Source organism: Manacus vitellinus, unplaced genomic scaffold (genome assembly GCF_001715985.3).
Source record: "Manacus vitellinus isolate BGI_N305 unplaced genomic scaffold, ASM171598v3 scaffold_5_pilon, whole genome shotgun sequence".
NCBI lineage: Eukaryota > Metazoa > Chordata > Aves > Passeriformes > Pipridae > Manacus > Manacus vitellinus.
The window spans coordinates 34,727,680-34,871,858 of NW_021940682.1; the positions used below are offsets into that span (position 1 = coordinate 34,727,680).

At 37.7% G+C, this 144,179-nt stretch overlaps 2 protein-coding genes across 7 annotated transcripts in view; one reads left to right on the plus strand and one right to left on the minus strand.

Moving 5' to 3' along the window:
* Positions 1-5,124: 5,124 nt before the first annotated feature.
* Positions 5,125-66,278, minus strand: USP15 (ubiquitin specific peptidase 15). Its single transcript, XM_018080386.3, is given in 23 exon segments — positions 5,125-6,896; positions 7,165-7,253; positions 7,830-7,933; positions 8,322-8,471; positions 10,313-10,428; positions 10,794-10,864; positions 11,172-11,447; positions 11,575-11,690; positions 12,554-12,742; positions 12,949-13,043; positions 13,134-13,217; positions 14,756-14,980; positions 15,623-15,781; positions 16,115-16,288; positions 24,842-24,986; positions 30,359-30,442; positions 39,473-39,534; positions 42,045-42,190; positions 48,107-48,233; positions 50,891-51,021; positions 56,468-56,595; positions 66,195-66,212; positions 66,214-66,278. Coding segments are annotated over 23 exon segments (2,940 nt in total). The 3' UTR covers positions 5,125-6,710.
* Positions 66,279-90,742: 24,464 nt separating this feature from the next.
* Positions 90,743-144,179, plus strand: part of TAFA2 (TAFA chemokine like family member 2) — a 165,313-nt gene continuing 111,876 nt past the window's right edge. For 5 of the 6 annotated variants that reach the window (XM_018080724.1, XM_018080721.1, XM_018080722.1 and 2 more), the window contains exon 1: positions 90,743-90,831. In XM_018080724.1, coding sequence (XP_017936213.1) covers positions 90,824-90,831 — 8 coding nt within the window. In that variant the 5' untranslated portion in view covers positions 90,743-90,823. The remainder of the gene's footprint in view (positions 90,832-144,179) is intronic. The other variant, XM_008926537.3, reaches the window with a different exon arrangement.

Genomic DNA, 144,179 nt, shown 5'->3' on the forward strand with positions numbered 1-144,179 from the left:
AGTCAACCCTGAAATGGTGTGGGATCTGCTGCTCCAGCTGGATCCATACAAATCTGTGAGGCCTGATGAGATTCATCTCAGAATACTTGAAGAGCTGGCTGATCTCCCAAAACCTCTCTTGATGATTTTTGAGCCGTCTTGGGAATCTAGAGAGGTCCCAGCTGATTGGAAGCTGGCAAACCTTGTCCCAATTTTCAAGAAGGGCATGGGGTACCCTGGAAAATACAGGCCTGTCAGTCTCACTTCAGTGCCTGGTAAAGTTATGGAGAAGATTATTCTGGGAGGTGTTGAAAAACACCTGAAAGACAATTTTGTCATTGGTCACAGCCAGCATGGCTTCATGAGAGGAAAGTCCTATTTACCAAACCTGATTTCCTTCTATGACACAGTAACCCACCTAGTTGATCAGAGGAAGCCAGCTGATGTAATCTTTTTGGATTTCAGTAAAGCTTTCAATACTGTCTCTCACAGGAATCCTTCTGGACAGCACACAGCTGGATAAACAAATCATATGGTGGGTGAGCAATTGCTCACAGGCCAAGCACAGAGGGTAACAGAATGGAGTAACATCAGACTGGTGACCTGTCACTAGTGGAGGCTTCCACAGGACTCTATCTTCAGCCCTGTGCTCTTGTTCATAAATGACTTGGACACGGGACTGGAAGGGATACTAAGCAAGTTTGCAAATGACACAAAACTGGGAGGAGCTGTTGACTCCTTCAAAGGCAGGGAGGCCCTGCAGAGAGACCCTAACAAGTCAGAGGACTGGGCAATCACCAACCATTTGAAGTTCAACAAGGGAAAGTGCCGGATTCTGCACCTGGGATGGGACACCCCTGGATGTTTGTACAGGCTGGGGAATGAGATGCTGGAAAGCAGTGCCATAGAAAGGGACCTGGGGGTCCTGGTGGATGGCAAGTTGATGATGAGTCAGCAGTGCCCTGGCAGCCAGGAGGGCCAACTGTGTGCTGGGGGCATCAGGCAAATCATCTCCAGCTGGTCGAGGGAGGGGATTGTTCTGCTCTGCTCTGCACTGGTGTGGCCTCACCTTGAATATTGTGTGTAGTTTTGGGCACCACAATATAAGAAAGATACTAAGCTGTTAGAGAGTGTCCAAAGGAGGGCAATGAAGATGGTGAAGGCCCTTGAGGGGAAGCCGTTTGAGGAGCGGCTGAGGTCACTTGGTCTGTTCAGCCTGGAGAAGACGAGACTGAGAGGAGACCTCCTTGCAGTCTACAACTTCCTCATGAGGGGAAGAGGAGGGGCAGGGACTGATTTCTTCTCTGTGGTGACCAGTGACAGGACCCAAGGGAGTGGCCTGAAGTTGTGTCAGGGAGGTTTAGGCTGGATGTTAGGAAGAGGTTCTTCAACCCAGAGGGTGGTTGGGCACTGGAACAGGCTTCCCAGGGGACAGACAACACCAAACCTGACAGAGTTCAAGAAGCATTTGGGTGATACTCTCAGGCACATGGTGTGACTTTTGGGAGGGGTCCTCTGCAGGAGTTGGACTCAATAATCCTTGTGAGTCCCTTCCAACTCACCATATTCTGTGATTCTTTGATTCTGTGATATTATAGGAACAATTTATATCCTAAAAATGAGACCAACCATGACATTACCCAAACAGAAATTCAAAGATTAGAGAGAGAGAATAACCAAATGCTTCCCATATTAAGTAGTACTACAACCCTCTTTGATTTATCTCTTAATCTGCACTACCTTATCTGAAAAATATTACACAAAAAGCTAAATTTAAAGTTCCTGAAAACATCTTGTAAGGCATTATTTCCCATACCAAAAATCAATATGTTTTTGTATTTGCTTTTAACAGGTATATATGATACATAGTCAGTAATTACTGTCCCTTGTTTGCAGACTTTCTCCTCAGCCAAAAGACGCACTCACATTTACACAACACCCACAGTGTAGTATGTATTTTAGAACATTGACAGATGTTGAAAACAAACTAAGCTCATCTGAATTCTGTAGCTACGATCCAAATATTTTGCACACTGAAATTTAATTTGCACATTAATTTAAGACCAAGTGTCATTAACTTCTCCAATAACATTCCTATTCCACAATGACTTCCTAATGGAAACTATTTTGAGCTTTTTGGTTGGTTCCTAAACTTTGTATTGGTGATACTGCATAATGTTCATGTTTTGATGAGAGCAATGTGATACTTAAGGTGACAATTAAGAGCCAAGCACTGAAATAATTCTAGGCACATCTAAATTATCACATTTATCAACTGTCTTTTCCAATTACTGCCCCCCCATATAACAAAATTTACTTTTCATAAAACCATATGGACAGATGTGAATTCTTTATCATTAAAGTCCTGTATCAGCTTCTGTATTATTTGGCCCAGGATGACTGTTAATGCTACCTGGCTGTGGTAGGTTGACCTTGGCTGGATGCCAGGTGTCCACTCAGCCGCTCTATCACTCCCCTTCCCAGCCAGATAGAGTAAGGTGGAAAACAACTCATGGGTTGGGATAAGGCACTTTATTAGAGCAGAAGCAAAGCACCGTTTATTCTCTACTTCCCATCAGCAGCGATGGTTGGCCTGTGTGAAGCAGGGCTTCAGCACACGTGACGGTTCCTCAGCAGGCAGCCATTGGAGACAATGAATGCCTGCCTCCCTGCTCCTTGCCTGAGCTTTGATATCTGAGCTGACATCATATGGTCTGGAATATCCCTTTGGTCAGTTTGGGTCAGCTTTGGCCTGCTTGTGTCCCCTCCCACGATCTTGCCCTCGATTGAGGGAGGAATGTTACAGTGCTGATGCTGTGCTGAGCAGTAGCCAAAACACTGGTGTGTTATCAACACCCTTCTAGCTACCAATGCAAAGCACAGCACTGTGAGGGCTGCTATGGGGAAATGAACTCCAGCTCAGTCAGACCCAATACACTGGCATATAGTAACCCAGTTGATTCCCTAAATAAATTTGTCACATTTGGACTATTCCAAGGTTTTCATGTTACTCCAAGATGTAATTTCTTTTTAGTAAGATAGGTCTCTCTGCCTGCCTCAGGAGCACATGATGCCAGTAAAGCATGCAATCTTGGAACTATGGAAGTGGAACCATTTCCACAATGTTTACCTGCTAAGGAAAAGGAATTAAAAAAAATCTGAAGAGAGCAATTTGCCTGCAGACTAAGAACATGCTTATTCTATCAGATACAGGTTTCTTATTGTTTCACTACATTTATGGTGATTTTCTTTGTCAAAGTAACGAGTGCACAGAAACAATGAAAACCCATAACCTGCAATTACAAAGTCTGACCTCAAAGAAGGCGACATAATTTTTGAAGAAAAGTAGTGGGTTTGCCAATTAATTACTTTTCCAGCCATTCTGACTTCCTTCTTAAGATTTTAAATTACTTAAAAAAATACACTGCACTCCATAACACAGGGCTAACTTCCTGGGAAACCTAGAAGGGGTTGTGGCTCTCCCATCAGCAACTAGTGGTAGTTGCAGTATCTGACAGGGGAACATCTTAAGAGCTTTTCTCATCTTGTCAGCTCAACTGTAAGCTGCAAACTTCACCTCAGTGTGCCAGGAAGGCAGGTGGGACTTGAATTTAGGTGGGTGATGGAAGAGATCAGGGAACTGATCTATACTGAAGCATTCAGAACATTGTCTGAAGCCAACTAGAACAACAGGTTCTGTGCACTCTCCCCTCACCTCTCCTTCCCTCCCAGTGTGGCTTTAAATGACATATTGCTGTCACAAAGTCCATGGAGTAACTGGCAATTGCAAGCTGTCTTCTGCCTCCTACTCTGTTTTGTTTCAGTGACTGTCATATTAACAAGGTTAAGTGAATCTTATAATTCTAGAGTTTGTTGATACTTATTTATAGCAAGGTTTTTGATGAAAAAAGAAAGCTGACTGTAGATTTTTATCTGACATGATTCATAGGGAGATGTTAGGATCCTCTTCTCTATATAAATGTCTAGTTGAGTGACAATAACTTTTGATAAACACTGTAAATAATAATATATTTTCTGTATTGTTAAGCATGTCCACACTGGATGAGTTATCATATCTTATATATGAATATGTAAGTTTTATGAAACTCACAATTTGACTGAATTCCCAGAAACCTTTGACACACCCACAGAAATGTTGCTGTTTTCTTTCTCTCTTTAGGAAGCTGATTACAGAAACTTTGTATGTGTAATCTTGGAAGCCAAATTAACAGTAACAAAGAATTATGTAATTTTTTTCTAACTAAATCCTACTTTGATCAATACCCTTTTAAATTCTATTAGAAGGTAAGTACATTCCTTCAAATGTAAGATTCTGTGTATGTATATGTATTTGCATTTTCAAAGGGAGAATGAAGTGTGTTAGGAGATCTGAGTTATCAGATATTAAAGCTCCAATCTACCAACTCCAAAGTACTTTGGTAAATCAAACTAGATCCTTTGCTCCTCTGTGATTTTTCCTATCAAGTTCTAGGCTAACATGATATGGAAAACCAAATAGGAGTATGAATGAAGGGAGCCTCTTTGTATGTGTTATTCAAAGAGTAGATCACTTCTCTAGAATTCCTTCCTCTACTCCACATATAATCCTCATTTAATTAATAAATATTTAGGTAATAGCTTTGTACTAGGTTACTGTATTCCATACCTAGCTACAAGGTTTTAAGCCAAAAGCTTGTATCATCCCCCCCATACTGGTTTATCTAACCTTAAATATATTTCATGAACCATCTCACAATTAGTATCTTTCTATTTGATTATTGTTACAGTATTACTTTTAAAAATAAAATATTTATGACAATACACTGTTTTTGCAGCCTTTTAAATACTTTTAGAGCCAATGATAGGACAAGCCCCCTTTTTTATATACTATTGTCTGGAAATATTATTCATCTTATTCTGTGTTAGTCGTTACATAGCCATTTTGTAATTGAAAATGTAAGTCTTAGACAAAGATTATCCAGACACAGTGTGGGAAAAGAGCGTGTAACAAAATGGAACACTAAATAAGGCCTTGAATAGCTTTATTGAAATCTGTATAAATAAACATGCGCATTTCAAATGTAAACCCAAGTGAACTCAAGTGCAGACAAAATTTTAACCTCTGTCATGCAGGAGGTTAGTTTACATTTAAAAAAAAAAACAAACCTCAAAGCAGCTTTAAAATACCAGGATGAAACACCAGTTTTAATATCAAGGTATAAAGCAAAGCCATGTCCAACATATCTCATTTATATCCTGGTCAAATGCAATTTTTTAAACTTTTTAATGCTAACATAAATAAATAATTTACCAAAATGTGCACTCACAGAGTGAACTTTTATTTACAATACACAATTTATAACCTATTGTATTTGATTAGTTCAAGTGAAGAACATCATACTTTTTGCTTTTTTCTTTTTTTAAATTGTTTAAACAGTGGGACACAAAGCAATTCTCCAGGTAGTAGATATGTGACGTGTGCCCCCACACTTTAGAGCCCCTCTCAAAGGCAGTATTGTATACAAATCAACAATACATTCTTCCAACTAGATCAATGGGAAAGCAGCAAATCAAAAAATGTTTCAAACTGTCACACTTATTTTGGCATCCTGGACCCCTGAAGATAGTTAACTGAAATCCAATTCGGAGTTTGTATGCCTTATATACTGTACAGGTTCTGACTTGAACATGCAAATGCCAATTCTCTTATGAGTTACCTTTTCAGATATGCTGTAAGGCCATGGTGAATTCCATCAGGAACACACAAAGAAAATTAACAGGTCTACCTTTAAAGTGATTTTGTTAATTAACAATTTAAAGGCAGGTTATACTGAAAAAATTCTCATCTAAGCCTGATACACAGTCATTACTATGGATACAGAATACTATTAACTTTGACCTTAATACAGAGTAGTTTGCAAGCTGTCAAACTACAAAAACTGGGGAAAGAGAACTTACAGCACAATTTTAAATTTTGGACTGATACCAGATTAAAATTAAGCATATCTTATAAGCAAGATAACAGGAATTATGTCTGCAGAGTAGATTCCAACAAGCAACAATGAATACTTACATTTAATTGAAAACCTTTTTGTTAATGCAGCATGAAATCCAGAACCTGTTCCACAGCAGCAGTAAGATGAACATAATATTCTGGATGTTCCACTATAACACAAAAGGTTAAAACACCTTTTTCAAGCTACTTCTTCTATTGTGATTGAATTAAGAAAAAAATAGGGAGAAACAAAAATTTTTTGTTTCAAAAAAACTACTACTGTAGTTATTTATGACATTTTTACTTGTAGTCTGTGTGGCAGCTAAGGAACATTTATACAGTCATCCAGAAACTAGACTTGGCAGTAGTATTCTTGCAATACTTATAAAATAAATGTCAGAAGTCCACAGATTTAATATTTTAGTTATTAACTCACATCCAAAACAAAAGAAAACATAATTCATCAGAACAGCAGCGGAAACTTAAAAGGGGTTTATCTGTGATTTCCTATATATACCTTGTGAATACGAGACAGTAAATGCATTAGAGACAATTTCTGTTTAAGTTTTTATTGTTTCACTTCAAGTACTGCACATGTTAAAATGTAATAAGATTTACATTCTGTTATCTGAAACTCCCCATCTCAGATTTTTATTTTTAATTTGGTGGGCATTTTCACTCTTTCAATCTGTATCCCCAGTAAGAGAGTCTCTTTTATGGCTTCTAGTTCTTCCCATTAGTTAGTGTGCATACAATTTTCATTTTCTATATCATTATCATTTTCATTGCTGTCTTCATCACTTTCTAGTGGGATGCCTGTGGCAGCTGAAGCACCTTGTTTAGTTTCCCGGTCAAGTGGGAAAAAGCCAGTTCCACTGATTGTGTCCTGCCTCTGGTAGAAGAGCACATACGCTGCTTTGGACTGTAAAAGAGAAAAGTGTAATATGTTCACGAGGCTCCAAACAAAACATTTACAACCCGAGTTACAATTTTTTTTTCTTTGCTTCCAAGTATACAGCACAAAATTACAAAGAAATCTAGACCTTTCACTTAAGTTATTTTCTCTCCTTCGAGAGAAGCAAACTATTATCTACAAATTTAACGCAAGTTCCACTGTTTACTCTTCATTTTTCTTCCCTCAAGCAGAAGATATCAACAGTCTCAATTTTAGAAACACAAAAGGTACTTGCCACTATTTGGTCCTCACATGCAGTGGACACACTACTGTCATCAAAGTAGTACCATTTTCCATCATCCTTATTTTTTGCAAAAGCAGTATCTAGGACAAAAAAATAGAATGTCTTAGGGCTCTGCATCTTCATAGATGTAATACAATCAGTTGGTAGACTCTGTTACTGTGAAATACTTCACATTTAACTAACTTAAACCTATAATCACTATTAGACTCACCTTTCACACTTTTTTTTTTATAGAACGAGAGCTTAACCACTAACATTACCTTTCTAAAAACAATGTATACTGAGACAGGATAGCCAAATAAAATCCCTCAGTCATTTTTTCTCTTTACTTTCAAGGACTTGCACAATGAACAAGAATATAGACAAGCAAGGTAAAATCAGTTGTAAGAGTATGGTAGCTCTTGTAGAGCTCTTATGCTTTCTCTTTTCGCAGTGTGCACAGCTACAAGTATAAAAGAACCTACAATTTTTCTTGAAAGCTCATTACATATAGATTTTTGTGTCAGAGTACTTGTGAAAGCATTTCAAGGCAATGAAAAAAAATTGTCCCTAAATCATTAAAAAGCACCACTGATTCAAAGTGATCAGCACTTAAATCAAAATCAACACAGAAAGAAAGGTGACATGTAGAATGATGATACTTGAAATCAACTTACAATGTCCTCCTCCCATTCCTCCATAGTGGTTGGAGACAGCAATCAAGTTGTAGCGGCAAGGCCCTGCATTAGGATTAATAAGGAACTCTGACATGTCCAAGTCACTGTTAAAAAACAAAACAAAATAAAACAAACACAAAAAAACCAAACCAAAATTCAGTCATGTTACTACTTTTAACCATTTTACATTTTGGTGGTCTTCAAGCCCTTTACCTTATATTCCCTACAAAAAAACACATACACCAGACTATTCTGACAGTGCATCTCTTTCACTCTGTGAGAAGTGGAAGGGGAACCAGTAATCTTCCACATTTATCTACTATTATTATTTTTCCAAGTTCATATTTTTAACCTACAAGCAATTTGTTATCAGTGTGTACTGGATACACACATAGAAACTGAAAACACACCCATTTTACATAATTGCTGTATTAAACATGTGCCCTAGTCATGCTTTTACACCTCTAGCATCAAAATGTTTAGGTTTCTTACTTTATTGGAAAGTCAACCAATGTATCCAACTTGTCCCTCATATATCTGCTGTAGGAAAAGCGCTTTAGATGAACTACCAGTACAGGGGGCAGTGACCACAAGTCTAACTTCTTAGTAGCTTGCTGATGTTCTTTACAGTTTGGACAATACCTAAAAGAAAAAAAAATCAATTTTAAATAACTGTAATCCATATGTATTTAAAAATACATTACTACAGAGAAAGTCAGTAACACGGGGAGGAACTGAATGAGCAAAACTCAACCACACACATTTTTTCTTTTGTTACTAATGCTATTGATATTTCTTCCAGTTTAAAATGTGCAAGTGTGATCACAGTGAAGCTCAACAGCATTTTAAACTCAAAAGTAGCACTCTCCCAAAATTGAATTCTCATCTTCTATAGGATTCCCTATATGTGGCTTTCTTGTATTTTATTTAAAAAAAAAAAGATGAAGGGTTTTGAAACTGACTATAAGAAAAGTCAAAAATAACAGATAACTGACTTTTTCAAGTTTCAATTTCCAAATTCATCTGTCTCTGACCCCATCTCGCCTACACCTAAAACCAGATAACAGTGACTACTAAAAAAACTTCCCTTCTTAGTAGCCAAGTACTAAACAGGCTGTGACTTATAAACTTCTGTTCCCTACAATGTGTACTTGAATTTTTCAGGAACTAAGGCTCAGGGAGGAAGATAAGTAAGAAAAATGAATGGAAGCAACTCTTCCGTGAAGTGGTCTATGCATATTCTACACCTTGGTATGTACCAAATAAAAATCTAGGGAAGGGAAAGAAAAAGAGATGAGCCCTAAGTAAAAAGACTGCACAAATGTCTTTAAATAGCAACATCAGATAAAGACAAGAAATTAGGAGAACTGTAAGGGCAAGCTGTAATTGAAAATCTGTTTTCCCAGCTGGCCTAGAATATCTAGAATACAAATAGTGCTGGACTAGGGATGATGAGCTCTTGTAGATTAGACGTGTGAAGACCTAACAAATGAAGAAAAATGTGATTGATGACCTTTGGTGAAATGTATCTAGTAGCAGCTGTTTGACTTTGCAGTAGTTTTATTTTGTAGTTTAAATAATCTGCTTAAAATGTGCTGCAAAAACGGAAGTGCTTCACCATACCTGAGTTATATGGTATCTCAAATGGTCTATTCAGTGTTGTATAATCCAGCAAACCCAACAAAAAAAAATGAGATTTTCTAAGTTAGCTCCCTACACTGCACAAATATAGGAGGATCTCTGGTGACAATGTTTGAAGGTCTCCAAAACTTTTAGGTATCTACAAGAGAAAAATTGGCAGACACTCTTTTCAAACTTAATTCTGAGCTCAAAGTTGATGAAGAATTTATCTGCTAGAAAATTCCTGGAGAAAAAGGATCTTACAGGACCATACTATAATTGTGAATATTCAGATATGATTCAAAATTATAATTTGAAAGAACCATGAATCAAAATCAATTTTTGTCTGCCAAAAACGAATAGTTAGGACAATAATTTGAGTGGTTGTAATGACTACAGACATCCCCCATCCCACAAACCTACCATTTAAGCACATCCCTATTTCAGAGATCAATGCAAGGCAAGTTATGTATTTGCATAAAAAATGAATAGTATGCAACAACCTCTCTCATCTCAGAAAGGAATATTTGTTTAAACCACTGCACTGAATTTGTCATAATATTATTCATTCACTGTCCATCACAGTTCACAGACTAGAATATCTTTTGTATCACCCCTTCCTCCTAATTTCCAATGCATTAACTGTTTCTCTTACAAACATAATCTTCTGCACATGGTAAAAATTTAAGTTAAGTAATGGATCAAAGTAGAAAACATTTTGAGAATCTTCAATTATGATTGAAATAACAAGATTCAAAATAGCATTAAGGAATCAGTTAGGTATCTCAATGTTCATGTGTGGTTTTGATTATACTTTGAGAGATGTACCACAGAACTAACAATTTTTCATCTTTTGCGCTTACCATGGATCTTCAGCACCTAGTTTCTCCTTTGTTGTGAACAGCTCAATGCAATCTTTTAATTTCACAAAAGGCTTTTTGGGAGGTTTATATTCCACACTTTCATGTTTTTCAAAATCCTAAAGAGAAGTATTTCTTGAGTTAAGAGAACAAATGAAACAAAACTCATTTTAGTGATGTCGTCTTACTAAACAGTAACTACAAAGCTCCTATATATGGAAAAACTGATTAGAAACCATTCAAGCAAAACGTTTTCATAGCTTCAGATTTACTTCCAAGTTTGTAAGCCTCAGATGTGCTAATTACTTGGATGTGTATATGAAGTTTATTTATGACAACATATTTACTAAGAGTAACATGAAAAAAAGATATGTTAGCTTCTTCTTGTGAAGACTTACAATGTCTCATGTCACATTAATTAAACTGTATTTTTTACATTTAAGTTTTATTTGTGCTGGAAAGGGGAGCAACATAAACAGCTTACCTCTGCTGCACTATCATCAAAATATCTCTTCTTCAACTCAGGATCCCAATCCAAAGCAAGGAAAGATCTTTCTAAGATTAAAAAACATATTTTCTCTTAATATTATTTCTTGCTTTACATGAAACTGGATTAACTTTGGGCAAACATTCTTCAAAATGAATAAAACAATGCTATCATGAATTTAAGATGAAAAATTGAAGCACACAAAAATTCTGCATTTCTAAGAGTCAATCTCAATAACAAATCAATTATTCATACAGAATTCACAATTGAAAAAAAAGATATATCAAATATCACACAGAGAAAATGAAACACAGAAATGGAGTCAGAAAAGAGTATCAGAATCAAATGTTGCCCAACCCATTCCCCATGACTTACCATCAAGCCTAGGTTGCCTATCATCAAATCTAATATGCCTGGTATCATCTTTGATGTAGTTTATGTCAGTATTGCCTAAATTATTGAACTGGAATGTAAACAATCGCTTTTTGTGTCCCGTGAGTGGTTGACCTTTGCAAGTATCCTCAGTACATAATCCATTTTCAGAGTCATTGTCACCTCCAACGGAATCTTCTGACTGGCTGTTTTCATTCTCTGAAGGAAGTTCCTGATCCTGGCTGGATTCATCATCTTGCTCATCTGTTTCCATTTCACCTGAAGCAATCAGAAGAATAAAAAGCAAAAAATGAGGCAGAATGACAATAATTGAAAGACGTTAGAGTTAACTTCTGTTTCAAATTGAACCCAAAATACTAAGCAGGTTTAGATATTCCAGTCTTACTTGGAGATCCTTCTTCATGTATTCCATTTGGGCCATTACCATTGATACCATGGTCCTTACAACAATGCAGAGATCCTTCAGTATCTTCACTTTCAGTACATGTTTTTACATATCGGCTAAATATAACAAGTGAAAGAAACAGTTAGAAGCAATGGATTTTTAAATATTTACTTTGTTCAAACCAAGTCATTAAATTGTTAAAGCAAATTCTTTCTAATGTACTGCATTTCTGCACTTCTTTCTGATTTATTCAGAATTAACAGTTTTATTGCCAAACATGTCTACTGTTACAGGCACATCTGAAAACCCACTCCTATATGATCTTACATTTTTGGCAGCTACTTATTTTAAACAACTTGATTTTTGGGATCAGTCTCTCTTTGTCCAGAAGTAATTTCTTTAACTTTCATTAACCGTATTTTTTTACACAAAAAAATTTATAAGGATTCAATTACAGAGAAAGTTACATCAACAGAAAATTAATTTAAATTTAAACTGGAATTTACATGATTCCAATTTCTTCCACATAATGATACTAATTCCAGCCTAGTTTCAGAAAGTGTCTACCATGTACTTTTACAACATAAATTAGTATATAAACTTGTATAGTAGATACAGGAGGTATGACCATAACAGAATAATTGGAAAACATTTCCATTTTACCAATTCCTAACGAACAGCTAAGCATACAACAGAATTATTTATCTTAAACTGACAATACAGACGAACTCTCTACTGTCATCTCAAATACTTTTTGGATGAGGTCATGCTAACAAGAAATCAAATTGAAATTCATACCAGTTCATATCTCAAGGGGCTAAAATTTTAGATTTAATAAATTTAACAGAATGCAAATAAAAGACAAAGTACTCAGATCTAATCAGTTTGTTAAAAATGCATGTAAAAATAAGTGCCTACTGATTCCAATGATTAGCATAACTCTTAATAAATATATTTTTTTGTTAAACAATAACCTTACCACATTCTTAGCAGCAGCAGGTTATAGAGTTTATCTTCAGTATTGTTTCTAGGCACTGCTATGAGAAAAGGTTGACCAAACAGTAAAGAACCACTATGGCTATAGCTAGTGTGCCTGCACTTTTCCCTTAAACAAACAGGAATTATAACTTGTTCCGTATCTTCGGTTCTATTGATAGCAATTTCAAATCTAAAAGAAAAACAATCAGAAATACAAGAACAATGGTCACGTAAAAGGGTGCAAAGGGGGAAAAATAAAAAAATAATACCCCCTCCCAGTTTCATCTTTACCTGATGTCTAGGTTTTAATCTTTTGCAGATAACTAAACAAACTGCAAGGAGACATGAAGCATGAATGTCTTACACATAAATGTACTTACGTACTTATGTACTTACACATAAATGTCATCACGTTCCATAATACTACTTAGATTTTCATCCATGCCAAATATCCTGTGGAACCTGTGATTGTATATATCAGTAACAATCATCTAAAAAGAAAACGGAGTGTACATCATTAAATCAGGTTAATGTGCATTGAACTGTTCATTGTTGTGCTTCATATAAGAGATCACTCCTACCTTATCTGCAGCAACACCAGACAAAGCCGACAATGCTGTGCAAAGATCCAATATATTTCCAATTTTGGGAACAACTACTTTGTACTAAAAAGTAAAATATAATTTTAATTTTTTAAGAGAACAAATATACATGAGGAACAAACCTAAACCACTTATCACATGTGCAGCATATTTCACATACTTCTTTCATATTCTTGAACTTACGGTGTGAAGCATGTAAATGAACTAAATCAAATTCCAAAAGCTGCTGAAAACGTAGTAGCTACCTGCACAACTTTACTCTACAAACATACACACTCTGAATACTCCATTTGTTAGTTTATATGATGCTGATTTGAATGTTATTTTATTTTCTCCCTAAGAAGACTAACGGCACCAATTAGTCAGATTTGTATTTCAACAGCACCTACTTATTTCACCATTTAAGTAATATGCATGCCATTGACTACATTATTAAATTTGGAATAGAACACAAGTTGTTTATAAAGTATGACTGGGGAAAAAAAAAAAGCAATGGCAGGCAATGAATTCTAATTTCACATGGAGAAAGAGAACCTGATGATTAACAGTCTGAATTCCACGCAGGAGTCTTATCTGTTATTTGCATAGTAAAGAAAGGATTAATTAGAAATAACGTATTATAACTTTATAATTAATTGCCAACTATAGCATGTGTTTGTTATGTCCTTAAGTTTTACAGTTATTTAGACTCAAAAAAACTCTACTGAACTTGTACCCTTCCCAAACTCTATTACTCCTGCATAACCCTCTCAGGTCATATAAGTCATCTTCAACTACTGTGTGTGTCCCCTGTGCAAACATGTTTTCACAATTAATTAAATTTCTAGCAGGCTCATCTGCCATTAGTTAATACATGTCCCTTTATCTTTGACTTCCCTAATTCACACTGCCTTTGAGAACACTCCCTTTCCCCCCTACTTTCCTTCTTATGGTACTTTCATTTCAAGTGTTAAGCCTTTTTGGAATCTAACTGCCTGTGTCTTATTTATTTCACCCAACCTCACTTATCCCATAAGGTACAGCTAGAACCATTTAATCACGACTTGGTTATGATAACCTTATCTACATTTTTTCATGCCATTATAAGGTGTATAATACTATCATTCCTAAAAAAATGGCAGAAGAGGTACTATTCACAAAGAAATCTCATCTGAAGATTTTTCTTTTGATAATCAGGTGAGAGCACAGAAGAATTCAGGACTACCTAATTATGAATATACACTTATTATGAATATTTGGCATTGGTGATTAAGGAACCAAGAAATAAGGACTAAATTAAGTGTATAAATACTTTTTATAACCATACAAATTCACTAGAGCAACACTCAAATAAAAAATTATGTCAGCATACATTTTAAAGATTAAGAAGCCTTATTATCATAACCACAATGAAATTACCAATTCTTCCTTGATAGAAATATAAGAAGGTGTGTATAGTTTACCTCAGGTTTCCTAAGTGGAACTTCAGAATTCATACCAGAAATCAAAAACTTATTGGATTTGCTTGTTGTACTTATAAATTTACATGGTGTAAAGCAACTCGTGGTTCACTGCTAATGTCACATGAATCAGGGTGTTAATATATGAATTAAGCCACTTACCTGCATAGGCTTTGCCAGTGGATCCATTCTAACTAAATAAACTTCCAAAGTGCGTTCTTTTTTCATGGGTAATGGAAGTGTCAAGTAACAAAAGGGATCAAAGGTTACAGATATCTTAGCACATTCAGGACAAACTAGGGTGGATTTAAAAAGGCCATGGAATATATCTACAATGATGGAATCATTTCTCTTTAAATGGTTTTCCCAGGCTTCTTCAGCAACCACCTGTAAGTAAAGTGTGATCTGGGTTACGACAAAGTAGTAGTGAGAATTATTAGTAAAAGTACTTGATAGAAAACTTTCAGTAACCACCTAAACATAGAAATCTCACTCCCAAGGACCCTGTAAGGTATGTTACTACTATCAGGATCACAGGTTAAAAGAGGTATGCTTTTCCAATGACAGAGATTCTGTCAGTGGTATTACATAGCCTGAGAGAGACTTCCAAATGACTTGGGGAAAGACAAAGCAAATAAAACTAAAAATTCCACATGAATTAACTAATAACAAAAGAACAGTTTCCCTAAAGTAAGAGTACTGGAGAGAGACAGAATTCTGCATAGATATAAGAATAAAAGAACAACAGAATGGAAATTGTTTTTCTAACTGAACTTAGCACTGAACTGAAAAACAAGTCTGAATGAAGTCTTAAAAAAGCCACACCATCCTCCCATCTCCCCAGTTATCTTACAAATAAAAAGAAATTTACGCATGTTCTTGAACAAACTCCCTATTTTATGGTCTTATTTTCTGAAATCTCTCCCAGAAAAAAAACCCACATGATCAGTGTCCCAACCTTTCAGTGCACAATCATGTAGAACATACAGCCTTGACTAAAATTAAGATGATCAACACCAAAAACCCTACCTTGTCTGGTCTCCCATCTGCATCCTTTAACTGAATGTAAGGCTTTTTCCTAATTCTATTCAAATCCTCATGTAATCCATCCAAGAGAAAAGCCAGTAGCTCTTGACAATCTTGTTGCTGATAACCAGAAAACTGTGGTGCAAACCTTCCCACTTGTGTCTAAAAATTAAAATACAAATACTTCCAGTACCTTTATTGTTAGAAAAAATAGATACTTCTGAGATGCTACAGCAGCATGTTGAAAAGGTAAAACTTAAAACAGAGAAGCTTTTCAATGGAGACAGAAGTCAAAACCAATTCTGAAAGACCAAAGCACAAGGGCAGGTGACATTTATTTAAATATACATCCAAGTGTTTTAACAGTTAAATGAATGGACTGCAAACTGATAAACATTACTTCAAATTCTTCTTGCGTATTTCTATATGTTTTGTATACTTAAAAGTACAAATCCAAAATTGACAATGTACATTCAGTTTAAATTCCCTACTGACCTTAAATGCTCTTGGGGTAACGTAGCTGTATTTTCCTGACCACATTTGCTTGATAAGCTCGGCATAAGATTTTGCTATTTCACCTCGCATTCCTAAAGGATTGTCAAAATTCAGCTCTTCTTGGTATTTATCATTGAGGAAGTACTCTGTAAGAGGAGGTGTGTTGCTCAGACACTGCAAATAGAAATACAGACTCTTTAGAACAGTGATTTGAATTAATTCTAAAGAAAGAATGTTTGAATTTTGTTAAGGTAGCCATGATTAAACTGTAATGTCTAGTACCTGCAAAGAAAGGGAGAAAAAACCCTAATCAATCTTCTCCAGAAACAAATAACGATTTTAAACTAAGACTGGTTGCAACTTATGCACAGATAATATTTGTCAAAAGATTTACCTCAAAATTTATTAAACATAGGAGTCCAGTCAACCACACCATGACAGCACAGTTGGTATCAAGATTTAAAACAAAGGAAGGTAGTTCTTGAGACATGACTGGTAGCTTTATAAGACTCCTTGCTGAAAGTTGTTAAGAGGTGCACAAAGATGAAACTGCATAGGTGCTTGGAAGAGACAGCCAACAGGGCTTACTAATTCAAATTATACCACATTCCAACAAACATGTGAAAAGAGAATTTTTTTTGGCAGGGGTGGGAGGGGAGAGAAGGGAAGGTGAGGATGCTTGCCCTATTCCTTTTCTTCTATGGCTATGCCTATGGCTATGGGCTAGTCTTTGAATTAGAAATGGTGCAGACCTTCCTATGCTCTTTTAAATTTTGTGATGCTGTTTAGAGCTGAAATTAGTTCAAGGAAGTCAAGGACCTTGTTTTAGATTGAGCTAATCACTTATCCTCTGTACCAGTTTGTCTCTTCTGCCAGCACTTGGAGATAGCAGGATGTAACCACTGAAGTATGATTTACAATTTCAGGAAACCACTTTGAATTTTTGTGCACTACTCTTCACACTTCTTTCAACACAAACTTTTCCATCACTCAGAAATGATCCCCATGCCATGCCTTAGCATATATATTTAGCAAAGTCTCTTCATTAAATATTATAAGCTTTTCTGCATTCTTTCCTGTATCAAAGATTCCAAGAAAGGTAAAATATTTCATCAATCTCTTCTCCTCTCTGTAAACAAGGGGAAGAACAAAAATTTTAACTTCACATACTCTACAAAGCTACTGCATATGTACAACAATCAGACTGGAAGAATTACAACTTTTTTGAGTGGGGCAAAAAAAGTTATTCCTATGTCTGCCTATCATACCTGTGAAATGTTACACAGCAAAAACAGTCAAATGATGTAGAGAGCTGAGTTTCATGCCTATATTGAACTCCTTTCTTTCTCTTCCTCCTCACCTAAAGTTTTCATGAGCTGTCAACACTGCAAAAAATTCCTGGTATTACAGGTGCTTTTGGACACCGAGGGTTGAAGAAAGCTTTTTTTCCCACTTGCTACACAGCAAAGAGCTTTTATTGCTAGTAGTGGTGATGCCAAGCACCCCTACCTCACAGATCTGTGTTGTCAATTCTAAACTGACCCATGAAGCTATGAGGAGAAATGCTTGGTCTCTCACATCCATACATAAGTGGTTAGAATTTTCAAAACATTATCTTCAGCACCAACCTAAATGCATGGATGGACTACCAAGTATCATCAGATGACCAGAAACAAAAACTGTCTACAAATAAAACTACACTTCAGGTAAAACTGCACTTTCAATTTGAGCAATGCGATAAATCCTACTGCCCAAAGAAGTCCTGCCCCTTCTCTGCTGATTCTCATCTGACTGCACAAGAAACATTCATCTCACTATTTTTTTCTCCTCCTTTGTCTTCTGGATTATTTTTGGCCTGGTTTAGATGGTTTAGATGAAATCAGTTCTACTGATCAGCTTAGTGTGAGAAATGTCCAACATAAGGAAGTAAATAACGCAAAACCAGTATATTTTTCTATAGGTTCTTAGTCACTACACAATGTGCTGAGAGTGTATTTTCCACCAAAAAACTAATTTATCTTTTTCTAGTCCTCACCAGATAAACTGGTTTTGTCACTTTCTCAGAATATTAATTAATATTTGTATGTCTATGTCAGGAGGATTATTACAGAGAATTTCTGTTTTTCTTGTAACAATTTCCACATGACAACATAAGATAACACTGATGGTAGTTCTGGAGCGGCTACTTGAACACAGGAATTTCTGAGATACAAACCTGATGTATTTTCTAAACTATCAGATACCACAACTTTTAGAAGTGTAGCTGCTAAAGGAACTAATAGAGTTGGCCACACACCCACCCATCTTTTCAGCCTAACTGACAAAGCTAAATGATTACAAACAGGTTTACTTCTTGAAAAGTCTGACAACAGAGAATTACTTAAGAACATGAATAAAGTCATAGGAAAAAGAGCATCCAGAAACCAATCTGAAAGGAAGCCTCCATTCTTATTTTCTCACGATGTGATATATTGTAGTTTATCAAGGAAGCCTTAGGAAAGCATCAATTTAAACCCCACCCCTACCCAACCAAACAAAAAAAAAAAACCAAACCAAAAGACATTAGAACCAAGACCATCTACTAGACAGCAAAGTCATCAGATTTAGTGCCCTATTCAATCTAGTGGCTTGGGGTTTTTTGTTTGTTTCAAAACACAGACATAAGTAAACTAACAGTATATCAACAGATGAAGAATAACAGAAAGCAAAAAGGCAAATCAAATATGGTAAAACTATGGAAAACTGTGAACTAAAGAGGTAACAGAATGGCAGTTCATTTCAGGTACTGCAGTCTCCACAAGTTTTCTTTAACCAACTATATGTCTATAAAGTTCTTAGTCTCTGAGTCCAAACTGGTCATTCAGTGAAAAGATCATGGGAAATATGCTGTAGTCTCACTGGAATACTGTAATTCCAGTGCTAGACTATGATCATGTTAGGAGGTCTATCTGTCCTATGAAACCTTCATAGAGGGGAAATACACTTTTCTAAATACCTGTAATATAAGTATGGGATAATTCTGAAATAAGAGTTTGCAAGGACGGAATTGATAAAAAGAAAAAAAATTAATGAAGAAAGAGGGCCACCAAGACAGGCAATGGCCTAGAAGCACTTGTCCTGTGGGAAAAGGTTGAAGCATCAGGGTTTGTTCAGCCTGATGCAGAAAAGACTGTTTCAGGGACACTCAAGAGCAGCCTTCTCTTACTCAGAGGGAAGTTAAGGAGAAGATGGAACCAGGCTCTTCATGGTGATACATAGTAGGAGGAAATTAAACAACGGGCATCAATTGAAACATGAGAGGTTAAGAATATAAGGAAAAAAGTTTTCACTCTAAGAACAGTTAAGCAGTGGAGCTGAGAGGCTCTACCTTCTTGGAGGTTTTCAAGATCCAACTGGATAAAGCCCTGGGCAACCTGTTCTGACCTCAGAGCCAACCTTCCTTTGAGTAGGAGGTTGCATCAGAAACCTCCTGAAGTTCCACGAATCATCCTATAATCCTAAGGGAACAAGGAAACATTTCTTCATATCCCATATATAATATTATATAATAACGATAAAAATAAAATTCCAAAGTAAAGAAAAAATCACTAGCTATCATGCCAGTGAACTGGGGAAATTAGAAGGAGACACTAAGATCATGAAATTGAGCTAAAAATTGAATATTCCTCTAAGTATCCTGGTTCTTCAGTTTCAGGTGCTACTTAATAAAAATTTTAGAAAAGGGACAATGAAATTTCAGATTTAAGCCTTCTAATAAAAGCCCAAGAGCTGATGAACTGAAAGAAAGACCCAAGTTATAGGAGAAAAAGTGATTTACTTTACACGTGCCTATCCTACTTTTGTCTGTTTGGTATCAGACATGGAAAAAAGTGCTCAGTTAATACATTCCTTAATCAAAACTCCATATGCCTATGACTGAAACAGAGCACCAAAAACTTAATCAGTTTAGGTATCAGTGAAAGATGTTATCTTTGGTCCAGATAAACTTACAGCCATAAGCAGCTGTAGAGCGAATATTAATCAGCTTTCTGAAGAAATAAAACTGCTGAAATACCCCATTGCAAAGCTCTTAACAGCTGCTATTCAGAAGTCGTCATAATCACACTGACTGAAAAAAGATAAAAACAAAATGTTGGAAAAAGAGAGTATTTTTAAGAAAAACATTTACTTTCTTCTCCTACTTTTGAATCACAAAAGGAAAATTTTGGGACTCTCAGGTTTTCACTGCAAAAAAAAAAATTTTTACAGAGCTCTGATCTCCAGTATCCCACCAAAATAGCACAGTAATACTTCAAAAACATCCACAGGGGGCAGCACAACAATGCCTAATGAAACTCATTTTACTGAATTTTTTTTTTCGGTCTAGAATATAGCTATGTACATGCACAATGTGAATGAAACCTCTACTTGCCAAATACTTTTATTTTGCTTGATATGGGTTCAAGCATTCATAATTACATATTTTCATAAAGTCCAGAAGCAATCTTTTGTCTTTCCTGTTTTATTTCACACTCAGATCTGCAAAAGCAGACATTTAGGCTTTATTAATAAAAATCAAGCCTTTGATGTTAGCACTGAAGTAAAATAAAATTAGATATGTGGAATAATACCCACCTCAAAAAATCTACACAAACGTTCCAATACAACCAAAATAAGAAATAATATTGAATGATTGCTTTTTCAAAAATAAGGAACAGTAATAAAAGAACAGCACTTGGAAAAAATACAGTGGTATCTTAACCTTTTTGGCCCTACTCCTAATCAGCTTGCAGCTGTTTGTGGTACCACAGAGGATCTTGCCCATCTCTTCATCATCTCTCCTCCAGTTGTCTTGAGCTTTCTAACACTGAAAGCCCTTACTTGGAAGGGCAAAGATCTCTTTACAATAATCACTTAGATAAAGGGGTAAGCTAACCTTCCCTAGAGATTGAAGAACTATTAAAAACTTGCAACAAAATTTAAGACACTGCCAGGATTACCACATTTCTACCTAGTATGGTTACAGGGCAAGAACCTTCAGGTAAGTTTGTCAGACTTGGGAGGTCACACTGTGTAAGGAACTGCCCCTCTTCCTCAAGGAACACTGATAACAGTTCTGATGTAAACCACCTTCACTGTACATGAGAGAAGACCAACGAGCAGCTGTCTGAGAAATGCAGTGGTTTCTGAAGCAGAAATGGTTCTTATGTGAACATTCAGTACCCTCAATGCTCTTTGGAAAGGACAGAGATCTGAGAAAAGTGGCGATCAGCTGGAAAGTGGATAAACTAAACTTTGCTTCAGTTGCAGGAAGCTATATTGATTATACCCAGCACCAAATGAATGGAAGAGATCAAAGCAGAGCTTTGGGAACATTGATGGAATTGAAACTATTTCAGAGTCCAATACTCTACAGTAAACTATTTTGTTTAAAGAAAACAGATTTTTCCTGACAGACAATCCTGTGTTGGCATACCTGTGAAGAGATACACCTGTGGGAAGATGGCTGGGGGTAAAAATTAAAGGGAACTGAGAAGTTACATTCACATCCTAACAGAAGTTATAACAGTATGGAAATCATAGGGTAAAATGCAGCAGCTACTTCCCGGATGGAATGCAGTTGGCATGCTCCATAATGATACCCCCCACAACAGTAAGGCAACACAATCCTTACTGGAGGGTGGAACAGTGAGCGGAGTGGAGACAGCCAGGCTCTGTAGAAATCTTTGTAGGGAGGGGAACTCGATGGTACTTTGCAGCTGATAAAACCACATAGCACCTGTCAAACAAGGGAGATAGGAGATGTCCTCTCCTCAGATGAACTTGGTTCATTAAAGCCTAACTGTAATATTAGTGCACATCTCCATCCTGCAGTTACCTGCCTCCAAGGTACAACCACCCTGCACTGGGCAAGCACTCTATATTTTTTTGACTGTATCTTTAAAAGCGAAGTGAGGGAAGGCTGAATAGCCCCAAATCTCTCTCTCCTCATGTAGGTTAGATGCTGCAATCCTTGATCACCTTTGTGGCCTCTCACTGGATTCCAGTATAACCCTATCTCTCTGTGGAGTCCAGAAGTGAACCTAGAACTCTGGGTGTGTCTCTCCAGCGCTGAGTGAAGGGGAAGGATCACCTCTCTCAGCCTGCTGGCAATACTCTTCTCAATCCAGCCCAGGATGCTGCTGGCTGCCTTGGCCACAGGAATACCCTGCTGGTTCATGGTCAACTTTCTGTCCAGCAGGACCCTGGGCGCTTCTCTGCCGAGTTGCTTCCCATTCAGTCTAACCCCCTACTCCAGTTTGTATTGCTGCCTGAAAAAAGACAGTAGTAGGAAGAGTAAGAATGCAGTCTGTGAGACCTTAGTGTGTTAAGAACACATCATACTTTCTCTAAAAGGCACTTCTATAGATTTCTTAGATAACATTAAACTCACAGTAGGTGAAACTGAAAGATACTTCACATTTCCTTGCTAAGAAGGCTGCCAAATAATGCATTTGAAAAAACACACCTTCAAAGACATATTAAAGGTACCAAGCCAAATTAAGAGCTGCACTGCTCAATACACCTAATTTTCTTACCCAGAGCACTGTCTTGTGAGTCAGCAAAATTGTATTTATTAATTTATGCTACAGTTTCTCAGAACTTATTTGAACATTTGATTCTCTAGATATAACTGAAAAGCAATGAAGCCAAAGCTGATATAATCTAAAATACCGACCTCAGAATTAAATCCTTTTAAGACAGTGGGATATTGATGTTACCTGTAACAAGTTTGTTTCACTGTATAACACTCCTAAAGGCAATAACCCATGCCTAGAATTCTCATCTAAAAGGTTACTTTTGAATCTACATATATGCAAATTCATACATACCAATTTAACAAAAGTTTGCATAAGTAATTAAAATTATCCTTGTTTTCAATCAGTATAGCCTCACGAACAATGTAGCATCTTAAAAAAAGAATCACTATGTACTAAGAATATTTTTTGAATTCGACTTTTAAAAGATAATTCTGGTTGACACACTAGACAAAACCATATTCTTTTTCTTTACAATAGCACAATGACACAATACAGTAATCAAGGGACATTACATATAGCATTTTTATTTAGAATGGACACTGCAAAATGTGTGCCCTTTCCCCTTTCAGTTTACCCATCTTTTGTGTAATACAATAAAAAGAAAATTAATTAGTTAATGCACTATTCAATTTCTCTTCAAATATCCTCATGAAAACATTTTTAGAAACAAGAATAAATTCAATTTTATGGATGCCTTATGTCAATAAGTATGGAATAAGCCTATACCACTAACAGGCTGGGGGCTGACTGGCTAGAAAGCAGCTTTGCATTATATGACCCATTGGTCCTTTTCTGTGTAAATGTGATCCAGCTGTTCACCATACCCCATCCCCCTTCCATGGGAAAGGTGTCCAGGTGCAAGCTGGGTTGTATTAGCAGCTGTAGTCAGACACAACTGGAAGCAAGTCTTCCTCTCTATTTGGAACTTGAGAGACTGCTGCTGGAGCACTATCCTGTTTAGGGCTCCCCAGTGTAAGAAAGAGCAGAGGAGGGTCACCAACAGAGGAGGGTCCGGGGGCAGGAGAACAATACACAAGGAAAGGCTGAGAGCTGTATGCATTAGTTCAACCCTGAGGAAGTCAAGACTAAGGGGAAAGCTCATGGCTCTCTGCAGCTACCTAAGGCTACAGAGGAGTGGAGCCAAATTATTCACTGATTCTCAACACAAAGAAGGGATATAAAAATCTACACAGACTATGAAACTCTGAAATATTTCTTCTTTTGAACAAACTTCAATAACTTCATAAACTTAGCTTACAAAGCACCTGAAATTTCTTTTTTACCTGAACAGTCTAAAGAACGAATGCGACATTTGCCTTTTTTTTTTTTTTTTAATTTTACCCAAAGAAATCACAAACATAAGCAGTAACCCTTGCGATGACAAAGCAGGATAACAACTTTGAAGAATGCTTGGTTAAGATCTACTGTTTTTACAGTCGGCAGGAAAATACGTGAACAAGAACTTAAATACGCTTTACAGGTCTTTGACATGACTGCTCTGATGACAAAATATGAGTTCCAGAACTGAACAAAACCAAATTAAACACTGGTTTAACTATTCTACAACTTCAGCTTCCATTTAAAATTAAAACACTAAGGATTTTTTTATCTTGGTAGAGTAATAGTAGGTATACTACTATTTCTTTTGCATTCACAGCAGAGAAACAAGCTATCACGTTCCTGTAAAATATCTCATCCATGAAATAGCAGCTCTTCAAAGAGGAAAGGTTAAATGAAAATATTTTCTAGGGTTCCTGCATGTTAACCTGTGCACTAAAAGTACATAATGAGTCAGAAATAAAGGCCCAATAACGCACTTTCTGACACTTTTTTTGGCACTACGATCACTACCCAAGTGCATCTCGAAAGGAAAAGGTATTTTTTGTGACAAACATGCATGGCAATCCTTAAGAAAAACAAAGAATCCCACTTAAGGGTTCACTCATGTAGAATGCTGGTTAAACATCTTTCTGACATTGATCACTATGAATGCAGTTATATAAATCAACTTTTATAGTATACCAATATAGAAGTATTATTTCCTCACTTTTAATCTTATGCTGCTACTTAACAGATCTCTTTCTACTACTTTTTTAACACGGCAAAACGTAACAAGATACTAGTTTCCAAGTAATAAGACTAGCTGATCTTATTTTAAAGTACATACCTGAATTGCTGAATTCATGAAACATGTATTCCCCAAGTTACTCAGGCCACACAGGCCTGGCTGTTCATTGTGTCTTCCTGGCTCTGAATAATCATAATTCTTATATGCAGTATATGATGGGAGACAATAGTTTGAATTTTTCACACTGTAAGAAAATAAGACATCTTTCACAATGTAAACATGTACTCTATAGTACTTTAAACATACAAGTACTTAAAATTATTAAAAATGTTAAACTAACTTCTGCGAACAAGAAAGGATTTAAAAGATTTACTAATTTCAATTTAAAAGTCACCTGTGTAAACAACCAAAATCAAATGTACTGCAGTAGCTGCAATTATTACATCCCTACCCCTTTTTTATAGGAGCAGCTTCACAGCTTACTCTATTCTTCATTGCTCCATCATATTTAATACACTCAGATTTTAGACACCACCAGCAGCAATCAATCATTTACGTTCCTTTTGCATCCTGGTACTGCAAGAGTGAGGTCGGTGGGAATGGGAATGCAGAGTTACAGGTGAAAGCTGAGATTTCCAAGGCCACTGTGGCATAGCTGCCTCACTGCATCAGACAATCTATTTATAGCTTCCCTGCTAGGACAGCACAATCCAGCATGCAAATGCAGAAAAGCTTTGTGAGGTAAAAGAATGCGCAAAATGCCTTGTAACAACTTCATTATAAATCTATGTTGCATCTGTTTGGAGAAACTGCAGAAGACTGAAATAGGTAAAATTATAATATTTAAAGCATTTGTTTTCAGATGAAATATGAAAATATCAAATACAGAATGACCCTCAAAACAGTAAAGTAAGCATATCTGAGTACACTAGAAAGGCAAAGAAATCTTCTAAGAGGATACTCGGCAAAATTACTGATGTTAGAAAAAAAGAACCAACTAGAAAGGTTTAACCATTTCAAGCACTAATCATAATGAAATCTGCGTGACAGCAGCTTTGGCTAAAGTTCAGGAGAGTTTCTGCAGCCACTAAGCATCATTCATATTAGAAGTAACACGAACAAAAACCAAAAATTTGAAAGTCAGTTGCTAAGACTGGTAAGGAAAAACATGCAATGCAAGGAATCAATCCTGATAAATAACTGAGATTTGTAATTGCAAAAATCTGAGGATGGCACAATTGTTATACTCCAGCCATTACTCCCGAATGATATCATACTCTTTACATCCAACTGAATTCCAACTGTCCTCTCAGTGCACAGTTATTTACTTTTCATAACTATTGATTTGTTTTAAATTATTGAAAATTTCAAACAGAAGTGGAAAAAAATTCCTCACTCATACAATGGCCTTTAAAATTTGTTTAGTTTATAGTTCCACTGTCCATAAAGCTGCTGTTCTCAAACTTTTACATTTGCTAATTTCTTTGTAATAGATGACTTTCATATTAGTCCTTCCCTTTTCTGTACACATGCATTTTCTCTGCTCTCTGGCTTACCCCCAAACCAGCTAAGTGGCATTGTATTTATTAGTCATTCTCAATGAAAAAAACACCATAAAGGTAGTTTTGCCCATTCAGTTTAAGTCTAACTTAAATGCTTAAACTTACTTTAACAAAAGATACTCTTTAAACTCCTTCAAGCTTGCTTCTGTGTTCACCCCTCATCATTAGTCCCTGGTTCACCCACGCCTGAGAATCTCCAGGGAAAATTACCTTCCATCTCCCTTTGCAGCTGCAGTCCACCTACTGCAGTCAACTCCAATTCCCTTAAGCAGGCAAGCCTTAGTTCCCCCAGGAAGCAAAACCACAAGCCTGCCCCTGGTGCTAATGCAACCTCCATGATATAATCAAGCCCTGACCCAGCTCAACAGTGCACAGCAGTACCAGAAATGCACACACACAAGGTACACAATAAGCTACTTTCAGCCCTGCTTCCTTCCTACTGCTTTCCTTACCTGACTCAAAGATTACACTTTTCACATGGTTAACAAAAGAGAAATCTCTTTAAGAAATTTAGGAGTCGTAGGGGTAATAAACAGATTTAATTTAATTCTCCTAGGGATTTTCATTCCCCTTTGTTTTGCTTCTCTGCAGCTTTTCCCCTTCACATTTGGAGGGACACTAGGAAGCTAGGAAATATTACAACCACTGCCAAAGCGCTTTTGTGACCAGCCACTTTAAGAAACCTGTTACCAAGTTCCCTCAGATTTTAGAGATACCCATAGCATCAGGAGAGGCCCAAACACTGCTACTTTGTTATTGTTTATCATCATTGTCTGGAAAGCAAAAGATAACATTATAATCTAAGTTAAAAAGAAAAAAAAAATGCCCTCCTCATAATATTTGGTTATGTGTCAGGTATAACACGAGTACAACACAAGAAACTGTTTCTGCAGGTGATGTAAATAACACCTGTACTTCTAGAAATAAGCATGTAAAAAAGCTGCCAGCTGTCCATCTTGACAGGCTGACACTACTAAATGATGGAATCAAGTAATTCTAGGAACTTAAACAATGTTACAAACAAAGGAAACAGAACAACTTTCCATTTAATTGCCCAAGCAAAATCCCTGCTAAAGAGGTTTTAATCTCCACTCCATGTAATTTAAGAAAACATCGTATCTGAGATTGCTTTATTAACAGCAACAAACAGAAATTTCAGTAAGACCTAAACTGTGTGTGTCTCTCCCTGCTCTTCTGAATCCACTAACACATATTATGCTAATCCTCCTATGTTATTCTTTCAACAAGATAAACTGTAAAGGCAAAAGAACATCAGCGATCGATTATTTGGAATCCTCCATTCCATCAAACCCAAACACACATTCACAGAAATGAAGGCTTTGGACTAGATAAAGTTTGCACCAACTACTTCTATTATTTAACATATGACTAGCTCAACACACAATTAAACATCTACCAATTAGAGGCTTGCTCTTACACAGAACACTTCCTGGATTAGACAAGTATTACAGAAATGTGTACCATATAAAGAAACCTGATACTTTCAGTATTTTAAGGTAATTTGCACTCTATAGCTGAGCTATGGTAATTGCAAAACCAGGCTTGCAACCACTGGTATTTATGACCATGAATATACACAAGTTGTTGTTTGCTTTTTCTGCCTTATAAATCAGCTTTGTGAGCTACAATTATCTTCAAAACAAATGCTGGAATTTCTTTTAGAGACACAGCATCTCATGGGCATATGGAGGTGCCAACAGACCCTGGAAAGCCACAAATGTACAGTTTCACTACTGTACTAAAGACAACATGCAATATGAAGAGACAATAAGGCAGAAACATGAAAATAAATTCCAGGCAAACCTGACATTAATTAGTTAATTAGGAAAGTGATGAAGATAGCATTAATTAATGAAAAATAAGTGCTTTCTTAGACAGGAAGATGTTTGTGAGAAGAAGAGAACATAGAAGCAAATGATCTTAACCCACAATGATAGAATACAATTAAATAGAGATGTATCTTTCCATTTACCTTTTGAAGCTAAAAATTCTTAATGCAACAGTGTGTACTTTAAAGTACAAAGTTTATAAATGTATTTGACTTCATATGACTGAACTTGTATTCTGACAGAAGTGCTGCTAAAGATTCTTCTGAATTATATCTTGTATTATTAATTTGTGATTTTTAAAGTATTTCTTTTAAACTCATCATAATTGGATCACTACATTGTAAGGGAAACCATATACTTCTGCACTGAATATCAGTCTTACCTAATATCCAGATATACTGTGTTTTGATATATAAGAGAAAAATGGCTAGTATTTCATAACACTACAGAGTTCACATACCTATTAGTGGATTTACAAATGTTTAAGTTACAGTTAAAGCACTTGAAAGGACCAATTCCTTATCAAATCTGAATTTTATATTACTTCCTTGTACATGTATTTCTGTTGAAAATCATAAAATTAAAAAAAATGCAACCAAAAAAATCCAACAAAACTCCTCTTGCCAAAAAAAACACACCAAAAAAACCCCAAAGCAAATAAACCAAAAAACCCCAGAACTTTTCCTAAAGTTCTAAAAGCTCACATTTTGTCTCCAAAATAAATCAAGAAATAAAATTAAAATCAGATAATGTAAGTGAACAAACTATCTTTAAAAGCTGCAAGAATTGGCAACAGGTTTCCTAAGTGCTTTCTAAAAATAACTACAGGATCACTAGCAAGAAGCTAACATTAAAAAAAGAAAACAAAAAAAACTTTAAAAAAAATTAGGAAAGCCTTGATGGCTTTATTTAAAATGGCTGCTCCCTAGGAAAAAGTAGCTGTTAAGTTTTGGTTTTGGCATTACAATTGCCTTTTGCTTAAGCACTGGGGGAAGGAGAGGTTAGTTCTCAGCTGGAGGTCAGCTCTGATCAAGTAACTTTTCACACAATCATAGATACAATATTCCTTTTATTTACTACACAGTCACACATGGAGTACAAAAGACTGCAGTTAAATACATGGATTTCAACTGTTCAACAGTGAGAGTTGGGGCTACTCACAATTGGTAGAAGCACAAGTGACACTTCACCCCTTAGGAAAAATCACTTCTGATAAGTGCAGTATTTAACTGGAAAATATTGTATAAGATATTTAATACTTATGTCACCTTTAATATTTAACATCTTCATGTTTGATCACAAAATGCATGTTTGGAAAAATATTAAAAATTTGAATGAATTGTAAGAATAGGGCTCTTCAACTTCCCCCAGCTTGCATTAAAGACGAGTGCTCTCTGGTTTCAAGCATTTGAAAGATGCTCCATTATCTGTTAAAGTGAAATAATTCCATGTTTTTCTATATTCACCAACTTTTTTTACAGTTGTGTACAACAAAAAACCACAAAACCCCAAAAATTACACACAAAGTTGGCCACTGGAATATGAAAGCTCTTCTTTTAGAGTTATATTACATTCTTTATTAAACTTCTAATTTGGAATATAAAGGAGAAAACCCATAAAAGTGAGAAGCTTTTTACTAAGTTTTTGCTCACTGTAATATTCAAGCCCACAGACTCATCTCTTTCAAATCTTCCTGCACTAACAAACAGAAGTTAGGCTGCTGGTTACATTACATCTAAAACACTTCAGCTGTCATGATTTCAAATCCATGTGTGATGTCACATACGCTCCTCTCATACCTTAGGAGCAGTAAGTATGGGAAAAGCTGACCACCATAAATATAAGCAGTTTATACTTTTTTGTTGTCCATTTAAATTCAGACAGGGTAATAATAACAACAACAATGTATTTCTAGAATGATAAATTCTAAATGAAGTATTTATACATTTTCTTACAATGCTCAACATTCCTTTTAGTGTCTTCCCTACTGAAGACTAAGAGTTATAAACATCTTTAATGCTGTTTCATTTCCTGGTATCAGTTTTACAATACCTACACTTTGAAATAGTGACCAGCAACAATTCACAAGCCAAATATTGCAAAGCAATTCAAAATCCTTAAGCTAGGAGCTATAAAACATCAAACTTTGTTTATGTCACACTAGGGTGATTAAATTAAATAATGTTTTAAGGTATATTGCTTACTTTCTGTTGTTCATGTTGTTATAATTATTTGATAGAGATGGAGAAATCTTTGGTAAAGTTGAAAAATTGGATGCACCTGGGGACCTTTAAAAATATGAAAATGATAAATTAGACAAAAATGCTGAGATACTAAAAACTATGAAAGAAAGATAATAAATGAACAAAGCATATAAACAAGTATGGAAAAGAAATACTTTCCAAAAAGTGGGCAAAGCACTAAAAATACCCAGGACATGCAGCCTTCAGAATCCATCCTTTAAAACACGAAATACTTCACAGTACTTTACACTTTCATAACTTGTTGAAGAAACAGAGCTATTAAAAAGCAAAAGAAATCACAGGCCACTATGCTAAAAATATAGTTTTCAGTTTATAGTATGACTATAGGTATTTTGATCTTCTAAAACCTAAAATGTAAAGTTTCTAACATGGAAATTTTATTAATTTTTCATTTCAACCTAAATGGATGTTGAGATGAGATACAAAAATGATCAAGATACATATTTTTCAAGGTTAGCTTAACAGCAGCATGAAACCATTTAATTAAAGTTGTCTCAGTAATATTAAAAAAATTTCAGGATATTATGGCCAACACTTAATAATCTTTAAAAACCTTTTTTGCCTAAAGCAAAAGCATTAACACTCATCCCCATGGTTTAAGACTATTTTAAAAAGCACAAGAATACTGATCATTTTCATCACAAAGACTCTCTGAATGTGAAAATTAAACACAATATTTACAACTATCTTGCAGTGCATTTTTCTTTTTTTGATCAAATCTTACAGGTAACCAAGGAAAAGACTCTAAATACTCAAAAGAATTCAGGCATCTTCATGTTTTTGTAGGTCCTATGCAACTCCAACTGATTGGAGTTCCAGCTATCATTGAAAAGCTTTGAAATACATATCACAATAATAAGAGAAGAAATTCTGCATGCTCAGGACTTTTTAAGCACCTTTCAAGAAAACTCTGCAAGGAGATAAACATTTTTACACAGGAATTTTTCCTGAGTACATTTTCACATTTATTTTCAACTTTCTATTAATTTTCCAACAGAAAAGTTGCTGGGGAGGGGAAAAAAATCAATCCACCCCAAACATAACAATTTGATGCCAGAGCTAGTAAGAGTTGGCCAGAGCCTGGCAATGGTTTGCAGGTCAGTAGGAGTGAACCTGAAATATGGCACAAAGGAATTCCAGCCACTGCAGCCAGTAAGTCACCTTTGTGGAGGGTCCAACTTACACATCTCCATGCAAAAGCACGCAGCACAGGCAAAAAACAGGAGTTAGAGATGTGCACATGCCTGTAGGGCAATGATCTTACTGCCATCACTGGTAATAAGTGGTGGGATGGCTACTGTGGCTGGAGTGTTGGAATGAAAGGATACAGGCTCTTTGGAAGGACAGGTAGGGGAGATGAGGAGGTGGTGTTGCCCTCTGTCAATGACCAGCTGGAGTACATGAAGCTCCTCTTGGGAATGGATGAGGACCTGACAGAGAGCTTATGTGTAAGGTTTAAAGGAAGGACAGAGACAGGTGACATTTACAGTGGGGGTCTGCTACAGGCCACCCAACCAGGAAACCCGAGGAGGTACTTGGTGACAGCCAACATGCTGCCAACTATGGGCAAAACTTGAACAAATCTGGTGGCCTGCTACAGTGGGGTTACAAGAGGTGGTGGATGAGGGAAAACTGACGTCATCTACCTGGACTTCTGCAAAGCATTTAGACAGTCTCACATGACATCCTTGTCTCTAAACTGGAGAGAAACGGATTTGACAGATGGGCTACTTGGTGGATAAGGAACTGTCTGGATGGTCACACTCAAGGAGTTGTGGTCAACAGCTCCAAGTGGAGACCAGTGGTCCTCAGGGGTCAGTATTGGAACTGGTGTGGCTTAACATCTTTGTCGGTGACATGGACAGTGGTATTAGTGCACTCTCATTAAGTCTGCTGATGACACCAAGCTGAGTGGTGTGGCTGACACCACTCAGTGTGTGTGAGCTGGTGGAGGGAAGGGATGCTGTCCAGAGGGACCTGGACAGGCTTGAGAGGTGGGCCTGTGCAAACCTGATGAAGTTCAACAATAACAAATGCAAGGTTCTGCACCTGGGTCAGGGCAATCCCAAGCAAAAGTACAGGCTGGGCTGAGAATGGATTGAGAGCAGCCCTGAGGATAAAGAATTGGGCCTGTTGATTGATGAGAAGCTCAACATGACCCAGCAACGTGCACTTGCAGCACAGAAAGCCAACTGCATCCTGGGCTACACCAAATGAAGTGTGACCATCAGTTCAAGATAGGTGATTCTCCCCTTCTGTAAAGCTCCTGTGACGCCCTACCTGGAGTACTGTGTTCATCTCTGGGGCCCCAACATAAGGACACAGACTTGCTGAAGTGAGTCCAGAGCAGGGCCACAAGATGATAAGAGGGCTGGAGTACTTCTCTGAAGATAGGCTGAGAATTGGGGCTGCTCATCCTGGAGAAGAGAAGGCTCCAGAGAAACTTTAGAGAAGCCTGCCAGTAGCTTAAGAGGTCTACAAGAAAGCTTGAGAGGGACTGTTTACAAGGGCACTGTTTTCATCAGGCTAGGGGGAATGGCTTTAAACTGAAAGAGAGTAGGTTTTGATCAGATGTTAGGAAGAAATTCTTCCCTGTGAGGGTGGTGAGGCACTGGAACAGGCCACCTGGAGAAACTGTGGTTGTCCCATACCTGGAAGTTTTTGAGGCCAGTTTGGACGGGGCTCTGAGTAACCTTATGTGGTCGAAGGCGTTCCTGCCCATGGTAGGGGGGTGGAATTAGATGATCTTTTCAGGTCCCTTCCAACCTAAACCATTCTATGATTCTATGTATCACCATGTGAAGAACATGTTAGTTAATATTTAAAGTACTCGGATCAACATTTACAAAGCTTTCCTGCTGATTTCCTCTATCAATCTAAATCATCCACTTTGAACATCATCTTCAGAGAAGTAATATACATAGACTGTGTCCATAAGAAAGATATCAAACTGAAGTCAGTTTAACCCTACCTAAATTCAAGAAAAAAGTTAAATTATGACATTCATACATGTAACTGTCTTAGAAACTATTTGATCTGAGTGATTTTGAACCGAAATTGAACTTTTCAAAACAAATTTGAAGCTTTTATATAATTTAAGCCAAATTCAAATGCAATACAGTTTTAAATTTAAAAAACTCAAGGTCTAATTGTTGTGCAAAAAAGCTAAAAGAAACCAGAATAAGCTACATAAAGGTCTGGTTTCCACCAAAATATAAATTAATTTGTTTATGACAATCAGTAGTTTTAGTCTTTGACAGCATTTTGATATCAAATACGAAGTGCTACAGGTAAATTAGTTAGAGATCCTTGAACACCCTGAGATGTGCAGCCTTTCTGCTTGATGATGGCTGCTTACATTGCCAAATACTGTGTACAGAGAAGAACAGAATTCATTCTTAGCTCTTCCAGTTCTTAATATATTTCAATACTTCTGGGAAAACTTCATAAGAACATTGGCAGTAACCACCCCCATCATTTAAAATAAACAAACAAAAAAAATCAAAGCAAGGATAATAAAAAAAACCCGAAAAGACTGTAAGTGCTAAGGCTGAATGTATTGCCATACTTCAGTTATGCCTTTAAAATTAAGCAGAAAAGAATGATCAAATGTATCTACTCATAAAACAACTGCTATGACTTAGGAATCTCTTAAGACAAAATGAAAAAGCTAGTGTGCAACAAAACTCAATTATTTCTTAAATACAAGGTTCTAAGACAAAGTAGTACTTTTTGTAGTGTACTAACTACAGTATGTATTAATGTTACTGTGGTGTTAACACACCACAGCAAGATGTTCAAAGAATACAGTTACTTACTTGACAAAAACAATAAATTTTAAACTCTGTGTTGTAAAAAATCCAGTAGTCAGTAAATGGATTGTTCTCTCATGCAGGACAGGAGTAAAACAAATTCTCAACACAGCTAGAACAGCAGCAGGAACTATGCAAGAGATAAGTTTGAAAAGTAACATTTAACGATCTAACAAACAAACCCTGCAGCAAAAGGCAGGTTAAAAAAACCCACTTTACTGTAGTCCTATGCCAAAAGAGACAATAAGTCACATTACGTACTGACTTGCCCATATACTTCATTAACCCTACAGTTAAACTGCACTAGAATTCCCCTAGTGACCAAAAACATAAATATGGACATCAGCAAAAACAACTGTAACCAGAACAACCTTTTTCCTCTAATAATCTGTGGGCATCTGCTATACACTGCCCAGAACAGGATAAAAAAAAGGCAGATAAGACTTCTTTGGACAAACTGAAGAAGCCTAACATTCACAAGCCCTAGCCCTTGCAGGGGACCTAGTGGTAGGACAATACAGCAAGGTACAACAAATGCAGGAAGATTCTGGAATGCAGTGATGACAACTTCCTGATGCAAGTAACTGAAGAGCCAACAAGGAGAGGTTCTTGGCTGGATCTGATACTTAAAAAACAAGGAGGAAGTAGTTGAGAATGTGAAGGTTGGGGCCTTGGCCAAAATGACCTTAAGATGGTGAAATTTAAGATCCTGAGAGAGAGCATGGTAGAAATCAGTAACACAGCCCTGGATTTCTGGAGAGTAGACTTTAACCTTTTCAGGGATCTGCTTGGATGAGTCCCATGGGTTACAGCCCTGGAGAGAAAAGGGCCCCTGACAGCCTTCTATGACGAGATTAGTATCTTGGCAGATGAGAGAGAAGCAACATGTGGCTTATCTCAACTTTTCTAAGTCTCTCAACAGTGTCTCCTGCAACACCCTCACAGACAAGCAGATGAAGCATGGGTTACATAAGTGTAAGTGAAAATCAACTCAATTCTGCCCCCGGGGGAACAGGTAACCAAACGGAAAGCAGTTTGGCAGGAAGTGACCTGGGATCCTGCTGGACCAAAAGCTGAACATGAGCCAGCAGGGTGTCCTTGGGCCAACCACTTTGGCTCAGTGTGCTAGACTGGGAAAAGCATTGCCAGTAAGTCAAGGGAGGTGGTCCTTCCCCTCCACTTAGCACTGGCAAGACACCCCTAGAGTGTTGGGTCCACTTCTGCGCTCCTCAGTACCTGAAGGATGGGGACATTCTGGAGCAAGATCAGTGAGATGCCACAAAGGTGATCAAAGACTGCAGCATCTGACCTTTGTGGAGAGGCTGAGAGCTGGGGCTCTTCAGCCTGGAGAAGAGAAGACTCCAGGGTAATCTTATCAACTGTATAAATACCTAATGGGAGGGAATTAGGAAGATGGAGCAAAGACCCTTCTCAGTGGTGCCCTGTGAAAGAACAGAAGTCTATAGGTATAAATTGAAATAAATAAAATTCCATCTGAATATGGAATATGTTCAGATGGAATTGAAGGCCATATTCCTAAAGAGAAAAAAAAGTGATCAACTGTCACTTGTTTTACAGCAAGGGTGGTTGAAAACTGGAACAGGTTGAGCAGAGTGGCTGTGCAGTACAGTCATACTCAGATGTGCCTGGATCTGCTCCAGCTGCCCATGCTTTGAGTAGGGGGACTGGAAGAGATTACCTTGAGAGGTCTTTCAGTTGTCATGGACTCTTATTCTGTGAAGCTGTGGCTATATACAGGCTAACATACAATTTTAAAGCAAGCTTTAGTATGTTTCACCTACTACAGTTTATACTATTCTCTTCTTACAAAATCCATCTAATTTAGCTAATCACACTTTCTTGGGGGATTTCCATGAAAGGTTGATATTTTAACATTCAGCAATCAAAAAAGAATAATGTTCAGGGTATGCATTTGTTAAGAGCTTTTCAACTCTGCATTAATTGACATTAATGAACATGTTTGTTAAACTAACTTGAAAATGTGTGTTGAACATTACTACTGTTTGATGTTTACTCACAGCATCTCAGACCACAAGTTATTATGCATCAGCAAATGACAGTCCAGCTCTTGATTGGCAGACAAGCTCTAACAGTTCTTGCTTTTACAATTTAAGACATCAGAGTAAGTCCCCAGTTAGCTCTATTCTCCATAATTATCTTTTTTACAGAAAAGTCAGTAGAAAGGCGCACCTGTCTGCATATCAACTGCTTCAGGGAAAGAAACTTGATTTTAAATCTCTTTGTTAAAGATGATAGTTTTCATTTCAGTAGACAAACACAGTTTTTCCTTTGAAGATGTATGGATATTTTTTTCTAAAAAACTTGGATAAACAACCATTATCTTTTTTCAAAAAAGCACAGCTAAGTATCTTTTATCCACTTTTTCTCCTCTTAAAAAACATTATGGGATCCAGCTCAGCGACCGAAAAGAATCAAGAAAGAGTCTTTAATGTTTTTCCAAGATAAGGGCATACAGTTTTCAATGAGAAAAAAAAAATGTGAAAAAACTTTCCATGTGACAAATATTATAAGAAAACATTTATTATTACAAGGAGAAAAAAAAAAGCTATGAATGTGTACACTCTCAAGTTTTTGTACGGTCAAAAACCCCCCTACCAACAATGTATTCTCCATGCAAAAATTGCTTTAAAGTTAGCTGCAAACCATCTGTAAATTATGCAAAGTAGCCAGCTATTTGATTAGGTTGACTTACTCCACAGTGAAGTCAAAAAAAAAAAAAGGTGTCAGAATTAAATCTATTGCTTTTATTACACACAGATATAGGTTTACAGATGAATTAAAAATTCTTAATTTTTTACCATATCAGAAGCATTTTTGGATGGATCAACAGATTTAAAACGTGTATTCAGTTTTCTAAAAAAAGCAGCAACAACATTTTTTTAAAATTAGAAGGAAATTCACTAGTAATATATAGATTCTTTGTATGTTTCTCTAACTTGCTTTTATATTTGCATATGGACAGGTAAAAACTTCTTAACAGAAAACTAACAGAAACCTTGTCATGGCTATTCATTTGCTAATTCATGAAATGTCAAAACTTAAGTTCCTTGCTTCTCCTTGTCTCACGTTTTAGAATCACAGACTGGCTGAAAGGTTTTAACCGTTGTACATTTTTTTCTGAACGTAAGAAACTAGATTTTGTAGAAGTTTTTTAAGTTACTTGAACTTCAACCTTAGATTTTCTTTATATCTTAGTTTAAAACATCGTCTCAACAATAATGAACCATTCAAATGGGATTGGTTGTTTTTTCTGTGGAATAATTTCCCACAGAAGGATACAGATATGAAAAAAAAGTTGTCTGCACACAGATCACAAGTCTCCTTTCAAATACTGGGATCAGTAGCAACTAAGCTACCAAAGTAACTGGGATCTGTACGTTTGTGTAATTTTGTCACACGTATGACACTGAGAAGACAGCTACTCAGACAAGTTAGTACAACAAAATTTTCTACAAAACTGCCCATTAATGCTAAGTAATACCTGTTTTGGGAGCAGATGACATTAAAGACACTCCAGGAAAAGTCAGTATGAGCCCTCTAAAAAAGTTTCACAGAAGCCAACCTTCCTGAACAACAAATATCCCAGTAGCTGATATAAACAACTTCATTTATTAAATTGTTCATAAAGTTTTAAACAGGTGTAAAAACTTGTCCCCAACTACTGTCTGTTGACAGTTGCTATTTGAATCCACTAAATTTTGCACACCTTCTACTATTACAGGACATTTGAATACCACATTTCAATCTGAGAGTTGCCAAATTTCAAAACCACACCCCAACTTGACAGTAAAACTATTCATCCTCATTTGCTCATTTTCTTCTAACCTCCTCTGATACCAGCATTTTCAATTACCATTTGGTTTGTGGTCAGAGCACACATTTTTCAGGAGATATTCTTGAATTTATATACTGCTCCTGAATATTTTCCTTAAAGTGGAAAAGAAGTTTGGCAGAATAAAAACAGGTACCACCAGCAGAATATCTTCCTACCAAAACCTCCAAAGGAGTCCATGACAGTGAGTTATCGCAGTTCTTTTAACCATCAAAATCTGCATCTCAAATTTGACTAAGAATTTAAATTTCTACTGGATGCTTTTTGAGGTCAAAGATTAAACTTCAAATACTTAGCATCACATTCTTTCCACTGCTCCACATTCCCAATTCCTTGTGCTATAACATCTTGCTAAGTAAGATTAAACTGTTCATACTAAGCTTAAATTGAACTCAGATTTCATTAAATAACTTAATAGAAACTAGTGTTCCCAATAAAGGTGCTCAAGATAAAACACCAAAGACAAAGAATCTCTGTCCTTCAAGTGATAAGCAATGATAGTATAAAAAATGTTTTAAAATAGGTGACGTTCACATAAATGCATAATCTCAAAAGGAATAAAGAGAATTTAAAACAACTTATGAAAGATATTTTCAAGAACCAGACAACAAAGGGGAAAAACACAGTTAATTATTTGTAAGGCTGAGATCATGTTAATTTACTAGTAACCAGTTCCAACTGTTCTTCAAAACCAACAGAACACAGATTTAGATTCTGGAAACAATATTAAAAATAGTTTATCCATCTAAATGAGGAGAAACACACAAATCTTTCTACTCACTTGCCATTATCAAGGTGCTGTTGATAATGGCAGTAGGAAGAACAGAAAAGAAAAACATCATCATACTGTGTTAACTGATGACAGTCCAACAAAGAACAAACACAACATGATGGTAATGTAGGCTGCAATTTGAATAAGCTTTGTGTGTAAATATTGTTCTCTGGAGGAGAAGGAACAAGCTGTCCATGAGAACATTTACATATAAGAAAAATATTGATAAAATACATATATCTGTGTTCACCTAACAGATACACTAAGCTTTGAAACAGAAATCTGAATAAAACAAGCTAAGTTTTACAGTTTCCTACTATGGATTTTTTTCTATTTTTAAGCAGGATAATATATATCAGTGGTTGAAATCAACAAAATTAAGCAACATATATGCAGGAATTCACCATTATTATGTTATGTTCTACAATGCACAGCACTCACAACAAATATATTCATCATATTTTCAACTAAAACATCTGAAGGATGATTTTCAAAATAAAATGCCACTTATAAAATTAGATTTTTTTTTTAATAAAGCAAAGTAACATGAAAACATTAAGCTACAGAGAACCACATGACTGGAATTCCTAACTTACTTAGGAGTTGAAGGACCTCTTGGCCATGTTCCATCCTCATTCTTCTGTTCTATCACAAGGACCTACCACAAAAGGAGTAAGAAGAAAACTGAAATAAAAATATCAGTAGATAGTTCTCTGTTCCATCTTTGTAAAGGATTTGCTAGCATGTGATTGAGACAGAAAAGACTTGCTATTTAAGTTACTATTCACTAACATTCAAGAATATTCCATTCAATTACACTGCCCCTTCCTCTCTCCACTTTTTTCCTCCACACTTTTTAATTTGTGCAACTTTGTGCAAGCCACTTAATATATCTATTCCTATACAAACCATGGATGAAATGGCAAGCCACTTATTTCTCAAAGAGGTCAGAAGATGACTTGCAATGTTCAAACAGCACCTATGAATCTACAGAAATCACGTCTATAGAACAGCCCTGTTAAGGAAGGAATATTCCTGGAGAAATTTTGCCTCACACAAATCAATAGGAAAAAAAACCAAAACTAACCAAACAAAACTATTTCCTGCTTTGATAGCCTTAAAATCATATCTGTTTGGTTACTTCTGTATATTTTATAAAAGCATTTATCAAATATTACTTTTTCAATGGGACAGTAGGCTAATGAAATTAATTTAATTCAAGCTGTTATTGGTAAAAAACAGAGTAAGAACACTCAGTCTCCAACACAGGCATCAGGTGCCATTTTAAACCCCTTTGGGTATTTGTGGTATCTGCCCTACGCCGGCAGATATGACACAGGACCTACAAGCAGCTCATGCCTTTCTGGATCGACAGCTGAGACAGCTAGATCATTTGAAATGGCAACTAGTCTTCAATATTTAAACTGAATCCAACTCCTGATTTCCAATTCAACTAATTCTGCACAACTGTATACTGATGTTTCAACACACTAATTAACTGCCATGCTATGCCTGTATGTGCCTACACAACGACATAAATTCCCATATGTACTAATGCTCAAAGCCTTATGTATAAGTCATTCTGCCACTTGAAGATGTAACCACATTTTCAGTCTGAATACAATAGGCCGTGACATTTAAAACAAGCTTTGTATCCGGAAAAGAGTAGTCTGCCATCTTTGGTCACATAAGACAGATTCTTCCATACTTCCTTGACTGGTTCTCAGAGACTACTAAATAAAAGTAGATTTAGACTTAAAAGTTCAATGGAACCCATAAAGGTTTGCTTCAGATATCAACTGATAAATTTGAAACATTAATTTATTCAATCACATACACAGTAAAAAATAACTATTAGGTTAGACAGACTGTAATAGTCAGAATAACTATTGTAAGATTGGGAAGCTCAGCAAGAAAAATAACAACCGTGTGTGTCAGCAAGTGCAACTGACCAAACACATATGGCCTCCCATGACATTTAACATTTTCACAAACAATGGTTAAACTCTGCTTTAAACAATATTTGTTTCGCTCAAAGTACCGATGTCACCTAGAGATCTTTTCATGGCTTTATTAGACCATGCTTGCTTCATAGTTAATGTTTCACTGGGATAGAGCAATTTGCAAGTTCCATCTTTGATGCAAATCTTTTATGGGAGATGTGGGCTCTTCCAACAGGACCTCTGCATCGTTAAAATTACCTGTGTGAGGGTTTAAGTGCATGCAGCATGAAGCTAAAGGGCACAATAGTTCAAGCGGTTATTTTGTTGCACTGATTACTTACCTTCCACGACATAAAAGAAAACTGAAACATAGCATAAATACTGCTGGTAAGTAGGTTAGAGTCTAGTATTTCAAGGCAAAAGGAAATATTTTAATATAATTGCACCTACAATTCCTTCCATCAAATTTCATCCATTCATATTTGCAGCATGACAGGACGAACTACAGCTGTTGAAAAAACATTCAACTCTATCTGGAGAATAAAGAATCAATGTAATAGTATGAGAAGCTATTCTATCGATCAAATTACTCAATCTGTTCACGTTTATATTTGTGTAGTTTAACACTCAGTATTTGTTCTTTATACGGATATGGAAAGGTAAAATTTCCTGTGAGAAATTCGCCTATAAAGTGATGACTTTAAAGTGATAATATAGTCTCATGTTAAAGCAGATTTACAAGCTCTTGTGCCTCTATCATTCTTATCTTAAATATTTTCATCTCTTCTTACTTTATTTCTGAAATCTGAACAGTGGAATTTGACTAGAAGACATTACTCTTTTAGAGTACCTAAAAAGTTCTTCAAATTTTGAGTTTCATTATAGGAACATATCCCACATCCTAGGAATAATTTTTTATTTCAGGTTTTACCAAAGTTATGTCAGCAATTTTGTAAAATTTGATAAATTTAAAATTTAAGTTTGAAAAGCAATTTTCAAATTTTAATTTTAATTCACCAGGAGAGTTAAACTAATCTTTAATCCTGAAAATACACACAAACTCCACTTTTACTTCAGCAAATTTGCTTATAAAATCCTCTATCCCTAGTAAAATCTATTAGGAGGCAATTTCATTTAAAAAGAAGTAAGAATTATTGGGTACAGCTACATTCTTATGAGCAAAAAAATAAATGTATATAAATCCACAAATAATATTTCACTGTACCTGTCCCTGGTATAAACCAGCATCCTGTATAGTACTGTCTGGTTTATTCAAAGGTTCAAAAGTATTACTCATGTATTTGTTCCACAATCTGGTCTCTTTTTCACCTGGAATATTGAAGATTTTTCTTATCTCCTTTTCAATTGTATCTGTTTTGTAAGAGAGAGAACACAAGTTTAGCATTTCAATACACAAATAGTACAAGGCAAATAAAGCATCAGAATCCATTTCCTCATATTCAAAATATGAATGAAACCGTAGAAATTGTCATGCAACTGCCTCATGTTGTAGGACACAAAGGAAGTTTTTAGTTTGCTTGCCTTTAAATTGGAAGCCGTAGGAGCTTACTGCCTCCTGAATCTCTGTCACTAGTGGGGTTCCACAGGGCTCTATTCTGGCCCCTGTGCTCTTCAACATCTTCATAAATTACTTGGATGCAGGACTGGAAGGGATACTAAGCAAGTCTGCAGATGACACAAAACTGGGAGGAGCTGCTGACTCCTTCAAAGGCAGGGAGGCCCTGCAGAGAGACCCTAACAAGTCAGAGGACTGGGCAATCACCAACCATTTGAAGTTCAACAAGGGAAAGTGCCGGATTCTTCATCTGGGATGAGGTAACCCTGGATGTTTGTACAGGCTGGGGAATGAGATGCTGGAAAGCAGTGCCATAGAAAGGGACCTGTGAGTCCTGGTCAATGGCAAGTTGAACATCAGTCAGCAGTGCCCTGGCAGCCAGGAGGGCCAACCGTGTGCTGGGGGGTATCAGGCAAAGCCTCTAAACTAGGGCAATGAAGATAGTGAAGGACGCTGAGTGGAAGCTGTATGAGGAGCAGCTGAGGTCACTTGGTCTGTTCAGCCTGGAGGAGACTGAGGGGAGACCTCATTGCAGTCTACAACTTCCTTGTGAGGGGAGAAGAGGGGCAGGCACTGATCTCTTCTCTGTGGTGACCAGTGACAGGACCTGAGGGAATGGCCTGAAGTTGTCAGGGGAAGTTTACGTTGGATATTAGAAAGAGGTTCTCCAACCCTGAGGGTGGTTGGGCACTGGAACAGGCTCCCTGGGGAAGTGGTCACAACACCAAGCCTGACAGAGTTCAAGAAGTGCTTGGAAAATACTCTCAGGCACATGGTGTGACTCTTGGCAATGGTCCTCTGAGGGGCTAAGAGTTGGACTCTATGATCCTTGTGGATCCCTTCCAACTCAGCATGTGATTCTTAGCAAAGCAAGAATAAGACAAATAAAGACAAGTTGATAACAGATGACAGGAGCCACCTTAGCATCCATCTATTCATTCCTTAGAGTGTGCTAACAGAGGAGTGTGGGTAGGTAGCAAATTATAAGAAATGAGAGTGGTAGCAAAACCAGGTGCAGGGAGTGCAAGACATTCTTTTCCTCTCCCTAAATCAAATCCTTTTCGGTTTCTGCTTTTCTACTACCCATATCCCAGTGCAATTAGCATGAACCACAACATACATGCATAAAGTTTAATATACTTGTTCACAGGAATTAATGACAACTCTGCAAAACTGAAGCACATAAATTTATTTTAAAAGGAAGATGAAAGAATTTACATAACTGAAAGATTTAATGTAAAAAGGTCTATCAGCTCCTACTCTACCTGACAGAAATACAACCAGTGTTACATAATTTTAAGGTACCATAACTGTTGTCTACAACTGAAATTCAAGAAATTCTTAATTAACTCTGTTCTCCTTACACAAAAGTAGAGTTTATAAAAGAGCTATTTTTTTAACAAATGTGTACAGTGCTACACTATAGCAATCTCGCTTAACTGTTTTTTTTAATTGGTAGAGTCATAAAGCCCCATGGCAGCTACATCTCATAACAGCTGACACAGAAAACAAAGGGGGAGTCAAGAAATCTACACTTTATTCCTGATGATCACTGGAAGTACAATTATAAAAATGGGTACTGTAAACTCTCTGAAAGACAATCCTCTGAAGCCTAAGGATAAAACACTAGTGTGTCAGCTCCCCTTGCTCCCTTCTTATGTGAAGCATAAAAAGTCAAATTGAAACTTTAAAATACCTTGCAAAAATCCAGCCATTGTCTTGTGAAATGCATGACAACTGGCCAATATAATCTTTGTATATATTGTAGGCAAATGAATACAATTTCTTTCTATACTGGTTAATACATATTTCAGTCTGAAAGCAAATGTTAGACTGGATCATCTGTTTTTGTAACAGAGGTGATATGTGGGCAAGATAGATGCTATCAACAAGGTAACAGACTTATTTGATTTGTTGACTTTCAAAAAGAAAAGTCACTGTCTGAATCAATTTTCAACCAGTGAATTCAAATAATTAAATGTGAATCTAAGAACTAATCTACTCATCAATCTTGTGAAAAAAAAAAAAAAGTAGAAAATCCAGATTTATCCATGGCTTTCACTAAAGAATTTACAAAATATAACTTTTCATTCTTATTAAGGACAACTTAATTATCTGAGCATTGCAGCTCATACTCATCGTAAGTACTAAGTTAACATTTATTATGTTAATTTTTAACATATTCCTGCCTCACTAACTGTTGCGAGACAGGGAGCACTAGTCTTACTGGACAACTACACATTATGTCCAAGACTCTGGGAAGCACATGTTCCACTTGACTATTATGCCAATTTTGAGACTGTGAAAATAAGGTTCTTTTCCATAGTTCCATGAACATAACCATTGCATACTTTATAATTCTTCCTTCTATCCCCAGCAAGTATTACTGGACTACAGGGTTATGATCTAAGGTAAAAGTGCCTGTTCCAGCTTAAATGAAAACATATCAAATAGGTATGGTTTGAGGAATGTTGTGTATGGGGGTTCTCCTCTCCTAGAATCACAGAATCATTGAGGTTGGAAAAGACATTCAAGATCAAGTCCAACCTTGCGTCGAACATCAGTATATCAACTAAACCATAATACTAAGTGCTATGTCCAGTCGCTTCTTTAACACCTCCAGGGATGGTGACTCCACCAATTCCCTGGGGAGTTGCAGTTATATACACCCAATGTATGAAATTATTAGTACTAGGATGATGTCTAAAAGAGACAGGAAGAACTGCCCTTTAAAGATGCCTCTCACTCCATCAGCTGTACGCACACAATTTCAGATAGTTCAGTTTGAGAGACAAAGGTTATGGATTCCAAACAGGTTATATCCTATATTCTTAAAAATTAGCTCATCTATAAAAACAGCTGCATGCTTTAAGTACTATTTTGAAAAACTCCCTGGAACAGTCTTAATAAGACACTGGAGAAGTTCAGTGGGCTCCAATACAAGTACACCCTGGCTCCTAAAGGATAGTGCTATCACAAATACTGGATAAAGAAAACCCTGAGATATTAAGTTAATGTTGAGATATCAATCTTTACTATGAATCAGTAATCCCTCCCTTATAAAGAAGGAAAAGTCTAATCACTGATCCCAGAATAAACAGTCCTCAAGGATGGCAAGTTTTATATTCTTGTATTCTGCAGCAGAATAAAGGGAAAGATGAATCAAAGCCATTTGCTAAGATCATTTGCTAGCAAAAGTCCATTAGGTGTGGAGCCACTGGTGTAATCTTCTGTGAAGTTTATCAGCTCAATTTTGGAATTATTTTATGGCATTGCAGATAAAACCTGACTCCTATTCACCTGTAACAGAGGCTAGTGTTTCTTACATTCTGTGTTTTGTAAAACCCTTACATATTAGCTGATGACTACTTTGTCCTATCATACTTTCCCATTAGTGACTCGTGAATGGATCACTAACTGATTTTCACTCAGAAGTCCTGATGTTCTTTGGGATCAGCAACTCAGCTGAAATGCTGCCTGAACTCCATCTAGCTCATTTTCCTTCCTCATTTCCTCCCTCCCCCAAAAGAGTTAGACATCAATCAGCCTCAAAGTCAATATGCACTGTCTCCAAGGCAAGAGTCCTCAATTGTAGGAGATTCCCAAGAAGGTCCAAAGAACATGTCAGATGTTCCTAGTACCATCCCAAGAGAATGACTGTCATTACTTTTTCCTACTTCGTACTTATTTATTGACATACAGCTTAGTTTGCCTTCTATTTTAGTGGAAAAGCACAGGTATTCCAGGAATAACACATATGTGAAGACTCATAGGTATTATACTGTACTTAGGATATTCCTCTGCTTTTGTGAATTAAGGAAGGTCTTGTACTGATTTTTTTGAGGGCAGTAGATAATATAATCAATGATGGCGGCTAGAAAAATTAAAACTTCTTGAAAAGACCATAGTACCTTATGTCCACTCATTTCAGTGGGGCTGATACTGACTCCTTTGTACTACAAGTCTTCTGCAACCATAATAAAAATACATCTCTTACTAGAATATACAAGGAAGGGTGAAAAGTAATCAAGATCCTGCAAGATCCCTCTTGCATATTATTTATTGATATAATGAGCATCTCTGCTGTGTATTTGATGAATTCCAGAACTGCCTTAAATATATCTGAGGTAAGGAGAAAGGGGGAAAAAAATAAATTACCATCTTACTAATGGACGATAAGAGGGATTATTTTTTCACTCTTAAAAAGTGGGTTTAATTTTTCTAGCTCTGCTTCTAAGGTACATTCCTTTGCATGTCCTGACTAGGATGGTCCTGCTTTGTGCTCTGCACAAGAAGCACAGCTTCAGCTTCAGAAAGGGCATGTTTTTTAAAGGTTTCCAGGAGCATATCATCCACATCTCAGGAAAGCAAATAAGGCCAGTGTCTGGAAAGAGGTTGTCAGTGAGTTTGACCGCTTCTCATTACCTTTCTGACAATTTTCTCATAACTGTAATTCTCTCTTTGCCAAGAAAAATGAATACACCTTCAACTAAGTAATTCCAAAATGCCCTGCTTCTGATTAGAGAAAGAAAATATCAGAAATTCATCCATTACCTATAATTCCAATGATACAATTAAATTCAGTATAGCTGCAAAATAGCTTGCGTTTGGTCCTAAGGGAAGGATAATGTTAGACTACTTTTTTCAAGTTTCTGGGTTTCCTTAGAGAACAATGAAGTACACCTTCCCACGTTAAACCAGATCTCAAGATTAACATATGATACTTGTAGTCTTGTTTTGAGGAGAATTTTCACAATTTTTAAGTATTTATTCTAATACAAGTAGTGATTCCTTTTCTAACTTAAAGATTTAAATTTAACAAAGTAAAATGACTCAGTTTCTAAAGCAAGCAACCTGCAAAGAATTAAAGGGTAGTAAGTCACTACCCATAATGTAAAAAGAAGCAAAACCTAAAAAAACCTATGTTGCTGCCAACAAATGTAAACAAAGTGATGGCTGGGCATAAAGTACAATTCTAACTGCACAAATACAGATGATTGAAAGACTCTTATCTCAGATACACATGCACAAATACATCAAAAATTGAGTTTCTGTGATCAGCAATATCTTTGCATATACTGTGATTATTTTCAAAGTCAAATATGTTATCAAAATATAGTTTCAAACAATGATAGAATGCTCAATGAGCAGTCAAAATAACTACAAATAAAGGTAAGTTAAAGATTTAAAGGTAAATTAAAGGTTTAATAGAAAACTCAGTTACCGTAAAAGATTGTGCCTGGCCTACCACTTCACAACCCAAAGAATACTGCCTTTGTAGGTCACCCTTAGCCATTAATTTACGAATTACATTCGTTCTTGTCTTTTGTAATATACTCTTCTCTTCATATATATGGCTAAAACGTGTTGCTTAATGAAACACATGAAAATATATTTCCTATCCACCAAAAGCAAAGAAAAAGTATAATGAAATCCAATAAACAATATCACACCACTCACTTCCTTACAAGCTCAAACCTCTAAAGTTAATACAGATGTTTAGATAATAAAACACACAATTACATTCTTAAAATTGTATTAAACCACTCCAATATTCTAAATTGTTTAACTCTTAACTTTGACCCAAACAAAATTACTCCCATCCTTTTTAATGGTCGCAATACCCATCCATCATTTACCTAGAAACCTATTCAGAACTTGACACCACATATAAGTATCAACCACATATTTTTAAAAATAGTTGTGCGTACCTATTGTATCAGCTTTACTAAATCTTCGTGTGACAACATTGTTCATATTTCCATTTTCACAAAGTTTTAATTCTGTTAGATACACTTCTACTTTGCAGTGCTTTACAAACATACCCTGTTCAACGACCTGAAAAACAGAATGGGATCAGGTATCAGTCCAAGTATGTTTTCATATACACACAGTTCAAAGTAACTTTGAGAACTCTTCATGAAACTGAAGTTGAGTGAATAGATGACACTCAATAAATGCTAAAAACTACAACTAAAATTCTCCTATAGTTTTTCAGAAATACAGTAAACTAGAAAGTAACTTCTTCCATGACGATGATTGTCTTTCCTGTGTATAACTCCACCACCATGACTTTCAAAGTGCTAAATACAGTAGAAATGACAAATATTCATCCTTAACCCAAAGATAAGATACTCAATCCAAATATAAAAACCACCAAAAGTTATTTTATTTCAAAATACATTAATTGTATACTACTTCCACAGAACATGAAGAACTAATTTTCACAGTTAAAGAATGTTTACCCAAAATAGAATACACACTAATAAAATCTGAATATTACATTTTTAAACAAAACCTACAAATCTTCCACTTACATTTCAATAATGAATACATTAATTTGAAATTTTACCTACTTTTTCCAGTTGTTTATTATATGTTCATTTTTGTATCACCTATCACAAAATAGTTAAGTATACCAGATTTTTTTTTTTAATAAAAGTAAAATATATAAAAAAAGTATTCAGGGTCACCTCTTAAATGTTTTTCCTTTTGATCTTCCAAAGTGTAACTGCAGTACACTTAGTCATGTAGACTGTTCCAAAAATAACCATCAGCCTGATATGTGATACATCTGACAAATACAGTTAAAAAAAGCGCCACCAGCTAATTGCTAGGAGAGATCTGCTGTACAAATATAACTTGTACGCATGTGCCATAGGAAAAAAAATGAAAAAATTAGTGAATTATTACATTGCTTGCCTTAGCTTTAATGACTGTCAAAAACTACATTTAAATAAAAATGCATCTTAATTTGAGCAGCTTAGTTTTCATCTACTAGAATAAGAACAAAATAGCTGCAGTAAACAAAACTGTGCAGTATGGCTATGACACTTCTAAGAATAAAAACAGACACTGTGTGGTAGCATCACCACATTCTACTACAAAAAGTCATAACATTATTTGACATAGATCAAGTACAATATTTTATCAATTTAAAATTTGGATCCACATTTCAAAAATAGTTAATGTAACAAAGGGGATGAAAGAAAAGTATAATCCCACCTTTATGAAAAAAAACCATAACGGCAGACAGGAAAAAGAATCATGAATGACAAAAACAGCAGAAAGAAAAATGCTGAACTGGAATACTGCTTCTCAGAGAATAACTGCTGTTCACATTGGTGGAAAATAATGAAGCTAGGCCAGTTTACCTGGCCACTCATTATACTGCATGTATATTTCCAGTTAGTTCCTTTCAAGTAGAAGGGAAATTAATTACACTTCTGTCTCCTTCCACTTTTCCCCCAAATTGAAAAAATTACAGAACTTTTGCTTTACCACGACGATGGAAGACTATTCAGTTTGCTGAAATCCATCTTCAGAAAAAACAGTAACAAGTTGATAACAGATATATTTTTAAAAAAGGAGAGTTATTTTATTGGAGTTTAGGTCTTACAGAACTACAGAAAAAGACAGAGATGTTGCAGGGATGTCTCTTAGAAAAAAAAAAAAAATTTATTGTATTACCATTAAAAAAGCCTTGACCAACTACTTCTATTGCTGACCAAATGAATCTTGAAGACACAAAATTTCTTCTACAGCTGTATCTGGCATTTGTTTGAAAAGAGTGGACTTCAAGTAAGCAGCCAGCATGCATGCATTTAGACCATTGTCATATCATAGGAAGAAAAAAAAGTTGTATTACACCAGAAGTCATAAAATTAAATTCTAATCCTAATATTCTTTCAGCAGTTTTGCAGGAATTCAAATAAAGATCCCTGTAACTGAAAGAATATGCTGTAATGATCAATACAGAAATGGTAAACATACCAAAATGTATTTTAAAACTTAAGTAATTCAGTCCAGTGAGGATGAAATCGTAATCACTACCCTGAAAATCTTAAGAAATAATATAAACAGAAGGCCATTTTATTATCAATAAACTGGTAAAATGTCATATCACTGTAGTTATAAGTGTGCTATGTGCTGGAGCAAACATAAATAAATCTAAAGGTGTTAATTTCTAAGTATCTCATTCCAATGGAGTGCCACAATATCCACCATGCCATGGCCTACTACTTGTGTTGAGGTAAGTTTTTTGCTTAAAGAAATAACTCCCTTAGCAAGCTGCTGTGCACAAAAGACTGGGTTTACCAGAAAAGAAACTACCAATTACTCTGCCAATGTTAACACTATTAGAGCTCGGCTTTTCACTAATACACTCAATACAGTTCTATTTACTCAATTACAAAAATATTTTCATTAATAGACTTAAAAGCTTTTAAAGCAAATTGTTCTTGAGATCTTAAGAGGACTTATTTCCAGGAAAAGAAAGTATTAAATCCTTTGCATCCCCTTTTCTCAATATTAAACACTTAAGCCTCTAAAATCTGAATAAAAATTAGATATCAATAAGCATCTAAAGCAGGAGTTGTCTGTATGATTATCACAGGTCAGGACTTATTATCTGCTAATAAATTCTTGTGCAACTCCTGCGTATTTGCAGGTCTATATCTGAATCATACTCATCCCAGCAGGTAATTAGAAAGTACCTTGCGTGCTATTGGCTCTTGACCTTCCATCAGCGTGTACCAGCTAACTAGCCGATTCCAGCCTTCAGTCGGCAAAAGGATGTAGTCCAGCTCATCAATAAGATGTTCCTTGAGAGACTGAGAATCACCATCTATAAGAGGAAGATATTTCTACCTGAATACTGCAAATCCGTACTGGAGTTTTTAATATAACATTTTTCATACAAACAGCAAACATGTTATTTTCTGAGTCACAGTCATGTTACCAGTATTATGGTGTTCAAAGCAAGTCTTCTGAAATGATTCAGAACTATCCAGTTCATGCTAGCACACCTAATAAAGGTAGTATTCCTACACTCAGGAACCCAAGTGGCAACCTTATATCCTCATGCAATTATAAGCACTCAATTTGTTACCACACACCATTCTAGCTTTCAGAGAAACCAATTAATTTCTCCCACCCACTTCACATGTTCACACATCGTCACAGATACTTCCAAAACTAAAAATGCTACAATGAGTAGTAACTGTGGAGCAAAGACAAAGTTTGAAGTCATTTACTCCATGTCAGACTGGGAAAGTAGCATGGTACAACCCTCCTACTGAAAGGATTCTACGTGCTCTGGAAACAGTCACTACAAAATTCTTCACAGTGACAACAACATGCAGCACTTGAAAGAAGCACAACTGGGGAATCTCTTTAGATAAGCAGCATGCTTTCAGCTTTAGTTCAATCCTTATTACAGTAATAAGCTACTTTTTAGGTATAAGAGGTGATTCCAGATGTGAGTCACTGTGAGCCTCAGACAATTAGGGGCAGCTGTCTTTCCATCTGGAAGTACCCAACTACAGGTACAGCAAACATCCCATTGTGACTGGGACCACAATATGAGGAAAAATCCACAAGCACATTTTCAGGTCCACATATTGGTTACAGGCTCTTCGGGAGAGATAAGGCAGGGCAGAAGAAGCAGGGGGTGGCACTGTATGTAATAGAAGGGTTAGAATGTACAGAGCTTACAGTTGGCACTGGCACAGTTGAGAGCCTCTGTGTAAGAATCAAGAGGCAAACAAATAATGTAAATGTCATTGTGGGAGTCTGCTACAGACCATCTAGCCAGGATGCTGACGCTGATGAATTATTCTTTGAGGAACTAAGGGACACTTCCAAGTCAACTGCCCTTGTCCTTATGGGAGACTTCAACTTGACAGAAATTAACTGGCAGCATCACACAGCTGGTACAACCCAGCAAGAAGATTCCTTAAAAATCTGTATGACAACTTTATGGAACAGGCCCTAAGGGAGTCAACTTGGAAGGATGTCCTCCTTGATCAGCTGCTTGTCAACAGAGGGGATCTCATGAGGGAATTGGAGACTGGTGGCCCTCTTGGCCACAGCGACCACAAAGGGATCAAGTTTGAAATCTCTGTTGGCAGGAGGAAAAGCACCAGCAAAACCTCAATGCTGGACATGAGGAGAGCAGGCTTCAGGCTGCTCAGGGAATTAGTGAGTAAGGTCCCCTGGGAAAATGTTTTTGCAGGTGCTAGGGTCCATCAGTGCTGGTCGCTTTTTCAACATCACCTCCTAAGGGCACAGGAGCAGGCAATTCCCAAATGTTGGAAGTGAAGCAGGTGAGGCAAAAGGCTGGCTTGGCTGAACAGGAATCTTCTCTTGGAGATAAGGCAAAAAAGGAAGGTGTATGCCCAGTGGAAGCAAGGTCATGACATGGGAAGAACTCAGAGATACTGTTTGCCACTGCAGGGAGAATATTTGTGTGGCCAAAGCTCAACTGGAGTTGAAGCTGGCCAGAAATGTGGAGGGAAAAGAGTTTTTTCAAATACATTAATGCCAATAGGCAGTATAGAAATAGCATTGTCCCATTACAGGATGAGGATGGATGTCACCTCACAAACAGGGAGAGAGACAAGGCAGAGGTGTTTAACGCTTTCTTTGCCTCTGTCTTCAACACAGATAATGGACCAAGGAGGTCTCAGTGCCCTGAGCTGGAGGACCATGACTGCGAGAATGATCAACTCCCAGTCAACCCTGAAATGGTGTGGGATCTGCTGCTCCAGCTGGATCCCTACAAATCTATGAGGCCTGATGGGATTCATCCAAGAATCGTAAAAGAGATGGCTGATGCCATCGCAAAATCTAATGATTTCTGAGCCGTCTTGGGAATCCAGAGAGGTCCCAGCTGACTGGAAGCTTGCAAAACTTGTCCTGATTTTCAAGAAGGGCACGGACTACCCCAGAAACTACAGGCCTGTCAGTCTACTTCAGTGCCTGGTGGAGATTATTCTGGGAGGTGTGTTGAAAAACACCTGACAATGCTGTCACTGGTCACAGCCAGCACAGCTTCATGAGAGGAAAATCCTGCTTATCCAGCCTGATTTCCTTCTATGACACAGTAACCTACCTTGCTGATCAAGGAAAGCCAGTTGATGTGGTCTTTTTGGACTTCAGTAAAGCTTTCAATACTGTCTCTCACAAGATCCTTCTAGACAAAATGTCCAGCACAGAGTTGGATAAACACATGTGGTGGGTGAGCAATTGGCTCATGGGTTGGGCACAGATGGCAATAGTGAATGGTGTAACATCAGACTGGTGACCTGTGGGGTTCCACAGGACTCTATCTTCAGCTCTGTGCTCTTCAACATCTTCATAAATGACTTGGACAAAGGACTAGAAGGGATACTAAGCAAGTTTGCAGATGACATAAAACTGGGAGGAGCTGTTGACTCCCTCGAGGGCAGGGTGGCCCTGCAGAGAGACTGTGACAAATCAGAGGACTGGGCAATCACCAACCATATGAAATTCAACAAGGGAAAGTGCCGGATTCTGCACCTGGGATGGGGCAACCCTGGATGTTTGTACAGGCTGGGGAATGAGATGCTGGAAAGAAGTGCCATGGAAAGGGACCTGGGGGTCCTGGTGGATGGCAAGTTGAATATGAGTCAGCAGTGCCCTGGCAGTCAGGAGGGCCAACCGTGTCCTGGGGGGCACCAGGCAAAGCATCTCCAGCCGGTTGAAGGGCATGATTGTCCCACTCTGCTCTGCACTGGTGCGGGCCTCACCTTGAATATTGTGTGCAGTTTTGGGCACCACAATATAAGAAAGACTTTAAGCTGTTAGAGAGCCTCCAAAGTAGGGCAATGCAGATGAGGAAGCCTTATGAGGAGAGGCTGAGGTCACTTGGTCTGTTCAGCCCAGAGGAGACTGAAGGGAGATGTCACTGCAGTCTACAACTTCCTCGTGAGGGGAAGAGGAGGGGCAGGCACTGATCTCTTCTCTGTGGTGACCAGTGACAGGACCTGAGGGAATGGCCTGAAGTTGCGTCAGGGGAGGTTTAGGTTGGATATCAGAAAGAGGTTCTTCACCCAGTGGGTTGCTGGGCACTGGAACAGGCTCCTCGGGGAAGTGGTCACAGCACCAAGCCTGAAAGAGTTCAGGAAGTGTTTGGAGGATACACTTGGGCACATGATGTGACTCTTGGGGATGGTCCTGTGCAGGGTCAGAAGGGGAACTCAATGTCCCTTCCAGCTCGGCATGTTCTGTGATATCTCTTCTCAAGATTCAGACCGTATTTCTGCACTGATCTGATATAGTGAGAAGGTTAATTTGGATTCTCTTCTGTCCTTCCAGAAACATCAGCATTTATTCTAGTATAATGTTATTCAGAACCATCAAACAGGTACCCTGATTCTGACAATTCAGTCCCTCATATACAACATTTTCTATGATGAAAAATCAGCTACTCTAAATGAGTACTTCCTTAAGCCTGCTTTGATTACAACTCTCTTCTTTTGAAGATGGCACATGTGCATTCCATTACATTCAACATTTTTTGCACATATTGAAATTAACTGAAATCTCTGTCTGTTACTATTCATGGCTCTCACTTCACTCAAATGTTCTGGAAACAAGGGAGAAGCATTTAAGTAATATAAGCACAACACACTGTTTCAGTTCCCTGGCATCAGTCTTTCTTGTATTTAATTATTGTTTTCCTTATCTCTGCATTACATGGTAGAATATATGAGAAAGCATGCCCAATTTAGATTATTTTATTCTTTATATCAGATGCACATTTTCAGACTTAACATTTAAAGAGAGTAGTGTGGGAGCAACTAGTGCTTAAGACAAGATTAAATCCAAGCATTTTCAGGTTCAATTTATGCTACATAGAAAACCTAGTAGAGAGGATTGCTGCTTTGCGGTGGGTGAAGGAGACAGCTAGTATTTACTCAGCATTAATGCCCCTAATTTTAAAACTACCTTCACATAAGAACAGTAGATGTCAGACAGTAACCGGATGTATGGCATCACTGCCAATGCAGAGCAATAGTTTAGAACCACGAATGAGCAAAAAGTGGAGTTCATAAACCCCAATGCTCTTTATTTTAAAAGGGGCATTGGCAGTGTCAAAACAATAGAATATAGGTTTTCAGGAACTCTGAGGAAAATGGCTAGCATGACTTCAGATTTGGACAGCTAATCCTAAAGTAGGCTTCATAACCACAGTAACTTTAAATATAATCTGAACATGTATGTAGATTAAGTTATAAATAATACAGATCAACTAACACACAATGCTTGACACAACTAGAAATCACCTTTTTTTTTAAAGGGGAGACACAGAAGAGAGAACAAACTGATCCTGCCTCACTGAGGATAAAAAGATGTTACTACATCTGATTTCAACTGAGAAGTATCACCTGAACTTCTCAGTCTCGCTGCAAGATTTACTACAAGAACATACAAGAACATACAAGATCTATATCCTCACATTTCAAAAAACAAAACACATCACTCACCTGGAGCAAAAAGACCTTAAAGTCTGTGGATGGAAGAAAACATATAGATGCCTATGACAATACAGCACCTTCTACAAAGGCACTGATGCTAGTCACTGTCAGACACGCACGCTCACTCACATTGACAACTAGTACAACATGGTATGACAAGTTCTATGAAAGAGGCAATCAGCTTTAACATTTAACTTGTAAAATAATGAGATATTAATTACAGAAGTTTTGAATTAAGAAAGTCAAGGGTTCATCAGAAATCCCATGAAGCTGCATAAATTTATATTACTATTGCCAACAAAATATGCAGTACTATTTACATTATTTGTAACTGCAAAGAAGAAAAGCAATTATCTGCTAGATTTTGTATCCACTAGATTTTGCAGATTAAATATTAACAGCTCTAATGGTATTTCCATACTGGACATTAAATACAAAATTTGACATGAAGATTAAAATATGTGGGAAAGTATTCCGAGCTATTTGTCAACTTGACTAAATTTCAGCTCCCAGGATAACCCAAAATCTCATTATAAACCAGGAATTTGTACATTATTAAATATTCTGTTACCATTGCAAAGAAGTTCCAATAATTTTATCTATAAAATTGTGATTTATTGGGAAAATCTATTCCAGTTCCCATGTCATAGTCTGAAGATAAAGAAACAAAAATTTTACCTTCATGTTTGCTAAGATTCATTTACACTATTGACTTCAGAAGGTGAACAACTGGTGAAAAATTTGCACTTTATGTTAGTAGGGGCTTAATACAGAATCAGAAGCAATTACCTTTGAGAAGTCCAGAATTATCAATAGGACCAGGGTACACATTCTGATCTCCCATCTGGTATTTGTCCCAACTGTCAAAACCAACATATTTTTTCCACTGTTTGAACCAGCGACTATCCACTAGATACCTTAAATAGAAGAAGACATACATGTTAATTATTGGTATGCTACTACTTCCTAGATCACTGATTAATTAATGATATGCACTGGTATTCATCAGCCTGCAAAATGGCAAATGTTTTTCTCTCTGTTCTGCTAACCATTACTAGCACCTCCCACCAAAGTGGACTTTAACTGCGGGCAATCAAAGATTCCATTAATCACAGTGCACAAGTACATTTTGCAAGACTGCCAATACAACATATCAGATGGTGAAAAATGGCAAGTTGAACAAACATTTCCTTTTTTTAGTATGAACAATTATCACCTTTATTTTCTCTTCTCGACTTACAAATTCAGGAGACACAAGGTAATTAGACAGCTCTTTAAAAAAGTGCAAGATAACTTTTAGTAAAATACTGCTTCCTGCTGGAGTTTTATTATAACATTCATATGCAAGTTAAAAACTTTGGAACTTGATGTCCTATCGAGAACCAGAGAGTGTGTCTTCTTCCTTTGAGTCAACATCAACAAATCCTGCTTTTGAGTCAGGACTAGATATTCCTCCTACAAATAATTATCAACATCACACTTCCATATAAAGAGATTTTATCTCTAAACTCAGGTCCACAGTATTGCTATATAGATTAAACTGTTGCCAGCCTGGCTCTTGCACAGTCCAGCGATGCCTACATTTTATATCTTTTTGTCCAGAATTTCTTTAACATCAAGATATCAAATTTGTTCAGTGATGCTCAGATTTTTTTTTTAAGATATCATCTTCATTATTTCTCATTCCTAAAAGTATTAATCTCCTTCTGCTTGGTCTGTCCCAAACCTTTTGCTACTACCTTAGGATGAAATGCTAGGTCAAACTGAAGATCATAGGCACTCTTTGCTATTTTCTTCATTATTTCACTACTGAACTTGTATTTGTAGCCCACCAATAATATGCTACTGAACTTCTAAGAGATTGCAAAACTTCCTGATGATTCAAATACTAGTCTCCTAACACATACAGCTTTATTAGGCAATCATTCTGTAGGTGTTACTGATGAACACCATGGAAAAAATCAGAAGAAAAACATTCGCCCCATCTGCTGTGGCCATCCAGTTCCGTTCCATAAGAGCCATAACTGTGTGTGGTTATGAATGCAGTCACTCTTGGGCACCCATTTGACCATCAAACCTGCCAGCCTTGTCCCCTGTTCCATCCCATGGCCTCTGTTTCCTTGATCTAAATTTGAATGAACTATGAATCTTAAAGAAGGTAAGGTGTAATTTTACATAGAAGAGAAATTATCATACAGGGAAACTGCCTATTCTGTTAATTAATGCTTAAGAAATTACTGCTCTTGTAGAATTATTTTACTTTTCAAATGCTTTGTGTTACATACCTTATCATACACCAGTGATATAGTGATCAATACAGATTTTTGATAATTGGATTTAGCAGTGCAAGGAAGCAATTACACCATGCTCAGCTTAGGGGGATCAATCTACTAGAGCACCTATGTAGCTAAAATTCAGACTTCTTAGTGTTAATGGAAAAAGTAATAATCAGAAATTCACAGACTATAGCTTTTGATTCTACAAACACATTCAACATAGCCTTCTCACCGAGATCAACAAGACTCCTCATCTGCACAAAAGAAGGCAAACCATAGGAAGGTCTTAATTTATCTTTTCATCAATGTCATAATATCCATGATACAATCAACCACCTGAAAACTAAACATTACCTATGAAGGACATTCAGTAATTTCAGAGGAAAATACACAGTTCAAGTAAACACAGCTACATTTGCTAAACCTTCATTTCTTAAATAATATTTGATTACTTTTTAAGGGAAAATTATTAAATACTTGGGGCATGCACTTGAGACCAGATACGCTGCACTGAATATATGTTGTCCCAGATACAAAAATAGCATACCATGCATTAGTAAAACAAAAATATAAAATACGTACATTAAATTTGGTACAATGTTTGGTTTTATTTTTGTTACTATTACCTAATGCAGGAAAGAGTTCCAAACAAGTCTAATGCTACAGCAGATTTTTGAACTGTGAACCTGACTCAGAAGGTGTACCCCAGGACACCTTAGCAAAGTTAAAAAATACGGCCTATCCATTTTTTAAAACTATGATTAAGAAATGTTTGTTACTTAGCTCTGATGGAATCAAGATTTCACTTAACCAGGAAACACAAATTTTGCTCTCTCAGATGTCATCAGTCAAGCTAGTGAGCAGCATAACCAAATCATCTTCAAGGGCAAAACACACCAGGAGGATTTGTAATAAAAATTGAAGACAAGAACAGTCTTGAATGTCTAGATATTCTGTTTTGAGAGGCAAACCCTAAAAACTAAGACAACTTCATAGCAAGGTGAACTGATCAACTCTAAAACAGCAGATGCTTGACATTTGTAAACATTTTAAATAAACCAGTAACCTCAACCGGCTTGATGAAAATAGTACAAACAAGTCACTTAGAGCCAACAAGTTGATAATATAAAATACTGATGTAGTCCCAAACCCATACACTTGAGTATGGAACTTTCAGTAGTAATAATACAGGAAATATCTGTACAGTTTAATTAGCTTTGGGTGTTTTCTTTTCGTTGTATTATGTGTCCTTAAACCAATCTAAATTTTTTTTGAGCATGTTTGTGAACATGTTCTCAGTTCAAGTTTGGCCTACTTCAGTACTCAGGGTTTACTTCTGAGTGGAGCTTCAGATTGTTTCATAAGATATATCTGCTCTCATTTGTAAAATGTTTCTTGCCTGTCTGAAGTAGATTATCATATAAAAGGAACAATTTATACTCTCGAGTCCCCTGAAATGCCAGATAATGGAATAAAACATGAGGAAGTGGAATAAAGTTGCAACAGGGAAAGTTCAGACTGGACATCAGGAAAAGGTTCTTGGCTGAGAGGGTGCTTGGTCACTGCAACAGGCTCCCAGGGAAGTGGCCACAAAACCAAGCCTGTCAGTTCAAGGAGCATCTGGACGACACTCTTAGCCATATGGTTTAGCTTTAGGTAGTCCTGCAAGGAGCAGGAAGTTGGACTCAATGATTCTTATGGGTCCCTTTCATTATTTGGCCTTGGCCAGTGGTCAGTCCATCTGGAGCTGGCTGGCACTGGCTCTATCAGACAGAGGGAAAGCTTTTGGCAGCTTCTCACCAAAGCCACGTCTATAGCACCCCCACTACCAAAACACTGCCAGGCAAGCCCAGTAAAACAGGGTCACTCAAATAAATTTACCAGTATAAGACTGTCCTTATGTATGATCAAGTGATCAAGCGCAGAGGCTCAAGGCAGCTCAGAATGGGATTACTTATAGCCTTTGTACATTAACTTGCAGGTAAAAAAAATCAAAGCTATTACAACACTTGTAAATACACCTTCGTTTCTTAAAAATTCAACAAATTATAAAAATCAGCAATAAGTTTATGGACACTGTTCACTTAACAAAAGAAAGTGCTAGAAGGAAACTTGCTAACTGATTTCTAAAATTCTCCTATGGTTTGTAACTTTTTTGTGTAATTAAGGTTCACCTGTGGTTTACTGCACATTTTGACTTAATAAACCTAATTAACATAGTATCAACATCACAGACGTATAACAGCATTCATTCTTTACCTCAACATCCAGATTGATAGAAAAAAATCTGAACAGTATGACTAAGATCTTAGTATTTCCCATTGCCACCATATACAGAATTAAACAACGTGTAACCTAGATTTATTTATATTGACTGATACATCAGCTCTCTGAATTCCAAATCAAACCAGTTAACTGTAATATGCAATAAAGACACTTCACCGAGAGACACTCATTCCTGCACTGTGTACTGCTGGGACATCCTAACTTCTGAACACCAGCTATTTCACTTTTAATAGTAAAACTGTGCAAATTGTCCAGAGAGACAGATGAAGGATTTTTTTTTTACCCTCCTCACTGTGCATGAGCACAGATTAAGCAATACAGAGGACGAAGTGGAACAATTGTGTTGCTGAAAGCAAATCAGGACTCCTGTTTAAAGGCACAGCATCCAATTTTTGTTCTTGCACAACTGCAACTATAAAAATAAGAAGATAAAAATGGGCTTGTACGTGTATTTCTACTTTGATCAAGCTGACCGAGATGCTTGACTAAATGCACTCATGAGTAATAGATGCCTTGAAATTAAATTTTCTTTCAAAATTAACAAGCTCTTGAAGTTCAAAATGGTGACAATTATTCTACACACAAACCATACCATCATTTTGTTCAAAATGTAGGTAAATCCACAAGAAAAAAAAATTCAGGGGTCAAAGAGAAAAATAAATATAGTTTACCTTGCATTTTTAAGAAATCTTATTCTAAATATTTCACATTCCTTTCCAGAAATAAGTTTAGTTCAACTAAATGCACTAAGATTTCAAATCAACTAATCAAATTCTCACTACCTCTCCCCATGCTCCACTTCCATAACGTGCTGCAATAGCCCAAGCAGCACACTCTTCACCCATATTACCGAGAGGCTAACCAAAAAGTATGATTCAGCCAAAATTAGTGGACTGCAATTTTATGCTAAAATTTCAGTGTGAACATTATATTAACAACCATTTAAGTATTTTGTATACCCTTAGAAATTTTTCATTTAAGTAAAGACTTTTTATTAAAAAATAATCTAACTCCTGAATCAATGCTTGACTTCCAATTTTCAGGCAAAAGCCTGACACAAACATGATTTCAACATGCTCTCACCCCACCTAATCTATTAACACAAGAAAATGACATCTACTCATTTCCATTTAAGTATTGTGCCAGAAGAATTTAAATCTTCACAAACTGTTGGTGAAATGCAGTACCATTTCTTACGCAGTGAGAGAAATTTAACACAAAACTTTAACCACAAGGTCTTAAAGTAAAAAATCAGCAACTTAAACCCCATTTGAAAGAAAAAACCATCCAATTCTTAATTCTATCCTTGGAACACTGACATAGTGTTCCTTGTCTCTCATTTTATGAAGCTATCAAAACAATTTAGGATATCATTCCAAGTATTATCGAGGTGCAGGTCCGTAACATCTCATCATGTCCTCAGTGAAATCAAGTAAAATCTGCCATTAACATTCAATCTAGATTCCGTTCATGTACAAGCACAGTGGCGGATGATCAAATGTGGAAAACACTGAGAAGACCACAGTGTAAAATGCTATTCAAGCTAAGCACTTCAGCATCAAGGTTGTTATCAATTATGGGCACTGCAGGGTTTTCAAGTGAGGCTACAGATGTCTGTTCATCAAGATGCATAAGTTTTCATTGCAGGTAGAATTAAAATGCTTATATATTTTTGGTGGGGAAATGCTCTTCTGGAGGGAAAATCCTTTAAAGTTGAACTTGTCATATCTACTGATCATTCACTGGGAAGTATTTTTACCCCACTTCATTTTTACTTATTCTCTTCAGTGACCAAGTATAGTACTTGAAAAGCCAATGAAATTCCCACAGGTTAAAAAAATAAAAATATTATCTTCACTGTCCAAGAAACGCACTCTATGGATAACAAAAGTACTCACCCTGGACTTGGCAGAACTTCGTAAGTGATGTATATCAGAGAAACATCTGAAAACTTGAAATACTATACTTCCGTAGTTTTACTAATTTGCAAGTCTTAAAAACCAAGAACACATTAAGAATCTATCTTATCACTCTTTCAAGTGATGACTGGCACCGAAATTCAGTGGTTAATAGGGCTAAAAATCAACATCTTCCTTCTGGTCTAAACCTGACTAGCTTCAGTTTACAGATACTGTCTTAAATCTTTATCTGCTTGCCTAAAACTCCTTATCCTAAAAGAGTATTTCAGCACTGAGTATTTCAGTGCAGAACTCAGAATTCTATACAAACAGATAAGGGTTCTCAAAGCTCGTCTCTGAAAGACAAGGCTTCCACTTTCTCTAGTACATTTTGAGAATTATGAACTCATTCCAAATAAACACCTTCTATGACATGTGGGCACTAGAACTGGACAGTATGGTTTCACTAATATATTGCTGAATACAGTACATATTTGTATTGCTACTCTGTATTGTCTATTCAAACACCTGAGGACTACATTTGTTCCCTTAGCCACTAAATAAACTCCTTGTGATACTTTTTGTTCACTGTAACAGCCTAATTCTTATCCACTTTATTACTTTTAAAAATACAAATAGTTTCTATATTCTCATCTGCTCACAACTTGTTAGGGCAAGCAATAGATGAAAGAAGCACAGTGGGGAAACTGTGGGAGAAAGAGAGGGAGAAAGTGGTGAAATTGCCTGCTGGCTGTTCGCCATTTTTAAGTCATTGTCACCCACTCAAAGTAAACCATTTGTTGGCAGGGATACTTAAAGGTGAGAAATGTGGTTTCATACCCTAGACCACTGAGGGACAAAGTGCATAAGAGGTAGCCAAGAGTATGAAAGCATTTGTAATGTCACATTTAAGTAACTGAGACAACATCTCTGACTAAGAGAGCCACAGAAGAACAGGAACTACAGGGAAATCAGAACAGAAGGTGGTCTTAAAGGTAAAATCAAGAAAACACACCTCAATAGGGGGAAGAAATGACCGAGAAATTCACCCAAGAAGCGACACATAGGAACTGACAGAGTCTTCACCTCTATAAGAAAACTGTGCCAAGATCAATAACTTTCAGTACTGAAAACTTTACTTCTATGACACTGTAAAACCAGAAAAACTTGGCAAGGCTCTCAAGAATATCACTGTAGCTACAAAGGCATTAAATGACATCATGAAGACCAGTTAGTCATGCAAATTATACTGTGGCTAAAAAATTGATGAACATCAACAGCTCTTCAATTTCTGAGAGTGAAAGACACTGATTGAGTTCAAATTTGCCTGCAGCTCTAACAACCAGTATTTTTTTTGTCATTCTAAATGAGAGGTTAAAACCTCCTCAAACAATAAATTCTCCTTACTTGTCAAGCATCAGTAGAATTTCAAAACACTGAGAAATAATCATATCAGATGCTAAAATTGGGATATATACAATGAGATACAGCATTTATTCTCTTCTTACACAGAAATCTAGGTCTTTCAACCACAGAACCTGAAGATTCTTTGGACAATAATGAAAGAAGAAAAACTTACATTAATTCAAGTTCCGTGGAATACAAGTGTGTGTTTTATACTGAATTTACTAAAAGAAGTCAACATTATTTAAAAGAACTGATAAACAAAGGAAGTTCTTGCTTGGAAAAGCTTACATTTGATGTTTATTTAATGTATGTTTAAAAAATCAAGATAAATAGAGAGAAAGAAGAATCCTCAATCTCTCAGAGTTCAATAATTTATTAACTGCCCATAAAAGAATGCAAAGAAGACCACTGGGACAAAGTAGCCCAAAATGTTGTGGCTGCAGACAGAACAGTCAAAAGATACTGACTGTCTCTGTCCACTGGAGCAATACAGTTTAACCCATACTATTCCCAAGCTACCCTTGAAAACATCTAATGGAACAAACTCTACAGCTTACTAAACTGCCTGTTCAAATGTTTCCACATTCTAGCAATTCTTTTTCCAATATCTAACTCTAAAAACCTTGCATTTCAAGTCAATTTTATTTCTTTCTCTCTGCACTGCACATGAAGAACTAACAAAGAAATTCAATGGCCTCTTCATAGATACTGTAAGACTTGCCTCTCTTTACCCTGTTCTTTAGTTCCTTTTTTCTTACAGGAAACCCCCAAAGCTTTATACTTTCCATATATAGCTTATTGTTCTCTACACTCTGAATTCTGAAAAGCATGGACAAGACATTCAGTATAAGCCAGTAATTTTAAAAGGACTGCATTTTAGTGCTTTAAAGCTCAAACAGAACAAGCTGATATGGCACTGCTGATTTTTTTTTTAAGCAATATTTACTACTGAATGAATGGAATTCTGAATCACGGCTTACAGCACTTTAACTGTTTCTTTCCTTACTGATATGCCAAAAGATCAAAAAGCTATTGACAAAATACGTCTGAAAAAAAGCATTTGGACTAAACATACACTTTACTTTGTGTAGATATATAGGTCTAAGTATAAATCCTACAAATGCACAGGTATACACATTTATGTAGCGAGATTTAACAATTTTTGAATCAAACTTCACAGGACTTTGCCGTAGCTTATTCATTCTTAAAACATTTGATTACTACCAGTGTCAGACACAGCTGGATATATTTTCACAGAACATTTAGAAGCTTTTTCCGTGTAACTGTTCCTTTCGTGTTAAAATATCTAATGTACTAAAAAAAGTAACAGCACAGTAAACTTACTGTTTTGGTCATGCTGTAAACTTGTCACACAGGTACTATCACTTTGAATAATATTAACTGCTTGAGACATTTTTCTAGTAGTGGGAGCCATAGAACAGAACATATAACAGAACCACAACAAAACATGCAACAGAACCATAACAAAAAATATTCTTGAAAGATTACAAGCCTAAGCACACTTTTACTACCACTGGTCATTTTCAACACTATCATGTGAATTGATTTCCTTTTTCTAGTTGCTTATATTTTTCCAGTTTAAAGAGCAGTCTGTTTGAATGCCAAAACTGAACATATACTCAGCAGTATTTGAATAATGCATCAGAATATATGCTTCTGACACATGCTGCAGTATCAACACTGTTAAATATAGTCTTTTATAGAACTGGAACAGTGAGTGATGACAGCTGAAATGAGGTGGGCAAGTTCTACTTCTGTGTATTCATAGTTAATTTTCAGTAAGTTAATGCTTCAGCCTTTGTCTTTGGGTGACAGTTTCACACAGGAAGAGATGAAGAGGTTGAGTGGTGGAAAAAGTATCAGTTCCTTTTTTTTTCCTCTCCTAAAAACAAGTCCCGTTTCCTAGCCTCAGAGAACTACAACTACAGAAGCTCAATTACCAAATACCTGCTAGAAAGAGATGTTTATTTAACCTAATTCTTTTCAATCGTAACAATTTAAATGGCATACTAAGAAATATTTTATGACTAACCAGGAAATCATATTTTTAAAACATTTATTGTAGAAAAGATATCAGAAAGGTCCGTTTGCACCTTCGGGGGCTCTTTCTTAGGTAGCTAACACGTTCACAGTCAAAATAAAATTTAAACTTAAGGCTTGTCACAGCCATGGACAAGCATCAGGTTACCCCAGACAGAGTACAAATACGATTTCTGACAACTTGAAGGTGACGCCGGGGCCATTTCAGCACGGATAAGGGAAGAGACGCCTGCCAGCGGAGCTCCTCTCCGCACAACCCAAACAAGCCCCCGCGGGCTCCGGCCCCGCTTGCCTTCCCCCACCGGGCGCTGACCTCGATCCTTCCCCGCGGCCGCCGCAGCCCGGCCCGGGCCGAGGCGCCGCCGCGCCCAGGCGGCCGCTCCCCGCCCGACAGGGGCTGAGGGGCGAGCGGCGGGAAGCGGGAGGACAGCACTGCCCGGCTGCCTTCTGCTCCCCTCTCCCCGACAGGCAGAGCCGCCCCGGGAGAGGGAGGGCCGAGGGAAGGAGGTCGGTCCCCCGCCAGCCAAGCGCCCGGGGGTGGGGCGCCGCCGCGCCCGGTCCGTCAAGCCCCCCGCCCCTTCCCCTCACCAGGTGTCGCCCTTGCGGAGGGCGTTTTGAGCGCGCCGCGACGTCCGTGCGCTGTGTCTCCAGATCCGCGCGCCTCTCCGCCATCTTCTCCCCCGGGCAACGCAGCGCGGCGGCAGGGGCAGAAAGCGCGCCGCGCTGCATGCTGGGAGTGACGCCGCCGGGAGGCGCCCTCGCCCGCCCCGCCACAGCCGCGGCGGGGCCGGACCTGCGCCCAGGCAGCGGCAGCGCCCCTGGCGGACGGGAGGTCTTTTCGCTGACCCCGCCCCCATGCCCGCCGCCGGAAGGGACGCGCGCGCCAAATTGCCCGCCCTGTTCCAATCGCTGCGCGTGCGCAGTGAGGTGCTGCAAATCGGTGTCTGGCATTCCCACACAGAGATTCAGTCTCTGCTATTGTGCAAATAATAATAACTGTTGGGCGTTCAAGTACACTGAGTGACTCACATTAGCTTTTCCAGACCTTCGCAGAAACCAGCGGATAATTTGTTGTGTTTGTTTCAGCTGCTCTTACCGTGTACCGACAGTGCAACCTGTTGTTTGGCATTTCACAAAAACAAAAATTTAAAACAAGGCCATTTGCTACACTGCATAACAGGGTTCTCTCTGTCTTTCTATTTGTATATATATTTCAAAAAAACAGAATGGTGTAGAAATTGTGGGCTGGGGTGCTGGTTACCACTATCTGAAAAGAGAGTTTATTCTTGTAGATCTTGCTGGTGTATGTGTATGCCTGCAATTGTATACCTTGCCCCCTTCTTCCACCCAAGTGTGACTAACACTAGAAATGTATCTTAGGCTGCCAGTCAGGTTTTATAAGCTATCAGGCATTATTAGCTAATCAGCACATAGACTCTAGTAACATGTATCTGGTATGAACAGCACTAAGAAGTTTTATTTGGATACATACACAGCAAAAAAGAATGGAAGTAAGGTTGTTATGCAGCCATGGTAGCCAAAGCTAAGTAAAATTATCAGGATTATCAGTAAAGATGATGATGTTGAAATAAAGGCAAAATCGTTTGTGGCTGGAAAGGGAATACGAAAATCTTACCGAATATGTAAGCAGAACTCCCAAAGGCTCAAGGCTTCTCTAAGAGCTGGAATATGAAATTCCAGGAGGAGGGGCAAGCAAGTTAAAGATAAATGTTATGGAGAGCTGTGAATGTAATGGCTGTGTTTAATGAGAGAAAACTGAGCTGGACAACAAGAAGATTTCCAGCCACTTGACGAACAGATTTCTGGATTAGAATTTCAGAGTTTGGAAAGAAGAACTGTACAAGTTCACACCCCACACCCACCAGGGCTTGACAAATAAGGACAGTGTTTTACACTCTGAAAGTTATTGCTGTGCCAAACTTGAATTTTTATAAAAATCACATTTTCAGGGAAATTTGGGGCAGCAATATTTCTGTATCCACCATGATGGAAAACAGCTTCATTGTTCATCAGTCTGTAGCCTGACCATCAACAGTTTACTTTACCAAAAGGTTCACCTGGAGTCACCCATGCTGTGCATTTTGTGTTGCGTATCTGCAGTTATTACCAAAAATCTCCTATTCCTGAGTTCAGTCTATTTGAGGCACCTTGTGGTGCCTTGTGATATTAGGTGCTACAGAGACAGAAAAGCGTACAATGTGCCATCTGAAGCAGAGCTTTAAGAATTGCTAGGGAGAGACAAGAGCAAGACTTTCTGGGACTGTCAGTGCTTCACATGAAACAACTGTGTCTTTCATAATAGAACGGCTTCCTAAGCTTAGCTCATATTCTTGGAAAATGCCAGTTAGTGTTAAGTCTGGGTTGCCTTTGGCAGTACAGGAGGAGAGTAAAAATTAAGAACAAGCTTACCATTATACAGAGAACTTGCACTGGAACAGGGATGTCAGAGTGGGGGTGAGCTGAGTAAGCATATGCTGTGCCAGTGTGGAGGGGGGTGACATGAAGGCTTGTATTTGGGATGTATTATATTTATATTACATTATTTATAAAAACCTCACAACAAAACCCACCACCAACATACCTAAATTGAACTCCAGAAAATTAATAATGTGTATGGACTTTGGTTTTGAACAATTTGCATCATCATTCTCAAACTTGTTTACATATGGAGTAAATTGGCTTATGCTTATCCATATATGCAATTTGTAGGTGCATCAGTTAGAAGTTTTGCTGGCTGTGATTCTCAGAACTGTATTAGTAATTGTACAGTTGTGTTACCAGACTCTGAAATGGCTCTGAATCTATCTGTTGAGGACATTTAAAATGTGAAGGTGATAAAATTTAATATTTCAGTAAGGTCAAAGTCTGTTTAGGTACATTCTAAGTTTTCATAGAATTGTACCACTTCTGTCAAAATAGCTCAAAAGGGATCATTATTATAGATTAACATAGATGAGTCCATACGACTATAATTCATGCTTCATAAAAATTCTATTTAATTTTTAAAATCTGTTGCTATATTTTTATGATGCAATATAATCTCAGGTCAGGAAGGATAAGTAACCATTGTAATGCAATAAAAACAGCTCCACAATACAAAGGGATTAATTTAGGGGTGATAATTTAAATAATAGCTAATAAAATCAAACTAATTTTATGTACATTTTAAAAGCTAGACTAATCAAAGCTTAAAATGTGATAGAATAATAAAACAAAGCTCATTAGTTTGGCACAGTAAAAATACATACAATCAAAAAGAGCTGGAAGAAGCACATCAAGAAAAAAGTACTGAGCATTTAATATTATTCTTGCTGAGATCATTGTAGAAATTCAGAGCGACTTCAGCTGGAAGTCACAGGACAGTGGTAGAAGGCAAATCTGCTCTTCTCACTGTTATCGATACTTATTTGGCTATGCTGGAGGGATGTGGAAATGATGTAAAAGATGGCGTTTTGTGCTACCTCTGTTCTGGAAAGAAGGGAGAAAAAAGGGAGAAAAAGTAATCTGCTAACATGCTGTCATAGGAACAGGGTTTCATCAGGAAAGATTGATGGTCAATCAGACACATTTCTGTATATTCATAAAGTCATAATCTGGTAGAAAAATGAGGAATCATCAGAATACTTAAGGGAACGTTTAAATTGCCAGTGAAATTTCAGGTGTTTAAGTAATTCTAGCAAAGTTATACTGTGAAATAAATGGCCTCATTAATCTCAGTCTGTAATAGATTAAGCTCTCCTTGCATTTTCTTTTGCTAGATTTCCTACAGAAGAAAGCCTTGTGCATTTTGGAGCCTCATCTGATTTCAACAAAATTTGAGAGACAGGTAGTAGTCTTAAATCTATTCTATTTCAATAAGAAAAGATGCCTGGGAAGAAAGGAGAAGAACCACAGAGAGATGTTTTTAACATCTCTCTGAAAACCTGTCCCTTTGGATCACCGTTACACAAAAAAAGTGAAGATTCGGAGTTCCCCACCATAGGAAAAGCTTCAATCAACCATGAGTTAAAATCCATAAAAATCGAGACTGCATTAGTTCCAGAGCTTAAAGAACTTGTTATTATTCAGCTTGTTTAGCAACTTCAAATTTTAGACAACTCTTTTTCTTGCATAAGTCACCTGACGCTTAACAACATGTTGAATCTTCAGCTTTTTATCTGTATTAGACTATAATGAAAACAAAAATCCCAGGCTAGTGTTCCCTTATTGATTTTCTTTCTGCGTGCTTATGCATACATATGCCAGGAGAGAAGGAGGGGAAAAGCAAGGGGAAGCATAAAAGGACTGAAATGTCCTTCTCCCGAGTTTGGTAAGGCATTGCGTTGTCTCCGTTCTGCCTTCTGACATCTGCTGGCAAAACCTCTCCATTACACTGCTCGCTCTGAATTTTTCAGAAATCCCTCCCCAAGACTCTACGAGCTTCTCTGACGTTTATGGGTACTTAATGGCAGTGAAAACCAGGGCACTTGTGAATAAGGACGTAACTGATGTCTGGCAGGGAGCAACAGATAGGCCATGAAGCTTAAAGTGGGAAGAAAACAAAGAAGATTTATGTAGTGGATTTATCTCTCTAGCAGCAGCATTTCTTTGCATTCCCATGCTATGCCTTCTGTGCAGAGCAGAGAAATCTGAGATACCTCTGAACTGCTTAGAAAAGCAAATTTTTCCTCACCAAGCTCTAAGAACTGAGCCTGCTTTCAGTTTCCAAATCCCACCACATCTTCCTGACACTGCAGCTACTATGGAAGTGTGTCCCCCAACCACAAGTAAAAATGCTGATTTTGCTCATTGTGAATACTGAATTTCAGGGCCAAAAGTGCATACAGAAACAACTTGTTCAAAAATACATTCTTAGAAGAAAATTATACATGATTAAGCATCAGTCAGAATGAAAATGTCAAAATTATTCTTATGATCATACAAGATATATCCCCAAGGATCTAGGGCTCCCTCACTTGTTGTTTATTGTAATTACATTATATTTAAGCTGGATGTCAGAATATAAGACCTACCCACATCCAAGATCAAGACAAGGTGCTTATGTTACATTTACCATGTCTTGTGGCAAAGAAAGAAATGGAAATTTGAACTGACGTGCTACGTGAGGCAATCTGGCAGGTGGTGAAGTTTTGCAGCTTGGCCAGAAGTGAGGCACTCAGTCCCTCAGGGCAAATGTTTCAGCAAGATGATGAATGCCAGGCAGCGCATGCATGTGCAGAGAGTCAGGTGGTGTCATTTATGTTCATCTACGAGTGGTACCAGAAACTCATTTCACCTCGGTCAGTGAGTGTGGACTTAGTTGTAACACCAGAGAGAGGCACCATGAAGTCTTCTGAGCAGGACCACAGCATTAGAGTGCTTTGCCATCATGCAGTCCAAGCTCTGAAAGGACTGTCTACTACTCCCTTCAAAGGCATCAGTCAATGAGAGCCACAAAGGCAGAAAAATTCAAAGGCACACATCCTTTAGCTTTCCTACCATGTGTTTGATGAAGGAGGAAAGCCTTGAGATGGAAGGCAAAGCTAAATCAGACTTCCTAGCCTTGCAGATCCTGAGATCTAGGTGATAGTAATTGTCTCTAGGTACATAGAATTTTCAGCCATATTTACACAGGAGAAATTGCTTATATTCAGACTACTAACTGTGTAGTCCATTAGCTCCACACTTGTAATCCCATTGAAAGATATAGCAAATCTAAGTAGATAATGTAACTTTTTATATATATGGACTTGATTTTATGATTCTGTATTAATCAGAGGCATTTTCTCATGCGGAATTAATAGCTGATTGTCCTCAGCCAAGCTGAAAAGCTCTTTGGTTCTCTTTTCTCAAAAGAAAAATTCATGTTTTGATCCCGTCCTGTTCCCCACTCCCAACTCCCCCCTTCCTCTTCAGGTTCAGGCTATTTTGGAACAAATATGGTAATATTCTAAATAATACTACTTCTTCTGCTCTTGACTCTTGAAAAGCTCTACTTTTGCCTTTACTCAGTATGCAGAAACATGATATCAAAATAAATCTTTTTGTCTTACTATTAAAACATCATAAAATGCAAAATCTGCGACAACCTTTAGGCCATTTTTTTATTGTTTTTTAATGCACATACATAAGCTTAGCACATTACTGAGTGCAATTTTATTTTTCCTTTATTTATTAAAATATTGGTGGTTAAAATTTAGATGAAGAAAGACTTAAAATCAGAAAGAAATACTGAGGAACAGAACAACTTATTCCTATTTAATTATTTAATGCACTGTACTTTCACTAAGTGTACTTTCAGAAATTTGGATGATACTGTTTGGAAGCGTGTTTTGTAATTATTTATCTCGGGTGGAGAGGAAGGCTTAGACAAAAATTATTAAAAAAGCCCTGCCGCTGAGTCACGAGGTGCAGAAAGGACTCCCTTGCTTTCTAAACTCCTTCTCAGAGATGAGCCTAGGTGGGGCTGAATCCCATCTTAGCCTCAGATTATGTCAATGGTTTAAATTTAAAGAATTATAGAGGTGTGATTAAATCACTTTGTCCAGCAGGTGTTAAGGATGGCAAATAAGATATATACATAAAATTAATTATTTAGTGTGCCAAACCAGCAGATGAAAGACCTTAATCAGAATTACTTACTACACAGTGTAAAAGCTATAAAAGTATAATATAACATAAAACAGCATAGTGCACTGTATCAAAGCAATTGTAGTAAACCAATTGTATCAAAGCTAGCAAAAGAAACAACCATTAAGTGGAGATGTATATAACTCCCCATATGATATAGCAGGCAGATCTCTCTCTTTTCTTAACCACTGGGGAGTAACCAGGAGCCAGACGTTCCTGCTTCATGGGAGAAGCTCCACATACTTCACGAAAGTATGTAGAAGAATCTGCCATATGAAAGTTGGACTAGGCTTTATAGTTTTAAAGTGGTGGACTGATAGTCATAGATTTACAGGCCAGTGACTAGCTTATCTGTCAAACTCTGCTTCAAAAAGCAGGATGTGTGTTTGAAGTTTGGTGAACCAGGCTGGTTTTAGCATAATTCAACACCAAAGCAGCACCCTGGCACCCCCAGTAACTCACCACAGATAGCTTGCATGATAGCTTGCATTGTTTGCATTCTCTGACCAAATCCTAGGCCTTATTGGGGTAGGCCCTCCTGCCACACTATTAAACAGTCTTGAAACTATTAAACAGGTGTAGTATCATTTCTCTAGAAAAAATAACCCAGGTAAATTCACAGTGACCTTTTTTTTTTTTTTCAGCAAACAACACATCTGACAACCCCCTAATTTATCTCTGACTGGGAGGGAACTGAGTTACTGGGCTAATAAGCTTTGACACCTTTTTTAACAGAATTTGTGATGCCTGTTTTTAAAATGACACTGCACAGATTACAAAATGTATATAATGAGATAATAAATGGAACCATGAATCTCTACGGTGAAGTCTAATCTTTCCTGTAGAGGGGTTCTCAAGTTTGCCAACACGTTATGCTCAGTAAAGAGGTTTCAGACAAAAATATGCATGATTTGTTTTGTGAAATCAGCTTGATCTTACTTACCTACTTAATACTATGTGTCTGCCCAACCTCCTGTTTTCACAAGGTCTCCTTTAATATAATTTAATTATGTCAACATCATTTATTCATGAAAATAATTCAATACATAATTTTGGAAATAATTATGTTTATTTTAAAATTGAATAAAATTAAGTAAGAAGGTCTACTTTGTTTCCTATTTTGTCTATAATGCAACCTTTAATGTAAAATTGAAATAAAATTAACCTACTTATAACCAAGGATAAAACATTTATTCATTTATTTGGAGTTCTTTGTAGCATGACTGCAAGAGGATGCTGTATGATACACAGGAAAATAGGAACTACCATATAGTATCCAACTAAGAAAAATGCATGCACAAAAGACCTCTATAATATAGTAACTCAAATTTAGGTCAGTTGTGTGTGAACAATTTTTGCCCTGATTTTGTTTGTTTCTTTTTTTTTTTTCTGTGGATGCCCAATTTAGTGATTGTTTCTGTTTCATGCTTTGAGTCCAGAGATGCAGATGAAGGAATACTTGGTTTGCTTTTTAAAGAAAAAAGAAGGAAAAATGGCTAATATCTCATCCTGGAATAGTCTGGGTCTTTTCCCAAGCACACAAATAATACTTATTCTATCTCCAGTAAGAAAATGGTACTACTAATATTCTTGTCACTTACAACTTTATTGTGCAATAAAGCCCTGTAGGCACCCCCAAATATTTGGCCCATGGAGTCTTCCTTTTGGTATAATAAAACTCAGACCTGTTATTTATGAAATATGTGATTTAGCCAAGTAAATTACTTGTTAAAAAGAAAATTTAAGACTATATCCAAAAGGTGAGGAGAGCAACTGTTGTTCTACTTTTGATCTGAATTCTTCTGGTGTTTGTTTCTTTCTGCTTTTCACATGGATTAATGCCTAGATTCAAAAAGAAATTTAGAAGTCATGGCATGAAATTCTGCAACACCTAAATTTTTTGTGTGTGCTTCACCTAAAGCAAGATTCAGAAGCTATGCCTGGCAGCATAGGGTGTCAAATGCATGAAGTAAAGTGCCTTATGATGATATATAAAAGATCTAAAAAGCTCAGTAGTGACTTGTCAAGAGGTAGCAAATGAGAAACGAGGAGAGCAGGTTTTTAAATCTTTCCCCTTTAGGGAGCTTAGGTGCTTTATGAAGTATTAGGAGGAAGCATCTTTATATTTCAAAATAGCTATAGTTCTCACAGCCTGGGGGATTTTGCTCTTTTTGATGAAATAGCATAAGATCTGATCATATGATATTCTGTTGGGTGTCAGACAAACAGCATTCATCCCAGGGTTTCTTTAGGAGTTTGGGGGAGTAAAGTATCACTCCAATAGGGGATGATCAATAAGGACCATCTAAGCAAAGTAGACATATAGTAGTCTGTGAGACCACATGCATCTAAATGCCCTGAGGGAGCAGGCTGATATCACTGTGAGACTGCTTTCTAACATCTTCAAATGTTCATGGTGACAGAATAAGATCCCAAATAATCCAAAAATCGTAAATGTCTCCAATTTAAATAAGTCAGGAAGGAAGCTGTGGGGAACTACAGGCCATTCTGCAGGAAGATTATGGAGAAAATGGTCCTGGAAATAATTTCTGCACACATGAAGGACAAGAAAATGATGTGGAATAGTCAGTATGGATTTACCAAGGGCAAATTCTGCCTGACCTACATAATTGCCTTCTACAGTGAAATGACTGGCTGTGTGTGGAAGGGGAGAGCAGTGGGTCTTGTCTCTAGTTAGGCTTTCAACATGGTCTACCACAAAATCCTTATAGCCAAACTGGGCAGATATGGGCTGGCTGGGTAGTTTAAAAAATGGGTACAAATTTGTTGCACTACAGTGGTTAAATAGCAGTGGCTGATCACTAGTGGCATTTCCCCATGTTCAGTACTGGAGCTGATACTGCTTACAGTCCTTGCCTACAACCTGGATGACGGTGGCAAACCCTCCCAGCAGCTGACACCAAAATGCGGGGAGCAATCAATACACTGGTGGGCAAGGCTGCTTCTCACAAGGATCAAAACAGCCTGGAGAACTGAGCTCACAGAAGTCTCATGAAGTTCAACGAAGACAAATGCAAGTCCAGCATCTGGGACAGAATAATCCCATGCAACAGTACAAGCTTGGCACTATCTAGAGAACATCTTTGCAGATGTTGATGCTGTTGTTGATCTGTAGATATGGTGAAAAATTTGAACATGAATCAGCTGTGTGTCCTAGCAGTGGTGAAGGCATGACATATGAGAAAACTGAAAACTGTGTTTGTTCAGCCCCTTTAAAGAAGAGAAAGAAGAGAAATTGCTGTATTCAACTACATATGGATGGTTACAGGAAAAATGGAGCCAGACACTTCTTGGAAGTGCACAGCAAAGGGTTGAGAGGCAATGGGCACAAAAGGCAGAAGGACGAATTCAGAGAAATTTGTTTGAATGTAAGGAAGAAAATCCTTTCCAATGAGGGTAGTCAAATGCTGGAAAAGGAGCAGAGAGGGTGATAGGTAAAATATTTGTTCTTGAAGGTTTCTGAAACCACAAGACATAGCCCTAGGCAACCTGTTCTAACTTTGAAGTCAGGCCACCTACGACTGGGATTTGGATCAGTCCAACCAGACCTCCAGAGATACCTTCAACCCATTATTTTTCTCTGATTCCCAGCTTTCTCTCCTCTTCAATGAAAGCAACAAAGTCTTGCTTCCAAAATTACGTTGACTATACAGGTATCTGAGGTTTGTTTTGTTGTTGTTGTTTTGTTTTTATCTTGTAAGACATCATTACTCTGTAACCAGCATTTATATTAGCATGCATAAGCAATCCATATCATTTATATCTTAGGAGAATGGTTTCAAATGGTAACACCCCCCCATATTATCTGCATCACTTATGTATTGTAGAAAAGAAAATGTGGTTATTTCTGTTGGTTTTTTTGCAGTCAGTTTTTCCATTTTATGTGGAAGCTTTGAAAGATAATGATGATTCCAGTATGCTAGTTAAAACCCCCTTTTCCTTCAAAATCCAGCAACCAGCATGATTTTAGTAAGTACCTATGGGAGACTTTATTAAAGAACCCCACAATAAGTTTGCTCCATTGCCTCTTCATTTTCATCCACTTTCCAAGAGTCAATTATTTTTGTATGTGAATATCTGGAATGTACTTGAACTTTTAAAGAACTTAAATTCAGTGGACCAGATTCTCATCTGTGATAAAAACATAATTGTGTGACTGTGTATCTGTACACACATTGTAAAGGGAACTTTTAGACACTGTTGGATTGTCTCAGCTCACAGTGTCAGGATGATAACCATAGTAATTTATATTAGCTGGCTTTTGAGATCCTTTCTTCCTCTTCCCCAGCTTTAGGGGATGGCAATAAAGGAAAGCTGTAGGATGCTGCTGCACATCAGGCTCTAGGTCACTATGTCTCCTTACATTGAGGTACTGCTCGTGAGAGCTGTGATCTGGGCTTGTGATTATTTTAGTACCTGAAGTTTAATATTAAGAGAGTTAGAAGACCCAATCAAAACCTAATCTTTAGGAACAAAATGAGAAACCAAGAACCTAACTGTTAAACTGAAAAACAGTGCCACAACTGGCATTTTTAGTTAGTTTAAATTAGTAGCATGGTGAATGATGGGAGGGGAGGAGTCTCTTGGGAAAGATAAAGGAGTAAAATTGTTGTTAGACATTGATAAATTCTTCAGTTCTTAGAGACAAAATCTATATGTGGCTACCAAATATAAATTTTCCTTTATCCAGCTACTTGGAACATGCATGCCTCTGAGTAAAATTGGTGTTTAAAAATATGCATATCAGATCCATATATATGCAACTAGTCAGAAACAAGTTTTTATTTTCCTGATTTTTATTCTGTGCTGTATACCTTCAAATGAGAATGCTAAAGTTACTCCAAACACTACACCTACTGCAAGTGCCAGTGCCCATTTTCATGTTTTATGCTTGTCTTTTAACATGTGGAAGAGCCCTACAAATTGATGAAAAGTAAGAAATAGTGACACTAACTCAAAACCAAAACAAGCTGAAGGAATAAAGACAGAACATTCATGTAATAATTGTGTTTTGTGACTGTATTGTGTTTTAAGGCCACAGCATTCAGCTGAGGATTTTCTAGTCAGAAAGACATAAATACAGGTTGTGAAGGGCAAAGTCTACCAATCTGGTGTTTCCAGAAAATGGTAAATTTATCATATTGTGCATGTGCAGCATGTAAAAATGCACTTTTGGAGATGAGTCAAACTTACCAAGTAAGCATCTGCAACACCATCTGCACTGTATAGGTGCAACGAATCATTTCAGTTCTTCCCAAGAGTGTCTTTCAGGACATGGTTTCATGCGCATAGTGCCACATAACCTGTGTGTGAGAATGTTCAGATTTGTTCAGATTTTCAGATGTTGTGCAAAGACATCTGGAACAACTGCTCATGTGCAGCAGCATCACGTCATAAATAATGACCACATTTTTCAAGACTTGCACAGACAAAATTCCTGAGTTTCAAACCAGATCAGTGTACCTCTTGCTTTGTCTGCTGCTTTTTCTTCTGTTGTTTGCATGGGACTTGTTTGTTTTAATTGGGTGATGATAGTTCTGTGTTTTCAGATGTGTTTGCCAAATTTCTGTAACAGCAGGACACCAACATGAAACTAGCAAGTATCCTCTGGTCTTATGCAGTCAGCTTGAGTGTAATGATATGTGCAGGTAGAATAGTGCTCCTATAATGACAAGGTGTTTGCAATGTCCAAGGTGCAACAGCTGCTGTAGTTGCATTTTACTTGCTGTAGTTGCCTTTTCAGTGTGCTTTCACTGCTTTTAATCCAGTAACAATACTTGTGGTCCTACACTGACACAAGAAAAAGGAAAGACCACCCATGCTATTATGTATTCTGGATCCCTAGTCATTTTACATTGGGGGGACAGGAGCATCTAACCCCTGTGAATCCACATTAGTTTGGGTCTGCCTCATGTCCTGAAATTACACTGTTAATAGCAGCACAATCTTGGTTGTTTCAGTTCCCTCTACATCATTTTTAGCTGTCTGCAAATCTAGAAACACAGTTACCAACTAGGGAAATCGTGATGTTATTGTATCAGCTTCCAATGAATGAGATAGGACCACATTTGTCTTTACGACCAGCAGCTTTTTAATTTGGCTGCAGTCAGCATCCAGGCATGTATGTGTACTGCAGTGCTTTCTGCAACAGTGATTGTGACAGCCGCATACCAGACTACTTTTAACTTTCCTTTTCCATACCAGGCACTTTGTATTTCATCCTACAGCTGCATCATTGTGTGTAGGGTGGTCAACATTAAGCCCTTAAGGTCTGTATCTGCTTTGGAAAAAAAAAAAAATATCAAACATTCTACAAATGCGTACTTACACAGAAAAACTGTAGCATGAACAACAACAAGAGGAGAACTGTTTCACTTCCCTCTTCTGTTTTTCACAAAGTTGACTATGAACATTATGTAAGATGTGGTAACAGTTAAGGACACGCCAAAAGGTCTTTTCTTAAAACTGTCTATTATACTAGCTGGTAGAATTAAAAATACACAACAGACGATCAGGTATATCAGTACTTCTCAATGCTGCATGCATCCATCCCCATTTAACTTAGTAGTGAACCAGAATTATAGGAGAAAACTGAGAATTTGACTCTGTTTTACGAACTAGGGCTCTTTCTCACCTTCTTTGGCTCTCTCCCCTCGACTTCTCTGCACATCCTTTTGATTGGCACAAAACACAGCAAGATAAATTAGGAAACTGTGCTTTTACTTATCCTTACCCAGGAATATTTCCCTCTGTTAATCAGTAGTCGTGGCAGACGACTGCGAACCGCCACCCGTCTTTAAGCCGGTCTTTAAACCCGTCTTCTTAAGAGACTCGTACTGTCTTCCCTCACTACCTCCCGAGTGCAGGTGCACAGACCAAGCCCGCTCCCCACCTCTCCGGGAAGAGGGGCTCGGTCGAGTCCCCAGCTCTCCCGCTGCCGGAGCTGCCGTGCGTGACTTCCCTCTCCCTCTGGAGGGAGACACAGTCCAGCTTTTGGCTGCCGCCGGCGCCAGAGCGTTCCTCCTGCCTCTGCCCTGCTCCAGCGCCTCGGCCGCTGCCCCCCTCCCCCGGCACAGCTGCCCGGCCCGGCCCGGCCCGGCGCCCCCTCCCCGCCCGGCGCCCCGCCTTCCGCCGCAGTGACACAAGGGACTCGGAGGCGGTGGCGGGGCCGCCGGGGGGCATCGGGCATCTCCCCCTCCCCAGCCACGTGCGCCTGTGCGGAAACTCCGCACCCCCAGCCCGCCGCTTGGAGGGGACGGGAGGGACGGGAGAGCGGCGCCTCGGGGCGAATGGGGGAGGCGGCCCAGCTCCGGTGTGCGCGGGCCGCGGGGGCGGTCGCTGCCGACGGAGCTCCGCTCCTCGGTTACGCAGAGCGGTGGCCACGGGGACCTGGTGCCTCGTAAAGGGCTAGGGAGGAAAGCACCGAGTGGCCGGATAAATACGGGGGAGGAGAGGGGCGTCTCCCTCGCTCCCCACCCCTTCCATCTCCCCCGCCGCGCACGGCGCGCTTGGAGCTCCTTCTGCTTGTCCGGGCGCCCGGAGCGGCTCCGCACCCTAGTGCGGTGTGGTGCGGTGAGCGCAGACTGGGCACGGGAGGCTGCTGCTGAAGGTGAATCTCTCGCTCTCCAATTACTTTTCCCAAGAGGGAGAAGGAGGCAGCAGGAGGGGGAAGTCGTGCTGTGTGTGGACCGCAACACCAATCAGAGATGCTCTAACGGAGGGACTGCTGCAGGACGCGCTTCTCCTCCTTCCTCTGCCGGCGGGGCTGAATCGGGACCGCGCGCAGCTGGCGGAGCGGCCGGAGGTACACTGGGCTGCAGGACTTCCTCATCCTCCGCTTTTTCAATAGCTCAACCATACTTCGTCCTCTTTTAATTTTTATTTTTTTTTTTAATACTCTGAAATCGTGCACGAGAAACACTTCAAGTCTTCCCTCTCTTGTCACTTCCTTCACCCTTCCTCTAGCATCTCTTAGCCGGATTTCTGGTGTATTGCCAAGAGAGGCGGGGGAGACTCGGGCCCCGCAGACGGCCGCTGCCCCAGCCCGGCCGAGCCGAAGGGAACGGAGCCGAGCGGAGCGGGCACGGCGCCGCTCCGTGCCCCCGGGCGCTGGCGGGGCGCGGGGCGTGTGCCGGAGATGCCCGGGCGGTAAAGCTGGAGCTCCCTCCGGACGGGAGGTGTCCGATCATTAGGCGTTTCTAGCAAGAATCGGTACTGCAGGTAGGCGAGCGGAGCGCTCCGGGGGCGTGTATCTGGCCGGGCTCTAGCGGGGCCGCCGGGAAGTCGCCTCCGCGGTTGGCGGAGACCCCGCGGGGCTGCGGGCGCGAACGGCCGCGGGGGGCCGGGCGTGGGTGTGCGGGGCGGCTGCTGGTGGCTGCGCCCTCCCGGTGCCCTAAAGTTGGAGGAAGCCGGCACTGACGAGGAGCTGCCTTGCCGCTCTTCTGCTGGGTGCCTAGGGCAGCCAGCTACAGCCTTGCGCCGGGCGATCCACAAGGCTTTTGTTTTCCTTTTTCATTTTCTTTGACTTTACGGTTCAGCAGAGCCGGGGGCGGGGGGAGAGAGGGCGAGGGGGGCGTTGGCGGATGGAGTAGGGGAAATCTCCCATTTTTCAACTTTTATAGGAAGGGTGGCCGGTAACTCGCAGGACCTTCGGGGACTTGGGGGCGGTTACTCTGCCCGGACGCTTTATAGGCCGCCTTCAGAGAGCGGCTGAAAGAGCGAGGAGTCCCTTTATGTATCCTCTAAAAAAGAAAAAAACTATAAAGAGACAGTCTGTGGCTTCGTTTCTTTCTGCCTGTAGTGCTCCCCAAGTTGTGGGTATATAGTATGAAACATATCTTTTGTCTCCACGTTGCCTTCTTTGCATTTCAATGGACTTATTTACCTACTAAATATATTTCAGGTTCTATATGCCACAGTGAGAGGGCTTTTGCCTTATTCCATCCAATTTATAGCTTTGCAAGAGAAAGTTTGAAAATAACCTGCTTTGTTCCTGTGGAGCTGTAGGATTGGACACCACATTATTAATGCAAAGAATAAAGAGCAAGAGCTTGCACTGCCCTGTTAGGAGTTGCCATGCATGATTTTTCTGTATGTTTCTTACCGTGAGTTAAAATCATTGCTTAAAGCATTTTAAAATGTATGTGCATTTACCGTTGCCTCTTTCCAGCTTTTGCTTGGAGATGATCAGTATTTTCTTTTAAAGCACTAAGTACCTCACTTCTACTAACCTTCCTCCTCCCCCCCAGTAGACACTTGCTCAGTATTTAAAGAACCGTGCTTCTACTCCTGCAGAACTGTCAATTTAAATAATAAACATACTCAACCCCTGTCTCTGAAAGCCCTGTAAAGCATTCGGGATCGTAGGGTCTTCGCACCACAGTGGATACATTTAAATTGCTATTGACTAAATGATAATCGTTATCTGGTTTCTCTGTCTTACCAACTAGTTTCAGACTTTAGCATTCAGCCTGCTATATGTTTAACACTTTAAAACTGCTTTATGGGCTAATCTAAGTGAAGTCAAATTGATAAATTAAGATTCTTTTCTGTAGTGTAGAGTAAACACTAGAAAAAATAGTAGTTCAGTGGTACGAGGCGTATAGCTTAGCTGAAGTTGGGAAAGATCATACTAAGGTATTTTTATCAGAGGTGGCAAAGGTTACAGGTTTCATTATACTTTTTCACAGTAGTTGTGCAGTCATCTCATATTAATGCCTAAATTGTTTTGTAAGTGTATAATGAACAGTAGTAAAGCAATAATATACATTTAATTATTAATATTTTATTTCAGAGAGCTGATAGTGCTGAGGCAGTATTGAAAACCATATGGTTTTGGTTTCATGTAGTCCCAATTTCCAAAACTGCAGTGCCGTTGTTCTTATAAATATAAACTACCTAAGTGCCATAATTTCAGTGGAAAGCTTTGCTCAGTTTATAGCAAATCAGGTTTACTCTTCACTGGTTCCACATGTTTTTTGGTACATAAAGGGGCTTTCAAAATTGTGGTATTAATTTTAGATACACTGCTGGGAGTGGATGACTTTGAGATAAAATCCAATCTTACGTTTTAATCAGAGAATGACAACTAATCTGGCAGTATCTTTTATCGTACTGGACACATGGGATAACCTTTTTACCTGGCTCTTCTTATCCGAGAGATCTCAGCTTTATGTGTAGATGCTTGTAATGCGCTTGATAGTTCTGGTGGGGAATACATGAAAAACTTGTTCTGAATGGAAGTAAATAGATATGTGTGTACAGACGGATATTGGAGATTGTTTTACTGGCAGGTTGCAAAGTGATGATTCATTGAACCCTCTCTAGGTTTACATAAAGCAAATAATACTTTACATTGAATTGTGGTGGCAGAGAAAAATGTAGCAGCCAAGAAGTTTCATAATTTCATTACAGGTGATGACAGACTTGATAAAAGACATCTTTACAAATGCAGGCAGTATGTTTTTGGTAAGCAAAATATAACCATGGAGTTTTTGAGATCTGAGCATCTTCACACTTAAATTTATTGTTGTCTGTGTTGCTACTTACCAACTGGTATAAAGCCTAAATAGTGTACTAGAAAGATGCTGCATTTATTATGTTGTCTATTTTACTTACTATAAATAAGTAGTGCAACACTGCTAGCTAGTTACCAGACTAAAGGAAATCACTGACTTTTTAAGACAGAAAATCACATTACCTGATACTCATCTATAAATGGAAATGTGATCACCTTCTTGAAATATGGTTCTGGATACAACTATCAGTGATCAAGCAGTTCTATTCCCCTGTTTTAACTTCTACTGGATTTTATTAGAAATGCTTCATTAAGTCACATTATTCTGCAGCTGTTTGTTCACTGAAAATTAAAATAAAAATCAGGAAATTTATCCAGCAAAGCAGAAATATTTCCTGTGTTAAGTACTGAAAGTTCAAATAATAATAAAAAAATCCTTTAGCATCAGTGTGCTTGAAGCACTGAGTACATCCTATTTTAGTGATATATGGATGGCATTTACAGATGCAATTCATCAATGTATTTGTTAGTCAAATGTCATCAAACAAAGAAGATAAATGACAGTAAACAAAGACTGCGTGGTAGTACAGAGGCTAAAGCAAGGGAAGACCCTACGAATTTAATTAATATTCAGTCTCATATTTACAATCTATATTTAAACATCTCATTTAAATGTCTTTCATCATTTTTCTGCTGCAGCTCCAGGTGATTCAGGTAACAATAGCTTTTCATTGGAAAATGCATTTTTCATTTACCTTTTGAAATGCTGAATTTTAAAGGCATTGAGGCAAAAGTTGTGTTAGGATGAATATAATAGGAGGGTCTTATGCCAGAAGAACTAAATACTGACCTGTCCCTGTTCGTGACCATTTTTATATGTTGAGGGGCATCCCCAACTGATGTAGGCTTTCATTGCTCCCTAGGAGTGGTTGAAGCTCTGACATTTTAAACCAGCTGGAGTATTTGCTCTGTTATCTTTAGATCACTGAATTTAAGAGTGAACTTTAAAATGATTTTGCTTGCCTTTTTTTTTCTTTTTCCATGAGAAAACATTTACATGGTATATTGAGCTTCACAGAATCCACTGTAAGTGCACACCTTCACGTTTGAAATACTTCCTAAAAACACAAGCTCTCTCTGGGAGGTATTTCAATAGGAAATGTGGCCCTGTGATTTGGTTTTGTAAGCTGTTAATATTTACTTCAAAATACTTCTCGTGACTCAGTTCAGGTGTCTAAAACTCATAGGAATGAATGCAAAAACATCAACAGTAATGTTGTTCATTTTTCCTGGTGACAGCTACAGAGTTATCTCCTTTTGCTCTTGGTAGAACTTGGGAAGATAGCAGGTTTGGTGCTTTGCTTCTTTATGCACCCTTGCCAGCCACTCATTTGCCATGTGTAGTGAATTCTTTATCAAAAGAGAAGACAAAATAATAATGTCCCCTTGATATACTTTTTCATACTACTAGTGCAGAGCAGTCACATTTTTAAGATAAACAATTGAAGGCATTTTTATATAGCTTCTTTCATGCCATATGTTTTGAAAAACACTTTGGAGATAGAAGAGAGAAAATAAAGACATTGTGCTTTACAGTACTGGTTATGGCAGGACACTACATACTTGGCTTTTTTCAGTGACTTCATCTCATTTTATCTTTCTTAGCTTTTCCTTTTGTTTGGATACATCATTACAGTGATTTGTAGAATGCACTGTAGCTGTAGCTATTGTTTGAAGTAGCACTAGAAAAGGCTTTGTATGGATTTGATTCTTAGTCCTTAAATAAATACTTACAGGAGTAGCTCCTGTATCCTTTGTGGTATAGAAGAATTGCTTATATAATTGCACATGTAAAAAGTTGGAAATTGGTTTTTTCCTCTTCTTCGAAGCTTATCAAACCTCATAATCTGTGCTATGTTAATAGCTTGCATTTTCTAGTTGCCTCACTTCACATCTTGCTGATCTTGTAATATGAAACTTGAACACAGGTCTCTCGGTACCAGGACAGCATTGTATACAGCTGCCTCAACTGTGAGCATCCCTTTAACAATGTCAAGGGGAGAGCCACAGTACAGGGTAGCACACAGGTGAAAGCACACATGGGTTTTTTTGGAGTTCTGGGTGTTTGGTAATCTTCTATACCTATATCACAAATTGGTGTTACACTGCAAAAGGTGCTTTAGATTGACAAACTTCACAAGAAAATAAATGAACAATCACAGTTTAACAAACTTAACTGACTGTATAAATAGCAAAATGTTAAGAAATACATCAAACAGTTTTAAAATAGATAACTAAATTTTTAGTCTTGGTTGTATACTGGCCTCTCTCTGAAATATTTCTTGCCTCCTCTGGGCTATATGAGATTCAGCATTTGAAGATAAAGTACTGGACTAGATGGACCTTTGACTTGATCCAATAAAGCAGTTTCCTTCTTGATATGCAAGGAAGTGGTATTGCAGTACTGCGTATTTTAAATGCCTTACTAGAACCAAACTGCAATTGCTTAGTGTACTGGTTTTGCTTTATTTTTCACTTTTTAAAAGTAAGATTTAATACATTTCTAAAATAAATCTGTGAGTAACATGCAGTCTCACACCAACTCTTTTAGAGACAGGAGCACAGATCTGACAAGTCTCTCACATTTGCAGTGGTACTCTCATGTTGGATTTCTTCTACTTCCTCACTGTGGTTTCTGCATCACATATTGATAAGGCAGAGCTGTGGCTTCTGGTCCATCTTGCCACAAACCAGTTAGCTATGCAGCACGTGCCCCTCATCTCATATGCATCTGACATGTCATGTCATGGATGGGTACAGGGTATAGTTCAGCCCTTGGATCACCAAGTGGATTTTCTTGCTCATCCAAGCATCTTTATGCAGAACAGTTTTCCTGGTTACAGGCTCTCCCTGCCTTCTCCTTCACCATGTGAAACTGCATGTATGAGAGAACCCGAAAACTCTGATATGCAGTCTTGGGATAGGTGCTGCCTTCTGCCTTGTGACTGTGCATTTGGGAGAGCTGTGAGCACTGTCTTGGGACTATGTACGCTAGATCCCCTTTCAGTTGAGACTTTTTCAATGTTTGTTCCTGTTTAAGATACCTGTTTTGCCTTTCAAGTTCTAGAATAACTTGTTGCTGGCTGTTGTGTTATTGCACTTAAAGGCACTGCAAAGTCACACAGAAAGGCTCGATGGCTCTGAGGAAAGATAATAGGTGTCTGTGCTATTTATGTATTGTAAACTGTTTGAAATTTGGATCTTTTCCAGTAAAGTGTCAGGGTGGTTACCATCTGAAGCTTGTCTCATGGTTTGTCTCTGTCTAGTTTGGTTTGTACTGTAGAAGTGTCCAAGTCACAAAAGTCACCACTAGCAAAAAGTAGGATGTGCACCTGCTGTGTGCACAGAGAGGCAAAACTTGAGGTCTGATTGTGCAAGGCATTTCAGCTCTAAGTGTGTGGGTTCAGTTGGACTAATCAAATTAATTATGTGCTATACGTCTTTTCTGAATCAAGCCTGAATAAATGGCTAACTGCTTAGAGTCTTCTGTGTTAGAAGGCGTGTAGGTGGAGTGCTGTTGTGACAACTATGTTTGTGTCCATATTCTGGGTATAAATTTAAGATCTGAGCTTTATTTCAGTGGTTTGTCAGTCCTACACCTTTTATAAACATTCAATTCCCTTGTGTTCAGAACAGAGACTATGTAGCAGCAAGTAAATTTCAGAAAGATGCTACAGGTAACTACTTGGTATTATAGTGTTAGAGACTGTAGTTACAATAATGTAAATTTTCAAATGTGATTTTACTGGTGTGACACTAAAGTAAAATACCACTTTCTGGCCGAGTATATGAGGCTATGGTATTCATGCAAGAAATGATGTCATATTTAGAGCTTAAATGCAGGAAAAAGATCTGTTTCAGCACCATCACAAGAGAAGAATACTCTCTCTGGACTGTGTTACCTGTGCAAAGTTAGCATTCAAATGTTTCAATCTATGTACTGTAACAAAGAAGCTATTACTAAATAAGATGGGAAGTTTTATCTTGAGGTCTGGTAACAGCAGCAAATACAGAGAGATAAGTTCTGGTTTATAAGCTTACTGGAATCAAGACAGAAGAAATACTGTATTTATATGCTAACATAACATGCCATAAATTCAGATACAGTATTATCAGCGAATACACTGACACTTCTCATTATTAATGATTCTGCTTTTTTCTGTTCAGTCTAGATTCATGAAGGATAGACCTTGCATTGGAATTAAGGTAGTACTTAAAACACATTAAAGCCAAGTGTCCAAACCTTCATAATCAAGGGATTACATTGGTGTTTGTGCAATGGGTGTTCAAAGAAAGATATGGCCATGAACCCTGGTTGAACTTCCGATTAAGGGAATGTTGATTCCCCCACCGTCCCCCAGTACAGATTAATTTTCGTTTATGGCAATGAGGTGTTACTATTCTGTTTATAAACATTATCTGTGATTCTTAGCCCACATCTTGCAGTTCTTCGTACATTACTTTCCGCCTTTACATGATTGTGCCAAGTTTTAAGTGGCTTTAGCCCTTCTGTTTGTGCAGGCTGGTGTGGCATGCACTTGTTTGTGCCCATGCAAATGCATAACTGCCTTCTCCCATTCTGATCATGTCTGAATCTTCTTGTGTAATTTTTGGGGTCACTACCTTTGAAAAGGTACTAGGAGAAAGTTTAAGGTTAGCTTAGCTGTTCTGAACTTCTTTTACTTTGAGGCTGTGCTATAATGTTTTGGGTTTGGGGCCTTTTTGACAGTTTAATTATGTGTAAGTGTTTCAAATGTTCTTTGGAGTTGCTTTGATTTGTTGCATTATTATAACTATGTATTTGACATCTAGTAAATACCCACTTCATGCTTCTAAAAATGAAGTATGCTTTAAAATCATGCTCAGAACAATGAGTTTGTATATTTTAGTATGTTAGTATGTATACTAACAGTTACTGTGTTTTCCCATTGGAAGAGGAATTAAAAAATTGCTAATTCACCTGTATGAACTCTACATAAAACCCCGCTGTGAGAAAACTGATGACACAGCTATAACTATAGCTGCATGAATACTCCAAGTCTCTTTAATATGACATCTTGTTCCCATTCGCACTTTAAAAATTGAACACCCAATAATGACACTCATATTCTCCCCTTCCTCAGCATGCTCTCAGCAGCTCATAACCTAACTTTTTCTCCTCTAGCTCTCCTTGCCCTTCCTTTTCTCTTCACTGTTCACCTCATTTGCATTGGTGTCATATGATCTTTCTGAATGTCAGGTAAACGCAGACTGCAGTCAGCATTACCAAATTGCTTTCCTGCCAAAAAAGTCTCTTTTCATGTACATGACCCATCATCTCACAATTAGCTGCAAGTCATTCTGATTCCCAAATTTACAATGTATTTCCTATTTAATGAGCTATTAGACATTATACACTTTTAAACTTCATCTTTTCTGACTAACTGCATTTCTCCTGATAATTATAGCTTTAGAAAGAAACAATTAATTTGAAACCACTTCTGTAACAGAAGTGGCATTATTTAGATAGCATTCCTCCATATCCATGCTCTAGGGATTTTCTCCTTAGAATATATTTATATTTGGAAACTCCTGGAGACCACTATATGAGTCCAACAGCCACCACGGTGTTATCAATAATATAGCCAAGGCTACTGCATAACCTATTTTAATAGAACACAAAAGGAAAATAGATGAATAATGGATGAAGTAGCTAGTTTTTGCTTTGCCTAATGAAAAAAAAATAGTTTATGTGCTTTCTTCACCCCAGAGAATGCTTTGAGTGAACTTAAGCACAAACACAAATAATATTCCATATATATTGCATAGATTTAGACATATTGGAATTGTATTCTTTTGGTAATGATAATATTAAATGTGTTAGAATAATTCTTCAAATTCAGTGGTTGTCCAATAAAAAGTTTGCAAAAATTGCAGATGACTCAGTAACAATGAATGAGTTTGTTCAACTCTTGTGGCTCACAGGTTCCATTACATCTGTGTATTTATTAAATCCAACAATATCTACTAGTGCAGGCTATATCATCCTGGTTTTGTCACTGCATTTAATGATATCTAGTTAGTGGATACAAACTAAATGTATGTGCAGCCTGCCAAATGCTTACCTTGTGCTAAATCCCAATAAGCTTTACATGAATTCTAATATTTTTGTTTTTCCTTTGTTAGTTAGAGCAAAATATGGAAATGATTGACAGAAGGGAACCTTATCCATGCCTCTGTGATGGAAGTTGGTTGAAATGTACATTTTAAAAAGTCTTCATCTTTCAGATTTGAACCTTATTTTTCAACTGCAGTAAGTGTCTAACAGACACCCTTCATTGGTCACGAATCAGAGCTCATACCTCATTCTCACAGTTGCTTTGTGGGAACAATATTGAAAACATTCCTGGGAGAAAACTTCCTTTCTCTGAATCAGTAGATGTTAAATGCAGATTCAAAATGAGTGCAAGATACATATGATTGAAAAAAGTGCTGAGAAATTGAGATACTATGCAGAATCCTTGTCACCTTTGTAGCTGAAGGGTGTGATGGGTATCCTCTGCTCTGTTGGATACTGTAAGTTCACACCTTATGCACCTTTGCACTCCTGTTTGAGTAAACAGCTAAGTACACAGGTAACTAAGTAATCAAGTAGATAACTTTACTTCCCTCATTTCTCTTGAAGCTGGAACTTTTTGGTTCATCACTGCTTCAGTTCAATTGCAATCTTTTCTGATTTCTTAGCATAGTAATATGACAGGCCTAGTTCTGTCAGCTGAAATAATAAAATATTTCTCACTAGTGAATGATTCAGGTAATTCAAAGCCAGATTTTTAAAGTAAAATATTTTTTACTCTCCCAAACTTCCTACCCATTAAAAAGAGAGATAAAATAGAAGTCTGTGTATACCCAATCCTACCTAAACTTTAATGTTTTATTGGAGAAAGTAAAACGCTATGATTTAATGCTGTGTCCACAGCTATTCTGAGTTGCATATTTCAGTCTCTGTCTTTCTTTCAGTGTCTTAAGCAATTGTTGGTAATTCATGGCCTCCTTCCTGGAGAGATGATTTGTAGCTGTCTGGTTCTTTTAATTTCTGTATGTATTCTGGTCTTGACCAGAACATATGTAGAACTTCTGAAAAAAAAACATTTTTCCATTTACTGACCAAACTATTATGTCTTTAGGTTACTCTCCCTTCACAGATATATTTATTCTTCTTGTTATTTACAGCTGGTTCTTCCCCTTGCATATAAAATACATTTACATCCCCATAAGTATAACAATCCTTAAACCACTATGAACTGATTGTATATGAATAGCTATGTGACAGTCAGAAAATTAGTGTATATCAGTCTAAATTATCAACAGAAACCATGAGATAAACGTACATAGTTTTTCTGTATATACAGTATATTCCTGGTTCAGCAGGGGGCTGTAAAGTTCAGATCCACAGTGATGATCATCATAGCAATGGCACATTGTAAAGTCTTACAGGTACAGCTTTCTCTGTATTACCACTTTTGGGTTGTTGTTTGTTGGCTAATTAATGATTTTTCAGTTGGTCTTTGCCAAAGGATGAGTTAGACCTGCCATAATGATTTCAGGTATTAGACTACAGGTAGTTCTGGAGGTAGTTCTGTTGGAACTCTCTGTGTTGGTTCCCACAGTGTGACTGTTTCTGGTACAAGTTATTATTTGAAAATCCTTTTTCTCTTTGGTTTCTCCTTTCCCTTCAGGTCAGGAGAATTCTTGAACTTAATTCATTGTCCATGAGGTAAGTGATTGGAGCCCACTGAAAAACGAAATAGCATAGTGGACAAACAATGTCTCTGTTTTGTTTTTACCAGCTGTTGCTGAGGTTCTCCAGTGACTGTGGTCTTGATAAAGGCTTTCCATTTTTATCCATTATGTCTCTTTTGTGAAGAAGCACAGAAGTTTTTCTGTTAAGGAGCTTCAATAGTGGCCGGAGTCAGAAACAAGTGGGACTAGAATCTAATAGAAGAATGAAATGAAAATGTAAGAAAAGTACTACTTCGTAATTTGACAAATGCTTTGTCATATTCTTTCTGTTGGTTCACAGTAGCCAATGTTTCACATAACACTGTTATGGGAGGACTTATATAATGCTAATGTTGTAAAGACATTGAATAGTTGTTTCCATTTTGGAGGAAAGAAACCTGGCCTCTGCCTTCTGTTCTATTTTTATTTTGTGCTCTTTTCATATTTTTGGAAGACACTTCATTAGTGTTTCCCAGAAATGTCTAACCATACACTGGAGAAAAGCATGTCTGCCTATGACTTTCTATGGAAGCCTGGTTTGTAAGGCCTTTTCATTTTTAACTAGTGTAAATACTTTCTGGCACTGAAGAGAGGAAATCTGTAATTGGGGAAGAGAAGAATGATGAAGAGAATGTGCATGTCCTTCCTTTTAATTTAAACAATCTTTAACTTAGGCTTCTGTCCAAGAAATACTTTCTTTGAAAAATGAAACCAAATCTGTTGTTTCAGAATTATGGAATATTTTGAGTTGGAAGGGACCCATAAGGATCATTGAGTCCAACTCACAACTCTTAAGTGAAAGGCCCATAAAGAGATTGAACCCACAGCCTTGGCATTATTAGTACCATGTTTTAACCAACTGAGCTATTGGTAGCTTCAGATTTTTTGATTTAGATTTTTTTTAATAGATTATTTTTCTTTTTTAAAAATTGTGTTTGATTAATAACTACATACTAATAATTAGGAACTTCTATATACTTATAAATACAATCTTCTACAAAAATTGGATGCCCCTCACCCCAGCAAATAGTAATGCTGACGACATTAAGTAGTCATATAATAAGAGGGTACAACTCCTTGGTTTTCTTTTTACCAGCATAATAATTTATAGTAGTAATTTTCTGTGACGGTTTTAATTTGCCAGTTTAATATGCAGTGATCTTGTCATGATTATTGAACTAGGTCTAATTTTTTCCCTTTCTTTGCCATTTGAGGGCACTTCCTCATATCTCTCAGTGCTTTCAAGCCTCTAGCACTTTTTCTTTCTTTGAGCACAGCCATCATTTTGCCATTCCAGAATACATGTTGACCTCCAACACCAGGCTTTCTTGGTGGGTCTAACTGATTTGTGTCCAGAGTTGAATAAAACAGACAAAATCCAAAGTTATTTTTAATATTAAGAATCAAATATAGTAAACTATAAAATGGATTTTAAAACACAACCTGTCCTTTCTATCTTATCTCTTGCATTTGCTAGCCTGGGTTGGTTTGACTTCAGCAGTTGCTCACAGATCTAACATAATAGCTTTTTCAGAGAAAGCTAAAGGACTAGAGCAACAGACGCCATAATCATTAACGTTGGTTATTAAAATAGCATCGTATCCCTTCATGGTTAACTCCATGTGTTCAGTTTCTCTGCTAGCCTTCAATACTATAAAGCTTTCAGACTGAGCACTGCCTACCTCCTTTTTAATTTCAGTCTTGGCGGTGATGAAGGAGGTTTAAAACCTGCTCAGATGGCCTAGATCTGTCAGAGAAAAGAGAGTCGAACCCTTCACATAACCATTGCAGATACTCTGAAATTCACTTTGTGAATCTCATATAATAAAAGCTCTTTAGGTGGCTGATTTTGATTGAAAAGGTGAAGGTGGAACCACCTTTCAGCATTTTCAGCTACTAATAAAACTTGTATTTGGAATTTACCTTTTCACTGATATTATCAAATCCAGAAGCTGAATAACAGCCACAACTGTGTTTTACCACCACCTTGTGTTACTTGATTGGCCTGAATATCTTTTTCCAGCAATTAAATTTTATGACTTGGAATGATACAGCTAGGCATAGCAGTAGTCTCGTAGGTCTCATATTATTATGTTTCTCTGCCTGTTCAAAAGTATGGTAGTAATTTTATTTTCGGAAGTTATTCTTTTTAATCTTGAAGCCTCTGCTCAAAAATGTATTAAACTCTCTGGTATTTGGAGAAGCATAATAATGGTGTATCATCAAATAAAATTCCTGAACTAGCATACAGAATCTGAAAAAAAGACCTTTCTAGACATCTCCCTCTCTTTTTCAAAAACCCCCAAAACCCCACAAGCTACACAAGATTAAAAGTAAATACACCTTTAGCTGTGATTAATTTTGTTGTCAGATAATGGACCTTGCAAAGCTACATTCACAGTTACAGTATCCTATTTTAATGGCAATAGAAACTCCTTCTTTAGAGACTGGAGTGATCTGTGAACAGAGTAAAACACTTTGCTTGTCACCTTGTTCTGGCTTTGTGAAGTTTAAAGAAGAGTCCAGTGCTGCTTGGTTTTAGGTGTTGGAAATTTGGTCATAACCTACCAAAAAGGACAGTAGAAGCAGGATTCAGCTTGAGATTGACACCTGAAATAGTTGTTCAGTTGCAATGGTCTACATGTGAGGTATTTGCTTTAGCTTCATAGTCAAGTGAGATCCAGGGTAGGGTTTGAGTGCTTAATGTAATTTAAAACTCTCTAGAGCATCTTGTCTGGTCTCCAAGTGCTACTTCAGATGGGTGCAGAAGCCTGTCTGAATCAGATGCAAGATACCTTGCATCACATCTGCCAACTCCTTGTCTTGGACATCTCAGATAGTTCTAGATGGTTATGTTCAGGCACTGGAATCCTACATCTATAGGCATGTAGAATGATTCTACTTGCTTTAAAACACATACCTACTTTGGATGAACTGAATTGTAGTTGAAGTCACAGCAAGTTGGTCAAATTGAATAACTTGCCTCAAAGGTAGAATTTTAACTAATTGTAGCGAACATTTTAAATGTGTCAAAGTATTTAAGATACTCGAATAGAGTTTATAGCAATGTACCAGACCAATAACATGTCAGACATAATTTTTTTCTCTGTACTTGGCGCTGGTGAGGCCACGCTTTGAGTACTATATCCAGTTCTGGGCCTTTCGCTACAAGAAGGACACTGATGTGCTGCACTCTATCCAGAGAAGGGCAATAAGCTGGACAAGAGTCTGGAGCACAAGTCTTATGTGGAGCAGATGAGGGAGCTGGAGTTGTTCAGCCTGGAGAAGAGGAAGTTTGGGGGGACCTTCTAGCTCTCTACAACTACCTGAAAGGAGGTTGTAGCTTGGTGGGGGTCAACCTCTTCTCCTAGGCAAATAGTGATAGGATGAGAGGAAATAGCCTCAAGGTGCACCAGGGGAGGTTCAGGTTGGACATCAGGAAGAATTTCTCCGTGGAAGGGGTGGTTAAGCATTGGAACAGGGTGCCCAGGGAAGTGGTAGAGTGACCATCCCTTGATGTGTTCAGGAAACAACTGGATGTAGCACTTAGTGCTAAAGTTTAGTTGGTAAGGTGGTGATCAGTCAAAGGTTGGACTTGATGATATTGGAGATCGTTTCAAACCTTAATGATTCTATGATTTAGTTAACTGAATTTAGTACTTATATTTCAATGTCTAAATTCAGGTGCAATAATCTCAAACATATTGGTACCTATATTACTGATATACGCATTTGGATGATACATGATACTCTCAGGCACGTGGTGACTCTTGGGAATGGTCCTGTGTGGGGTTAAGAGTTGGACTCAATGAGGGACCTTGTATGTCCCTTCCAACTCTGCATATTCTGTGATTCTGTGATAACAGAAAGAATAATAGCATCACATACAACAATTATGACATTAATTAACCTTGGAGGAAATTTCTGCTAAAACTGTTATTTTAATATCTTTTTTTTTGTTTGACTTTACTGATGTAGTCTAATGCAAAATCCTAATGTGTAAAAATATACCTCTCCTCTCCATTGAAAATCTGGATCTTCGGCTGAGGTCTGAAAAATCTCACAAGTTATGAGCCCACTAGTCAAACCGGATAAGCTAGATTTATTTTTTCTGGTAATTCTTAGAGAAATAAATAATCAGAGCTTTTTATTAAAATAGTAGTAAGAAATAAAAAAACCTGATTTACCTACTTCTTGGTTATTTGCATGGTGGCTTTTGTAGGACCTTTATCAATCAGGATACATATATACTGTGTTTGTAGGGAATATCTGTCAAGAATCAGAAAGTGCTTTTTCCATTTTAAGTGGATTGCACTATTAACTTGGGTTCGCCTATTTACATTAAATTTTAAGCTTTGTCTTTGTAGATTTTGGCAGGTTTTGTTTCGATTGCTATATAGATGTATTTATAATCAGCCTCCATTTCTGGAATAAAAAAGGAAGGAGATAACGGAACTTTGGAAGCCCTTCTAAATGTTTCACCATTCCTTTCCTCACAAGCCTTCTCAAATGAGTACATGAGCATCATTCCCTAGAAAAAATTTTGCTGCTGTTACTTAGTTCTTCATACAGTTTCATTTCCTCTCCATAGCAGCACAGAAGAGAGCATCAGAAAAACTCTCAATTAGTCTTGACTTCCATCCTACTTCCAGTTTAAATGTAGACTGGGAAGTCTACTTTCTGGAGAGCTCACTTGTTTCTTTGTAGTGTTCATCTGACCTGCTGAGCTCTCTCAACAGGACTGCTTAGTGCTATTGGGAATGAAACTTCAACATGAGGAGATAGCAGATATTACCTTGGGTGATGCAACTGTCTCAGAGCCAAGAAACCAAATCTTCCCCAGTCAAAGCATTTTTTGGACAGGAGGTCTGCATTTTCAGCTGATGTCTACCCATGGTACTTTATGTTAGGGTAGTAGAATTCTTAGAGCTTCTACTGACCTCAGTTATAATTTGCAGTTCTCCAGCTGGGAACTTCCTGTGAGCACAAAGTAAGATTGAATGTGCAAATTGTGATACGGCCCGCATAACTTACTGTCATTTATGCATGTAAAAAGCTCATGTGCGTACAATTCAGCCCATATGCTGAAAAAAACAACACTGTATTTTAAACAAGTTTCCTAGTTAAATCAAAATTAAACTACTTGTTAATCTACCTGCCCTGAAGACTCCCCTCTCTCAGATCTGTATGAAACCCTTCTCTGTACTAAGTAGGTCAAAGTTTCCTGGAGATACACCTTGCTTAAAAGGGTGTCATGAGGTCCTGAAAAAATGAGATGAATGTTATTAAGGTTTGTATTCAGCAAATACTCTTCAAACAATCTTTTCAAACTAGTCTTCAAACAATCTTTGCCAAAATAATGTTTTTTCACACCTTTACTATAATGATATCTTCAATGGGTTTTATTTCCAAAGACTTCTGCAAAACATTCCCAAGAGAGAGAATTTTGCTGATTGCAAGTAATGTCTTGTGTCAAATTTCTTTTTCCCATTTCTTTCTCTAACATTTAAGTGGCTTCAAGCCAAATGTGATTTAAAACATTTTTAGGATGTGATCACTAAACAAAATGTTGTAAGAACATGTTGTTGTGTCCTCAATGCAGAGAGGTTGAGTTGGCATTTCTAGTTCATATTATTTAGTTTAGTGACTGTAGCTGTTATGCAGTATAGGTGACAAGAAGGTCCTTTGCCTTTGTGCATTAGTTAGAAAGCTTAGTTAGCCAGGGGATGCTGTTGTGTCATCTACAAGGTTGGACCTTGGATGCTTGAGAGAGCTGTTACAACCTTGAGATAAAGAGATGTGGCTCTTTCATGCAAAGACCGATATTCAATGCATTTTGAGTTGTGGCATTCACTGTTTCAATTCCTAGTGAAACAACCTTGAAGCAATAATCACATTAGCTAATCCAAAGTATGAATCACTTCTGGTCTAGACAAAGCTAACAGGATAGCTGCATGTTATTCCGAGGACCAAATCTGAATTTTCTGCAGGTGCTTTTGATTGGTCCATATGTCTAAACTTGGGCTGCAGACAGAAAAAGTTCAGCTGATCAAATGTCATGGTTTAGGAATGGTGCTCCCCAATTAGTGCTCTCACTGAGACTCTTCAAGCCACCTGCCACTCACTCACTCCCCCTTCCCCTCCTCCTGCAGTGGGCTGGAGAGTTGTAGGCACAAAAGGGTTGATATATACTGGAAACAGCAATGAAATAAGAAAATGAATGGTAACAGCAACAATACTAATGACAGAGAGTACAAGAAACAAATGATTCACGTGGAAATCCCTCAATAATAGACAATACTTGACCGCTCCCTCCCTTAAACTGTGCTGACCTGGAAGGGAGCCCCTGCTCCACCCATGAAAAATGATGTGACGTGGTATAGGAAAACCTCTATGCCCTAGCTGTTTGCCCTTCTGGCTACTGCAAAAATTAACCCTGTCTTGGCCGGAATCAGGACATCAAACTTTCAGATTTTTCTGTAGTTGAGGACTAACAGAATTGATCCTTCGTATGTGTTAAATTTTTTGAAATTCTACAGAGAAATGCTTTTATGACCTTGCTTGGAATTATTGAAAATACTGTATTTCGATCATAGTTTGGACAGCAAGTTTCACAACTGTGGAAAATGAGAGCTTGAATAGCCGTGAAGTTACCTATGATGACCTAGACAGTTTGTATTGACCTGTTTTAATGTTAAAGGAAAAAAGTATCTCCTTTTATGAATCTCACCTCATACACATTCTGTTTGATTTCATGACATTGCTGTATTATTGATGCTTCTGCATATCAGAAATTTACCATCCTTTGTAGGGGGTATTTACTGTGTGTCTCATAGCAGGTGCAGTAGAGCATTACTGAGTGCCAGAGATCACTTACACAAATTGGAACACCTCATCCTGTAGGAAGATTGGTAAATCAGGCTTTGGATTTGTTTTAGGTCTAGGCTGAAGGTGCTGGTTTTCAACCCTTCAGTTTGAAGGACTGAAATTTCTTCAGAAAGAGAGAAGTTGGGTCTGAGATGTGTTCTTTGACACGAGACTGGTTAAGTTTGAAGAAAAACATACTTTGTGGGAGAGAGCATTCCTCATTTGGAAGCTGCTTGAGGATAGCAGACTCTTGGCAAAAGACTTGGCACTCTGAATAATACTCATCCTAACACTGAGTACTCCAGCACAATGTGCAACTCTTGTGCTCTGAAGCCGAGTAAGTGCTTTCAGAATCTTTACCTAGTCAATTAGATTATCCACTTCAGTTATGATGTGTCCTTCAAAGGGTCTAGAGAGAGACAGTGTTCATGAGAGGGGAAATCTGTGGAAAAAGGTCATCCTCCTATTATCAAAAAGTGTTTTATAGTAAACACAGGGCCCAAACAATTGAACCTATGCATCTTCAGAGAGTGCCAGATAGAGGAATGTGACAACATTTAAAAAACCAAACAAACCAAACCCAACACACATTGTTTTTCAGTGCAGAGCTCAAGACCTATTTTTAGAATAAAATCTGCCCTTGATGGTTAACTTGAAATACAAACCAAAACATTAAAGATGCCTTTCTTTTTTTGACCTTTCCCACTTCATACTTCTCAGCATAATGTTGTTTACAATGTAAATATGTTTAAGTAGTTTAGGAACAAGAAGCAAAACATCAAGTTCTGGAAAGAGCAGAAAAATGATGTGAAAGTTTTGGCTGCCCTTCAAAAACCCTAAATCCACAAAATCTTAGATCAATGAACTTACCTCATCTAGACACTTCTGAGAGGAAATGTTGTATGTACGGATCTGTGGCCTAAGCACAGATGTTTTCTGAACCATGCCTATGAAAAATGGATCAAATACTAGATGCCTGGAATAGAAGACTGTTGATTAAAAAAAATGTTTCCTTTCTATTTTCAAAATAAATGGGTTGTGATTGCTATGGAGATTATGGAAACAGATTTTTTTTGTGATGTCCTTGAAGAAGAAGTTATATATAGTGATTTTTCTTTGTTTGGATATTTTGAGGACTTTAGATATAACTGTCAAAAGAAAAGTAGCATGATAATACGAAGGACCAATAATAAGCTACTGTTGATTAGAGTTTTTTCTTACTATTGAAATGCTGTGGCTCACCTGCTTTGATTGTTACAGAAGAGGAAAAGAGACAGATTCTCTTTTGAGTGCTCTTGGAATATTTATTTATGATTCAGCCTCTATCCAAAATTGTAATTTGGGGTGTGGGAAAAGTGATTTCCGAAGTGATGGATGACATTTTTGCATGAAGCCAAACAGATAACGGAGCCCTTTTCATTGTTGCATTGAGAATTCAGTGAGAGCTGTTGCAAGGGTGGTATGACAGAAGCAACTCTGGCACTATAAGCTGATGATTGTGTCCAAATTCAACTACTTCTACCTGGAATTCCCAGGATAATGGTTTGCATAGGCAATGCCAGCAGCTGAAAGGAACACAAAAATTTTGAGAAGAGTCAGTGGGGGAATGGAGCGACCAAGTAGGCTACAGGGTCCAGCACATCAGTAGTTTTTGCTTGGAAATGTGTTTCAAAGGCAATACAATTTACTAATAAATAGGCTGGAAAGGGGTGGCAGATGACACAACTTCTGTTTCTAGTACTTCTGATCTCAAATACAAGACTTGTACTGATATGTAAAAGGAAAATTGTCTAAAGTTATATCTGGCTGTAGAATTTGCTGGCAATTGAATGTGTGGAGGCAGAGGTGTGTGTGGCTGTTCCCATCGCCCTCCCATACACCACTCACGTCAGTGTTTAGCTGCTTTGTTTGCTCCCCACACAGAGCTGACCTTGTTCTGGCTGGCCTTGTACTTTCTCATTTCTTTGTCTGTGTTAAAGCCAGCTGGTTCTCTCTATGGAAATTCACAGCTAGGACCTTTCAGCAGATGTCAACATGGCTTCAGCAGCTCTTCTCCTCTGCCCTTCTGTGGCATTATTAGACTTTTACCCTCACATTACAAAGTGAAAGCTGGGTTACTCAACTTCCTTGAAGTGTGTAGCAATTTGAAGGCTATTTATAGTTGAACTTCAGAGCATATGGAGTGAGCATAGCCAGAATATTTATGACCTCCAGATCGCTGCCCTTTCTTCACTCAACCCCCAGATTTGCGTAAGACATTGTAGCCTTTTATTTTTGAACCAAGATCTGTCCTGGTGCATACGGCGATTATACAAAAACATTTTCTTCTGGAAACTGCAGCTAAGTCAGGCTGCTTTGCAGAAACATAACTTCGTAGAAGTTTTCACACAGTTTATAACAAGATTATAACTGTGAGAAGGGTAATGTTTGTTCAATGTGTAAGGGAGACTAAAATCAGGTTTGAGAGATGGTATCACCTGCAAGACATGCTGAGAAGTGAAATAATAACATTGTCAAGGGGGTGCAGCAAGTGATGTCTCTATCTCTGCCAGCTTTAGTAAAAGCATTTGACAGTATGTACTTGCTACACTTGTTATTGCATGTGAATTCTTGCTGCTTTAGCAAAAGGTGGGCTCAATTTGCACCAAACCAGGTGCTGAGACCTCTTTTAGGACATCTTGCCTATGCCAGTGAGTGAGCAGAAATTCACATGGCTGTCCAGCCTCTGAAAAAGGCTAGAAATCTTATGCTGTAATGTCACAGGGAAAACAGTCATCTTGGCAAAGCTTTCTACCTTTTACAGTTCAGATTCTAAAACTACTTTCTGGCAACTTGTAACATTCTTAAAGACCTCAGACCTATGTTTGGATCCTCAGGGTTCAAAAACTCCATCAAAGGCTTTCTAAATGTGCTGCTTACAGAAGTGACAAGGCTTTGCGGTCTTTGTACAAATACAAAGCTGGGCCAACGATGTTTATATCTGTGTTTATTTTCATATAGAACTTTTGCTTAAGATTTTTAAAATTAGCAAGAATCTTGACAGAACTTCATGTGGTAGTCTTTCTCTGAGTACTTGCACTATTCTGAGAAAAAATAAAATCTTTCTAAATGGACAATAAACCTAACAGCATGGAATAATAAGTGGCAATGATTTTTTTGAATGAGTGTATGATTTTGATGGGCATTTTGAGTGTCTCATCCACTACACTAGAAGAAATCTGGGTGAATGAATTATCTATACAGAGGGCTTCTGACGTGACCTTGTTTCCCCTGGGTAGGGACACATTCTTGAAAGTATTTTTCAAACAGAAAAAAACAATGAGTAAAAATTGTCCTTCCTAGATAGGAGATGGATTCCTCTTGTGGTATAAATTGACTGAGATTCCCAATGAAAGCTAAAAGTGGAAAAAAAATAAATTAACCACTACCTGAGTTTATCAACGCTACTTAATTTTCATGCTTTTGGAATATGTCCTTTTTCTGATAAGGAACTGAATAAAAACCTTTTCCTTTAAGTTTTCCTCCAAAGTCAGAAATCTGTTTTGGACTTCAGCATGAACTTTTTAAGATAACAGCTATGGTGACTAAGGTGGCCTTTTGGTCGTGGAAAGTACTTAATTTCAGGTTCACTTTATGTGATCATTCTGGAATGGAAGACTGCATAAAATTGTCAAAGAGGCATTGTGGGACAACTTCTACATTCCCTGGCTAGTTTCTTACCATCTGTCTGCAGTGTTGTGACCGTCTCTAGTTAATTATTCCTTCAGGCTCACAACAGATCCTGTACCTTCCAAGGTGATGCCCTGTGGAGGCTATGGTTGTCTTCAGGCACTTGGCAGAGCATATTCTCTTGGGGATCTCACTCAAACTCTGTAATTGAAAATTATGTCACCACTCCTAGGTGTTTGTCTCAGATGCCTAGCAATGTGGGTTGTAGTGAATATATCACGACATGCTTCCAGAATTGTTTAGGCTTTTTTGAGTGTAGTTGATGACAGATTTTTTTTTATGATTCAAGGTGGTGCTACTGATCTTTGTTTGTCTGAGGTTGCATCTTAACTACCTGAGACAGCAGTAAGAGGACTGGTGCATCCAATTGCAAACATTCAACCCAAATAAGGTGATACTGTGACCTAGTGTTTCCTCCCATAACAAAATTAGAGAACAAGAATATTAATTACAAGGACGGAAGCCTTAGTGGTCTGTTCAGAAGTACCCTAAAATGTTCTTTCTTGATCTCCAGATGAATATGACAGTCAAGTGGCATGTGTCATTCATAATGTTTGGAGAGATCAAGCTTTGTAGTATATCAGCTGTCTTCCATACAACTAGGGATCAGGGAATTTTGAAGTGCCCTAGGTTGGACAGAGTGACGAAAGAGAATGAAAGAAATCCCAAAGTATATATGGAAGGAGGAGAAAAAAGAGGAGAACCAGGCTGGGTCATGCCTGAGACAGAGGGTGTTCTTTGCATGGTTTGTGGTTGAGCTGCAGAACTGCTTGCTGCAAGCTGTTGTGGACTCTAAAAGTTTATATGACTTAAGAAATGGTCACTGCCATGAAAAGTTCCTATTAAAAATAAAAAATGGCTTCTCTGTCTGAGGAATTAAGTGAGATGTAAATTACTAGAAATTGTGAGCATGGGGAAATTATCACTGCATGTTTACATGCTCTTATAAGGAGCATGTAAACATGCAATGATTCCTGTTACAAGTTCTTAATAAAGTTACAGAAGTTATAAGCTTCTTAGAAGGCTCATTCTGTTGATGACTGTTAGAAACTATTTATGGGAGGAGATGTACTTTCAGTCTGATCCTGTACAATTGTTCTCAAGAGCAGCAGACTGGGTTTCCAGCGTGAGACACCTGTAAAGAGCAGATTGTCTTCTGCTAAGGAGAGGACTCTCTCATGTCTGATTTCTGTGGATCATGAAGTAAAGTAAAAGTCCTCAAAAAATATGTGAATTCTGAGTGATATGTTTTTTTGACACAAGAGGGTGGCCAAACAACTTTAGCTTTTTACCTGCTAAGGATGATGCCTGGTATAATTGCAGGTTGCTTGGGCCAAATTTGCTTCCCATAACATCTCAGTCCAAGATTTGACTCTGTAGGAACTGCCTCTTTGAAGGGTTTGTGAGCTTACTATTTGGGAGAATTTTTAAAAAAATTTTCTTTTGTTTCTCTGATTAAGTGTGAATGTGAAGCATGATATGCAGGCCACACATGGTCTCACCACCAACTAGGATAGAAAGTGTTACACCTCTGTGTTGATGTTTCGGGTGTTGATTTTCTCTACTACTAGAAGTTAATTTTGAATTATTTTAAAAGTATCATACCAAATATTTCTATTTAATTTTAAACACAGTTTAGGATGCTAATTTAGACTGACAAAACCTTGCTGTTTCTTAACTGTAAATGTGATTCATGTTATTTACAAATTTTTCAAGACTTTGTTGATCTGTTTTTCAAGGTTCTGTTACTGAGATGAAAGCTAACTCAAACCAGAAAGTATCAGTGACAATGGTGGGAAAACCTCCCACTCTAGACAGAAGTCTCACTCTAGACAGAAGTCCCACTTGAAAAATACAAGGCAGAAACCAATTTTTTATCAGAAAGTTTAGGTTAAGAAAAGACCTCACAAGCTTAGACTTAAGTTTCTGTTGTGCTCAGTCAAACATGGGTGGCACAAACGTTTCAAAATGCTTTGTCTCAGTGAGTGGGGTTTCACATTTTGGATTAAGTTTTGCTTTTTTTTTTTCTTGTGTGAAAAGCTCTTGTGTGTTGCATATAGTTTGTCCAAGTACAGATCTAAGATTTCATCATACCTTATGAGATGCAAGAGTAAGCATCTTTAAATACTTCGAATGAAAGCTTGAGATTTTTATTGCTGTCTCTGTGATTTAGCCATGTAGGTCTTATGGAAATCTTCCAATGGACTTTGGAAATCAATACCTCAAGAGTGACCAGAGCATGAAGATGTATGTATATGCATTTCTTATTTATGCATACCATGACAATCATACTGGAATGGAATGACTTTTTCCCATCTCAACCTGCTGAGTTCCCTTCAGAGCTACATTAGGAGTTTTCCCCTGTCTTTTACTGCATTCTCTCCTGATTTTGATTTGTCAAATGTAAGATCACCAGTGAGGTTGCTCTATAGATGTCATAACAAGAGTTCTATTTACATGTGACAGTTTGCTAATCTTTTATGAGTCATTACACTTGTTTTGACTTTGTATCATTACCACAGAATAGAAAAATACCATTGAGTATAATGTTTACCTCACCTCTTCTACAGCATTTATACACAGTCCTTCAAAAAGAGAATGATAGAAAAGATCAGTTAACAACAGTATGAAATAACGTAGCACTGACATTTGGAGATTGTAATTTACACAGTGTAACCTTTTTATTTTACATATTCTGAAATATATTTTCACTTGATTTACAGGTTTAGTGATGTTGTAAGAAGAGGCTGAAATGTGAAATGGGATGCAATCTGGGAAACAGATTTAGTTGGGGATAAAAAGGGATTTTGAAAACATAAAAATGCTCATAGTTTTTAAGGGAAACATCCATGCACTCAGGACCACACAGAATTTTCTAATGTTATAGGAATGAAATTACTTGAATTTTACTTTGAAATTACATTTTTCTTTTGAAGTGACCTGAATTCAAAAATGATTGAAAAACACAACACCAAAACTGTCAAAAATGCCCTTTTGAATTAGATGAAACTTACGAGTTTAAACAGAATTTTTGTAATTCTTGTTTGCTGAAGAGAATCCTGTTTTTTGTTTTATTCTAATTTTTTTTCCACTTTATTACCTCATCTACAAACTCCAGTGTTTGTACAGATCTACTGAAGGTAGATTATGTAGGGCCTGGCCCTTTTGTGTTAATTTAAGCAAATACAATGGGATTCTTTTTCCTTATATGTGAAAATCACATGCCATTCTTTTTTTTGTACCTTTAGGTAGTGATGCAGTTGCTTGGGGACTAGCTTATATACCCTAGTGTTACTTCTAAATGAATTCTCTTCCAAAGAACTGTGCTGCAGGGTGAAAAAGAAAGGTTTTGGGGAACTTTTCTCCCTGTTCCTTTTCACTTACTCTGAAGATGATCTTGGAATATATAAAACCTTACAGTGCACAGTACAGCATTTCCATCAATGTCCTATTCAACAATTATTAAAAGTAAATATATAAGTCATGGCACTGTACCATATTGCACTCCTACGATTAGTTAATTAATCATCTTACCTTCTAAATTCTTTAAAGTAAAGTTTCTTGTACAAAGAGTATAATGCAAATAATTCAACCATGGTACACAAACTTTTGTTAAAAGTACCACTAACTCAAATAAGTCTGATTTGCCAAAACATCAAGTCATTTTGTAGAATCTAGATTTTTCTTAACATTGTTTTGGATTAAGAGATGTTCTGCGAATCCTATGAACGATAATTTTACATCGTAATATTTTTATCTGTGATCAATAATAGATCTTATGGAATTCCACAAGGAACAGTATCACTGAAGAATTATTTTTTAATCCATTTAAGAGATGCTAAACTGATTTTGTGTAATGTATTTTCATCAGTATGTCAGACAGTGCTGTGTCACAGGTCTAACTATGCTATATCATCTGAATTTGTAAATATCCAGCTTCTGAGAATATATGTCTAATCTAGAAAACATTTAATATGGAGTTATTTAATGAAACTGAATCTAATAAAATCTAGTTTCTAATTGAGGAATTGGTCAAATATCTCTAAATCACTTCCAAGCAGACATACCTTATAGCTGCATAACCTGCAGCTTACGAGTCCTGCAGATATCTTATCTTTTATACAGAATAGTAGAGAGACCTCTTATTTTTCTATGTGCATTGCTTCAGCCCAACTCAGTCCAACTTAATATGAAATAGCATGATGTACTGAAAAACTGTCATTATTTTTAGTGAGTGCATGCTAATTTTAAACATGGCTGTAGGCGGGAGTATTTCATATGGTGTGCATTGGCCAACCTGTATTGCATGTTTCTGTCATCGGCCTATTTTAGCAAGTGTCTCACCTAAGATTGCCTCAAACCTGGAAGATTTTATGTTAGACTCCTAATTTTCCTAGTATATTGACATTCCCTGGCTTTAAGCTGAGCTGTCGCTAATTATAAATTACACTTCTTGTATTCCATTTACAGAGAAAGTGATCAGGAAACACTCATAAAGTATACTTTTTTTTTTTTAGTAAGTATATAAGTCACCTCAATGCTTAGAACTTCCTGTACAATTATTTTCAAATATGCTCATGAGTGTGTTTGGTGCACAGATTTAGAAAAGGCTTCTGCTTGGATACTTATATTTATTGAATGACAGAATGAGATGTCTCAGTAGAGGAGGGGGGAAACCAGATATATTCCTCTGCAAATTATTCAAGTTGACAGAAGAATCACCGAAGAGACAAAACTTGTCACATCTTATATGAATTTAGACTGACATTTATCTAACCCATCTGCACCCATATCCGTATTAAATGATTCATAGCACTTACAGACATTCTGTTTCTAACTAATCTGTTTCAAAGCTTTTTAGTTCCTTGTTATCTAAACTTGAGAAATTCTCTGAATTTTCCTGGCATAATCCTAGGCTTTCTGAAGAGGATAAAGCTGTTGATTACAGAGGCTGTATTCCACTGCTCCTTTTGTCTACTTTCATTTTGAGCATTTACCAAAGAAATATTTGTAGTTCAGTACAATAGATGAAAATGATCTGCAGACTAATGTTTTTCAGTAATAGTTTTGATATTGTTGTGTCAGCATTGCTATTCTAGCGTGAAAGATAATCTCATCTTTCCTGAAACTCCTGACGTATTAATAAAAGCAAACCAAGAGAAGGGAAAATTTATTTGCTCTTCAGAAGGCTCTCTAAGTCTTATAAATTCAGTTAAATTTATGGGGCAATTTACAAATAAAAGATAATATGCATCTGTATAAACCAGTCAAATAGTTTTCAAATAGTGATCTTGTTTAAATAGATCTGCATAGTCTATGTTCCATCGCTAACATAACCTGATTGCAGTTTTCTGTGGGGGGCACAACGATTATTATAAACTCCTTACATCTGAAGTTGCATTTTGTTATTTAAGGTTTATGGTTAAGATTATTATTTTTCTCTGTTGGGTTGTTTTTTCACCTTTTTCTCTCCTTAATTTTTCTCTTTTAGAATGTGGGTTTGCTGCATAATCTCATGTTTCACAAGAGTGTGGAAAGCAATTAAGAATACTTTTGGACTGGTTTGGCTCACAAAAGCCTTCTCCTGAGATAATTTCAACATGCTGAAAGCAATCTCTGATTCTTGGCAGCAGAAAGAATTGAACCTTTTAAAAAGCAGGCTCCCAGTAAGCACAATTATGTTATTCGACCAAGCGAAGGTTGAATTTAGCCTCTCAAATAAACAACTCTGCCAGCTGCATCAGTACTGCACTGGTCCCAAATTCCCACGTCTTTGATCTGGCATGGCAAATTCATGAAGAGGAAAAGGCGAGACTCTAGCATTTATTTGATAGTCTGTCAGATGGAGTACAGGCAGAGGGAAACCTCTATAGTTCCCTGTAATGTTAGGTGGATTCATGTGGAGATCATGGAGACAGTAAAGCATTTGTCCCTAAGTTTATTTCTATGTATTGTCTCTTGGACTCTCTGCACCTTACCAGTCCTCCTGCCTTTTACTTGCTTTCTTCTGTACTAAGACTCCCGCTTTACACACCTTTGTGTGAAAGCATTATAGACTGTGCCTGTGTGACACGTCAGAGGGAGCAGTAAGCAGTGAGATAATCCCTGAGTCCTGGTTTCAGGTTGTGTGCAGACTCAGGAAGCCCAAGCTGACGTGGCATACATGGTTCTGCTGGTGTTTGTTTGTTGTAGGTTCAGAGGAACAGAAACCTGGGTGATGAAGTAATGCACTGCTGTGTTGGAACTATCTCATTCTGAATTTTATGACTTCTAATAATACTGTAATCAGGCTTTGCATGATATTCATAGAAAAAAGGATAGCTATGAATGAAATAAGCAATTTGTGCATTTAGTATTTCTCCTAATACTGAATTCTCACTAAATATCCTCACAGATAGTCTTATATCCAAATATGAGAATCTTAGTTCTTGATTTCTTTCCTCCTCCATGAGCAGCACTCATCTTGGACAAGAAACTCCATTTTAAGTTAGAGAATTTTCAGCTAAACTAGGAGAAGGAGAGATAGAAGCTAGCTAAGAGATGAGGAAACTGAATCTTTATTCCTAAATAGAATCTTAAATTTTTTTTTTTTAATTTTTTTTATTTTGTTATTTTGCAATTTGGTTCCCTGCCTGTTTCCCAGTAAACATGCTAATTTTTCTTAGGCACTGTGTAATGATAAATCTCAGTCTGAGTGAAATGGCATACAACAAAGCTTTCCAGCAAGGAGTGTATAGCAGATCTAAGCTCCTGTATACTGGAACACCTTTAGATGCGTTCTGCTCCTAAAATGCTCTTTGAGAGGAACAAAAATTCAGTGAAGTATCAAAGTTACTCAGAACCACTGTGAGACAGCATGTCAGTGCAGCAGAGGACAAATTGTCACTGACTACTTCAGAAATCCAGAAGTCATTACTTTATTTTAAAAACTTAATGCAATTCCTTTGTTCTAGACAGCTATTGTAGTCCTCCTGAGGCTTTTCTATGGTCAGTTAGGACCACTGGACATATCCAGAGGGCAGTTCAGAGCGTTCAGATTAGGTGCTTTGAAACATCCTTCAGGTGATCTGTACTTTATCCTCATCAGTCTTCAGAAATAAATCTTTCCTTTAAAGGGTTCTACTGAGAATGCCTTAAGTTTTGAAGAGAATTTTCTGTCAGCTTTGCAGGACTCAACAATAATGATCACATCTCTCTCTAAGGGTATGCTCCTTGTTTCTTTTGTCTTTTCCATCTGTAAGAGGAAATCTGAACCAAATAGTCAAACTTTTGCAGAACAACACTAAACAATATGACTGTGGATTGAGTCTTTTTTTTGTAATTCTATTTTAGAATCAACCTAAATAAACTTTGTATTTTTTTGAGCTTTGTGGTTAAAGTTTTAAAAATATATCCAATTGAAACATCTCACCTTGTAAAATGTACCAAGTTGCATGCAGAAAATAGAAGTTATGGTGGCAGCTTCATATTTCAGATCTTCCTTGTTGAAATTGTTATTTCACCGGGCCTCTTTGTTTGTTTGTTGGTTTTGGTTTTTTGTGTGTGTGTGTGTGTGTGTGTGTTTGTTTGTTTGTTTGTTTGTTTTTTTACTTACTCCCTGGGTAAGAAAACAAAAATTTTTATTTAATTCTCTAAAAAGAAAAGGTTTTCCACATTTAGTAATTTTTAAGTTTTATTTCAAGTATTCTGTGAATGTTTTATGCAGGATGGAATACAGTAGCAGGTCATCTTCTTCTGATGGGACATGGAAATTCATATTTAATGTTCTTAACAGAGTGACTGGTATTTCCATTTGATTTCTGCAGTCCATAAAAAGAAGCTGACCTCATTCCCTCTTCTTCTTCACGGCAGTATGTTTCTTACACTCTGAATTGCTGAAATGACCCTTACAGGGATGCTTCAAGGGCACACAGTAGAACCGAGGAGAAAGATTGGATCCTTTTTCACTAAGGACAGGGATTAGGTGAGAGTTTCATCGAAGACAGAACTGAGGTAGAGAATCTCTTGGATCTTATAATTAGGTTAGTGGACCTTAGTATCAAATTAAGAAGGACTTAGAGAAATATTATGAATAATCAGTTTATCAGAGGGGACCTCTCCATATAAAAATCAGAGCAGTCCTGTGTACTTGATCTGAAGCAACAACAGCTCACATCTACACATGACCTGTCCAGGAATGTGAGAGGATCTCACATTTAAGCAGTGTACCATGACAAGGGAAATGGAAATAGATGAGTTTTGAACTGTATTTCCAGAATACATATAAGCACACAAAAGCAATCCAAATTGGATTATATATGTACTTAAAGACTTTGTGTCCAGATATTGTTTTATTCATTACATTTGTCATGGGGATACATATTACACAGAGAAAAATGTCTTCAGTCTATTGGCTTAGACGCAGGGATGCAGAGGTAACAGAGCAAGTATGCTGTTGAGTTAAATTTTATAACTTCTACTGGTTAAATTTTTTTCCAGGGTGCGATTATGATGGTGATTGTGGCTCAATAGTGTTAAAAAATCAGAATGCTCCAGAGAGTGGGAATAAGATTTGCAGTTTCCAGAATGAGTGATTTTTTTTTCCCAGGAATTAGTGAAGGTTGCCATAAAGCTTACTGCAGTTTATGTAAAAGTAGTTTAACTGTTTATATGTAAGATGTGTAGTGGGGCACATAATGCTGTCATGCATTCCAAGAGTTCTTGAAATTTTCGGTTGCTAATTTCATCATAAGGAAAAACCCAAGATGATTAATGAAGTAGAATATGCAGTGACTAATCTCTATGAATACAACAACATGAACAGCAAAATAATTAAAGAGTGATCCTGGAACAGAACAGATATGCACCTTGGTAATGTGAATGTTCGTGTGCATTCTTCCTCTTCTTTTAGTTGAGAAAATAACTAACATTAGCTGAAAAGGGCATCAGTTTCTTTGTGGTCAATGAATCCTCAAACTCTGGAATATCCTGATGGTTTTGAGGGTTATCATTACGGTGCAGCTGAAAGGGGAGTAATCTGTTATGTGTATGACTATTTTCAAAATAGCAGCAAAACTTCATTAGGAATATTTGGCAATGTGTAAAGTGCCAAAATGGAAGTATCTGAACATTTATAGTAAATCATTATTTGAATTTACAAATGCTAATTTTAACATGGATAGACATAACTCTGTTTTCAAACTAATGGAAGCTATTTGCATCTAGTTATTTAACCAGCATATATGCTGCACCCTATAGGAAAATAAGGAAGAGACAGGTTATGACTTAGTCTTAGGGCCATAGGATCGTGGGGTAATTCAGGAGAAGGGGCCTCAAAGTCCACTCCTACTCAAAGCAGTGTCAGGTCTGAAGTCAAACTGAATTGTACAGAACTTTATCTAGTCTTGTCTTGAAAATATCCAAGAGGCTGGACAACCTGCTTCCCTGCCTGACTGCCCTTAAGGGTGATTTTTTTTTCGTTAAATCCGTTCTGAACCTCATGTCCTCATGCCATGAAGAGTTTGGCTCCATCTTCTTGTTAACCTCCCTGTACGCACTGGCATGCTGCTGTTAAATACCTCCAAGGTTTTTCTACACTAAATAAGCCCTGGTTCCCTCAGTCTCTCCTTGTAGAACAAGTGCTTCAGCTCCAACCATTGTGGAGGCTCTCTGCTGACCTTTCTCTGGTTTGTCCGTGTCTTTCTTGTATTGGACACAGTTAGATGAGGTCTAGTGAGTGCTGAGTGGGGGATTAAGGGAGGATGATCCCTTCTCTTGATCTGCTGGCTGTGCCCCTGCTAATATGGCCCAAGAGGTTGCTGGCTGTCCCTCCTGCTAGGGCTCAGGGAGGGCCCTGCTCAGCTGCCCACTGGGGCAGTTTCTGCAGAACTGCTTCCCAGCCTGTCCCTCCCCATCCTGAGCTGCAGCAGGGGGGCTTCCTTCCATGGGGCAGCACTTGGCTTTTCTCCTTGCTGAATTTCTCATAGTTCTTTTCAGCCCATTTCTCTAGCCTACCTTCATCTCTGTGAAAGACAGCTCTGCCTTTCAGCATATCAGCTGGCCCCTCACTCTTAGGTGTTAATCTGCAAACTAGATGAACATGGACTCCACTGTCTCCTCCGAGGCACTGATAAAAACATTAAGCAGGACAGGTCCTAGGCTAAATCTCGGCAGTATTCCATTTCTTACTCACCAGGGTCTTGGACCCCACTATTGCGTGGTCAATACAGCCATGGCTGCCACCCACTGTCCCATCCCAGGCAGCTCTACCCTGTCAGTGAACAGCAGATTCTGACACCCAGAACCTGTATTACAAAGCTCTCCCTGACACCTTCAGTAATCTTGACTGCTTGTGTCCTGCCATGATGCTCTTTTAGCAGACATCAAGGAATCTTGAAAGCTGTAAAATGAAAGTTTTCAATCACTTCTCTTAATCTAGTAAAACTGTTTAGGAAGTTAATTTGTTGGTTTTTAAGACAAGAAAATATTAAGGAATCAAATGAAATTTTCTCTATAATTCTGTAATAAATCGTCGCCGATATGAAGATATGAATGTTTCCCTGTTCAGTATTTGCTTTTGTATGCTATGTGATGATCAACCCCTTTCAATTTTTGTCTTAAGAATTATGAAGATGCGAATGATGGAAAGCTACTTTCCATGATTGAATGCTACTGGTATCACTTTTACAATATGCAAGATTTTTTTTTATTATATGGTTATAACAATTATGACAGTCTGATGTTATGTATAGAGAAGTTTATGTCATAACATATTCATTTAAATGCAAGTAACAGTAAAGAATCAATGACAAATCATTTGTCTGTAAGCATAACTTTCCTTTGAAAATGAAAAATGAAAAGGAATTTTCATCCAGTGGTATAGTTTAGTTCTGAAGCACTGTCTTTAGGTTTTGATTTCTTTATTGAAATTATGTTAGTCAAGAGTCAGTACTGACAGGTTGAAATTCTGTAAAGATCTGCGTATGGTTCGTTGGTATGAGGAGCAGAGTGCAGGTGGACTGAGCAGAACAGGTATGCTGCTTCAGGAATTTTGGTCCAGCAAGTGTTCTGGCTTGAGCTCCTCATTCACTGCATTTTTTAAACCTTGGGGAATAGAATACGTCAACTCCTGCCTCAAATTCAGCAGTGAAACTAGTGTTTTCCCTATGTAAACAGACTTGAATAGATTACAGATACCAGCCAAATATTGGTTCTGTTAAGACCGAGTTTCAAATTAATTTTAGTTGTCTTTGTAAAGAGCTTTATGAATAGATTTAAAACCCAAAATATATTAGAGCTGATAACTAACATTTAAAATAATAAATTGAAGCTTGTGATTATGTAATTGTATATTCGAGGGTGGCAGTAATATACATTGGAGAGAAACTATATGATCCCAATGGCATTTCTGTTCAGAATCTCTTAAAACATAATATTTTCCATAGTTTTTTATTCATAAGAGGTTGTCACTATATTCCCTTAACGTATTAACTCTTAATAGCATTCTAAACAATAGTTGGATTCACTGCTGTTGCTAATTTACCATTTTTTAATAGGTAGTTGTTATTGCTGACTAATAAACGTTTCATGTTTGGAAATTGCTTCTTTTGCTGATCTTTTCATTAAGTGAAGTGGTTGCTTAAAGGAGATTCTGAAGAACATCAGTTTTTCATGGGGTAATAGTTACATTATTCGTCTTGCTAAATTAGATAATTAAGAGGTTTCGAGTGTGAGAAAGACAAGCATTTAAATAGTTTTCAGGATTCTTGGGTGAATTTTTCATTTCATCATGAACAGTTTTTAATTTGAAAAACTGTACATAAAAAATAGAGAAAAATTTTATGTTGCAGAAAAACAACATCAACAATTAAAGTTTATAGAAGGCTTCTAGACCATCACGTCCTGTGAAAGCAATTGACTTTAATTTGTAAGAACATATTTCAAACAATAAAGTGTTTTTCGTAGAATCTTCTGTTTCACTATAAGCAGAATTTTGTAGCTTGCTGCAAATGGTGCTTGATTTAAGTTGGTAGGGTGTAAGTTTAATGCTTGTTTTTTTTCCCTATGTATCACGCTATTTCAGCTTTTGGACAAAGCTGGTTCTTTTTTGAGAGAGAAAAAAATCAAAAGACCGAGCTGATAACAAGCCAGACTTGCACATGACACTGCTTTATGTACTAAATTGTTCCTACAGCTTGAGTATTGACTTAATTTGCCCTTCACAAATATGCAGTCTTTGTTAATGTGTTGTTTACAATGTGTTAATGTTCCCACAAAGCCTACTGAAGTAGAGCAGATTGCCCCATTGCATTAGTACAGGATTCTGTTTTTGAATAATTTTATTTCATATCAAACAGCTTTTTTGCTCTGCATCATCAATGTAACTAGTATTTATTGTTTTATAAAACAGGTTGTTGCTGTTTCCCATTTGTCATTTTTCTGCCTTGCTGACTCACTCCAGCCCTTATTCTACTGTCTCAAACCATTCACACTCTCCTAAAGATTTTGCAGCTAAATGTAACAGTTTGCCTTTATGTTCAGTTTTTTGCTCAGATATCATGGACAAGTGAAGTCATACCGGGGAGGTTGATTCAGGCTACCACCTGAATACAACTTCTGTCTTTATGTAGAGAGGAGTAAGCACTATTTTCCCATATTTACTCAGTTCAGAACAGGAGAAATTTGTATTTCTTGTGTTGTTACATAGCATATAGGAGCCGTAGAGACACTGTAGCCAGCAGACTTGTAGCAGGTGCTTTGTAACTTGTAACTATGCTTTGTGATGACTCCCTACCTGGTTCGGTGTCTTTGCTCCTTAGGTGATGGTATATGGCATCAATATATTAATATCATTCAGAGGGGTACAAGCTCATCTGCTCTGCATGAAGAGATTCATGTGCTTAAAGCTAAGAATATGTTTAGATGCAATGAATAGTTATGAATTTGTTCAGGTGCTGGGCAGAGGTATATGTATGAGGACACGTTTTCTGCTCTTGCCATGTGTATCCGGTGGTGCTGTAGGAAAATATATGAGGGAGATTCCCAGTGTAATGAATATATTTTACCACTAGATGGTATTGTTATATGAGATTAAGTATTTGCTTTGTGCGAGGGGATGCTGAAGGCAAGAGGACCTGTAATGGCTGTTAGTCTTGTGGGAGGGTGCCAATGGCAGCTTCTGAGTGAAGGGCAGATGGCCCCAGGAATAAGGCTTAGCAGTTAATTAAACCATAAGGACTTAGGATTTTTTCCACCCTGTAGCTTTTAGGTTTGTTTGAATAATGCAAGTCTTTGTAAGTAAGCTCAGTGTGTATGCTGACAAAACAGTGGAAATTGGGGAATATCCTCAGTTGCTATCACTGTTTTCCATGGTATTTTACATCTTGCCTCCGCTAAGGATTTGATTTTCATTAGACACGTATCCGTTTGGCAGAGTACTTTTTCAGGAAATACTGAAAAGGGAAGGGAAGATACCTGCATGATCATGGACTCGAGAAGATACGACTTTTAACCTGAGGCTGATACTCATGTGCTACTCATTCCTTAAAAAATCCAGGGGGGAAGGAATGGGTGATGTAGCCATTTAGCCAAGTTGTTATTATGTATCCCATTTCTTAAGGAAAAAGATAACAAGAATTAGCAGCTCTTAATTCTTTGGTTTCTTAGGACGCTTTGTTCTCTGAAGTACCAAGAAAGTCTGCATGAACTGTTTTATCAGGTTGTTGTGTGAAAGGCATTAATCTCTTAGCTCGGAATAGGGCAGCAGTTCTCAACACAGCAAAATAGACTGCTGCTTTCATTTGAAAAACTGTACATTAAAAATAGAGAAACATTTTGTATTTTTTTTATAATGACTTTGACACTTCCTTACAGCTTTGTTTTCTTAAAATTGTTGAGAGGAAGCATTTTATATTTCAACTGATTTGGAGTTTAAATTGCTTTTTCATGACAGGCTTTGTTTGAAAATCTGCTGATTTCCTGCTTGAGTCACAGGCAGATGTATTGCAGGGGCTCAGTGCTGTGACTGACGTTTACATTGTTCTTATGTTGTTGCTGTGGCAGTGCTAAGATGCTGCAGTCATAGACCAACCCCTATTTTCCTGGGAGCTGTATGAATCCATAACAAAATAAGGTACCTGCCCCAGAGTTCATATTAGTTCATGTATTTAGAAATATAGAAAACTGTATTCAGTTCAAAAAAGTGACAGTGAACTGAATATTTTTCAGTCATGGTGAGCCTTCACAGAGCCCTCCCCAGTCACAGCAGTTCACACTAATCTTAGGGGAGATACAAACGCAGAACTCACGGTGCTGTAAGGAGAAGGTGGAATTCCTGATGCTTGTTTCTCAGTGATGCTCTTCGTTCCTATTAGACTTGAAGATGTAGCATGTTTACAGTCTATACTTTTCCGACTGCCTCCCTGGGTGGATGGCAGCAGGCTCATGAGCAACCATTCACAGCATACATTTGGTCTTTTTTCCCTTTTGGCATGTGGTGCTGCCTTGAAGGTTCTCTCTGTCTGCAGTGAACATCTGCCATTGGGTCGGGCAGGCAAGCCCCCGGCGCTGTCCATGTCATGCCAACTATGCTCGTGGGATGCTGCTGGCTTCCTCTGCACAGCAGCCAGGTCTGCTCTTGAGAAGAGCCTCCAGGATGCTCTGAGAGACATAATCATCTCATGTGTTACAAGCGAAGTAAAACATGATTTAAAGGACTGGGTTCCCAGCAGGTATGCACCACTCCGATTCTTATCCCAATGGAAGACCCGGCAGAGGAAATTTGATATCAAACTCAGAGTGATTTACTAGGCTAAGATGGACTGCAAATAGCAAAGTCTGAAACAGAAATGTTGCGTCGTGTGATGCCGCCAACCAAACTGTACCAGACAAATATATTTAATATAAAAATTCATCAACAGTATTTTAAAATGTCAGTGTAGAGTCGTGACGACCGATAAAGATACAAGGAGTCAGTTATGTGCAGAAAAGATGTCTTTTGTCTTTATTTTCTCATCTGCTTTTTTATACCCCTTGCTAGCAGCAAACAGTATCCTTATTTTAGGTAAGCAAGCTACAGTGTTTTCATTGGCTAGGATCTATGGGCGATACATTTGGCAAAGCTCAAGGCCTTATTGCAGTTCCCACATCCTAGGCCTACCAACTTTACAGTCTGCCTTTGTTTTCTCCATTAGGGCTGCATACTGACTCCTTATCATCAAGGATACACCTGAAAGTTTGCCCAGTCGATATCTTCATTCTGGGAGCTAATAGACCCTCTATTAACCCCTTCAATTCCTCCTTTCTGTAATTGTGCTAGAAATATTGCCTGCGTTGTCTTTTGCAGGACTTGTAAACTGTTATCATACTAATTTCCCATATCAGTTTCTTCTTGCCTTTTCTTTCTTGTATAGTTTTCCATTGAATGGATGGTGCTGCTTCTTTTTCCCTGGATTTCATTTTGCTTCTTGTTTCAGTTAGATTCATGATTTCATTAGCACAAATGAAATCTACCTTTTTTTCTGTGTTTTGCCAACTTCTGAAATTAGCTGGTGTGTGTTTTCTGTAACAGTTTTTTGGTGTGAAGCCTTGGAAACTGATGAAACTCTTTTTCAGTGAGAGAATCCACTATTAGAGATTTTCTTCTACTGTTGATATCAGAATTAGATTGCATTTGGGAAGGAATGCCTGATCAAAGCCTTTATGAATATGTACTTGTTATTTAAATGAGTGATTTTTGGATTGACGTTTCTTTTATCTTTAAACTTTTTGTCTCTGACAAGAAACGGGTAAACAGGCAAATTTTAACCAAAATAACAAGTAACATACTGAGTGGTCTTGCTTGTGATAAATATAATGGTACAATTCAGTCCTTCTAAAAGACTTTCAGGAATACAGTTATTTAAAGTATATTGCAAAAAAACCCCAAACGAACAAAACCCACTCAGAAAGATCTTTCATTCTTTTGCCTTTCTAAACTAAGTTAGACAAACACAGTTGTACCTGGTTAACTTGAAACCTATAAAACTCATGATCTAAGAACATTCAACACAGGATTTCTTATTCTGCAGGAAAGGGAAGTGCTTTATTGGTCAACAATACTGAATTAGACAATGGTGTAACTCATGTCATCAGTATTATTTTTAAGAGATATATCCCAGGTATGTGCAGTCCTGGTAATAAATAATGAATTAGACCTACTCCTATAGGGAGTTTAACAAAGGCATTAAGAGAAAATGCAGCAATTTCAGTGACTTGATGGCTGCCCGTATTAAATAAGACTGGAGAGCACATGGTAACTGAAGAAAAGGAAAGCACCTCTTCCTTATTTTTCAATATTTGTTGGCAAGTGCTGGATAAAATTATCAAGAAGGACAGCAGTTTTTACAAAAGATACCACTTTTGGAAGGGAAAACTCACTTGTAGCCAGTCTGTACCACAGAAGCAGTTATGATGGTCTCACACAGAGTTCTTGGAGATGCTCAATATCAGATTTCTGCATTACCACTCTCTGATGATGGTGGTAGGCTGTGCATCTCCAAAATTTAAATTAAAACTATTATTAATGATTGAAATAATCCTTCATCTAAACAATCAAATTGACTGATGAAAGAACCTCAGATATTGTCTCTTACTACTAGTTTGATTCAAGCCTGACATTTGATATTAGTATTTGATAGATCTTTTGCTCAACCTGCCAAAAAGGAAGTTGTATTTTCCTCTAGTGCACGTACACTGAAAGTGTACCATCTATTCCCTCTGCAAGTTTAGCTACTGTGTTATTGTACTGTGTTATACCAACACTCTTGATTTATATTCCTTTAGCAATACTACCTAACTTCTTGTTTACTTTCTTTACTACAACTGGATACTTGGCTAAAGGCTTTAAAGGATTTTTCTGTAATAACTTCCCATCTCTGTTTGTGCTGCAGAATCTTTGTTTCAGCTCGTAGTCTGTCAGTTTGGTTCTTTGTTTCAGGGCTTGTCAGTCTGCATTCATCTACATTTCCTTTTGTCAAGACCAGGGTCTTAAATGATAGAAATCTTTTCCTCTTCAGTTCCAGTTTCCATATGATATGTTGTGGCTCCTCATCTATTAACACTTACAGACTTTGAAATCTTCCCCTTTAACACTGTTGTTTGGGTCTTTTAGCAGGAGAAGAAGAAAATAAAATGAAAGGGAGGAAAGAATAAGGCATTCAAGGACACATCTCTGGTTTTTATAACATCTTTTTGCTATATTCTTGTTAACCTGTTTATGTCTATAATTTGGCCAAAAACTTAAAACTGATAGAACCTTCTGGATGAAAACATGCACTTTGTCCAGTAGGTTATCCATGTCCTGTCTTGTGAAAAGCACATCCCAGTTATAAGTCTTTGGTCCTAATTCAACATAATATGTAAGTCCCTTCTTAACTGACTAAAATGCTGAAAAATGTTTGATATTTCCTGAATTCTGAGGAGTGAATGGGCTTAGTTAAAAAGCTAAACATTTGCCCGGAGGCTCTTCTGGTGCCTCATTTGAAGCCTGTTTAGTTTCCTGGCAGAAACAGGCTGTGAATTCTCCAGGTGTAGGACAGTGGACTCCCTGGTCCTTGCAAAATCCTCATGAGGACTGTGCTGATGACACTGTGCTGTGCCCTGAATCTGTCCCAGTTGTGCAGACACCTAGCCTACACTGGGGCAGAGGTCTTTGGCTCTGCCAACCTTGACACCCTCCCTCATCAGGAAAAATGTCTTCTCCCAAACAGTGGAATTTTGGGGGTAATATAACAGAGTGGGAGGCAGAAACCAATAGGGTAGGGAGCTGAATCTCTGATTTTCTGAGGACATATCAATGCTTGCTATGGTTCTCTTAAGCTTGCTTTGTGGATAGAGTTCTGACTGCCAGAGCCATGCTAAATAGGAGTACAAAAAACCCAGGCTGATTTCTCTGTGTTTGGAAATGTTTCTTAACACAGGGTGTTAAAAAAGTTTATGGAATGAAATGTCTGACATTGAGGGTGAGACAATAATTATTCTTGGTTTCTGGGAAGGTATTTTAAACACTTGACAACAGGAATGAGTATAAACTGTGTATAAACATCTCTTGCTAAAAGATATTTCCTTGTGAATCTCTTACAGCCCGTCTGATTTCTTCCCTTTGGCCTCCTTCCAGTTTGGTGGATGTCCTAGTCCGGCACTAGGGAAAGCTTCGCACTGTTCCATCAAATTTTTGTCATATGATTCTCCAGATAAAATGTTACTGCCATTTTTTTTCTCAGCCTCTTTTTCACCCTGTCAGAACAGTCAGAGCAGTGATCAAACCATCAAGCCAGTGGTGTGGAAACACACCACGATGGTATTTTTGGCGTGGCCTAGAACATCCTTTTCTAGAGAGACACGTGGAAGGGACATCCAGGGGCAGAGAATCTTTCCCATGTGTTCCCAGGGAGATGGCAAGGACATTGAAGGGAGCTGCCTGAAAATGGGATCTCATGTTCCAGCATGACATGGAAGGCCTATCACAGTTTGGGCCCTTCCCCATGTTTGTCTTCCCCCACCATGCACCTCATTGTTCACTTTAGATCATCTGCTGGATCACCTCTTGGAGAGAACTGTTTTCATCACTCCTCAGTGGGAGGGTTGAGCAGAGCATGGGCAGTGCCCAAGGCCATGTTACTGTATTTCAATGCTACCAGTTTGTGTTGGGCATTAAATAGACATTGTCCATTCTGTTTATTATTCCACTGCCCAGTTTAATCTTCTGTCTGTCACTCTCTGGTGTCATAGAACCACATGGACAGGACTCTAGGGATTGTGGAGGTGGACATGCCAACAAATCTGTGATGAATTAATTGTTTTGGCTCATGTCAACATTAGTTCAGCCTGTTTTCCACTGGAGGAAGGTGTTTTCCACTTCAGGACTTTTCAGTGTCATGAAAAGACACCTGCTCCAACTCCTTCTTGCACTTGCAGGGCTTAAACTTTACTCTTAAACTGGATTTGAATATAGTGTGTTATATGGTGGAGAGAAAAGAGGTTGATAGCCTTTTAGCAAACAACAGAATGAGAGAGGAAGGTCTCAAGGATTCTCAGTCATGTTATCCATCCTGGCCAAAGATAGGATTAACTGAATCTGGACACCCTGTTTGTACAGCCTATTCATTCAAAAAAATTGCAGTATTTGGGTTGCCATCTCTCCTAGGGTTTCACTAGCTTTTATCATAGAAAATGTTCCTCATGCCAACAAAAGGAGGAAAGCAAGCAGCAGGATAACATTGGGTAGTTTAGACTGGAATCTGAAACTTTCCGGCTTGAGGTGAGTACTGAGTTACTCGCTTGACTGAAAAATTACCCCCTTAGTGTGAACAGAAGTCCAGATAAGCCCTGATTGTGGCTGTAGTTGAATCAACATGAGAGTATCTGAGTTGTGGAGGCTGGAAAACCTGTGAATTTCCCATGGTGCCTGCATGCCATAGCCCTGCAGGGTACACTAAGGGTTGAGTTCTTTTCTCCATTGCAGTCCCTGCCATGCAGCATGGCACTGCTACCACTCCAGTCCCTTCAGGTGGTGGTGTGGAGTGTGCTCTTTCTTGGTGGACCTGCCTCTCTTTCCCACCAGCTCCAGTTTTGGAGAATCAAAATGGTACAGCTACATGATACCACCTTCCTCCTGTCCTTCTGTCTCCTCTGCTTTTCTAGATGTCTTGTGGGGGCATCCTCTACCCCAGCAAATAAGTGATTGCCCACCTTTGCAAGAAGTGCAAGTGGTCTCTATGTCTCAAAAAATGTAAGCTGGATGGAGAAGTCCCAGGAAGTGTTACACAGATTTACGCAGCACTAAACTGCCAAATTTTGCAGGAAGGCAGGAGTTGGAGGATAAGAGTAAACAAGCTCTTCTCTTGCAGTCTGTGTTGTCAGTAAATTTTTGTAGAGTTGAGATAAATTCTAGTGTCAGCCTTGTGTGCTTCTATATAGTGGGGGCAGGACGCTATGGTCTGTTTAAATAAAAGCTTTTAGCAGTGTATAAAGCCACCCTTCTTCTTTTTAATTCTTAATGAATGTTTTGTCACTTCATACTACTCTTTCATTGTTAGTCCCTTTCATGCTGTTCTTCATCTGAGTGATCCTGTGCATGTTAATTTTTACTAGAGGGAGAGAGTGGGAGATAAATATTTAGTCAGAACTCCCTTTGTTTGGCAATGTACAGAACTGATGTGTCAGTTAAGGGAGAAAAACATTCCAACTACCAGTTCCTTGCTTGGGTTTTGTGTGTGTGTGTGGATTTTTTTGGTTTTGTTTTGTCTGTTTTTTTTTTTTTTTTTTTTTACATATCTTTTTTTCCAGAAGGCAGCTATAGAAAAGTCCACCCAGCCATTAGGGTGCTTAGCATGTTGCTCGACACACTCTGTGGCATCCTTGTAGTCTACCTGGTAGTCTGGCGTGGAGGCAGCATCAGGGACTGCTGGAGAGAGAGGGAGGCAGAGCATTATGTCTCATGTGATGTCCCCTGGCCACCAAGCAGCAGTGTGCAGTTCCCTCTCCCTGAAAACATGAGGCTGTGCAGGGAGTTCGCGAGTTGGCAATTGTAGAAGTGATTTCTTACAGTGTGCAGCCCTTCTGCTGGTGTACAAACACAGGCTGAGTAAAAAAAAAAAGCTTAATTATTAAGGCAAATCTGCAATGTCAAATGCAACCAGAGATTTTGATACGTATTGTAACATACTGAGTAGAAATCTGAAATTTCAAAATATTTTTGGTCTAAAGTAGGACTGCATAGTATAGACATTGTTTCTCAAGAGACTTGGAAATTGTGGCAATTTTTATGCTGATTTCAGATTTTCTGCAGAGAATTGCTGTAACAGAAGGTAATACATGGTCAAATTAAAGCAGAATTTAGTAAGAAAAAAATATTGAAAGTAGAAGGGCTTGGTATTTTAGTAGAAAATCTAAGTATAATAGTATCAGAGGAAGATATGATTTGTGTAGAAGAGGAATTTTTTTTTTAAATGCAAAAGAGAAAACAACATTAAAATCAGCATTGTGCAAGGCAGAATTACAAATAGAAAGCTAAGGGAAAGCATTCTGATCTGTTGAGGTCTAAAAGGAAAATCATTAGCAAAACTTGCATTGCAGTAATCTTTTAAATTAGCCATAGGCTTCCATAAACTGAATTATCAGACCTGATGTTAACTAGAAAAAATAGCAAGCTCTGATTAAACAGTGTTGGTGCTTTCGCTCAGCCCCATCTCCCGAAAATATCTAGCAGTAGTATTAAAAGGCATCCTAAGCAAATGTAACTAATTCGTAACCTCGTTTGCATGATCAGAGGATAAGGTCTCTTACTATGTGTGTGTGCAGTTTTTGTGTGCATATATAAAATAATCATTCCTTTTATGTGACATTGATTTTTCTCATAGTTTTATAATGATTACAGCTTTTATTCCTGGCAAAAAAACAGTTTGCATTGCAGAGTCAGACAGAATAACTGTATCAAATAAGATTTATTTCAAGGAATATAAACATCGCTGCCTTTGCTTACACAAAAGTAAAGACTTAAAAAAAAATGCAGAAAAGAAGATTTTGCAAAGTCCTTTTGCTTTCTTCCTTGCCTGACCAGAGCTCCAAGTCAGCCAAAGACTCCCAGTGATTGAAGCAGCTGCAGAAGCTAAATGAAGTTTTTAGGTGAACACTTTAAATTGAAGCTGGCTAGGAGGTTCATGAAGTAATTTGAACTCTCAGTGTGTGCATGTGTAGAACATAGGTAATAGTATTTTACCCATTATCAACCAGAGTCTGTGTCTGAGCCTTCGAGCCAGAATTGATTCTACACCTGCTGTGGTATAGAATTATCCACAGCCACAGCCACTTTGAGGTGTATCTGTTCCAGCATGGCCTTATCCATGGGCCACAATCCCTTCAGAAGTAAACCTGCTTCAACATGGCCTTATCCATGGCTGCAGTCCCCACGCTTTGATGTGCTCCAGCATATCCTTATGAACAGCCACAGATGCTTCAAGGTGTATGTTCTCCATCATGGCCTTACCCTTGGACCGCGGTCCCTTCAGAGGTATACCTTCTGTGACACAGACATGACCATGGGCACAGACACTTCGAGATCTGGCAAGGGCTTATCCACAACTGGATGGTTCAAAGTGTCCTACTCCCACATGGACTTCTCCCCAGGTCACAATGTCTTTGACTCAAATTCACATTGGAGTTTCAGCCTGTCCAGGACAGCAGCACAGAGACAGAAGTGCTTAGTCATCTGCCAGGCCAGGAGCATGGCCACTGCTATTGTGAAAATGTTCATAGGCACTGTAGAGTTAAGTGATAAGCAGTACCACACTACAGCAAGTAGTGAAAGGAAAAAACAATCAGTAACCAAGTACTAGACTCTAATTTACAGTGAGGCAAGCAAGCCCCATTGCAAGCACAGGAGCCTGCCAATTAATAGATAAACAGTAATAACAGCTATAAATCCAAGCTAGCACATTCCAATCAAATCTGTCTTTATCTTGAACCTTTCAAGTCCCATGTTGTATGCCAAAAAGGACTGCTGTGGTTTAACCCCAGCTGGCAGCTCAGCACCACCCAGCCACTTGCTCACTCCACCCATGGGATGGGGGAAAGAATTGGAAGGGTAAAAGTGAGAAAACTCATGGGTTGAGATAAAGACAGTTTAATAGGTAAAGCAAAAGCCACACATGCAAGCAAAGCAAAACAAGGAATTCATCCACCGCTTCCCATGGGCCCGCAGGTGTTCAGCCATCTCCAGGAAAGCAGGGCTCTATCATGCATAAGAGTTACTTGGGAAGACAAATGCCATCCAAATGTCCCCCCACTTCCTCCTTCTTCCCCAAGCTTTTATTGCTGAGCATGACACCATATGATCTGGGATATTCCTTTGATCAGTGTGGGTCAGCTGTTTCAGCTGTGCCCCCTCCTAGCTCCTTGTGCACCCCCAGCCAACTCTCTGGCAGGGTAGCAAGAGAGGCCAAAAAGCCATGCTTCTGTGTGAGTATTGCTCAGCAGTAATTAAAGCATCCCTGCGCTATCAACACTGTTTTCCTCACAAATCCAAAACACAGCCCCATACTGGCTACTATGAAGAGAAGTAGCTCTATCCCAGCCAAATCCAGCACACATATGTATGTCTGGATTTTCTCAGCTGTATTCTCTAGAAATCTTGGCATATTTTGAATACTTTATAAATGTGCCTGGGATTTAGGGACACCTGAGAACCATAGCCCAGATGCCCCTGCTCTAGCTGCTCCACATCAGCATTTCATAGTAGTCTCATCTGGGACTCTGGACATAGAAATGATCTTATTTGAAGCCTCTGAACATGTGTGCTGTGTTGTAGAGCCATACATTATAAGTTTGACACTTCTGGAAGGCCTTCTGGGCCTCTACTATCCATGTGGTTTATGCATCTACAATGTTTCTGATTACCCTCTGAAGCCAAAAGCATGTGCTTTACAGTGCTCACACATTTCAGCCTGGAAAATTCTGTATGTGGAGGTTGATTCCAGCCCCCTGGAGTCCTCAGACTTTGTTGTCAAATTTGAGGTTCAGATTCAAGTATTGTACTTTTCCTGGATATAAATGTGATTTTTCAGGTTAGCCTTTAATTTAGCTTGGCATAGCAGTTCTGCTAGCTGGGCACTCTAGTTACCAATGTAGTTTTTTCAAATAATTTGTATTCAACATAGCTTGTATGTTTATTTCTATAACTGAATCATTCTTTCTGGTCAGCACCTTTCAGATGCTTGATCCCCTTTTCTGAAATAAAACTGACCTTTCTTTTCTGGTATTTTCTCACGTGAGTTAGGTGCTGTCAGTAATAAAAAGTATTATTATTTTCCTTCTCAGCATGCCCTAAGTGGCCTTCATTTTTCTTGACCTGGAAAGGAAATACTGAAATAAAGGCATAATTCTGTGATGAGTTAATGTGCTGTAGATTCATTACTATTTTTATAGAAATTATTCTCACTTGATTAGCTTGCTCTCCCCTTCCACCCATTTTTATAAGAATTATTATGAAGCCAGAATTTGATTAGTGCTGCCTTTGTCAATTCAAGTTATTAATGATTAGTTAATTCTCTCAAGGAATCTATTTTTACTGTGTCAGTATTCATTTTAAGCCATTGAATCTCATGTTTAAACATTTTTAGTACTTACTTTTCAATTATGTAGTCACAGTAGAGTAAAAAAACATTAAATACTTCCTTAAAGGTGATTTGTGAAGCAGGAATGATTTATGTCTGATTTTCACAGTCTGAAAATATTGCACAGTGTTACACAGCGTATATGATGCAACTCATGAGCAAAACTATTCTTATATTCTAGTCTTAACCATGAATATCATTGCTCTAGAGGAACAGGAATAAGTCACTTCTTACTTAAAAAAAGCTCATTATTCCCTCACTAGTAACGGATGTGCAAAACTATTAAGGTGATTTTGTTGTTGATAATTTAAGTCTCATCAACATTTTCTCAGGTCTTCATAGTGTTTGAAGAAACCTTTTTCTTTCAAAATTTGAAGATAGAAGTATCAATTGTATGCCTAGAATGTCCTGACCTGGTAGATAAAAATAAATGTACTATGCTAAAAATGAGTGGAAATGTAAATATGAATCATTGGGTACAAGATGTGAGACAAAGTAAATAGGACAATGGCTGATCGTGTTGTCTTTTTCTTACATCCTTGTGGAATTAGAGTAAGAATAGATAAGTAATGTGTGCTTTCTGAGAGCTCAGGACTGCCCTATTTGCACTTCATATAGCATGTGTGGACGTTGGGAGGAGAGAAAAATAGAGCTCCCTGCAAAATGTGCATGAGAATATGCATAAGGTCTCCAGGGAGTGTTTGTATGGCTGTAAGAACAAACTGTGTAGTCTAGGGAGGGACTAGGAGTCACATCTGAGGGGAATATTTTCTTACTAAGCCTTTGCATTGCAGGACAGTAATACCAGGAGTGTCTCATGAGGATACTCTGCAGATGAGAGCAAATGGAAGCGCCTTTCCTCATAGCAATAGGGTAGCCAGCTGCCAGCCCTTTAAGAGTTGCATATGAAATATAACGATGTCTGATTTAGTGTGCAGAAGACCCACTACCTCTTAGGCATCCTGACTAAGAGATGCAGAGACAGAGCTCATGATGCCTCAGAAGTGCCATCCTCTGCCCTTTCTTTGGTGATGTGGAAATCTCAGAGCTGAAAGCTCCAACTAGGATCCTCTAGAGACACTGTTTAAGAATTCATAGCTCTCGAGCTCCCTCAGTTGGCTCTGTGTCCTTTATTTTATCTCACACAGACAAATTAAATATGTAATTAAGTGCATGTTTTTAGTTGCTGACTTGTAGGATCAGATCATGAAAGTTTGCATGTTGTTTTAGGAGATTGCTTCCTCGTATTGTTAAAAATATGTGTTTTTCATAATGTTTTCAGGGCTTCTCACATCCCTTTTACAAGTTGCATGCTCACAGTTCCACCTTATAATTTTTCATGAATTAGTACTCAATGTTAAGATTGTTTTGATGGGAAGATTTGTGAATTTGTAAGTGTTCTGTAGATATGGAGCGTATCATTACACAATGGGCTGAGATGCTGCTGGTATTTCCTTTCTGTCCATTGCTTGCTGACTGTTGAGGTCAGATTTTTGGATATACCAGCCAAATTAACACAACTCCCCTTATTGCAACAATTGAAGTCCAAGTTCTTATGTAATCTTCTGCACCTACTGTTCTGCATGGTTTTTTGCTTTTCGCATGCATTGTATGTAGTTAAAATTTCTTTCATTTTGTCAAATTAAACACCAGTTTGTTAGTTTGCTATACTCCCTGGTGGAATAATTGTTATAAGATAGTGGGTAATATCCATTATGTTTTTAAATTTTTGGCCTTTTTTTTTTTTTTTGTAAATCCATTAACTTCATCTAGGCAAACTTACGTTGTGTTGTCACTTTTGACAATGCAGTGCTAAAACCACTGAAACCGGATTGACTGTTTCTGAAGAGTGGTTCCATTACTTAACTGGGCTCTGGAGATTAGATATATATATATATAGAACAGAAAATTCTTTTTCTTTCTCAATTCATTTCTGTTTCATGATTAAATAGACTATGTGCTATCTGAATGAATTCAGATTTTCTAAGTATTCCCAATATGCTTTTTATCAATAGCTATGCTCTGTAAAGTTATCACTGCTTTTTAACTGCTTCATCACTTCCCAGTTATTAGTTGGGATAAAGTTGTTCCATATTCAGGATTTTTCTTGATTCTGTCTCCCTTGTAATGATCTTTGTTTTTTTCCCCTAATCATATTAAAAAAAAAAAAAGTTCTTCTTCCCCTTTCTTAAGGATTATCTCATGTGGTTTTAATTCTATCTTTTTATTTCTCTTGTGGCCATTTCACAACTGTGCATATCATTGTCTATATAAATCATCAGTTCCCATTTTTAGCAAAGTTTCTTTTTATCCACAAACCTCCAATCAATCTCTCTGAAGCTGAATTGGCCTTCTTGTTGAGCACTTATTGAATAAAATCCTGCCCCAATTGAATTCAGTGGGAGTTCATGTCAATGACTTCAATGCTTCACTCACAGTTAACATGCATTAGGTTTTAATTATAAAGCCTTTTAGGCACCTCCAGCCTTCTTCCTGCTTTATGGCTTTTAATTACTTCCCAGTGAGCACACTATTTACTCCTCCTAATTCCACTCAGCTTGTTGTTTTTTTTCAGAGCATTCTTTTTCTCATTGCTTGTCAGTACACAGAAGAAGGATGACACCTTAGGAAAATATAAAGAATTACGGTAAATATTAAGCATTCCTTTTGCAAATCATTCTCTAAAGGGAATATACCTGCTAGTTTTGATGGGCTTTGTAGGATACATGGACTTCTGCATGCTGTCCAGTGAAAGAATGGAGCCTTGTAGAACACGATTACCGCATCTCAAGCACAAAGTGTTAACATGTTTAAGAATGAAAAAAGGAAAAAAAAATGTCTGTGACTCACCTTGTGGTCCTATGATAAGGAACTTATAAGATTGTTTTGCTGTAAGGATCACACAGTAACAAAAATGATTGGCAGTGATTGTATATCCAAGTAAGACAAACTGAATTTGTGGTCATCTGCTGTTTATCATTTTGTTGATGACAATATCATGTGTACCAAAGTACTGTGGCTTTCTGGTGTTTATTGGTTTGCTTCTTTTTAACATTTTGCATACTGTATAGACAATTTTCCTAACTGCATTCGTATAAAAATGTTCGGTGTCCAAAGAATTCATGATCACGTAACCTCTATAAATGAAGTAAACCTGAATCAGTCCATTGTTTGTGAATTTTCTCATGGCTGATCTACAGCTCTGAAGTTGCAGATTAATTAAGCTAATAAGAGAAAGAAGATGGTTTTCTGTGTTTATCTGTGCCTCTCATGATCACATTATTTATTTCTTACATGGGACAGTGTCTGTTATTTGCTCCAGGTTTGTGTAACACCTTGATGAGTAAGACCTGGTCTTACTGATTCCACTGTGCTCTGACCTTCAAAGCTCCTCCTTCTTTACCGCTTGAGAGAGGCAGTACTCTGTTGGGTCATAAAAAGGACAGTAGTAATGGTGCTAAATTTCTTTGAGCAAGATGTTCTATAAAGAAACAATTATTTGGAATAGCAACTCATTATCATGACTCACGGCTTTTTGATATGACTTGCAAAATGTAATTGATCAGTAGTATCTGAGAAGAAGCTCTACGTGCGGGCTGCTGAAGAGATCATCTTACTGCACTATGTAAGTGCATGAGTATTTTTCATGGTGAAAGCATGTGAAGTGAAATACCATGTCATCAATCAAATAGTGAATGTGTGAGACTTAAAGTGCCAGTATGTTTCTTCAGCAATAACATTAAATAAAAATCCCAAGATCAGAGGAAGAGAATATGTTGCCTGGAAATGTCTAAGCAGAAGTAATGACTTGTAGTGAGATAATAAGTAGTCCAGTGTGATGTTGTTCGTTTTAGAGAACCGATCAGTTTCAAAAGGTTTTGTCAGGGTCAATCCCAGAGCATTGAAGGACTATCTGAAATCAGCATATATTTTTCAGACTTCTGAACACAGTAGAGTAGAGTACTTGATAAAAAGTTCCTTGCACAAAAATGAAAATAACTATCCTCTTACAGAATAATTTTTTTCTCAGAAGTATTGCTGGTGACTAAGGTCACACTGTATACAGCCATTCCATTGTCATGATGTATCCTGTCCCTGTCCTGGCCTCACACTGGAAGTAGAGAAGAAAGTACTTTGATGATTCAGTCTAAAAATAGTTTTGACAACAAAGAGGTGAAGATAGCTAGCTTGGTAGTGGCCAGGGCAAGAGTGCATTCTCATTTGTTTCTTACTGAGGCTGGCACTCCCAAGCTAATTCATTTTTTAACAAAACTAATCCTCCTTTTGTCTTCTTGTCTTTGCAGAATTTAGATTTTGACAATCTTGAGCCATCCATCAATCACTTTGCCTCTGAAACATCAACATCGATATTCTGAGCTTTCTGCTTTGTCTTTGATGTCTTTTTTGATTGGTAACGCTAGCTGAGTCCTCTCAGTTGAAGTCATTCTGTAGTAATGGCTAGAATTAGGTCATTGCAGAATTTGTAGATACTGTTACTTTGCTGGCAATTAAATTATTTATTTTTTTCCCTAGTATTGGCAAAGGTAACTTAACCTCTTCATCCTTCTCTTCAAAACCTAGGAAAGACAGTCCTAGTTTGCTGGAGGCCTGTTTCCTAGTACTGAGGCTCTTGCAAAGAAGTTTGAACAAAATATCACAGCAAAGACATCAGGGTTAGCATCATGGGAACTGATGCTGCTCTTTGAAGGAGGTCCAGACTTTTTCAGATGACAGAATGGGCTACTACCAGCAGTAACTCTTTCACAGAAGATGTAATAAGTGACACTGGGGTGGACAAACTCTCGTAGAGTAGATACTTCTTTTGGCTAGAAATAGTTTTTAAGAGTGGGGAAAAATATTTATCAATTGCAAAGAAGGAATTTGTTACACATAGGTGAGATAGGGCAGTTATAGACCAACTCTGTCATTAAGTCTAATCCCTTGCAATTAATGTGGGTTATTAAAATAATTACAACATATGTCTTGTTCAGAGGTTCACAAAACAGCTGTCTCACAGGATCTGATGTTTAGAGAACATCTGCCACACAGATAGTCCCATATCATCCATCACGAAGTGATTCCTACTGCTCCATGACAAATACTGAGACAAGACAAAAGTAGTGAAAGGCCAAAAGGAGACAACTACAGTGTCACAGTAAAGAAAATAAGAGAGATTGGAGGATTTGCTCATGTCCTATGTCTCTGCTGAGGATTTATCCAGCTACAATTCCTGGGTGAACCCAAGAGGCAATCACATTGTCAAAAGTCCAGTAACCCCTGCTGAAGTTGAAATTCCTTCCAATGTGAAATCGGGGAGTAATTTGAAGTTCCAGTGAGGCAGTAGCATCCATGGCCCTGGATCCTCTCTGTCTTGCTTTTACCTGGGGGTAAACTCCAAGGCTTCAGAGAAAAAAAACAACCTAAATTAAGCTGTCCCTCAAAGTGAGTCCAAAGTCTCAGTCTCACAAGGGACCTAGCTCCCTTGATGTGCACTTTTTTAACTTACCACCATCTTTCTGCTAATATAGCATCCATCTTCATTAGTGTGAGCTATCTGTGGTTGAAAGCTGTCAGAATTACCTAGCAGCACAATTTCATTTGAGAAATTACTAATATCAGCTCTTTTTTACTGTTGTTCCAAGTTTACATCCTTGTTAATGAAATGGGAAAAACTTGTTGGTAAGGTCAGCACTTTTGTTTGTTTATTACTCATTTGCATTTTTTTCTGAAATTCATGAAGCTATATGCACTACATTCTGCTCATAGAAATGTATTTTCAGAAAATGACCTAGAAGAATATTTTTAAGGAAAGAGTCCCATCTACTGCTTCTTTGCCTGATGAGCTGGGACACCACTGCATAAATATAATTCCATATACTGCATGTCATTTAACATATTTCTTGGTTCAGTATCCAGTTTTTCTTTGCTTGGTTTAGGAATGGTATTCCGCAATTTGGTGTTCTCATTGAGACTCTGCAAACCATGTGCTGCTCACTTGCTCCCTCTTCTCCTCCCCCTGTGATGGGCTGGAGAGGAGAACTGGAGGCACAGAAGGTGAGGATCATGGCCTGAGATACAGCAATGAGATAAGAAAATGAATAACAACAGCAACAATACTAATGACCAATACCCAACCGCTCCCTCTGCCAAGTTACATTGACCTGAAAGAGATCCCTTCTCCCTGGAAGAGGCTCCCTTTCCACTGCCCCACGGATGTGATGTGAGGTGTATAGAATAAGCTTGGTGTCCTAGCTATTCCTCCTCCCAGCTACTGCAAAAATTAACCCTGACCTGGCCAGAATCAGGATACATGGAAACAAAATAATATATTAAAAGAAGTCTGTCCTACTTTATTCATTAAGTTTCTGAAGGATTAAATATATTGAATAAAATTTCTTGAAAAGTATACACTGGGGAAGACATTTGAAGTGAAACTAGGCAGTTCTATGGCCAGATGCAGGCCTCTGTTACTTTCTGTTCTCCTAGTAAAAACTGATAAATCCTAAACATATATTCAAAAGCTAGGATTTATTTCTGTTTGTCAAATTAGCAAAGGAAAGTTCTCATGTTGATGGCAAAGAAAATCATGGAATTATAGCATAGAATCATTAAGGTTGGAAAAGACTCCCAAAATCATCAAGTCTAGCCTTTGACCAACCACCTTAACTAAACCTTAGCACTAAGCGCTACGTGCAGTCGTTTCTTGGACAGGAAGAGTGACTCCACCACATCTCTGGGCAGTCCATTCCAATGCTTAACCCTTTCCATGAAGAAATTTTTCCTGATGTCCAACCTGAACAACCATGGCACAGTTTGGGGCCATTTCCTCTTGTCCTGTCACTAGTTGCCTGGGAGAAGATGCCGACCCCCACCTGGCTACAACTTCCTTTCAGGTAGTTGTAGAGAGCGATAAGGTCACCCCTGAGCCTCCTTTTCTCCAGGCTGAACAACCCCAGCTCCCTCAGCTGCTCCACATAAGACCCTTTACCAGCTTCATTGCTCTTCTCTGGACATGCTCCAGCAGCTCAGTGTCATTCTTGAACTGAGGGGCCCAGACTGGGCACAGTTCTTGAGGTGCAGCCTCACCAATGGTGATGAGATCATGTTGTAGTGAAGTGGCAACTTCTTCCTGTACTCAATTTAGAATTGGCAACTGAGATGATTAAAAATTAAAGGCAAGTGTTTGTTCAAGTCCTCAGATAATATTCTGGTATAGGAATAGGAGTTATACTGATGTAAGGTCTCTTATAAGATCTAGTAGTAGCTATAATTAGTAAGACTAATTAATCATATGTTAAGTTCCTTTTCAGTAAGGGGAGCTAATCAGGTGTTTTGTGTGTGTTTTTTAATGTTTGTGATCTTGTTTCTTGTCATATTAATGCCACTCTGTAGTAGGAAGCAAACATTAATTAGTGCATAATTTACAGCAGAAAAACAGAGGCTTGGGTAGTTAATCAATTTTAACAGATGGTTTTATCTAGAGTTGTTTCTGGGATTACCCAGTAGCACATCTTTATGTGGTACACATTATCTCAGTTGATGCTATATTAAAAGTGTCCATGAAGAATTATTTTGATGTATTTAGAAATCTGAGCTAAGGTGCATGAGAGTGCACAGAAGCTTTAAACAAAAGGACAGTTAATACCAAATTTAGAAGGGCCTTACCACTGTCCAGCTCCAGGTGGATAAGTCATACACCTCAGTGATTTCATTGTCCCCAAAGAAATGGTGTTGCCTAGTATATTAAATAATTATTTAGGATAATGTTTTGTTCCAGGTTTTTAGGAAGGAGCTGGGATTTTCCCTGTCTTTGCCTCTTAAAGCATGATTCTGCAACTAATGCATTAGTCACATTTGCAATGCTTTTGCAAGAAAGAAGGCCCCAGGTGCCACTGTTGCATTTATTGACGTGAGATAGAAATGCTTCTGGTTTCTTGCCTTCATGACAAGTGACACAACCTGATACAACCTGGGGCCCTGGTGGGCAGGTGAGCATGGACCAGCCATGTGCCCTGGCAGCAGGGACACCCAGGAGTCTCCTGGGCTGTATACACAGGGGTATTGTGAGCAGATTAAGGGAAGGGATTATCTGCCTCTATTCAGCACTTCTTAAATACTGCAAGATACTGTATCTACATACTACATCCAGTTTTGGGCCATGCAGTGCAAGAAGACACAGATAAACTGCAGTGAGTTCAGTGGAGCTCCATGAAGCTGGCTGGGGGCTGGAGTGTTTGTCCTGTGAGAAGATAGGGGAGCTGGGGGCGTTCAGCTCAGAGAAGAGATGACTTCAAGGGAACTTCACAGCAGTCCCGCCCTACCTAGGGGGATGTTAATGAGGAGACAGGCTCAGGCACTTCACAGTGGTGCATGGTGGGAGGAGAAGGAATTAGTTTGACATAAGTTGCAGAATGAGGCATTCAGATCGGATTTAAGGAAAGACTGTTCCTGTGAGATCAGTCAGGTTGCCTGAAGAGTCTGTGCAACCTTCATTGTTCTCCACTCTCAGTGAAGTCACTGAAAGGCAGCTAGTGATTTATCTATTTTTTTCAGCTGTCAAATACTGTCAATGGCTTCACCCCTTGAGAAATCCATAGGACTGTTTCTTTTGCTTGGGGAACAGAATGTCATTGTTTACTGAGAAGAAGTGTAAGGTGAAAATAGTTTCATTAGATGGTGTTAAATTTTGTTGTTCCTTCATCACACGTATCAGATTAATAGGAAAAAAGTGTTTAAAATGGTTGACTTTAGTTAGAAGAATGGAGAAGTCTGCCAACAACAACAATCCATTTTTGATGACCAAGTGTTTAAGTAGTTTAGAAGTTATTCCATTTATTCTTAATTATGTTCTCATTTATAGAAGTGTAATCTATTTGGAAAAATACTACTGTAAATGGTATGCTTCATAGACCATGAATTATGCTGCAGAATACTTAAAATAATTATTTTTTTTTCTTCCTCTGGTCTTTCCATTTTTCTTTTACATTCTGGAATGCTTTTAGCATCATTTGATACATCTGGTTACAAAGTGTCATATTACTTTTAGTTTTACCATTTGGTAAGTATTTGCATCTGTTACAAAGGCTCCTTTCTGCAGTCTCTATATCACTGCCAAGCTGAGACTTTGATCAGCAGTAAAACTACAGAGATGCGACTAATGCTTTTGTTATCTCTTGGGTTGATTATTGTAATTCACTCTTTTAGGGACTTTCAGCCCATACTGTCAGGAAATTGCAGATGATTCATTATGCTGCCATGAGGATTCTCTTGAAAATTAGATTATTTGAATGTATTATTAAATTTTAAAAAAAGTCTTCATAGAAAAAAATCATAATAATTATCATATTATGTTGTAACAGGCTGCTCAGCAAAGTGGTTGAGTCGCCATCCCTGGAGGCGTGTAAAAGATGTACGTGTGTCACTTGGGGACATGGTTTAGTGAACTTTGTAGTGCTGAGCTGATGGTTAGACTTGATGATCCTTAAGTTCTTTTCTAACCTAGATGAGTCTACAATTGTATGATTCTATGTATTTGGGAGATCTCAGAACATTACTGTTATGAACCTGTCATGTGAGTAATCATTTTGCTGTTCTGATACTTCCTATATATCATCCAATTTACTGAGCTGTCTTGATGAAGTCTATTAAGATTTGTACATCATCAAGAGAATAAATTATCTGCGGATATTCTCCAAGATGAATTTGTAATGTGTTTTGATCAATGTGGAAATGCTTTGTATTTACCTGAACATCTGAATTGCAGGTTTTTCAATTGGCAAGTTTATAATTATGAGCTTGGCTGAGTCTTCTTGAAAGTTAATTAATCACAGATATTGAAATTGACCAAATGACAGTCCAGATTTGATGATAGTTTTGAATATTAACATTTCATTGAAGACATAAAAAGTATTATTTTTACAAATTTTTTCAGCTATTTTAAATTTTGACAGAAAAAGGAGAATTAATTATCTTTCTTCTGAGCAGACCTAATTTTCAGTATTACATAGGTGAGAAAATAATGTTTTTTAGCTTTCCTAAGCATAATAAACAGAGTGATTTTATCAATATGGTGCTACCCTGTTTATGCATGCCAGTCAGCCCTGTCTCATTAACAACCTGATGTTAGAAAAATCTTTTTCCCTGTAGGAGAAAGTCTGAACCTCTAAAATGTAATTTTGAAAGGTTGGTTTCAAAGGAAAAGCAGCTTATGCTTTATACTGCAGTAAGTAAATGAAAGTTTTCATTCTAACAGACTCTCATGTACCTATTTTTGGTCACTTAAAAAAATAAAGGTCTGCAGCAACACACAGACTTTGGAAAAGCTCAAAAAATCCACTCCAGTGGATCCAGCAGATTAAACATATTTATGAGAATTTTGATTTTAGCTGGGCTATAGCATTTCACTTGAGTCTACTGTGCCTACAGAAAGCATCTTTCCAATGTATTCTCTTCCCATTTGAAACATGTAATATTCTTGAACAAAGAGAATGTAAAGGCAGATGGGCTTGAGAATGTGGGAGCTGAGACCTGGTTTTTGTTGAATCACTATTATCTAGCCTTTTTTGTCCCTGTCCCAGAATGTGTGAGATGAGGAACCAACAGAAAATGTTATCTGTTTATCAAGTCTGTTTCCTGCTGAAGAGAGATGCATTATTTGCACTGAAATGGAGAAGGAAGAGAAGTGTAGGAGCTCTATTTTTCTTAGAATGAGACCCAGAGAAAGGGCACAGGCTCAGAGCCACACTTAGAAGATAAGTGTGTTGTACAGGTTTCTCTCCAGGTTAAAGCTCTGAGACAAATAAAAGGATCTTCTACGTGAGATGCTGAAGCAGCCAGAAGAACTCTAGAATACTTCCTTTTTGTAATCTAGTTTCTAGCCTTGTTAAAATAAACATGTTCTATTTTGTAAAACACTGTAAGAGTCTCAGGCTGATGAGATATGTTCTCTCCAGGAGTAATTAATATAAGGAAGCTGAATATATAGGCATTTTCATCTGGATATACGTATATAAGCACCTTGTGAGCTGCAGGAAGCTTGGAGCTGGCAAGTGTCCCCTTGCTGAGCACCATGGGGGCGTGAGGCTGGGTTAGCTGAGTCTGGCTGCAGGGCAGAGCCAGCTCTGTTGCTGCTTGTCCTGCATAAAGCTGACAGCAGAGACAAACCCTGAACCACTGCAGTGAGAAAGTCAAAATAACTTACTTCAAACCAGATAATCCTTTCTAACACAATAGAAGGATTTTCTTCTTTTTTTATATAAGATTTATTTAAAACCTACGGCAGAAAGTAAAAAGGCTCCTGGGGGGTGCCCTTTGCGTGGGTAGTTGGTGCTTTGGTGCTTGCCTGCATTTATATTTCTAAGCTGTAAATTCTTTAGCATGGAGATCATATTACTTTACATTTAGTGGAATGCTGTGTGCTTTTCCTGGAGTTTAATTATGATATTTGCAAGAAGTCATCCTATTTTTTCAGCCAAGTTAATGTGGAGCTTGGTCTATATAAGAGCTGTGGGATTTGAACTGAGGACATCATGTTTTGGCAAATGTCAAGATTTATTATCATGGATTTATAATATCAATTATCGATTTCACATCCACCTTGATAATTACCTATTTTGGGATGCTAGTGCCCTTTAATATGTTTGTTTTATTATTTTCTAAATTAACAGCATTAGAAAGCATCAGAGTTGAAATAAGCAAGTTCCTATATTCCAACACCTTGGAAAAAAGTTTGGTTGTTTTTTTTTTTTGTCTAAACAACTGCTTAAAAGGGCAGAGTTGAAATGAAAAGAGTTTCTGCCTTATGAGGTTATTTTGTTTTACATTATAAACTTGGAGAGCAGCATCCTTAAGTCCTCATTAAAGCCAGAAAATTTCAAAGCACTTATATTGCTGAAATCTGTTAATACTGTATCAAAATTCTGGAAAAAATTTATCTTATACCAAATAGCTGACATTTATTACTAAATGTTTCTTAATTTTCTTCCTTTATTCTATACATGTAATATAAGAAAGGTAATTTTTTAGCTCAAGTACTGTGGTAATGCTTTGTGAGAAACTTCTAGGATTTTTTTCCACATGAAAAGTTTTGATACTCTGGTAAAATAAATTGCTGTGTAGATATGTGCAGGATAATCATTGTAGAACTAGTTGAAACGTGTCTCCTTAGACAATTTGAAGGTCTGTTCAGATGAACTCTTCTTTCCAGTCATATTTCTTGCTACTGGCTGACTTGCTAAGCTTCTTAAGCTCTATATTCATATATGAATATATGAATAGGGTTTTGATTATGAGCTATTAAATGAAAATGAATATAAAATGTTCCTACTGTTAAAGTCCCAGTGCTACAGGGTAAGCCCTGAGTAACATGGCTCTTTCCTAGGACCAGTGCTTCAGAAATTTCTCACATACCTTTTCTAAGATGATCTCAGTACTGTCAGGTTTGTCTTTACTCATCTATTTTTAAAGTTTATTTTAGAGGATGTAAGCAGGAATATCTTTGGGAGTGTTCTTGGAGAAAATGATAAGCTAATATACTGGGGTGTAGATCAGACATAATGTCAAAACCTCCTATTAGGTTTTCTTTCTAGAAAAGACTTTCATGAATATTTGTGTCTCATTTTGTTTATCTACAATAAAGCAGTTTGGAAAACATGAGAGTTAATTCTTCTGTCAAGCTATCTTGGATTCAATAGCACTCTCTTTTGTAAAATAAGTGCTAATAAGAAGTGACTTGTGTATCAGCACTTCTAACTGTTCAGTAATCCATTGATTGTCATATGACCGCTATCAAAGCTGCTGTTTGTAAAACATTGGGAGGTCAAAGAGCTTCTGAGCTATTTGGTCCATTATTAGCAAGTGTAAAATAAGTCATGATGATGTTCCTATAAATACCTTAAAAATGAATGAAGGCAATCAGAAGACACAAGTTTTAAACAGAACGATACAGCATATTGATATTTGAATAGAGGACAAATCCAAGACAAAGAAGACAGGTAAGCCTTATCACTAACTTAGTAAGACTTTGGATCAAACCCACTGGGGACTCTCTGAAGCTGTTCCTGTAGAAATCACTCTGAAGCTTTTCATTGACTCTCCTGGGACCAGTAGCAGCCACAGACTTTATTTTCTTTGAAATATTTTTGGGATCACAACTATAACTGGTGTATAATTCTTAAATCTTATGTCATTAAATATTTGCTGCCTCATAAAAGACTATAGATCTAATGATTGGAGAAGTTTTTCTGTCAAAAATAACAGCTGTTAAAAATATTTAATTATCTTATTAATACTTACTGCAGTTTGACTCTGTGAAACAAATAACTATAATCCAACTGATAAAATAAGATTTCAAAGCGTATGCTGAAAGTATAAATGGATAAGGAATATGCATAATACGAGAAAATTTCAGGATTGCTTTATTTATTTGTGATTTTATTTTCTAAGGAACTCATGTACCACTCAGTTGGAAATCTGAATCTTATGGCTGGAATCTTAACTTTGCTTGTGTCCCATGACATCCTTCATTTGCCTTTCTGTGGGAGTATGGGGCTCACATGGAGGAACTTCTGACTTGTTAATAGAATTGACATCCGAGCAGAGGATATGAGAACAGTCACATTCTTTCTTGAGATGCAATTTCTCATGCCCAGGGTTAGCTTATACTTAGCTTCCTTGTATAGAATAATAATCATGTTCCAAATACAGTTCTTACTGATCTTTAGTAATCTACAGTTCCTTTACACTTCTCTTGGCACACTCAAATCTTTGGCCCAATATATCTTTGAAATTGAGCCATCTTAAGGGGAATGCCTAATTTCCCTGTCTTTTGACTTCTCAGTAAAACAGGATTAACATTTTCCTTCCTTATGAGAGGAAGAGACACAGGAGGATACTGTTATTAATTACAGCATTATGCTCAACAGAAGAATGATGAAATCAGACTGGTAAACAAACATTAAGAACTGTTAATTAAATCTAAGTTCAAACAATTCAGACACATATAATGTCATGTCTGACTGTCACAGCTCTGCTCTCTATGCCTTTTACTGAACTATTTGGGTGGTAATTTTAAATTCATACATGAGTCTTAGTTCATATGGAGAATATGAGAACAGCTGTACTGGGTCAGTCTGGCCTGGGCTTCCTTGGTGGATGGAGATCTGTGGACAGATCATCAGAGGACAGGACAAACTTTCAGAGGTCCTGCCTGCTGGTTATACCCTTGCAGCTGTCTGCATCTGGGGATGTTTTGAATCAGAGGTTGCATCTTTGTGTTTAATAAACACAAAGATGATAGTTTTCTTTCATGAGTTCATCTAACTGAACCCATAAAAACTTTAGATATCCAAATATTCTGTGACAGCGATTGCTATAACTATATGCTCTGTCCAAACATTGCTATTTGTATTTGGTTTTAAATTTGTCTTCTTAATTGGCATTATTTATTATGAACACCAAGGGAAGATAATTCCTTATTCGCTTTTCCATCCTACTGCAAGCTGATCATTCTTGCATTTTGATGGTTGTTTTTAATAAAATCATGCATTTAATTCCTACTTTCAGTTTCACTGGAGAGAACGGAACATTCAGGAACTATAGAATACAGTCCCATTAAGCTGTGTCGCTTTTTGACAGAATAGAGGAACAGAGAATAGAGTTTTAATATTTCAGTAGTTGAAAGGAGGTAGTTCAAAGAGTGTAGTCAAACGATGAAAATGTGTTGACAGTGCATGAAATCTCTGATGTGGATTCCTATATAAAATAAAATAAAGTGATTTTTTGGGGATGCAAAGGTGACTGTTAAAACCTTTAGTTATAAGCCCTCAGGAGAAAATAAAATCATCCTTTTGGTTTCAGCATTGCTCCCCAGCTGAAAGAGTGATGGATGATTTTTGATGAACATCTTGTAGTGCAAAGGACCATAACAGAGGCTATCTCGATGCTGGTAATTGGTACTGTATTTTTCTGATTTTTTTATTCAATCTTTGTAGGAAATTAAAATTAATAGAGGCTGGGATTTTTAGAAGGGAGTAGGATTCAGGGAACATGACTGTGAAAATTGATATTTACATGGTTGTGTAATGTTTGTCAAAGAAGAGAGTATTATGACCATTTTCTGTGCCCTGTTAAAGAATGGTTATCTGTAGACTGAGAGCCATAGTGGAAGCAATGGACTTCTTATTTATTATGCACCCCGAGGCACAAAGAAGGAACGAAAGTGTTCAGTTTGATTCCATTTTATAATCACAGTTCTGCACAGATTTTGTTGCTCTATGTACTGTAGACTCATGAGAAAATACTCAGCTCTTGGAAAAGTTGAGGCTAAGTCTTCTGCAATTCATGAGAGAGGAACGAAGGCACTGAAATCTGCCTGCTGCTCACTGAGGCCCTGGATGAGGTCTTTTGCACTGCAGAGATCATGACCTATGTTGAACCTTCCTAGTAGACTTTGAGGGGACAGTTATGTTGCTTCCTGTCTTCTCAGCTACTCAGAAAGCCAACAACATGCTTTATCATAATGAACAGTTGTTTTCTGTAAATACTCTCAAAAGTCCTCCCCTCACGTAGCTGGGACTCATGGTAAAGAATGAATGAAAGAAACCCCAGCCCAATCAGATTGTGTCTGGCACTTAACTGTTGATGGATGTTTGTGCTTTCTTTCACAGATAGTGAAGTGCTCAGAAAATGAGATCTTCTTTACTAAAATAAATTGGCCAGATTTATTTTATTTCATAAAGTTCTTTTATGAAAAATAAATACTTATTATTAAAATAGTGGGGAAATGATTGCAGTCTTTGACTTGAGCTTATATTTATGGCAGAGTTCCCTACACAAACAACTGTGGTTCTAACTTCTGGGAACACCTCTGTAGAAATAAAAGTAAGATATGAGTATGGACTGTTCTTTTTAGAGAATCTGATATTCTGCATGAAACTTGTGAGAAGCCTCCTTGAAATATAATTGCTCCCAAGACTTCACAGTGTAGCAGCCAACAAAATCATGCCCCACCATCTCCAACTCCAAATAGGAAATGTCTGAGAAATAATCATGAGTCTTAAGAAAGTGCTCTTGGAGAAATAGCACAGGTTTTGTTGGGCTTACAGGTAGGTACCCTTCAGGAGTGTGTAACAAGCAAGCATAAGTATGGTACTGCAAGCATAAGTGTGATATTCAATATACCACTTCTCTTGGAAGTAGTAGCAGTGCTCGGTCCCTCAAATCCTGGACAGCCCATGTCAATACTAGATACCAGTTCCCTCTTAGTTTCTCATTTGTGTTTAGTCGACTTTATTTAAATTTACCATGACAGTTTTATTTGTGGTCAAAGCTGTGTACTTAAACATTTAGCATATTTAACAGTGACAACAGAGAGCTTAAATGCAACAGTTGAAAACCCAAAGCTAGATATGAAAGCTATTGTTTTGATATCAATAGTTAAAAATATTTGAAAAATATTGCAGTACAGATGTATTAAAAAGGTTATGAAAGCTTCTGACTTGATTGGTAGCTCTCATAGGTAGCAGAAGAGGTTTCCAAGACGAAAAGTGTGTCCAGTGTGTGTCTACAGTGAATCAAAGTGTGTAGGACTTGGATCACAGGCAAAAGACAGAACTTGTCAAATAAGGTGGGTTATTTTTGGTCAGGAAGAAAACTTGCTGTTTGTGTGCATTTCCCAGACAGCTGTGTTGCAGTTCCAGTGCGCTATTGAACCACGAGTTGATTATTCTTGAAGTTCATTTTTATTATGTAACTTTGACTTGCTCTGAAGTAACCTCTTGGGATAGATCTATGCTCAGAAACAAAGCATGAACTTCAGATTTTTTTAACTGTGTCTGGCCTCCCAAGTTATAGACACATTGCAGGTCTCTGAATTTTGACCCCTGTGCTTTGGGAGAGCTGAGAGTGTGCATGCTGCTCATAGACTGATCCATGGTGTATTGAGTCATGACCCAGCCTCATCTGCCCAGACACTGTAAATAGGAATCTGGACCTGTTCGAGCTGTATTTAAATTTTCTCTCTCTCTCTCTATTGCTCTGAGTAGGTATTTTTTTGCTTGACAGTAGTAGCTGTTCTTGAAAATGGGATCGAACCTCAATATAACAGAAAATGTTACCATATCCCTAGAATCTTGGTCTTGAAACATCAAACTCAAAACCATCTTTTGCACTAAGTAGTGATATGGTGAAAGCTCAGTTGTAGTACTTTGCTTTGACCTCATCATTTAGATCTTTTACAGAGATACGTTGAAGGTAGGTACTCCATAAAAATCCAAAAGGGCCACTAATTCCCTTCGGCTTCATTATGAGGGAAAATTATCACTGTCATAGTATCTTTCTCCCTAACTTGAAAAGAATATAATGTACAGAAAACTTGAATTCCACTGACTCAGAGTAAAATTCCTGGTTGTGCCAGGTAACTGCATCAAATTCATAGAATGTATATGCTGAAGGTATCACCTGTGAAGTATTAGTTTCTTTTTAGTTGAAATTTGCATTGATATGGCAGGGTTTAAGTTAATGTAAGTGCTGTTATAATGTCAGTAGACTTTTCTTTATTTGTTTATAGATTTCAAAGTAACTTTTACAATTCTCAGTAGAGTTGTCTCCTAGACTTCCAGTGACATCCAAGCTGTTTTGTTGTTAAACAACCATCCTCACAGCCAGGCTGTGACTTCATGAGAATTCCCAAAGAGCCTTTTTGCTTTCAGTGTAAGATGTATAATTATTTTTCAAGCATTTACTTTTCTACACAATTTTTTAATCTTTGTTTAAAGAAATAATTTTTCACATATCCCAGAAGACTTCTCCTCAGACCATTTCTCTGCATCCTTCTTTGAGTTCTTGACAGAGATATGCAGTGTAGAACTTGCTTTGCACTAGTTAATAGTAGACATTTTATAGTGTAGTAGACATTTTTGATGCCTGGTAGTGAAGGCACTGTTAGTAGTGTAAGGGCAGCACTGTGTACTACTGTTGCCCTTAACTGCTCCCGGTTATTCAAGAGCTCTCATCTGCTGGTTTCACACTTTCCATAACTGTTATTGACATAAAAAAAATTCTGGGGGGGGAAACAAGTAGATCTAATCCCAATCTATATGTATGAACTGAATTAGAATTATGCATAGAATTATATGAATTCGAATAGCCACTGGCTAAACATCACTTGCAAGAATATTGGATGGTAAACTGTTTCCTAGATGGATTTAATTTAGATTGTGAGTCACCAATGATGACGTGTTACATATTTGTATAGAACTACCCACTCTTTGAATGAAGGTTCATCTCAGAAGCTTTAGTATAATTAAGGACTGATGTATTTTAAGTCATAGATATTAAAGATTGAATTTTAGTCTTAATTCTAAAATTCTGAGACTTTTAAGGGAAAACCTATCTTGGAAACTTGTTAATACACTTCCTCATATACATATACCCCATATGAAAATTAGTTCAAAGCAAGTGTATTTTCTCTCTTTCAAACCTCTGTAAAGGAAGTACTCTGGATATTTTAATTTTCTGGTAGTGAACACAAGGGGTGGATGAAGAATACTCCTCATCAAATATATGGCCCTTCCAGATACCAATTTCTATTCCCAGGTGTTGCCACTGTTACTGTTAGGGAGCTCCGGGCTGCTGTGGTGGGACTACCCCAAGAAACTGACTGAGGCACCAGGCAAATCTCAAAACTTCAAATAAGTCTTTTCTTACACTCAACAGCTGGAAATCAAGCATTAGTAAAACAAATCAGCCAAGCTTTGAGTATACAGTATTGCAAGTCTAATGCTGTGTTTGGCTTTCATGGCAAAAATATTTGGTGGTTCTCAGCTGTATGAGTTTAAGATGTCCTGATTCAAGAAGTCTTCA